The sequence below is a fragment of the Ochotona princeps genome, chromosome 8 (assembly GCF_030435755.1).
Source record: "Ochotona princeps isolate mOchPri1 chromosome 8, mOchPri1.hap1, whole genome shotgun sequence".
NCBI lineage: Eukaryota > Metazoa > Chordata > Mammalia > Lagomorpha > Ochotonidae > Ochotona > Ochotona princeps.
Window position 1 is genome coordinate 69,186,845 of NC_080839.1, and position 133,701 is coordinate 69,320,545.

The window sequence follows — 133,701 nt, forward strand, 5'->3', positions numbered from 1 at the left end:
AGCTTAGGGAGGAAAACATCCATTATTGATCCCAAAGTCTACCTTGTAAGGTCTGGGAAAATTCTTCTTCATCTGCAAGTATAAAAGACAACCGATGGTGGTTCCCTAGATCAACCAGGAGAGGAAGCTAAAAGCAAAACTCCAGATGAAGTCTCTGGTTGTATCAGTCAGCAGTTCATCCTATAATGTAATACCCGGGAGGAGACAAGAGGTTGGTTTTGGCTTGTTGTTCTGGAGCCACAAGATTGAAGAGCTCTAACGATGGCCTTCTTACTGGCAGAATCCCAGGACAGTAAGGGGTAAAGTCACATGGCAGGATACAGGGAGTGTGTATGTGTGTGTGTATATGTGTCCAGGCTCTCTCCTTTTCTTACAAAGACACTAGTATTCAATCATGGGCTCTACTCTGATGAACTGATTTAGCCTCCCCACTTCCCAAAGGCCCTGCTTCCAAACACCACAGTCTGAATAAATTTCCACTCACCTAACATTGCCTGTGCACGAAGCCTTGGGGGCTGCTCAAATGATAGCACTTTCCCTGGTTGGATAAAAAAGAAGGTTTGTGTTTCCTAAAATGGGGAGTCTCCTGGGGTCTCAGAAGCCTGCTCTCCACAGGGCCACCAAGCTCCTAGCAGAGCCCCCAGGCTGCAGTCAATCTGTCAATTCCCTTAGGGTTGGCAACATGATGTGTGGACCAGAGAATGCGGGACAAGCCTCGTTCTGTCCTCTGCCAGTCCCAATGTCTACAACTGAGTGGCCGAGGGAGGTCTCCCAAAAACTCCATTGAAACTTGGAGGAATGGTCGGGACCAGGCCTTGCCTTGAGGTGTCCAAGACTAGAAGCTGATGGGTCCTAACTAGGGAAGATCACCTTAAAACTCTCCTTCAGTCACACTCCCCAAGCTCAGCCCTAAAGCTCCCCAACACTCACAATGGATGTGGCTTTGTTCTTACCATGTAATGATGTCATTCTTTCTCGTGGGAAAAGGGATACAAAGAAAAAGCCTCATCTGTTCCTTGTTGTTTTAAGAAAGTCACATCCAGCACCGAATGTACTGTTCCAGAGTAATTAGACTGACAGAGAAAAGAGTCTGTGATGTCCATGGAGCTTGCATAATGACCCAGTGCTCCCTCCGCACCCAGACATTCGGCCTCCCTGCTGGCTTAATGACCTGCCTCTTCACTCTGCTGCAAAGCAAGCTGTAGCATTACAAGTGAGTATCACAAGAGATTAGCAATTCTCTCCTGGGAAAAAATATTTTACAAAGTGGGGAAATGTATAACATCTTTGATGCAATCATTGATTGTCCCTCCTCAGGTTGGTAGGATCGGCCCCAAGTTCCACAGATATTACGCTGGGTCAGAGTGCATAATGCAGGTTAGACTACAAGGGAAAATCGTATCATAGCCAAGGGCACAAGTAACATGAATAATGCCTGGATACTCATTATCTTAGCGTCTTGAGGAAGGAACTAATAGTTTTTAAAAATGACAAAGACAACACAAGTCTTCCATTTGTCCATCTTTCAGTAAAAAATCTGTCTTAAATGAATTTTTGAAAACACAGCATGCTTAATTGTGGAAATATGACTAGGAGAGAATGGCTGTGTGTGTGTGTGTGTGTGTGTGTGTGTGTGTGTATGCGCACGCACGTGCTAGGGTTCCAAGCCTGGGTTTCTGGAAGTATGCATATATAGATGCATTTGTAAACATGTAAGTGGGTATGCATAAGAAACTCCAGGAGAGTTCATACCTGTGCTTATCTATCATGTATGGGGGTGTGTGTGTACACACATGAAGGCTCCAGAAACGTGCACTGTCCATTATTTTGAAGGCTAAGAAGTATGCAAGAGTATGCATGGATTTTAGTTTCTTTTGCACCAACATAAACTTGATCTCATTCCATTTCCACGAATTTTTAAAGTGTCCCTGTATATGTGCACATTAGTGAACAAACATGTGTGTCAGGGGCTCCAACCATGTGCATGCACATGCCTGATGTGTGTGCACCATATGTGGGCATGGACACGAGCAGGAGCTCCAGAAAAGCAGGCGTGTTTGCGTACACGTGTGCCATCGGGCTGCAGGTGCGCAGCTGGAGAGGACAGGCTCGCTTGCCTGAGGAAGTTCACGGCCATGGCCGTGGTGAACATCAGGGCTGGAGCTGGTGGGAGATGGCACATGTGAACCATGGACAGCACTGGGGGCTGGGAGCAGGGCTGGGTGTCAGGCAAGCCACCGCAAGCACTGTCCCTCTGTAGGCATGTCCTGACACCTGTGCGCATAGCCTAGCAGGCAACTGAGCCACAATTTCCAGGTGTAGGTGCACTCAGGGTCACTAAACCCAGGGAGCAGAGGACGGGGCAGATGCAGAGGGACCGTGGAGAGGAATTGAAATTACTATGGAAAACTATATTGGGGTTCCTCACTCAGTCCCCCTCTCCCAGCTCTGCCGAGGATGTACAGACCCTCATGCACTGATTGGCTTGACCACATCACTGCTTTGGCCAATAAAGCGTGAGCAGGACTAACCTGACAGAAGTGCTGAATACGCTTGCATGCTTTGGTTTGGTCTCTTGCGCCCCTGTCATTTGCTATAGGCAAAAGCACGTCCTGGAGCCACTACCACACAGTGTGGCTGCGTGCCAGGATCCCCCTGGAACCTGAGAGTAGAGGAATTGGCGTTAAAGCTGAGAAGTGTGCAAAGCATGAACTCCGGTCTCAGGAGGAAAGAGGGCTACATGTCATGGGAGAAGCCCTGTCCTGGGCCACATGCTAAGCTGTGAGCAAGAGAAAGCTAAGCCAGAAGCCTGCTATGCCCCTCCCATAGCCCCACCCCTTGCATGGCCCCAGACCACACCTTTCACCTTGTGGCTCTCTCTTGCTATCACACAGCACACATGACTTCTGCTGAAGAATGTCCTGTTGACAGCTGAATGCAGAGATGGCCACAGCCAAGGGCAGTAGCCAGGCCCAGGCCCCCAGCACCTGGTTCCTAGGATAACAAAGAGGTCAGTGGAAGGGACTTCAGGAGTGATGTGGGAAGCCTATCCCAGGGAGGGGAAGCAGCTCATTTGAGTGCTCTGCCCCATCCATAGTGTTGGCCTAGTGTCAGCAGGACTCGCAGGTGACTTACCCCCAGTGCACAGCCATAGCTTCCGTCGAGATGACGGCACCAGCAGGTAATTGATGTCGACCAGGGTGTGCAGGCCAGTGACCGTGGGAATGGCGATGACCAACTCCCACTCTAGGTTCTTCTGCAGGGCAGGGGAAGAGGACACAGAGAACACTCAAGAGGTCTTCCTAGGCCCCCAGAACAAGCACCACAGCACCGTGCTGAGCTCGGAATGGCCACAGCCCTTGTGCCAGGGCTGGAAGAGGGGGGCTGTGCGCCTCTGCTCCCTGAATTCATGGTCCCCACGGAATGTGATGCCATACGTGCACCCATGCCAAGCACTGCTGCCACCTGTGTTGCAGAAGTTACATCAGAGAGGCAGGTGTCATAGCACAGGGGGTTGGCGTGCTTGTACCTCATAGTGGCATGCCTTCTGATCCACTTCAGCTCCCCACTAATGGGCCTGAAAGGCAGCAAGTAATGGTCCAAGGACTTGGCTTCCTGCCACCCACATGAGAGATCTGCTCCTGGTTTAAGTGTGATCCAGCCCTGGCTGCTGCATTCAAGGAGTGAATTAGAATCTCTTTCTATTTCTCCATCTCTCTCTTTAAATAATTGCTTAAAATTTTTTTAAGTAAAGAAAATGTAACATTCAGGGCAAGCGCTTGGCATATGAATAGGTACCCCTTAGGACACTCATGTACCACATCAAATAGTGTCTGGTCTAGTCCTGGCTCCTCCACTTCCCAACTCACTTCCTGCTAATGCATACCCTGGGAGGCAGCAGGCAATAGCTCAGCTGCTTGGATCACTGCTACCCATCTGGAACACCCATACTGAGTTCTGATTCTTGGTTTTCAGGCTGACGCAGTATTTGCTGTTGTGGCATTTGCGGAATGAACCTCAAATGGGACATTTCTGTCTCCGCCTTTCCAGTCAACTGGAGATAAATGCATTTAAAAATCAGAGGGAAAAACAAACATTAAACAGAACAGAAGAGAAGCTGTTCTGTGTTGCAGGGTTTACCTTGAGCTCTTGTGGGTGGGGTGGAGGGAGGCTGAGCCGTGGCCTCAGATGGGTCCCATCCTGCGCATTTAGTAGGACCTTCCTCTTGGAACCATGTGCTCTGTGCTCTTCAGTGTCACGTAAAACCCAATTTCCAGATCATCTAGCCTGGGCTGAGACCTTGCCTTGATAACTCTGGAGATGCAGGTAGCTGTGGGGCACTAAGGACAAAGCAGGAATCTCATGGCCCTGGCCAGGTCCCTGTGCTCAGCATCGGGGTGGGCTGCCCTTCTTGCCCTCATGTTTCCAGTCTTTTGTGGCTTCTACATCCATGTCCAGGCTGCTCCTCCAGGAACTCATTAGCCCTGGATGCTGAGGTCCCAGGCTCCTCTGCTGTAATAGATGCCTCGCTTGTTGGGCACGCTTCCTCCCAGGCCAGGTGGCAAACTGGTAAAAGTGAAGCAGACAGGAACACAATGGGTTCTGGCAAAGTGAGTCCCTTAAGAAACTCCTAGCTCTAAAAGTCATGAATCCTCAGGCCAAGCAGCAATGCAATGTGGGCTAAATCCTTGTCCCGCCCTCAACCCTGGAAAGCTGGCTCTGGCTGAGCCCGGAGGAAGGTTGTGCATCACAAAGGTACAACTGGCTTCTCCCTCCTGGGGTCTCACCTCAGCAAGGTGAACATCTAGTTACATGTGATCCAACCTGCCCAATCCAATCCTGCCTGCTGCCTAGTCTTGTAAATAAAGCTTTATTGGAACACAACCACATTCACTTACTCATCTCTGGCTATTTAGGGGCTGTAACAATGGAGCTAAGTGGTTGTAACAGAAACCTAAAATATTAATTCTCTATTCTTTTGCAAAAAATTGTTTTCCTTGGGGCCAGCCCTGTAGCAGAGCAGGTCAGTTCGCTGCCACCAGCATTCCATATGGGCACTGGCTCAAATCGTGGCATGCTCCATTTCTGAGTCAGCTCCCTGCTGCTGCACCTGGGGAAACAGCAGAAGGGGATCTAAGTCCTTGGGCCCTTGCACCTACATGGAGATCCAGAAGAAGCTCCTGGCTTCATTCAGACTGGTCCAGCTCCCACCACTGTAGCTATTTAAGGAGTGAGCCAGTACATGCAGATCTCTCTCTCTCTCTCTCTCTCTTTTCTTTGTTCTGTACCTCCCTCTCTCTCTCTCTCTCTCTTTGTAGCTCTACCTTCCAAATAAATAAGTGTTAAAAACAAATTTTAAAAAAAGGAAATAAAATGTTTGCTTAAGCACAGGGTTTACTTCCCAAAGCTTTAGGTTCTTTGCTTTTGGTCTGGCTCAAATGTAGAAAGTGAGGCCACCCCACCAATCTGGGGGCCCAGCCCACCCAGAGCCACCCTGAACACAAATCAACCACTCACCAGAGAGTGACATGCACCTGCATAGCATCCTATGATACTCAGAGCACTAGCCATATCCACGAGTGACTCCAAGGCTCTGGGAGGCAGACAGGGAAACTACTATCCTAGGCAAGGAACCAGGGCTCAGAAATAAAACCTGGGTCCCAGAATTTCTGGGTCTCTCTACCTCTCTCTCTGTTCTTGCACCTAAGAAAACAAAACTAAAACCAATAACATTGCAGGTTAAATACACAGTAAAGCCAAAGATCCAAATGTCCCATCTGAGTCCCAAGCTACCCTGTAGACCTGCACCCAGCCAGCACGATGATGAATGAGCAAGTTCACCGACACAGTTGGCTCTTTGCCTTGCCCCCAAAGACTGCCATGTCCCCCAGTGGCTCCCAAGCCTAGGCGACTGTAAATTAAGTGCCTCCTGCAGTGCCCTGGGGAAAGCAGCCAGAGGATTCCAGGCTGAGTCATCAGGTGTGGTTCCTCCCTGATGCTCTAAGCTCACCATCATTGCCCCTTGCTAGACTCAGCTTGAGATGATCATTTTGTGAAAATTCCTGCTTTGCAGGTTGGAAAAGGGAGACCATGGGTGTGATACTCTACAGTTCTCCACGTACTTGAGAAGCAATCATTCTGTAATCACCTAAGCTAATCCAAGATAGATAGTGGGCTGGCATTCCAGTCGCATGAGAGCAGAAGGGAGCTCACGTCTCCAGCTGAGCTGCTTCTGGTCTGAGTCACCTCCAATTTGGATAATTGGAGCCCCAAGGATCTGAGCTGCTGATGTCCAAAGATTCCAGTCCCAGCAGACATGTCATGCACTCACATGGGGATTCTTGAGTTCCTCTGTCATGCGGTTGATGTTGCTCCAGCCATCAAAGGCCCACAGGCCCTGAGAGAAAGCCATACCAACAAGCCCCACCTGCTGGGTTGTGTTTTAAAAGGCAACTAGAAGGAGTCCCATGCGTCCTTGGCCCTGGCCCAGCACCACGGCAACCACCCCCCCAACAATGACCAGCAATGAGACCACTTTGGCAGCCGTGCACATGTTTGTCAGCCTAGTGGCCAGCTGTGAGCTCCAGCAGTGACAGCAGGATGCAAGTGGCTGCCACAGTCTTGAGCACCGCCTGGGGAACGGAGGAGCAGCCAGGGTAAATGGGTGCCAGTGCATACTCAGCAAAGCTCAGGGAGATGGCGCTGATGGCGGTCGGCCTCCCAATCAGCACAAATGTGTAAACATCCAGGAAGGCTGGTAAGGAGCCGAGGGTGTGCAGGGTATACACGTGCTCGCCCCAGATCTGGGGATCAGGGCACCCAGCTCAGCGTAACAGACAGCCCAACATGGACAGGAGGCCCCACACTGCCCAGACCACAAGACTGGCTCCGGGGCTGCCAGGGACACCAAGATGCCCTGGGGAGACATGACGATGCCTCAGCCAATCATGCAGCCACCAGTCAAGGACACAGCGCCCCACAGGCTGATGTCCCTCCTCAGCGACAGCCCTTGGGCCCCAGAACCTGACTCTTGCCTGGCCACTCCTGTGCTGCCATCTCACTCCTTGCTTCTCTCCATCTCAGGACCTCGGCAGATACTCTCCCGATCAGAGAGAGGCAGAAACTCTGATAGCTGCCTGTCTCGTGGGCTTCCTGCAGGAGTTAATGATTACAGCACTGAGGGAGTCTGAACCAGTGGCCAAGGAGCCTGGGCATGGTGTTCAGCAGAAATAGAGCCTTTCCCAACCTCGCCAGCCCCCATCCACTCAGACCGTGACAAAGGCAGTCTGCAGGAGCTGTATACGTAGCTCAAGGAGAGGCAAGCCAAGAGAGGTTTTCCAAGAAAGCCTTCCTGCCTGATTCTAAAGTGACAGGTAGGACTCGTGGTGGGATGAGGGCCAATCCAGACAGTGTGAATGATAAGGAGTGGCCTACACATGGGAAGCAGAACACTCTTTACAGCCAATCCGATGAGGATCCCTGTGAGAGCCTGAAACTGAAACTGCACGAGCCTTACCCTTAAGAAGAACTAGGATGGCCCCAAAGAGGCCATCTAGGACAGATCTGGCTCTCCCTGGCAAGGAGGGAGGAAATGACCAAGAATGCTCTAGAGTTAGGCTGTTTGACTTTCAATCCTAGCTGTAGGAGTGTCTGGCTGTGTGTCCCAGGACAAGGTCTCACCTGTCAGTTGATAAGAGCGCTGCTTGAAGGATTAAATCAGATAGCCTATTCGAGAGAATCAAGATGGCAGAATAGGGTAAGGACACGTTTAACCAGATGGAGAAACATTTAATCAGGAAGAAGCAGAGAGGACACATTCCAGGAAATAGGAGAGGACAGAACAACAGCAGAGGGGTACTTGGAGACTGACAGACACAGGAAAGCAGCAGACACAACAGTGTGGTGTTGAAGTGACTAATACTCCAGCAGAATTAAGCTAACAGCCATCTGAACTCCACCAGCAGCCGGAACTCCACCAGCAACCAGGTGGGAAGGGACTTTCACTGGGAGCTTGGGAGGTAAACCTAGACAAAGAACTATCCGTACGGCTGGTCCATTTGATTTGACCAGGAGCAGAGACAGAGCAGCAGATCCCAGATGGGCAGTGCAAGAACAGTGTGGATTTTACAGCCCAGTCAGCACCCTAGAGCTGAACTGGGCGCCATTTTGCAGAAGGAGGAAAAGGCAAGGGAAAGGACTGAGCATACGCTGAGCTGGGAGTGAACTCATTTCTGACTCAGTGAACTGCATCAACGTGGCATTCTACAGGTTCCACCTAAGACCGGTCTGGGTAGCCCTCAGACCTGACGGCCAGCAGATCAAGAACTGTAGTAGTGGTACGTGAGGCGCCATTTTGTTCACTGTGGTTATAGCTTTAGGACTGCAGGGGACAACAGAGAACTGTGCATGTGCAAGAACTCACTGAGTTCCATGGATTGCACTGGTGCCGCAGGAAAATAATACCAACTGTGGCATCATATGGGTCAAAATAGGTTTGTGGCACCCAGACCTAACGTCCAACAGGTTCCGGCAAGATCAGTGTCACAAACAACCTAGCTATATAGGACACCTGGTGTCTCCCTAATCCTGGGACCTGCTCAAACTGGAAGTGGGAGAAAGGTTGTAGAGACAATGGTGCAGCCTCAGCACGGCATCACAGGAGGTGGAGATTGGTGAGCCAGAAGTTGGGGTTACAGAGTTTTTGTTGGAAATCTAACATAAAAACCCAGACCTGGAACTTGCTGGAGGTTGTGGCACAATTGGCTGCAAGCAAAGAGTTGTGTACCAACTGCAATAAGTAAAATCAAACTGTAGACCTGTGGGTGACAGAGCTTAGAAACCTGCCCGAAGGAAAAGACTCTGCTAACCAGAAGTACAATGACCTAGAGCAAAAGAAGAGACAAAGGCACAATGACTATTACTGAAAACTCCCCTGCAAAAGAGCAAAACCCTTTACCAACCTCAGAGTTCACTAAGGAAGACATTGAGAAAATGGGGGACACAGAATTCAGCAAACTCATTTTAAAGCTTCTTTTAAAGCTTCTGATCAACAGTGAGAAGCACATGCAAGAGTTCAAAGAATTTAAGGAATATCTTACACAAGCAATAGCAGCAATAAAGCAAATCAAGGCTGATATATCAGAAATTAAGAACGCAGTAGAGCAAATTAAAAGTACAATGGAGAGTCTCCAAAACAGAATGAAGCAAGCAGAAGAAAGAATCTCAGAATTGGCAGATATTTCCTGTCATTGGGGGGAAGCAAACCAAAAGCTGGAAGCAGAGCTGGATCGGGCCAAAAAAAGTATTCAAGAATTGAAAGACACTATTAAGAGGCCTAACATAAGAGTTATGGGAGTCCCAGAGGTGCAGAAAGAGAAGTTGAGTTTGCATATGTATTTAATGAAATAATAAAGGAAAATTTCCCTAATCTAGAGAAAGAATTGGGAAACAACATTCAGGAGGGGCACAGAACTCCCAACAGGCCTGATCAAAAGCGATCTTCACCAACACACATGATCATCAAGCTCTCTTCAGTGGAACATAAAGAAAAGATCCTTAAATGTGCACGTGAAAAAAAATCAATTGACATATAAAGGAATGCCAATTAAACTCACAGGAGCTCTATCACAGGAAACTCTACAGGCAAGAAGAGAATGGAGCGACATATTCCAGATTCTAAAATAAAATTGTCGGCCTAGGATAACATATCCAGCAAAGCTTTCTTTTGTCTTTGAAAATGAAATAAAATTCTTCCACAGTAAAGAAAAGCTAAAAGAATTTGCCTCTTCCAAACCTGCCCTACAAATGATACTTCAAGATGTTCTCTTGACAGAGAAGAAGAGGAATAGCACTAAACAAAACCAAAGACAAATGTGAAGAACATTCCAGTCGAATGGCAACAGAAGACTAAACCAATGAACAACCCATTCCTAAAATGACAGGACCAAAGTACCATCCATACATATTAACCCTGAATGTAAATAGATCAAGTTCAATCAAACGTCATAGATTAGTAGACTGGATTAAAATACAAAACCCATCTATTTATAGTATAGAAGAGACACATTTCACCAACAAAAATCAGCGGAAACTATATTGCATGGGTTTTGATGTTTTCTGTTAGTTTCATCTCTTCAAAAACACTTTCTTCTGATTAAATTCTTCAGCGACTCCTAGATCATACAGTGGCATCATTTTCTGCAAGAAGGTTCTTGATTTTCATTGCTTCAGCTACACGTTAGTCATTTAGTAGCATGTTATTTAACTTCATGGTGTTGTTAATTTGTTTTTTCTTCCTGATACTGATTTTGTTTTGTGGCTTTTCATTTAAGGGGATGTATAGTAGCTGTGTGATGGAGACTGTCATATTTAGTAACATGTTATTTAACTTCATGGCATTGTAAATTTTTATTTTTCTTTCTATTGTTGACTTTGTATTATGACTTTTCATTTGAGGGGATGTACAGTAGCTGTGAAACGGAGACTAACATATCCAGATGCGAGAATACAATGTAGTATGCATTTCTCCTTCCAGACAAAGATGGACTTACAATGGAGCTGTTTACTATATCTTGACAATAGGATGCTGGACTCTCTGCCGTTGTCCGTGCCCGCAATGATGGACATATGACTGTGTATGAAGAACTATACCTTAGTAATGAGAACTATACCTTAGTAACTAGGTGTGGGGGCAAATTGGGGCTGGGATAAGGGAAATACTAAGAGCCTATGGAACAGTATCATAAAATGATAATAATAATAATAATAATAATAATGTAAAATGTGAAAAAAATGAGGGAGAGACAAAAAAATGTCTTCCATAAAAAGAAATAAATAATAATGCACAGAGCATGATGGCTCAGTGGCTAAATTCATCTTGCATGTGCTGGGATGCCATTTGGACTCTGGTTCCACTTTCCATCCAGCTTTCTGCTCATGACCTGGAAAAGAGGTAGAGGACAGCCCAAGGCCTTGAGATCCTATACCCACATGGGAGACCCAGAAGAATCTCATGGTTGTTGGCTCTCCGTTGGCTCAATTCGGGCCATTGTAATCACTTGGGGAGTGAGACAGTGGATGGAAGATATTTCTCTTGTATCTCCTCTCTGTAAATCTGCCTTTTAATAAAAGTAAATAAATATTTTAAAAAGTAAAAAAAAAAAAAAAAAGATAGCCTATTTGACGTTGCTAGTTGGTGTACTGTCGCTGTCCCGAAGCGATGGACTTGGTGCATGGAGCCAATAATAACACACACGGACTTTGACTGATGGTCAAAAACCGAAGTTCATTAGTGGCATCGGACTTCATACACTGAGGGTCCTTTAGGATAAGGGATGAGGTATTGAGCTTATCAACAAAACCCATCAACTGTTCCTATACTTTGGAACTCTTTTGTTTTGTATATTCCACCAAGCGCTCTCATTCACATGCTGTCAGCTGTTCTCATACACATAATATCCATTTAGCTATACGAATGGTACCACTCAGTTGTTTTCATACAAATATTATCCTATCAGTTGTAATCCTGTGCTTGCTGACCTTCTAGGTTCACAATGTCCCTTTGCAGTGTACAACAGGGAGTAAGCATTCCTTCAGCTGGCAGCCATTATTCTCTGCCTAGGATTTTCATTAGTTCAGTTAGGGAAGAATGGTTGAAATTAACACCATGTTTAATTAAACACTGGATTTCACTGATCTGTCAAAAATGCTCATTTCTGGGGCATAGAACACACCTTTTTCACTTAAAACATTGTCCTACAGAGTCTTTAGTGTTGCTACACAAGGTCAGTGGAACTCCCTGGCATTTGTGGTAAACGTGTTGCATTAGTCAGTTCTGTTGTTAGAATAAAATCCCTGGGGCTGGGCACATTGCAAAGGAAAAAAGGTTACTTAGCTCACAGCTTGGGAGGTTCAAGGGCATGATGGTAGCTTCTGGTTTGTGTTGACAAAGGCCTTGCAACAGGTTCACAGTGGCCAGGTGCCCTGGAGAAGGGAGTGAGACATTAGAACGGAGGTCAGAAAGAGAGGAGGGCGTCTTCTAGAACAACGTGGCTCCTGAGAGAATTCACTCAGGGCTCCAGAAGAATCTCCCTGATCTCTTATGAGGACAACTCTCCCAAAGACATCTCCATATGGGCCCTCACTTAAATTTCACACCCCTTAGTATCTGTACTCTGAGGATTAAACCCCTTGAGGGACACTCCACATCCACAATGTAGCATACATTAACACCCAAAGTGGGCACAACGGTATTGCAAACCACCCAAGCAGGTGGACCTAGCTCGAGCCAGTCATATGGGCTGCTTAGATTCCGTGTGTGTGCAAGCAGTCAAGTTCTTAAAAGAGGCAAATGGCTTCACACTTGTGGTTCTCGGGTATCTGTCACTGTCTCCCATTTCCTGTTGCATTGAGGCCCACTGGGCCCTTCAGAAATGAGGAGCTATCTTCTTCAGAAAATCCCTGGAGAGGGGCATTTTCCATGATTTGAAAAAAAAAAAAAACAGAAGGAAGAGATGTAGACAGATAACAGCAGATAGAAGAATTGAGAAAGAGGGTGAGAAAGCTGGGGAAGAAGCTTGCTGCCAGTAGCCTCTGGTCATACTCAGCCAACAGCTGCATGACTGAGACACTGGCATTTCAGCCTGCAGCTCCCCTGAGAACCGCTGCACTGGCTGTTGTGCAAGTCAGCTAAACACAGAGTCGAAAAATAATACACAAAGTTAGCCTCATATCTGGCACCAACCGCAAGCTTGTGGGTCCCCAAGATCACACTTATGTCCAGAATTCTCTAGAAAGATTCATAGAACCAATTGCAAGCTCATGTGCTTGGTTATAGTTTATTGCTCCTAAATGATGCAGGGTGGTCAGCCCAGGGACGCACATAGAGGGAATTGCAGAAGGGTTCCACACACAGAGCTTCTGATCATCATGCCCCCAGGACTCATGACCGGAGTACTTTCCCAGTACTGATGTGTGATAACATGCAGGGTCTTCAAAAAGCTTATGGGAAGGTGAGCATTTGGCACAGTGGTTAAATCATCATTTGGGACACCCACATCCCATATCAGAGGACATTGTTCAAGTCCTGCTTCGTCTGCTTCTAAACCAGGGGTCTGCTCATGCAAGCAGTAAACAATGGGACCTGTCTAGCAAGATCCCAATACCTGACTGAATGTTGGAACCAGGGACAGGTCAAATTAGGCATGGTCATGACACTAACCAGCATGCGAGAGAACCAGATCAGAGAGTACATTCTGTGGGGGATATGTAGGCACAATCCTGTGGAAATACAAGTCCCACTGGTTAGCTCAAGTTAGCTGAGCTAGGTGTGACCATGGAACCTGCCATCACTCATGGGTACAAGGACCAAGAATAGTCTGGACAGATCCAGGCTGCAGCACCCGTATGTGCATCCTAAAACAGGGTGGGTGGGAGTGTCATAACATTCACCAGCTCATACAAGGCCAAGACGGAGGGGCAGGCTATGGCAGGCAAGGGCCTAACACCTACCGGCATGTGTCAGATCTGTGTTTGGGAGTGGGCCGAGTGGGAGAACGTGGGAAATTCCCCCAGTGGTTCATAGCTCCCACTAGTGAACACTTGGTCCAGGCCTGGGAGTAAGATAAGCTGGGCAAGGTAGCTCCAACTGTTGGCTAATGTGTGGGTTGGTTTTGGAGACAGGCAGACAGGGAAGGGACAAGCAAACCTTAGCTCACTGACAAGTGCAGAAACCAGGCTGGAGCGTGGGTCATGCTAGGTTAGGCTACCACACCTACCAGTTTGTATGAGCCAGGGATGAGGGCAGACTGAGCAGGGCCAGGTTCCAGCACCCATCAGCACGAGTTGGGACTTGGGGCAGGCCTGGTCAGGCCAGGCTACAGAATCTTTTTTTTTTTTAATTATTTATTTTTATTGGAAAGTCAGATTTACAGAGAGGAGGAGAGACAGAGAGGAAGATATTCCGTCCAACGATTCACTTCCCAAGTGAGCTGCAACAGCCGGAACTACAGGCTACAGAATCTTAAGGCAATGGCTATTACAGATGAGGGACTAAGCCAGGCTGGGTCACAGCAATCACTAGCATGCGCATGATCTATGGCTGGGAACAGGCCTGGTTGGGGAGCTAAGGGGACACCCTAGCTGGATTGGTGTTCCCACTGGTGAGCACAGCAGCCAGAGTAGGGGCTATGTTCTGGTCTGCATATGGCTGCATTGTCCCTCGGCACAAGTGTGGACTGGGGCTAGGGTGTGCCAGACTGGGCTAGACTCTAGCACCAACTGGTGCTCATGAGAACCAGGGTAGGTATAGGACAGGCTAGACTGGGTCTTTGCGCCTGCTGAGCCAAGTATGAGCTGTGTCTGGGTGTGGATTAGGCTTGGTTGGGCTGTAACACCCAACAATAAAAACTGGAATAGGTTATAGGCTGGTCAGGAAAGGTCACTGCTCCTGCTAGGACAGGAGGTGGACTAAGGAGGGCTGGCCCATAGACCCACCTGTGTCTGCAAGATCTGGTATTGGAAGAAGGTCTGATGGAGGAGCTTGGGGAACTCCTATGTCAGGAAACAGTCCCTACAGGTGAACACAAGAACCACGATAGGGAGCAATCCAGACCAGGCCAAGGAACGGTACCCACCAGCATATATTTGGTGCAGGTCGCGGGCAAACTAGTCAGAGCCAGTTCACATTATCTGCTGGCAAATCCGAGCACCAGTGGAGTATAGGTCATGCTGAGTTTGGTTGCAGCACATGCCAATTCACATGAGGGCCAGGTCTGGGGGGCAGCTGGCCTGGGCTAGGCTGTAACCCCACCAGTGTGAGCTGGAATTGGGTGGGCCAGGCTATAGCACCCAATAACAAATGCTGAGATAAGACTGGCCATGCCAGTCTGGGCTACAACACCCAACCAGCACTCGTCAGATCCAATTGGGGTGGGTGCGAATCAGGTGGGGGAGCTGCATGGGGCTGGACCACCACTCCCTCTGGACAACACAAGAGCTGGGATGGGAACAGATCAGGCCAGACCGGGCTACAACATCTGTGGGCCTCATGTGAGCTGGATCAGGGCAAATCCAGGCTAGGCTAACTGTTTCTACTGGTACAAGCATAAATCAGAGTGGGTATGAATTGTCTGCGCTTTGCCGCAACATCAGCTGGCAGATCCTGGCACTGGGGGCTAATTCTGTCAAGCTAAACTGCAGAACCACCTGGAGAGTACAGGATCCGGGAGTGGGAGTGGGCCCATTAGAGAAATAGTGGGCACCTCCCTCTTGGATTAACACTGTCACTGGAGAGCATGAAAACCAGGGGCAGGCATGGCTGGACAGAGTGGCACATGCCAGCACACGTGTGGGCTGGATAGTCAGGCTGGTCAGATTGAACTAGGCTTCAATGCCCATTGACAAGTTTGAGAGCTGAATGGGATGTGGGACAGACTGGACCAGTCTGTTGTGCATACTGGCAAACACAGAAACCAGGACAGGAGGCAGGCCTGGTGGGAGTTATTGTGGGTTGTTCTGACTAGGCTACAGCTCTGACTAGGCTGCAACTCCCACTGGTTTGCATGAGAGTCGAGTGTGTGGTGGGCAGGATCAGGCTGGATTCCAACACCCATTGGTCTGTGTAGCAGACAGGGCTGGAGGCAGAACTGATATAGCAATGGCAACCACCAGTATGTACATAAGCTCATTTGGGTGATGGACTGTGCTGGACCCTGCATTGGCAAGCACACACAAGAACCAGGTTTGGGATTACCTCAGATGAAGTTTATTTGAGGATTCCCCCAACTGAATCGTTGGACTCAGAACCCGTGGGGAGAAATGCAGGTTCCATGGTCTGACCATGGAATGCATGTGTCAGAGCTGGGCCTCCTCAGTGGCTTAGATAGAGCAGTGGACAGCATATCCAGGTGCACATGGAGGATATGGCAGTACACAGGAGCCTGCAGAGGACACAACAGAGGACGAAGGACAGAACAAATCAATCAACTACCCCAGCCAACTGTTGGTAGTGAATGCCTAGGCAAATGGAGACTCTAAGTTGGACTATGTCAACCAGTGGATTCTGGAGAGATTTTGTCTTGCTTGGAGTGGCGTGACTGGCAATAACTCAAAATTGAACTATCAAAACCTCTTGAGCAGCACCCTCAGAGCATGCCCCACATCGGGGACCCTGGGATGGTGTCGGGTGGCAGTCCCCCATCCCAGGGTGCAGAGGTGTTTGGGAGGCTGGGTGTGGCTTCTCCCCTAATCTCCCCCTTTTCCCAGATACAGGAAGAAAAAAAAAAAGAGAGAATGTGGAAATAGTGATCTCACCAACGTACCTGTAGCCCTTGACCCTCATCACCCTAATCAACTATCATCAAAAATAAATATAATCAATAATAAAATATATATAAAATTGTGAGCCTGGCACAGTAGTCTAGCGGTTAAAGTCCTCACCTTGCATGCACTGGTATCCCATATGGATGCTAGTTCTAATCCCAGCCATCCCGCTTTCCATTCAGCTCCCTGCTTGTGGCCTGGGAAAGTAGTCAAGGACGACCCAAAGCCTTGGGACCCTGCACTTGTGGGGGAGACCTGGACGAGGCTTCTGGCTCCTGGCTTCAGCCTGGCTCAGCTCTAGCTATTGTGGCCACTTGGTGAGTGAATTAACAGATGAAAGATCTTCCTGTCTGTCTCTCCTTCTTTCTGTATATCTGACTTTCCAATAAAAATAAGACAAATCTTTAAAAAAAAAAAAAAAGCTAAAAGAAAAAGTAGAGCAGCCGAGTCTTGAACCAGGGCCCATATGGAAACTCAGCATTGCAGGCAGAAGCTTAACCTGCAGCCCCCAGTCCCTATGTCTTAAGGTCTTTGAAAGCAGGGGCGAGTGCGTTGATTGGAAAGACGTTAAATCGGTCCTGGGCCATCCCCAGCCTCAGCTGCCCCATGTCCAAGGCTGCAGCAGAGCTAGGCTCTGTTAGTGCTAGAAACCTAGTGCTTTCTCTACTAAGCACAGCACTTGCCACCACCTGAGACCACTGAAAGGGTGGCAGGCGGGCTGACTTGGGGAAAAGGAGCTGCCCAGTGGCTGGAGGATGATCTTGCCACTGAGCCTGATCAAGGAGCAGGCACAGCAAGGCTGAGAGGGTGGATGCTGGGACCTGGGCTGTGGGCTACGCCCTCTAATGGGCCTGGGAGGACACAGACCCAAAGAAGAACTGAGCAGAGGCCAGCCTAGCAGAGGGCAGAGGGAGAGGAACAGGGAAGGCACAGGGCAGACAGGCAGCACAGCGTCCCCACTCCCTGAACTGTTCTTCTCACCATGTCCCCGTCCTTCCCCCTCAGTCCCTTTCGGACTGAGTGTGACTGCGCCTCTCACTCAATCCCAAGAGCTCTGGCCAAGTGTGAACTCCACGTTCATCTTGTCCAGGACCTCCTCTGGGGGTCAGTTCAGGGAGTTTGCTCTGGACCCAACTGCCCCATTGAGTCCTACAACTTCCATTCCCCTCTTAATGCTTTTGCTAAATCCATGTTTAGCTGCGCACCCAGCTCCTCACTAGTTATCACACTTGTTTGTCCCCAGATGCATCACCCAGCATGTTCAAAACAATGCTTGTCACCTCCCGAGTCTTCCCCTCCTTCTGGCACTCCTCACCTCCACTACCCCTGGATGTCTGCTGCATGTGGCAGTAATATGATTGGAAGGTAGCTTGTCCCCAACAAAACTCACGGTGATGCTTCATTCCTGAACGCAGCAGTATGGGGGCGGAGCTTGGGGGCGGAGCTTAGGGGCGGGCATTCTGTCCCCCCAGAGGCTAAGCCTTGGCAACTGCTGAGTCCCCCTTCCTCTCCCATGTGTGCTGCCTGCGCTTGCACCCCCCCCCCCCCCCACACACACACACAGGAACAGCATGCAGCCCAGGTCTTGGGCTTTCTGGCCTTCAGAAGCAGGAGCTAAACAGACACATCTTTTGCTCAGTTATCCAGTTATGCAGTTCTGAAAGTTACCCAGTCTTGGGTGTTCCAGCAACAGGAAATAGACCAAGACATGTAGCCGCTGTACAGACCGCCAAGGCCCTTTGCGGGAATGAGGGCTTCGCTCTGCCAGCTGCTGGGCCCAAGGCAGCAAGGAGCCCTCAGCTGTATGCCTTGGCCAGGGCTGTGCTTGCTGCAGAGCATCACCTTCCCGGGGCGGCACACATCCAGCCACCACCCAGAGCTGCAACACCAAGACCCAAACCATTGCCAAGCTGGCTCAACCCTGCCAGGGCATCCCAGTCCAGAACTCTCTGGAGGCTCAGCTGGGTTCTCCGCTGAGGCTACAGTGCCTCCCGGCAGCTCCACCTCCCCACCCACTTCCTGCCCTTCCACAGGTGTTGATCTGGAGGGAATGACCAAGTCCACCTGTGAAACACTGCCTAGAGACTTCCTTCCAGAGATGCAGAGTTCCAGTCCTCAACTGTCACTGATGTCCCCTCCTCTGCATCCTCGGCCAAGAGCATTGAGCCAGGCTCCGTTTGTCTTACTCAGGTCCCTCCTATCCCTCATAGCCATGCCCCTGCCCCAGGCCCCCCCAAGCACCTGGAGCCCCATCTTTCCTCCAAAGCACCGTACTCCTCTCCAAAGCTGCCATGTTATACCCTGGCCTGGAGTATAAACCCAAAGGCCCAGCTCAGGGTCCTCCACTCTCTGAGCTCAGCCCCTGAGGCTGCCTGCTTCTGACTGTATCCCCTACACCCTCCTGGGGTTGCCCAGTCCACCTCCCCTGGGGTTCCCAGAGCAGGAGCCCTGGGGTGTGTCCTGCACTGGAGTTCGAGGCCTTAGAGGTGACTGTTTCGTGGGGACAGTGGCATCTCCCCCTGCCCCGTCTGTCTCCATCTCTGGGACTCGCATGGCAGAGGCCACTCCATGTGAGTGACCACTCACTGCCCAAGCAGCCCCAGGATCCTGTGTTGCAGATGGAAGTGGGGCTGCCTGGACAGGCTCCCCAGGACCATGGCAGTGACTCAGGGGCATCTGTGGTGGTGTGTGGTCTTTCCTGGCCTCATGCAATCCCCAGAGCCAGGGGAAAGCCCTGGAGGCCAAGTCAAGGCCCACTGAAAAGGGATGATGAGGCCTCCGACCTTCACCGGCCTCCTGGTTCTTACCTCACGAGCCAGAGTCTAATTCCATGGCTTTGACGAGGTGGCAAACCGATCGGATTATCCCCTGTGCAAGACGGGGCCTGTGTCTGCCTTAACAATTCACAACAATTCAGAAATTGTTCTTTCGTTTATATTTCTGAGGGTTTTTTTAATTTTAGTTTAGCTCTTTACACCATAGTTTATAAACAATAATCCATTTGCTCAGTCCTGCAAGATATTTTTCAAAGATTCATTTATTTATTTGAAGAGCAGAGTTATAGAGGGAAGGGAAAGATTGAGAGAGATCTTCCATTTGCCGGTTCACTTCCCCACGTGGCTACGATGACTGGAACTGAGCCTGGCCGAAGTCAAGAGCCAGGAGCTTCTTCTAGATCTCCCACGTGGGTGGAGGGGCTCAAGGACTTGGGCCATTCTCCACTGCTGTGCCAGGCACAGTAGCAGGGAGCTGGAGTGGAAGTGGAGTATCTGGGACTCAACTGGTACCCATGTGGGATGCCAGCGCAGCAGGTGGCAGCTTAAATCCCCTATGCCATAGTGTCAGCCCCATAAGAAATATTTAAAACAAAACCATAAAATTTTTTATTCAAAAATTAGTGTGTTTTCACCTTTATAAAGTACAAATCAAAACTTCACTTTCCAAGACCACTGTACAATGAAGGGATTTCCAGAGAACCATGTACCTCTTCTACTACTTGTTTAAATCTTATTGTCATTATTAAGTATTTTATCTTTATTGCCAAAAATCCTACAAATATGTTAAAAAAAAAAAGACCCAGTTATGACCCTCAGGCATGTGTGTGTGTGTCTCTGTGTGCTTGAGAAATTTCTGGAAGGATACTAAAGATGCTATCTGCTGTTACTCAGGAGTCAGATCAGCAAATACATGTATCTTTCCGCAAGTGCTCATGTTTTTGCTAGCAGACATGATAAGGGAGCATTTGTCCTTTCTGTGATTGAAGAGACAGAAATCTAAATGGCTGATTCTAGCTTTGTGGAGGCAAAATGATGATGGGCATGATACATGTAATTTTCAAATATGAATTGTGGTTAAGGTGGCACAGCCTGGATAATAATTTTTCTTTTTTTATTTCAAGATTTATTTATTTTTATTGGAAAGCCAGATATATAGAAACAAGATCTTCCATCCGATGACTCACTCCCCAAGTGGCCACAATGGCCGGAACTGAGACAATACGAAGCCAGGAGCCAGGAGCCTCTCCTGGGTCTCCCATGTGGGTACAGGGTCCCAAGGCTTTGGGCCATCCTCGACTGCTTTCCCAGGCCACAAATAGGGAGCTGGATGGGAGGCAGGTCCACTGGGATTAGAACCAGCACCCATCTGGGCTCCTCGTGCGTGCAAGGTGAGGACTTTAGCCACTAGGCTACCGCACTGGGCCCTGGGGTAATGATTTCTTTGGCAAGTTGGTTCTGTGATGGCATGATTCAGAAGCTGTTGTTGGAAACTGAGTCTTCAATCTGCTCCCCTAACCCTGCATTAAGTCTCTAATAGTTACCTGGGGGGAGCCCCAGCCAGGACCAGGAAACTGTGTCCTGGGTCCGGCCCAAGTTACTGGCCCTCTAAGTCAGTCACTATTTACCATTCCTGAGTGAAGTCACCGCTGGGAGTGTCCATAACCCCTATCAGAGAGCCCAGCTTTGAGCCCCAGCTCCGCTTTCCTGCCAGCTTCCTGTTAATGCCCATTCTGGGAGGCAGCAAGCAAAGGCTCAAGTATTTAGGTCCCTGCCACTAACCTGGGAGGTCCAGGTAGAGTTCCAGGCTCTTGGAGTTGGCCTAGCCCAACCAGGGCTATTGTGGCTATTTTGGTAGTGAATCAGGAAATGGAAAATCTCTTTCTCCCACTCCCATTGATCTGCCTTTCAAATAAATAAATAAAACTTCGAAATAAAAACAACCACTTGTTACGGTGTAGCAAAAGCAAACTGTAAGACGTGCCCTAGTCCCTACAGGAAGCAACTGGGAGTCTAGCCAGTCGCACCAGTCAGCTGAGCCCAACATTTCCAGTCTCTGCTGTTTTCTCCTCGCCATTCAGTAACCCGCATGTGAAGTGATAAATCCAGAAAGCCCATCATCTTCAAAATACCCGATGAAAGACGCGGAAGAAACCCAGAATGGCGAGGGTCCCTTTCCAAAAAGACAGAGAAGCAAAAGGACAAGGTACAAGGACATTTGTCATTGTTTTGGCCACCAAAGTTTTGAATTCTGCTTTTGAAAAAAATTCATTTATTTATTTGAAAGACAAAACTAAAAAAAGGAGGGAGGGAAAGAGAGAAAGCATGCTTCCATCTGCTGGTTCTCGTCCCCAAAGCCTACAATAGCCAGAGCTGGGCTAGACCGTACCAAGAACCTGGAACTCCATCCAGGTCTTCCACATGGCAGCAGCTCAGGCACCTAAGCCATCTTTGACAGCTTCCCCGGGCACATCAGCAGGTTGCTGGATGAGAAGTGGAGTGACTGGGCTCAAATCACACTCCCAGGAGATGCCGACCCAGGAGGCAGCAGTGCCAGAAACAACCTCACCCTGAATCTGGCCCCTGAATTGCACTTTTTCTTGGACAAGTCCTTCAGTCCACTGCACAGTCAGCCTCCCTCCACGGAAGCTCAAAGCTTTTCCAGGCCCCCTGAGCCTGGCAGCACGGCATCAACATTGTGGCATGAAGAGGGCGAGGCCAGATCCCTTGGATTAGGGAGTGCTGACAAGCCCAGGCATTCGGTGCCAGCACCAGTGTCTTTGCTGCCTAAGCTGCATGTTGTGATTGAGAACACTGCTCCTGCTTGGGGTTTCAATCCCTCTTCCCTGAGATGTATCACTCCCACCTCTAGGTCTACAGTTACACACAAGAGATGCACTGGAATGTGACTGTCCTGGGTTAAACTCCGGCTCTACTGTGTGCTTGGGTCAGCTCCCCAGCTTCCTGGTTGCCATTTCTCTACCCAAAATGTGGCATTTAAAAACAGTATCAGTCTTTAGGGCAGGGGGAGGGGTGTTATTATTATTATGAAAGTTGTTGTAAGAATGACATGAATTTCACATATGTAAGAACTTAAAACCATGCTTGGTGCAGTGTACATAATACATACCACATAACTTTGACTTGGCATTGAGCCCTGACCATCTTCACTCACCTTTTGTCCCCCGGCCCTGCTCCTGCCCCGGCCCTGTTTGCTGATGTGCCACTCAGGACCCCGCAGCGAGGGTCTCTCACCTCTGCTCAAGGACAGTTGCCCTCAGGAAAATGTACAAAAAACGCTGTCTCCCATGTTGCCAGAACTGCTGATTGAAGGCACTTGGCTCCCCGCAGAAATTTCTCTGATTCACAAAAGCTGAGGTCTTCATCAACCACTCACTTCTTTGTTGCAAAAAATGTTTGTTTATGTGTTTATTTATTTATTTATGCACAGAGACTGAGAGAGAGTGACAGAGAGAAACCTTCCATCCACTAGTTCGTTCTCCTAAATGTCCACAACAGCTGAGGCTAAGACAGGCGGAAATCACAAGCCTGGAACTCCATCCGGGTCTTCCTTGTGTTGGCAGGAACTCAAGTACTTGGACCACTGATGCCGCTCCACAGGGTGCACAAGCCAGAAGACTCATGTCTGGGCATTCCGACAGGGATCGCAACAGCATGTGCCATATGCATCCTCCTTACCCCGTTTCCCTGTTTCTGGGGTGAAAGTCCCACTCCCTCACATATGCTTGAGTAACCTCACAATTTACTATTCCTGCCACTCATCAGCTTCTGCCTAGAGAACTGGGGTTCAGTCACATCCCTGGGAGCCAGACTCTGCCAATCTCACATCTGTCCTGGGTTCTCGCTAAAGTACCATGTGCAAATGTTAGCAGAGGTGGGTGGGGTGGGGTCTGGTCTTCCCACAAGAAAGAATACAGGTGTGAGAGAGGAAGGAAGAAAGGAAGCAAGGGTCAATGGGCATCCATCTGGGCAGAGGGGCATCTCTTAGGCAGGACCTGAGAGAGCACCCACTCAGCCTGGAAAAAGAAGCAGATATGTGGCAGGCCAGGCGAGAGGCTCTAGGGAAGCTGAGAACTGAGCCCCAGCCCAGGGCTTATAAGGGCACAGCATCCAGTTCCTCCCACTTCCTCTAGTTCTCCTCCTCCCTCCTCTCCAGGACAAAGGGTTCCTGAGTGTGAATGAGGTAACATTCCTCCAAGCTTTCCCTACACAGTGCAGGCAGAGTGGGGAGCCCACCTGCTGCTGGGCAGAGGTGCTTCCCGCCACCCCGGGAACCTTCCTTGGGGTAGGCTGTGCAGGTTTCCTTGCCCAGTGGGATCAGGCTGAGTAACCTGTTTGATGCTGGGCAGAGAGGAGTCTGCCGGGCAGCATCCTGGGGGAGGCCGGACCACCTGTAAAGCTATGGGATGTAGGCAGGACTCCGTGTGAAATACTGGGCTGCTTCTCAGGTATGTTTCCAAGTCTGCTGATGCTTTATTTCTTTAGTCCCCTGTCAAACACAAGCTAATTTCTAACTTCCCACCTAACACAAACATATCCTGAAAAACACTAGGCATGGTACTGAGTGCTTTACTCTAGAATGTGTTTCCCTAAATCCCCTAAAATGTATCTGTCCTCATTCAGAGAGTTGTAGTACCAGAAGTACTTCTCAAGGTGGCCAGATGTCATACTGGCACTTCTGTCCACTCGTGAGGAAAAGCCCAGCCCCACCAGATGGGCCCTACCAGAATTCAAGATGGCTTGAATGGCCCAGGCAAGGAGTAAGCAAAATTCTGGGAATGAGATGATGTTAGCGCTTGGGTGTTCTTGGTCTCCCCCAGCTGTTCCAGGTACATGTACACACACACACACACACACACACACACACACACGGGTGTTTACAGGTGGCTTGGCTGCCTCTTCTCCTTCCCCCAAGTGCCAGGAAGAACACAGCCACTCCAAGAGTTCTACAGAAGTCAGAGCTCTCCCCTTGGCCCATCTGGGTAAGTAGGAGGGTTGGACTGGCTCATGAGCCCTCAGGGTTACAATGTCCCTCTGAAGGTTCCGTAGAGAGCCTTTTGCCTCCAGGTCCTGGTCCCCAGGTCCACCTGTGACACTGTTGGGGCTGGCTGTGGGATCAGTGCCTGGGCTCCAGTGCTGAGATGCGTTCCAACTCCCATGAGCAGCCTATAAGCTGACCCTTATCTGTCTCGACAGGGGACTCCTCAACCACAACGCTGGCCAACAGGCCAGAAATAAATAAAATAGATAGCAAACCTTTCCTCCAGTTTCTTTACCCCCTCTGGCATGGTCCTCATGCTGCCAGGGCAGGCTCCAGGATGTTGAGAGCAGGGAGTCAGCAGGTGGAGCTCTGCTGCCAGAACAAGGACAGCAAGTGGTGAGGACCTGCCTCCAGTCAGTTTCTCAGGGAGTTAGAAGCAGGAGAGGGAGCAATTACCCTTCAGCTGGAATCCTGCCCTCACTCCTGTCAAACTGGTTTAGATGATTTCATCCCACAGCATCTGACACCTCACAGCATCCTCCTCAACACCTCTACATATGTTCTCTTACAGAAGCTCCTCTCTCCCAGCAGCTGCCGGCTGTGTGATGACAGAAGCAGCGACAAATGGCACCAAGTTGGGGTGGAGGCCTCCTGCAGGGAGGAAGCCCAGGAAAGCTGGTTCCCCCAAGCTATGTAGGCAATGCAGGTAGGCGTCTGCCCAAGGGGGCTTCATTCCTTCATCCCATACTCCCCCAATGCCAGCACGGGCTCAGGGGCAGCACCTATTCTCACGGAGCTTACATTCTCATGGGGCCGGACAGATCACAAACACATAGTATTTCAGAAGGCAGGAAATGCCAAGAAGAGAAATAGATGCTGGACACTGTAGCACAGCCTGAGCTGCCCACATCCTGTATGATTCAGATCCGGCTCCCGGCTAATGTGTGAGAAAGCAGTAGAAGATGTCTCAAGTATTTGGGCTCCTGCACTCACGTGGGAGACCTGAGTGGAGTTCCAGGCTCCTGGCTTCAATTTGGCCCAGTGCTAGTTGTTGCAGCTCTGTGGGGAGTGAACCAGTAGATGCAAGATCTCTCCTTCTTTGTGTCGCTATCATTCTGCTTTTCAATAAAATCTTTAAAAATGGGAGGAAGGGGGCCCGGCGGCGTGGCCTAGTGGCTAAAGTCCTCACCTCGAACGCACCAGGATCCCATATGGGCGCAGGTTCTAATCCCAAAAGCTATGCTTCCCATCCAATTCCCTGCCTGTGGCCTGGGAAAGTAGTCGAGGACGGCCCATAGCCTTGGGATCCTGCATCTGCGTGGGCGACCTGGAGGAGGTTCCTGGCTCCTGGCTTCAGACTGGCATAGCACCAGCCGTTGCGATCACTTGGGGAGTGAATCATCGGACAGAAGATCTTCCTCTCTGTATATCTGACTTTCCAATAAAAATAAAATAAATCTTAAAAAAAAAAAAAAAAGAAACGAAACGGCTAGAGAAACAAGCCCTGTTTCGGGGAACTGTACCTTGCTCTTGAGATGTAAATGGCTCAAGCCTCTCCTCCCTGGATGCCTACCTGACAACCCTCCTTTAAAAGTCTGATACTGCTGGTAAACTTCAGCTACTGAGCACCAGTCAGTAGTCCACGTGTTATTATCATCTTTGTACACCAAGTCCATTGCTGCAGGACAGCGACAGGGATGCGTCTCTAGTTTACTGACATAACAAGAAATACTTCCAAAATGTTCTTTCCTGATCATTTTAAAATTGATTTTCCTTGACACCATGGACTCATGGTGACTTCCCTCCTTATTTACAAGCATGGCCTGCCTTCCTGACTCACCCCCTTAAAGGCTCAGAATCACGCCAATGGTATCCAGCCCACGCTCTGGACGTGATGGAACGGCAGCCTGCCTGAGTTAGCATGGAGCTTCCTGTTTCCTTCTCACTCATGCTTTAGCTAGAGACACTGGACCAAGTCATAGATGTTCCTGTCTCTAAGACCTACCCTTCTTGCTTTCAAGCCAAGGATGACCATAGCAATGTGGGAGAGCCCCACCACTATCCAGGCAATTTCATATTTGTAGAACAACTTTGAGTTTCCTTCTGATACTCAAATGGCCTTTATTCAGGAACCTACAGGATTGTAACAGCACTGACCTCATGCAAAATCACTTAGCAATATCAGGCAAATAAACCTGCAGCCACCGCAGTTTTATCCAAACTGGGGCAACTGTTTTCAGCACCTTTGGTCAGCAGCTTTGGCAACGTAAGAGAGCACGTTTAAGCTAGGGTCTATAGAATAACACTTTTAAACCTAGAGGGTCCGTGTTCTCTTAGAACTGCATCAGCATGACCAAAGGAAATTGTGGAAGCTACCTCAAGATTACAAATAAAACCTTTGAAGGAATTCTACTTGAAGACCCAGGTATTATCGATGTAATAGAAGCTTATTAGACTACAAACACTAAGAAATTTCCTGCTGATTCTGGGAATAAGAGATTGACATAAACCAACCTCCTCAAACATACAATCCACAAAGAAACTGGGCCCAGTCTGGAAGGGGAAGGAGGCTGTAAAGTTGGAGTTCCTGTTCAGAACCATGCAAAACAGAGTTCAGCTTAAAACAAACTTTCTTGGGAGTGCTTCAGGGCAAGGTTCACTGCTCCATAGACCGGGGCTGTAGCGGTCAGATTTGAGGGACAAAGCAATGTGCCTTCTAGAGTGTCATAGGCTCCCTTCGACCTTGGTGGATCCCTGCCTCACTGCTGGCCAAGAAGGAAGCTGCCTTCTCCTGGTGCGGCCTTACCAGCCACTCTTTCTCAGCCTCCTCCTAGGCCATCTCTCACCCACCCCAGCTGGGCCTTACAAAAGCTTACATAGCTCCTCGCACTAAGTTGGCTGAACATTACTGCTTTGTTTGGTACTGGGATAGAACACCAACAGACCAGGCTGCTACAATGGGATAAGCCGGGAAGCAAAGCAGATATCCACATAGCTTGACATCTTCGAAGGAACCCCGAGTTGGCAGGACACAGTTAAGTCTGGGGAAGTGAAATAGACCCATGACTATATGACACAGGCCTTAGCAAAGAACGTGTTAGAGGATCATGATTGAGTAAACAGAATCTAGGTCTACCCACAGAATTCTTCCTAATGCCAATTAAACTCTTTTCTCCATTACAGTTTCCTAGGATCTATAGCTCCCCAAGATTCAATTTTTTAATTTTAATTTTAATTTTTTGTTTTTTCTTTTCTTTAATTTTTAATTTATTTTTATGTTAATTTACCTCAAACAATAAGTCTGAAGGGAAGATATATTGGTCCCAGTTGAGCGAAAAGAAAGCAAAGATTTCTTAAAAAATTTAAAAAAGATTTATTTTTATTGAAAAGGCAGATATCCAGAGAAAGAGAGACAAAGAGAAAGATCTGGGCCTGGCAGCATGGCCTAGTGGCTAAAGTCCTCACTTTAAATGCACCGGATCCCATATGGGCGCCGGTTCTAATCCTGGCAGCCCCACTTCCCATCCAGCTCCCTGCTTGTGGTCTGAGAAAGCAGTCAAGGACAGCCCAAACCCTTGGGACCCTGCACCCGCGTGGGAGACCTGGAAGAAGTTCCTGGTTCCTGGCTTCGGATTGGCATAGCACTAGCCGTTGCGGTCACTTGGGGAGTGAATCATCGGATGGAAGATCTTCCTCTCTGTCGCTCCTCCTCTCTGTATATCTGACTTTATAATAAAAAGAAAATAAATCTTAAAAATAAAAGAGAGAAAGATCTTCCATCTGCTGATTTACTCCCGAGTGTCTACAACAGCCAGAGCCAAGCTGATCCAAAGACAGGAGCCAGGAGCTTCTGGGTCTCTCAAGTGGGTGCAGGACCCCAAGGCTTTGGGTAATTCTCTACTGTTTTCCAAGGCTGTAGGAGGACAATTGATATTTGTATGAGAACAATTGATAGGATATCATTTGTATGAGAACAACTGATTGGATATCATTTGAATGAGGACACTTGATTGGATATACAAAACAAAAGAGATCTTTCTTTTTATTTTTTTTAATTTTTAAAATTTTATTTTTTATCATTTTCATTTTATGCTACAGTTCCATTGGCCATGGGATTTCCCTTATCTCCTCCCCTCCCCCCTCCCCCTGACTGAGTTCCCCTATGTCATTACTATAGTATAGTTCTTCATACACTGTCACATGTCCATCATGCGGGCATGGACAATGGCAGAGTCTAGCATTCTATTGTCAAGATACAGTAAACAGTTTCAGTGGGAGTCCACCTTTGTGTGGAAGTAGAGATACATACTGCATTGTGTCTTCACATCTGGATATGACAGTCTCCATTACACAGTTACTATACATCCCCTTAAATGAAAAGCCACAATACAAAATCAACTGCCTTACATATGAGTGCTAGTTTGAGCCTTGGCTGATCCACTTCCCACCCAGCTTCTTGCAGATGAGCTTGGGAAAGCAGTGGAAGATGGTGACGTACTTGGGTCCCTGACGTCCACATGGGAGACCGAGGTGAACCTCCTGACTCTGCTCAGTCTGACACAGCCCCAGTCATTGTGGCCATCTGCAGAGTTGAAACAGCAGATACAAGATCTCTTTCTCTTCCTCTCTATATACAACATAATCATGCTTTCTTTTTTTTTTTAAGATTTATTTCTTTTTATTGGAAAGGCAGATATACAGAGAGGAGGAGAGACAGAGAGGAAGATCTTCCATCCAATGGTTCACTCCCCAAGCGGCCGCAACGGCTAGAACTGAGCCAGTCCGAAGCCAGGAGCCAAGAGCTCTCCCAGGTCTCCCATGTGGGTGCAAGGTCCCAAGGCTTTGGACCGTCCTCGATTGCTTTCCCAGGCCACAAGCAGGGAGCTGGATGGGAAGCAGGACCGCTGGGATTAGAACCGGCGTCTATTTGGGATACCGGCATGCAAGGCAAGGAGTTTAACCACTACGCTATTGCGTTGGGCCCATAATCATACTTTCAAATAAATAAATGAATAAATAAACCTTTTAAATTATTTTAATTTATTTGAAAGGCAGAAACAGCAAGAGAAGAAAAAGAGAGATGAAGAGACATATCTTTCATCTCTGGTTCACTATTCAAACGCCTACACCGGCTGAGGCTGGAACAGGCTAAGATCATGGGACCGGCACTCCACTGGAGTCTCCTCGATGGAGCATGATCCAAGTGTTCGCACTGCCTGCCCAGTTCCACATACACAGGAAACAGAAGAGCTGAAATTCAACCCAGGTACTCCAAGATGGGGATGGGACGCAGGCATCCCAGGGAGCGGCTTAGCTGCCGTGCCAAATTCCTACCCCCCTTTTCCTGTTTAAAAACAAGAGCTAGCCATGATGGTCTAAAAGAGACACATTTAAACCAAAGAGAGGTGAATTAGACATCTTGATAGTAAACTCATATGGACAGATTTTTCTTACAAAAAAAAGCACTGTCCCCTTTTCTGCAAATGCTTTTTGCTGCACAGGAATTTAGCAACACAGGCCTGGCAGCGTGGCCTAGCAGCTAAAGTCCTCGTCTTGAACACGCCAGAATCCCATATGGGTGCCGGTTCTAATCCCAGCAGCTCCACTTCCTATCCACCTCCCTGCCTGTGGCCTGGGAAAGCAGTCAAGGACAGCCCAAAGCCTTGGGACCCTGCACCCATGTGGGAGACCCGGAAGAGGTTCCTGGTTCCTGGCTTCGGATCTGCACAGCACCGGCTGTTGCGGCTCACTTGGGGAGTGAATAATCGGACGGAAGATCTTCCTCTCCGTCTCTCCTCCTCTCTGTATATCTGACTTTGTAATAAAAAATAAATAAATCCTAAAAAAAAAAAAAAGAGTTTAGCAACATGATGTCCATGAAGTAAGCTCTAGAAGATACCCATCAATTAAGGTCCAGGCAGTAAAGTAAAAACCATGCCGATTATTTTACAGAGATTTTTTTCCCAAAAATTTATTTCTTTATTTTAAAATCCTAGTAACAAAAAGCAAGGTAGAAACGGAGAGAGAAAGAGATCTTCCATCCTCTGGATTCCTCCCTAGATAGCTGCAACAGCCAGGAAAGAACTAGACTAAAGCCAGGAGCTTTTTCCAAGTTTCCCACATGGGCGGCCAGGAGCTTCTTTCCGTTTTCCCACATGGGTGGCAGGGGCCCAAGCTTTTGGGCCACTGTTCGCTGTCCTGCAGTGATGGACCTGATGCACAGAGCCAATAACAACACAAGGTAGAGTACTGACTGATGGTCAACAGCCAAAATTTATTAGTGACCTCAGGCCTTTATAGACCGAGGGCCACCTAAGTTAAGGGAGGAGGCTTTGAGTTTACACAGTTCCTATAGGCCTGTCTAAGGAACCCATCAATTGTTTCCACATCCTTGTCCGAAAACCTGTTTTGTATATCCAATCAATTGTTCCCTTTCAAATGATATCCACTCAGTTGTCGTACAGGCCATCTTTGCTTCCACAGGCCATTAGCAGGGAGCTGAATCAGAAACAGAGCTGCTGGGACAGGAACTATGATGCCAACACCACAGGTAGCAACTTTACCAGTTTGCCACAACACTGAACCCAACAAAAAGAACTGGTTAAACAGGCATGAAAGAACTAAGAAAACGAAAAGGGTTATTCAGACAACACAGAGATAACAGCTTCAGTAGTCAACTATCAGCCCTGGGGAAATAGAGGATTAAGGGGGGAAATGAAGAAAAGAGGTGGTTGTTACCTGAACCTCAAAGCTTAGAGGGGGATCTCCATGGGTTGGGACATGAAGAGGTCTCCTGTTGCCCTTGCTAAGTTCAGGAGGTCCCATGAAATTGTGTCTTCAGGCTAGAGCTGGAAGTGTACCAAGAACCTGAAGACTAGACCTGGCTGCTGTAATTAGGCCATTGTGCTGCTTTGAGGCCATCCTGACGGGAACTGCACGCATGCTGGAAGGAGCAAGAGTCTCATCTCTGTCCAGTTGCTCATGACTGGCTTAGCCCAACATGGAACCATAGAGAAGAACAGCTTGGGATGGGCAGATAGCCTAGTGGCTAAAACACAGCATCCTTCACCTGAGTGCCTTGGTGCGATGATGTCTACTTTGGGCTCTGGACTGCCGCTTCCTGATGACATAGACCCTGGGAGGCAACAGGTGATAGCTCAAGGGACTGGGTTCCTGCCATCCATGTGCAGGACCTGGTCTGAGGTCTCTGCTCTCAGCCTTATCCAACACTAGCTATGGCAGGCATCTGAGAAGTGAGCCAGCAGGTAGGAGGCCTTATGTGGGTTTGTCTGTCTCTAAAATAAGAAAACACACACACACACACACACACGCACACACATATACACACAGAACACCAATTTCAGCATAGTTTGGTGCTGAGACAATGGATTAACATGAGATGAATTGATTAAACATCAAAACAAGTTGAAAAGGATGATTTCAGAGCTGAGGAATCATCGAAACCAAAACATTACCATCATATTGCACTATTGCACCACGAGTCAATTCTGAACAATTCACAAATTAAGTGAATGGCACAGAGAAAAGGCTTCATTTAATCGTAGTGAATTCAGAAGAAACGAATTTATTAAAGCAATTAGCAAGGAGATGATATGTACGGAGGCAAAAAATGCTTCAAGTAAGAATAATCATAATCCTTGATACAGAGAAGCCATCAAATTCTCTACTAGTAGAGAAAATTAACTTAGAAACATAAGGTAGAAAAAAAAAAGAAACATAAGGTAGGGCAATTTCCCTGCAATGACCAAAGAATTTAATTTTCAAGTATCAGGGTTTCGCGGAAATAAAAGAAAAATCTGCTAGTGTGATTGGCACCGAGCCATGTAGTTATGACAGACAGCCTCAAAAGTACAGGGAGAAAGTAATCTCCCACGGGTTAAACTCAAACCTGTCCTGGACTTTTCCATTAGAGCAATGTCAAAGAAGTTCTGAAGGAAAAGAAATTTGTTTTTAAAAATGAGACTTGAGAATAGTTGTTCAAATAAAACAAGAAGCCATTTTTTAAAATATATTTATTTATGTTTATTGGAAGGCAAATATACAGAGAGGAGGAGAGATAGAGAGGAAGATCTTCCGTCCGATTATTCACTCCCCAAGTGAGCACAACGGCTGGTGCGCGCTGATCCGAAGCCAGGAACCAGGAACCTCTTCCGGGTCTCCCACATGGGTGCAGGGTCCCAAGGCTTTGGGCTGTCCTTGACTGCTTTCCCAGGCCACAGGCAGGGAGGTGGATAGGAAGTGGAGCTGCTGGGATTAGAACCGGCACCCATATGGGATTCTGGCGCGTTCAAGACGAGGACTAACTGCTAGGCTATCACGCTGGGCCCAGGAAGCCAGTTTTAAAACATGAAATAACTCAGGGAATATGAAGCAATGGTGAAAGATTGCAAACAGACACGATTTTTGGTAACTCCTCTTATGAAAAGATAAAGGCTGTCACTTCATGTTTTCGTATCTGCGCTGGTCTTACGATTTGTTTCAACCAATAAGTTGTGGCAGAAGGGGTCCTACGTGAGTTGCAAGCCCTAGCCTAAAAGAACTTGGGGCTTTCATTCTCCCTGTCTGCTGTGACTTGAACAAACCTGAATTCAGCTACAGAATTGACTCTGTGGTGGCGGGCTGACTGCCACACTTCATCCACCCAGCCCCAGCCAAACAACCCATTCTGTGGCCTGTGGTTGTCCAAGTAAGCCAGGGGAAATCTGCAGATCCTCCCAGAAGAATCCTGCCTAAATCACCAGCCCACAGAACAGTGCTGTGGTACATGACTGCTGTGGGGTGTTGTGACACAAGTAAAACCTGACCGAAACATGACAAAGTTGAAAATGAGGAAGCCAGGGTTGGCAACACGACACAGCAGAGTAAAGCACCACTGGCCATCCTACATGGAAGTGCCAGCTGGAGCCCTGGGTGCTCTGCTTCTCATCCAGCTTGCAGTTACTGCACCTGAGAAGGCACAGGAAGATGGTCCTAGACTTGGGTTTCTGCCAGGAGCTCCTGGCTCCTGGCCTTGGCTCAGTCCTGGCCGTTGCAGCCATGTGGGGAGTAAACCAGTGCATGGCAGATCTCTCTCTTTCTGACACTCAAATAAATAAATAATTCCTTTTTAAAAAAAGAAAATAAAGTCAACAGAAATAAGCAGTAAACAAGCAATTATTACATTTAAATATTGTAATGAAACTGAAACAAGTTCACAGGGAAATGATGGGCAAAACTGAATTTAAATGTCATAAACTGACAAAATAAAAAATCACCAAAGCAAATATCAGGAAGTATAGGGACAAGGAGGCAGAAAAGGAATTCTAGTTCATCTTCAGGAATGATCAATAATGAAACATTTGGGGGTCAATGCAGCGGAATAGTACGTTAAGCCTCCATCCACAGCAACAGCACCCCACATGGGTACCAGTTTGTGTCTTACCTGTTCTACTTTCAATCCAACTCTCTGCTTATGGTCTGGGGAAGCAGCAGAAGATGGCTCAAGTCTTTGGACCCCTGCACCCACATGGAAGAGTGACTCAGAGGAAGCTCCTGGTTTTGGATGAGTTCAGCTTCAGCTCCTGTGGACCCTTCGAGAATGAGCCAATGAATGGAAGATCTCCACATCTTTCCTTCTCTGCAACTCTGCCTTTCAAATAAGAATAAAACCAATGTTTAAATAACAAAATACTGAAACAGGGTCTGCCACAGTAGCCTAGCAGTTAAAGTCCTCGCCTTGAACGCACTGGCATCCTATATGGGCGCCGGTTCTAATCCTGGCAGCTCCACTTTCCCATCCAGCTCCCTGCTTGTGGCCTGGGAAAGCAATCAAGGATGGCCCAAAGCCTTGGGACCCTGTACCCGCGTGGGAGACCTGGAAGAAGTTCCTGGTTCCTGGCTTCAGATTGGCATAGCACCAGCCGTTGTGCTCACTTGGGGAGTGAATCATTGGATGGAAGATCTTCCTCTCTGTCTCTCCTCCTCTCTGTATATCTGACTTTCCAATAAAAATAAAATAAATCTTAAAAAGAAAAAAGTCCTTTCCTTGAATGTACCAAGATCCCATATGGGTGGCAGTTCTAACCCTGATGGCCCCGCTTCCTATCCAGCTCTCTGCTTGTGGCCTGGGAAAGCAGCTGGGGAAAGCCCAAAGCCTTGGGACCCAAAACCCATGTGGGAGACCCAGAAAGAAGCTCCTGGCTCCTGCCTTCGTATCAGCACAGCTCTGGCTGTTGCAGCTACTTAAGGAGTGAACCAGCAAATGGAAGATCTTTCTCTCTGTCTCTCCTTCTCTCTGTAAATCTGACCTTCCAATACAAATAAATAAATCTTTAAAAAGTACCGAAACATTTCTAAATGTTACAATGATCTGTTAGTGATTTTTATAGTTTTGTTTAACATTTGAGAGTTTTTTTTTTAAAGATTTTTTCATTTTATTACAGCCAGATATACACAGAGGAGGAGAGACAGAGAGGAAGATCTTCCGTCCGATGCCGGGAACCTGGAACCTCCTCCGGGTCTCCCACGTGGGTACAGTGTCCCAATGCATTGGGCCGTCCTCGAATGCTTTCCCAGGCCACAAGCAGGGAACTGGACAGGAAGTGGAGCTGCCGGGATTAGAACTTGCGCCCATATGGGATCCTGGGGCTTTCAAGGCAAGGACTTTAGCCGCTAGGCCACACCGCCAGGCCCAACATTTGAGAGTTTTTGAGAACTGGTCTGTCTTGCAATGAAGGAGCAAGCGTCTGAACAGGTTTTGCTTTTGTTCAATTAAAATAAGAATAAATTCAATATTGTACTTTAGGAATTACCTGTTTTAAAAACAGAATTGGGGCCTGGCGGCGTGGCCTAGCGGCTAAAGTCCTCGTCTTGAACACATCGGGGTCCCATATGGGCACCGGTTCTAATCCCGAAAGCTACGCTTCCCATCCAGCTCCCTGCTTGTGGCCTGGGAAAGCAGTCGAGGACAGCCCAAAGCTTTGGGACCCTGCACCCATGTGGGAGACCCGGAAGAGGTTCCTGGTTCATGGTTCCTGGCTTCGGATCGGCATAGCACCGGCCATTGCGGCTCACTTGGGGAGTGAATCATCGGACGGAAGATCTTCCTCTCTGTCTTTCCTCTTCTCTGTCTTTCCTCCTCTCTGTTTATCTGACTTTGTAATAAACTGAATAAATCTTTAAAATAAAATAAAATAAAAATAGAATTGGTAGAAGGAGCCTATTCCTGTTATTGTCACTCTGTGTCTCTCCCGTCATTTCAATATCTGTACTTGTGCATACAATAATGGTATTCACAAATACAGATATTGAAATTTCTGTGATGTTTAAAGTTAGGGTAATTTGAACTTCTCTGTACTCCTGGAAGATTTCATAAAGGGCTCCTATTATTTTTTTATAAAGTCGTTTAAGGAATTCAAAGGATGTTTTACCAGCAGTGTTAGTGGAAAGGGGGTATTTGAGTGAGATGCTTGAAGATGTGATCATTTCTATGGGTTATCTTAGACCATGGCTACCCTGGGCAATCACTGAAGAACTTCTAAAGGCTGCAGCCCAGGCCCATGAAATAAACACCTCTGGGTAGGGGCCTGGGCATGGGTGCACCTTACACGCTCTCCAGGTGATGCTGGCATGCAGTGCTGGCTGCAGGCCACAGGACCCCACAGGCCATAGAGACACATTCCCAAGATGCACTGCTGTTGCTAGAATGCCAGGACACTCCATCTGTCCCTCTCTGGTGCCCAGGCACCAGGACTGGTTACTAAGGAAGAAAGGGAGCACAAACAGGATAGGCTCCCAGCAGTCTCAACCACAATCTGGTTTCCCTTGTGGTCGGTTGTAAGACGCCTGTCAGCAAGAACTGTGACAACATGTGTTCTTGTTTACATCCAGGAGAGAGAGACTGGCTTTTTTTTTTTTTTCTCTCTCCCCAGATGCACTGAGCTGGTGCTTCTTTGTGCTTCACTGACTCAAAATGGGCAGGGCACACCCACTAGAGAACCAATTTCCAGTCAGCGTGATGGCGTTATTGTGGCAGGCTTGCTAATGCTTCTCAAACTATAGTGTACACTATAGGAATTGCCTAGGAATCTTGTTAAAATGTAGATTCTGATTCAGCAGGCCTGGCCTGGGGCCAAGATTCTGCATTTCTAACCAGCTCCCAGGTGATTAGAACGACTGTCGAGGTGTCAATTATAATGTTCATCTCAGCTTCCAAGCACACCAGCTATTTACATTGGCTGGGGACTACATGCTATACTTGTAGCTAGAGCTAAAGAGAAGCCAATTATAATCAGAAGTGCTTAATGAGCATGGCAGATTGTTAAGCAAATGTGAAGGCACAAAAGCAAGAAGCTGCTTGTCCTGCATAGGGAATCATGAGCTAGGCAGGAGCTAGGCACATAGGCAGGGTCAGGTCACTGAAGGGCTAGGTTTTAATCTGTGTCCTGCAGAACACAAGACCGTAAGAGATGCTCCATGAAAAACAAACACAAAAACCTCTTGCGGGGTCACGTTTGCACACTGTGTCCCCCACTTTAATGTTTAGATGTTTTGATTCTGAGGGCACTCAGCAGCATGATAGTAAAGAAACCTCTTGTCAAATAGACACAATACCCCCTATCCTAGGCAGGTCAGGCTCTAACTTCTGAAACTTAGTTAAAAATGACAACAACAGATCCCTTTTCCAACTGTGATGAAAATTTTGTGGAAGGTGACAACAGAACACTTAAAGCAGGTACAGAACCCTTCCAAGTGTGAGACCTTGTGTCCTGGCCCATGAAACCAGCACTGCTCAGGGAAACATTGGGAGCCCCATCTGAGACAATGTATCGAAAACGTTTCAGGCATTGCATACTGTTGGCACCCAAGAAACAGAACCAGGTATAGGCTCACCTTGTAGTCAGGACTCCTTTCACACACACTCATTTCCTCTAGCTTCAGCAAAAAGGCAGACTTTGTCATGAAGATCCAGGCCTGGGTCTCAGAGGCAGTGAGAATCAACTGAAGACAAATATCCGCAGCAACACCTCCCCCACGTTTCCCCCCTGAAGCCCACTCTGCTTTATAGGTGACCCGGGTGGTATATGGCGACCCAGGTCAGCCCAAGAGGCCCCACCCAGAAGACTTCCCAGGAGGAGTCTGGGTTCTCCTAGTTCCAGTTCCATATTCTGAGGAGAACCTTTAGTGAGTTGGGTCCATCTGTTTTCCCCCAGACTAAGCAACTGTATATAAAATCTCTTCTGCTACCAGCCCCCAGTGGAGACGGACAGAGCCGTGAAAATGTGCCTTTCCCACACTCCTATACTTACTTGGTTATGGGACATTTCTTAAAGGAGTATCTATTCACCCTGAACAGAACACATCTGTAGGTGATGGGGAAGAGATAGGACCCTTGAATCGAAAGCTGAATATCAATAATCAGGTTTGCATTTTGGATGGCAGAAAGCAAAACTGATTGGCGGGAGATGGAATCAGAACTTCATCAGGAAGGCTGATCAAGAGCCAGTTAGATCCCAGACATGGGAAGCCAGGCTTGCGGGTGAGGCTGGGACACAGAAACAGGTAGGAAGTAAAAATATCAATATGGGAAATGGGGTTAAGAAAAGAGACAAAGTTCCAAGGAGTTTTTCCAGAAATGTTACATGGTGGATACACTGTCTACCAGTTGGGTTCAAGGAGAGAGGGTGGATGGGACTTGAGCGTTTAATGCTTGGTGCCAGGAAGAACATTCAAGTGGGAACACACAGGTTAAGGCTTGAGACGGCGCTCACAACCCATGTACCGGACGCTTAACCCAGGCCACAGTGTTGGGAGACTGGGCCTAGCAAGAAATGATTTGCTCAAGGGACTCTGCCCTCTTAGACAAGCAGAATACATTTCTTTTCTTGTTTTGTGTTACATATTCTCTTGAAGGATTCAGCAGATTCAATTTTTTTTCTATTTATAGTCTTTAAAAGTAGACTAAGGAGTAACTGGTTTTAAGAGCACACAGAAGTTGAGCCAAAGGATGAGATTAAACCCAGCAAACCGGAGTGACAAAGACACTGAGCAGGTGCCTTCAGTGGGAAAATGGTCAACCAAAATGAATCTGAGTGGGGGTTAAAGTCCTCACGCTGCAAACGAGAACGGATTGGGCAGTGCGGTGTGAAGCTGTAGCTTCGTTTCTATTTACCACTTAAGAACAATCAGTATGCTTATATGTACTCTTAGGCAGACAATCTGCAGCCATTTCAACTAACTATGTATTTTCATTTGTAACTTTAGTGGATGGCCACAATGTTTCTTTCAGCTAAATCTCCAACTGTGGTGATTTTAATGTCAACCTTGTTCAGTTTTATACAATGTTTCACTGAGTAAGGCTACAGTTAACTCGCTTTAACAGATTACTGTTGCAAGTGCAGAAGAGAGCTGTTCCTGGGAGGGGATTGGGACCACACAGCCCAAAGACCTTGTCCAGATGCTAGCACCTAGATGCGGGATGTTGGGAGACTTGCCCTCCAGCATAATAACACAATTTTCTCACAACAAACATGGTCCCTGACCTACCTAAGTGCTTAAGGTCGCCCAGGGAAGGCCCTACATTAAGTGACTGCAAGGCCCTGACCGCTCACCTAGGGCAGAACCGAATGGTCAGTAGGGTGCGCGAAGCCACCCAAACCAAGTCAGTTTTGGTGAGGGGGTTTTGCCGCCGTGCCGGGTCGGAAGCCTGAGCTTACAGCTCCACACAGGCGCCCTTGTGGGGGACAGCCGGCCAGGCCTGGGCTTCTCTAGTCTCCGGACTAGGCGGGAAACTGCGGGGGTGAGGGGCGGCCGGCAGGGGAGACCCGCCTGAGTCCCCTTTTGTTCTCCAGGTCCACCTGTCCAGGCAGCAGCCCCCAGAAGTGACGGCTCACTGACAGGGTGCAAGCTTTCAACACCCCACCCCCAAGCCCGGGTCCGACTTCACCTCCAATGTCGAAGGCTGGTGGTCGAGGGTGAACCCTAAAGGCCTGGATCAATGAAAAACTCGCGCGGGGTGCGTGTGTGTGTTGGGGTGGGGGTTGCCGTCGCCCCGAAAGGGAGGACTAGGGAGAGGCCGCGCCTGGGAGACGCGGGCGCCAAGAGCGCACGGGCAGGTGGGGGAGGACAATGAGCTGGCGGGGAGGAGGCGGAGGGTGCGCGAATTCGGAAGTCGAGGCCCCACGCGGCAAGACAGAGAACGCCGCGTTCTGAAACACCAGCACGCCTGCGCCGTCCACGGCCGGCGCGCTCGCCCCCCGCGGGAGCGCTCGCCCCGCAGGCCCCGAGCCAGCGGCGAGCCCGCACGCCCGAGGGACGGCCGCCCACGCCCGCGCGCCGCCGGCGTGCGCACGCGCAGAGCCCCCGGCCGGCGCGCGGGAGCCGCGACGCCAGCCATTGAGAGCGGCCGCGCCTCGGTGAGTGCGCGCCCCCCGCCTCCCAGAGTGCCCCGCGCGCGCCCGGTGGGCGGGGGGGCGGGGAGGGGAGGCGGCGGTGGCAGCCATGTTGTTGTGAGTCTTGTGTCTCACCCTCGGTACTTCGGTGGCTCGGAGGAGGAGGGGGAGGAGAAGGAGGCGGTGGGGTGGGGGGGGGAGGGAGGTAGGAGGAGAAAGAAGACCTTGCCGCCACCGGAGGCGGGGGAGGACGGCCCAGAGCGACGCCGCCGTGTGCCCAACGGTCGGTGTCCCCGGCTCAAGGCAGCGCGGCCGCAGCAGCCTCGTAAGTCCGTCCACGCTCGCTCGGGTCCCCGCTCCCCGTCTCCCGGCCGCCCCCGGCGCCCGGCTTTGTGCCTCGGCCCGGGCGACGGGCAGGCTTGACCCGGGCCTACGGGCTGCGCGGCCCCGAGCCCCGCTCGCACAATGCAGGGGGAGGGGAGCCGGAAGGGGGTGTGCGCCGGGCGGAGGAGGGGGCGCCGCGCTCGCCGCCTGCCCTCCGCGGCGCGCCGGCCTCGCGAGGGACCCCCGGGCCGTCCCGTGCTCGGGGGCTGCGATTGGCCCCGGTGCTGCGGGCGGGTGGGCAGCGTGGGGGTCCGGGCTGGCCACGAGAGGCGTGGAGCGCACGCAGGTGGGCATCCCGAGCGGCGCTGGCGGAGGTACGCTCGGCACGGATTTCGGGAACTCAGACACAGGAGTCCCTGCGCGGATGTGTGTAGCAGTAGTTTCTGTAGCTGACTAAAGGTCGCCTTTGGGAACAGAGGTTGTTTATAGTTTTGTGCCCGGACACGTGTGGAAGGTACGACCGAGCTGGAGCAAACCTGCTGTTCCCAGAGGTTTTCATTGTAACACGTATTTTAAACTTCGGGAATGTCTTGTCGACACAGTAGACACAGTGAAACAAATCCAATTAGGACGTGGTGCTCTGAGATATTTTATGTGGGTAAAGGGGTGGCAGACTCACACTCCATCCCCTCCCCCCGAAAGCTTTCTGAGAAAAAAAAAAAGGCTTTTTAACTTTGAGGAGAGGGCTAAGCCGTGCACAGCTATGGCGTGTCCAGAGAACAGTGTTAATGAAGGGAGTTGTCTGAGGATTTTTCAGAGCTTGTTTACTGCCTCGATTACCGTGTTTAGTGAGTGGGTGACTGAGTTCACCGTGTGACCTGGAGTTTGGCGGGATGGTTTAAGGAACTGTTACTGGGAAGCCTGTCCTCAGTTTGTGCATACAGTTCTGTTCTAGTCTTTCACTATGAAATCTTTAAAAGGTTTATTTCATTTATAGACGCACCTGTTGGTATTTCGTTTGTTGCACAAATGTCTTTAAAACTGCAGTTTGGGGTGAGATTGGATTGTTTGCACTAGTGTGTTAGTCTTTGTTGGCAGTTGTAATACACAAAAAGTTACAGTATTTTTTGAAAATTGTCTTTATTTCAGAAACCTTAGGCCAAGCTTTTTTTTTTTGCAATTTATGTTTTCAGAGTTCTCTTAAATGTTTGATAATTTTGATAATTTAGTGAGATTTAAACTAGCTTTAAAAAGCTTATTTTTTTTTTTTTACTGACATTTAAGTTGATCTTAACAAGGCTGTCACTTTTAGTAGGCCAAATTTTCAGGTGTAGTTGCAACTGTGTAAAATGCCAAATCTTAACACACATGTTCGTATTTAGAGGTTTTATTTCTCTTAACCTTTCTGTGCTTGTTTATACACATTATTTGGTGTTGAAAATAATTGGCCTTTTTGACTAGACGTGTAGCCCCATTGGGAAGTGTTTGAGGTCCAAACCTGGAGGCAGATGGGACACACCTTGACACGCTGCCTCCTGCCTGTCTCCTCGCGGACAGGCCTTGCCAGGATCTTCTCATTTTAAGTACAGGTTGGTTACTATCTCTGGGACTCCACTTCTGTATACTTTCTAATTTAAAGACCTCATTGGGCTTCTTTTGATAAGCAGATTTCTTTTTTTATATTCTTAAGATTTGTGAATATTCAAATGAAATATTAAAAATTTTGAGTGTCAGCTTTATTTGGCTTGTTAAGTAAGATTTTCCGATTGTGTTTAGAAAGGCATGAAACTAGTTTGACTTGCTTCTGTTGTCCTACCCCTCTTTCATTTGTTAAGTGAGGTCGTGTAAATGGAGTATTAGCTGAGCTCCTTCCTGTCCTGTTGAGCAGTCTGTGCCTGCAGAAGCTTGTCATTTGCTCTGCTTCTTCACGTGGCTGTCGGAGGACAGTGCTGTCTGTGGCACAGTTGGGGTAGACCTGGGGATGGATGAAGCCCTTTGAGTCTCCGGTTTATCGGGAGTAAAGGTTGGGCAGGCTTGCCATCAGCCGGCCCCCTACTGTCTATCAGTCCTGAATCCTGGAGTGGTTTGAAAATTTTTCCCCAGATTGTTCATTTGGAAGCTAGTATTATGTTTGCTTTTTTTTTTTTTTTTTTTTTTTAAGATTTACTTATTTGGGCCTGGCGTGGTAGCCTAGTGGCTAAGATCTTGCCCTTGCCTGCACCGGGATCATATATGGGTGCCTGTTCATGTCCCGGCTGCTCTACTTCCTGTCCAGCTCCCTGCTAGCAGCCTTGGAAAGCAGAAGAGGAAGGCCCAAAGCCTAGCCACTCTAACCACGTGGGAGAGGCCAGTGTGGGGTGGGGCATGGAGCCAGTGCTTCTGGCTTCTGGCTTTGGATCAGCTCAGCTCTGGTTCTTGTGACTGCTTGGGGAGTGAACCAGTGGATGGAAGGAAGATCTTTCTCTGTAGGTTTAACTTTCCAATAAAAAAGAAAAAAAAAGTTTAAAGGATTTACTTATTTTACTTTAAAAGTCTGAGTTAGGGAGGGAGAGAATCTCGCTTGCACTGAATCGCTCCCCAGATGGCCCCAGCTGCCGAAGTTGGGCAAGTCTGAAGCTGGGAACCCAGCGCTTCTTCCAGTTCTCCAACTTGAGCCATCTTTCCCTGTTTTCTCAGGCCATAAGCAGGGGGCTGGATGGGAAGTGGAGCAGCCGGGACATGAACTAGTGCCCATAAGGGATGCCAGCACTACAAGCCCTGTTGCTCCACCACGCTGGCTGCTAGAAGCTGGTATTTTAGTAGTAATTTTCGTTTTTGGCCATATAGACAGAAGACAGTTTGTTTAAAGGTACTGCTTTTGTATTCAAACAGTGTGAGATATATTTCCAATATTTTCTTCTTTTTTTTAAGATTTGTTTTATTTTTGTTGGAAAGGCAGATTTGCAAAGAGAAAGACTAAGATCTTCCATCCCCAAATGGCCAGCTGAGCCTAAGCCAGGAGTCAGGAGCCAGGAGCTTCTCTCAGGTCTCCCGCACAGGTGCAGGGTCCCAAGACTTTGGGCTGTCCTCTACTGCTTTCCCAGGACACAGGCAGGGAGCTGGATGGAGAGTGGATCAGCTGGGACATAAACCAGCACCCCATGGAATCCTGGCGCATGCTAGGGAAGGATTAGCCAATTGAGCCTCACACCAGACCCTGTTTTCTGTTTTCCAGTGTTGGACTGTATTGAATTGTATAGGTAAGTGCGTGATAAATGCTTTCTCAGAGTTTCAGGTAGCAGTGTTTTTGAGACAAAGTTACTATTTTCACCTCAGTGACCTTTTTCTTCCTTTGACTCGGAAGACTTAATCTCTATAAATGAAAAGTTAACTTGCTTCCTTTTTTTTTTTTTTTTACTTAAAGATTTATTTATTTATTTATTTATTTATTTATTTATTTATTGGAAAGGCAGATATACAGAGAGGAGGATCTTCTGTCCGATGATTCACTCCCCAAGTGGTCACATGGGCCAGAGCTGAGCCAATTCGAAGCCAGGAGCCTGGAGCTTCTTTCCAGGTTTCCTGTTCAGATGCAGGGTCCCAAGGCTTTGGGCTGTCCACTGCTTTCCCAGGCCACAAGCAGGGAGGTGGATGGGAAGCGGGGCCCCTGAGGTAAGAGCTGGAGCCCATATAGGATCCTGGCACATGCAAGGCGAGGCCTTTCGCCATTAGGCTACCACACTGGGCCAGCTTTGATTTTTTTTTTTTAAGTAAGACGTTTGTTTGATTTTTGCCTGGGTTGTTTTTTTATTCTAAAGTATTTCCAAGAACTACAGAGTTAGACATTCAAGCTTGTTGGTATGTTTCACTTTGTAAATTTAGTTACTGTAACTCTAGCTATTTTAGGTTACATGTTGCAGATGCTCACTTCCTCTCACTGTAGTTCTCTTGTGGGATAAAAGATTTTATAGCCCTGGGAAACATCTCATGGCACACTTTATGTGCCTATGGCTGTTTACTGCCAAGTATAGACAGGTAATTTAAAAAGGTGAAAGGAGAAGGGGTGGAGATGGTAGTTGAAGTCAGAATGTTTGATTGCAAATAGAAAAGGGAAGAACAAGATCTACTTAAAGTATGTATTTGGACCACAGTAGTAACTATTAAAGATCTGTCCCCTAGAAGGGATTTTGAGTGTAATTGGCTATACTATGATAATACAAAATTGTCTAACCAACATTGCTGATGGAATATAACCTGCACTGCCTGCTTGCAGTGCACCTCACTGGTGATGATGGGGATGGGGGAGAGATGGGGGGGTGGTTTGCATTCTTTAATCCTGAGAAAAGTGCCTCTAGGTAACCTGATTGGAGGACAGATCTGGATGGTTTCTGTTGGAGTAGGCCTCTTGTATTGAGAGTAGCAAGTTCTGTATCTCAAAGTGGTGATCCTTAGTTTTATGTGTTGTTTTTGAAAGAGTTATTTGAAGTTACTGGGAGACCATCTTAACAAATGTAATTGGGTTTTATTCAGACATAAAAGAAGGTAAATGAATGTTAGAAACAGGGTGACCCTAAACATTATAGATAGAGAAAATATGGGTTGTATTGTCTGATGTTAATAAATACAAAAGTTATACATGTACTTCCGTACATGCTGAATAACAGTTACTTTAAACTTTTGATGAACAGGTCATTTTTAACTGGTTTATTAAAAGCATGTCCATAATAATTTATCCACTTCTAATGTAATTATATAGAAAAATTTATTTTTTTCTGGAGTAAGTTCTGAATCTTCCAAACCAATTCATCATAAATAGAACTAGGCTTAAATATTTGGGAGAGGGATTGTGGCTCAAGGTTTGTCTGCATGTCACTGTTAATGGTGTAAGTGGGGGCCTGAGTGAAGGCTCAGAACACTAATCCTCCACCTGCAGCACAGGCATTTCATATGAGTGCTGGTTCATGTCCCACCTGCTCCGCTTCAGCTCCGGCTCCCTGCTTATGTCCTAGAAAAGCAACAGAGGATGACCCAAGTCTTTGGAAGCTCCTGGCATTGGATCAGCTCAGCTCTGGCTGTTGATGACATTTGGGAAATGAACCAGGAAAAGAAGGGCCTCTCTCCCTGTAAATCTACCTTTCAAATCAAAATAAATATTTTAAGTAATATGTAATTGTCTACCTTCCATCCAGAGGGGACTCTCACATACCTTCATTTAATTTCTAGATTATGTGAGTCCTTCGCTAGCAAAAATAAGTGTTCTAGGCTTTTGGTAAACACAGAGTATTTGCCAATTATTATCAAAATTTTCGTTGAGAAAATATTCATGGGGTGGTGTTGGAAGAACAGTCAGTACATTTTTTCACCTGAATATCAAGGCAGAATGTGAGGTGGCAGCCTCCTGCGCGGGGTTCCTGGGTGTGAGTCCCAGCTCTGCTGCAGGTCACCGGTTCTTACTAGTGGTTTTTTTTTTTTTTTTACCTTATTCCTCTGCTGCCCTGAGGAGCAGCGGGCAACAGCTCAGGTAGTTGAGTCCTGCCATTCTTGTGGCAGATCCCAGCTGAGTGCCTCCGGGCTCTGCGGGACTGCTTCCCAGCTATTGTAGGTGCAGAAGAGCGAGCCAGCGTTGTGGGAGATTTCTTTCTCAGCATCTCTCAGATGCCACCGTCTTCAAGGCACAGCTGAGTCCTCCGTACCACAACATCAGCCCTTCAAGATGATTTTTTTCTAAGGAAACAAATGTTTGTTAATTATAGTAAGTTGTTAATACACTTGAAGGCAGTTATAGTCCAACTTTCACCTACTGATTTGCTCTTGGGAACTCTGAAGGAGGCATTGCTATCTCTACATTCAAGTAGGGAAATGAGGTCCAAGTTTAAGTGGTGTGAGACAAAATGGTAACTGTATTCTGGGTCTTTTGATTCTGGTTTGTGTTATACTAAGAGGTCAGTGTCTTTAATTATTATTTTAAAAAGATTTACCTTATTTACTTGAAAGGATTATGGATAGAAATAGAAAGACAAAGAGGTCTTCCATCTGCTACTTCATTTTCCCAGTGATTGCAGTGAACAGGACTGGGCCAGATGAACTCCGGAAGCTTCATCCAGGTCCCCGTATTGGTGCAGAGGCCTGAGCGCTTGATTATCCTCTGCTGCCCTATCATATTAGCAGGGAGGTGAGCCAGCAGGTAGAAGATCTCTCTCTCTCTCTCTGTCTCTCCTTTTCTCTGTAAATCTGCTTTTCAGGAAAAATAAATAACAAGTGTGGGCCCTAAGTCACAACTTTTGCCACCTTTATGCAGTTCATTTTAGGTGCTTAAAAAATGTTCAAATTGAGTGTTTTTAAAGGTTTAGCTACCTGTTTTATATGTCTGTCATATTGTTACATAAGTTTTATTAATTTTTTTAATTGAAAAGTCAGATATACAGAGAGGAGGAGAGACGGAAAGGAAAATCTTCGGTCCAATGATTCACTCTCCAAGTGGCCACAACAGCTGGAGCTGAGCCGATCCGAAGGCAGGAGCCAAGAGCTTCTTCCAGGTCTCCCACATGGGTGCAGGGTCTCAAAGCTTTGGGCCGTCCTTAACTGCTTTTCCAGGCCACAAGCAGGGAGGTGGATGGGAAGCGGGGCTGCTGGGATTAGAACCGGCGCCCATATAGGATCCTGGAGCATGCAAGGCGAGGACTTTAGGCATTAGTCTGCCATGCCAGGCCCCATTTTATTGAATTTTATTGTGGGCATTTTCACACTGAAGTAGGAATGTACAGTGAACTCCCAGATACCTGTCACACACATTCAGAATTGTATGATGTCTTATTTATGCGTATATTTTTCCTTTTAAAGACACTTTTAAAAGCAAATTTCAGACTACTTGTTATTTATTTATTTATTTATTTATTTATTTATTTATTTGACAGCGGAGTTAGAATGACCAGTTGGCTTTCCAATCCCCTGGATCAGACCAAAGCCAGGAGTTTCCTCTGGGTGCCCCACTTGGGTGCAGGAACCCCAGTAGTTTAGACTGCTTTCTCAAACACATTAGCAGCAAGCTGGGTCAGAAATAATGCAGCCAGGACTAAAACTGGCACGCTGTCAGTATTATCCTCTACACTGTAGTGCCAACCCCTACTTTTTATTTCTAGCATAAACTTTTTTCTCTCTGTCTCTTGCCCCTTCCCCCCCCAAGATTCATTTGTTTTACTTGAAGGTCAGAGTTACAGAGAAAAGGGAGAGACAGGGAAATCTTCCCTCCTGGGTTACTCCCCAACTGGCCACAGTGGCCAGAGCTGAGCTGATCCAGAGCTGAAGCCAGCAGCTTTTTCTTGGTGTCCATGTGTGCACAGGTGTCCAAGGCCTTGGGCCAACCTCTACTTCCTTCCCAGGCCATAAGCAGGGAGCAAGCAGGATTGGAAGTGGAGTAGGTGGTACTATAGCTGTTATCTGTACCACGGGTGAAAATGAGTTGGTTACACCACAGTGCCAGGCTCATGTTTAAATTCTCTTATTTTGAAGTCTTGGAAAACAATATCATTCTCTTGCTAGTATCACCAGAAACAAGATGTCATATAGGGCCGGCACCGCAGCTCAACAGGCTAATCTTACACCTTGGGGCGCCAGCATTGTACATGTGTCCTGGTTCGTGTCCCAGCTGCCCCACTTGTGATTCAGCTCCCTGCTTGTGGCCTGGAAATGCAGTAGGGGATGGGATCCCTGCACCTGTGTGTGAGATGCGGAAAAGGCTCCTGGTTCCTGCTCTTGGCTTTGATTGACATTAGTGAAACAGATTTTTTTCTTTTATTTTCCACATTTTATCTTTGGATGATTACATTCTTGTCAGGGTACTGAATGTTCTGTGTCTCAGATTTTTGGTAAAACAGTATTTAGATGTAGATCTAGGATAGGACTAAGTTTATACTGTTTTGAGGTTCTTTTAGAGAAAGGGATAGGATGATATTTTTTCTTTTGATCTTTTTAAAAAAGAGTTATGTGTTTTTATTTGAAAGGCAGAGATGCAGAGAATAGGAGAAAGAGAGCTCTGCTCTCTGCTCATGCGCTCCCCAGGTGGCCACAGTGACTGGAGTTGGGCTGGTTAGGAGCCAGGAGCTTCCTCTGGGCCTCCCACATGGGTGTCAGGGTCCAAGAACTTGGACCCTCCTCCATTGTCTTCCCGTGCCGTTAGCCAGGGAGATGGATTGGAGGGGAGCCACCTGGATCTGAAGGTGCCCGCGCGGATGCCAACCCTGCCAGCTGAGGCTTAGTTTGCTCACTGTGCTTGTGGCCACATTTCTTGATTGGTGATGGTACTGTTATATTACATCATGAAACATGTAATATCTTGTTTTATTATAGCATAATTAAAATGACAGTTTTGAAGTACTGTTTTTGAATACTGATTGTTTTTCACAAGTATCTAATCATTAGAAACTTTGTTATACCGAACAGTTTTATAAAGCTGCGTCTTCATTTTCATCTAAATTATTTAGATGTGACTTGAAATCATTCAGTGTAAGAAAGAAGTGTAGATGGGGATCATGTAAGTGAAAAGCAGTGCTTTGCTGCTTTGGGTTTGCCATGATCTCGTTGGATTCTGTGAGCAGTGAGAGGAGGAAATGCGTGGTGGCGTGTAGGTTGGTTAGCTGTTTTGCATGCCTCGTTCACTAGATAAGGTTTTTGTTTTTTAGTAACTATGGAACAATATTTTGTGATGTGAAAATACATAAAGTTCAAATTCTACTGTTCATAAATACTTTTGTTGAGATATCATGCTAATCCACTTTTTATTGTTTATAGCTGCTCTCTTAAGGCAGAGGAATAATTGGTTAGCATGCTTTTTCCCTAATTTCATTTTCTTATGCATCTGATGAACCAACTCCATAGAAGTTTGATCCACTTTAAATTGTTTGTTTATTGTCTTTAGTGTTTAACGCTGAACAGCTTCTATGCACTACCATGGATGGCAAGGTGGCCATTCAGAAATAGTAAGTTCTTCATTCCATACCCTTTCATTTTTTCCCAAACCGTGTGCTCTGCTAGCAAATCCCACTTACACAAAATGGAAGGCTATCGAAAGAATAAACAAAACAAACTCCATTTCTCTTGGACTTGCATGATGCAGAACTCTGTGACCACACATGTTACTGATATTTCCCTACACCGTCCAAACCAAAATTCTACAGAAGGTGGTCCAGCTGATGCCAGCTTTCTGTTCTCTTCAGTTCCATCTACAGAGAGACAGTCCCACAGAGCGAGGCTCAGGTCCTTGGGCCTGCCGCATACGTTACATGCTAGTTGCAAGTAGCAGATGATCACCTGTGCTTCTGATCAAGTATAAATTGAATTTCCGTGACCGCCTCTTTCAGTTTTCTTAATTCACTAGAACGGATCGCAGAATTGAGGGAAATAGGAATATGTTGGCTTATCTGTTTATTGTAAAGGATGTAATGGAGGAGCCACCAAATGGGAAGAGATGCATGGGAAAAAGTATGGGAAAGGGGATGAGGAGTTTCCATGCAGGCTAGCTGTCTGCTCAGTCTTTGGGGCTTGTTGTGGAAGCCGATGGCCTTTGGGAGTCGGCTCAGCCTTCAGCTCCTCTCCTTAGAAGTAGGGGTGGCCAGGACAAAACCTCAGCCTGACAGTCACACTTGGCTCCCCTGGTAACTGGTTCCCATCTTTTTTTTTTTTAATCATTACTAAGATTTAATTTATTTGAAAGGCATAGTCAAATAAAGAGAGGTCTTCATCTATATTCATTTCTCAAAAGGCTTCTCTGGGCCAGGTGGACCAGAAGGCAGGAACTTCTTCCAGGTCTCACAGGTGGATGCAGAGACCCAAACACTTGGGCCTTCATTGCTACTTTGCTGGTTGAGTTGGCTGGGAGCTTAGTTTACTGCAAAACAGCCTCAGGCAGGTCCTTGGGGACCTGTTGTTCACCACCTGAGGAAAGCAGTGTGGTCCTTCCCTGAAGGCCTAGTGAGACGTCTGCAAATGCAAGGCTGTGATCCTGACCCCTGTAGGTCTAGACTAATGTGTGTGTAGCTGTGTAGCTTTTAGCAAACAAGTAAGTTTAAGAGTAAAATTTTAAAAATAGAAAAAAGTGGGCCCAGCGTGGTAGCCTAGTGGCTAAAGTCCTCGCCTTGAACACACCAAGATCCCATATGAGCGCCGGTTCTAGTCCCAGCAGCCCTGCTTCCCTTCCAGCTCCCTGCTTGTGGCCTGGGAAAGCAGTTGAGGACGGCCCAAAGCTTTGGGACCCTGCACCTGCGTGGGAGACCCGGAAGAGGTTTCTGGTTCCCGGCTTCAGATTGGCACAGCACCAGCCGTTGCGCTCACTTGGGGAGTGAATCATTGGATAGGATCTTCCTCTCTGTCTCCTCCTCCTCTCTGTATATATGACTTTGCAATAAAATAAAAATAAATCTTTTTTAAAAATAGAAAAGAGATTATAAATTAAGAATGTAAAGAAATTTTGTACAGATGTACAGTGTGTTTTGAATTGCTACTACAAAACAGGCAAAATGTTACAGAAAATTATAGGTTATAAAGCAAAACAATTATACCTAGCTAAGGTTAATCAATTGAAAAAATGACATGAATGATGCTGCCTTCACACCAGAAGCAGTAGGATTTTATTTATTTATTTATTTATTTATTTTTTTATATATATTTATTATTTAACTTCAGTAATTACATTGTATTATGTGACACAATTACATAGATACTTGGGTTCTCCCCACCCCTCCCCAAACCCTCCCACCATGGTGGATTCCTCCACCTTGCTGCATAACCACAGCTCAAGTTCAGTTGAGATTCCCCCATTGCAAGCGTATACCAAACATAGAGTCCAGCATCTTATTGTCCAGATTTTATTTATTTATTAATATCTATGTAGCAGAGAGAGAAAGAAAGCAGAAAAGTTCTTCCATGTGGTGGTTCACTTCCCAAGAGGCCACAATGGCAGAAGCCAAGCTGATCAGGAGCAAGAAGCAGGGGCCCAAGGCTTTGGGCCATCCTCTGATGCTTTCCTAGGGCTGTGGATTAGCCTGTTGAGCCACCATGCCAGCCCTTGTATATATACATATAAGTTTAGTATAAGATAAGACTCAGTATTGTAGTCATGGCCTAGGTCTTCACATTTACTCGTCATTCATGCACTCAGTGTGGTTTCCGTTCCTGTGAGCTCTAGTTATGAAAGTTGGCTATGCAGGTGTACCTTTAAATAATAAATGTACTGTATCTTCAGCTTTCTGTATTGTAGAGACATATACTTAACTGTGTGTTACTGCCTGCCATAGTCAGTGTATTGTATTGCAGCCTGCAATATTCAAGGTACTGTATTGTAGCAGTAGCTATAACTTAAAACCTAGCTGCAGTTGCCTGTTCTGTCTAGGTGTTTCAGCATTTTCAAGTATAGTCCTGAATAATGGGAGGTAGCCATCATCCATGTCATTGCTGCTGCTTAACCTGCTGTGCCACATGCTGGCCTTTCTCTTTCCTATACAATATGCAATTGTTCTCTGCTTTCAGGATTTTGTCATTTTTCAGTGTTTTTAGTATAATATGTATAGACTTGAGATTTTTCCCCCCCTTATTAATCTTACCTTAGGTCCAGTGAATTTCTTAAAATTTAAGCTTGGTGCTCACTAATTTGGGGCAAGATTTCCAGCCCTTGTTTAAATATTTTTCCCACTGCAGCCACCTCTTCTGGAAGTCTGGCTGCATGTCTTTGGTTGCTGGCTTATAGACACTAACGCCCAGTTTTGCTTCACTGACCCTTTGTTTGCCACAGTCTATTACATACATCTAACAAAAATTTTTTGGGAGGAGATTTTCCAGTTTTGGAATTTTCAGTTGTTTTTGTTTATCAGGTGAATTTTTCGTTTTGTTCACTCATTGGAAGCAGACTTTGCTTATTTTTGAGCACAGTTATGGTATTAGCTCTAAGAGTCTTGTCAATGGAGCAGCCACCATGGTGTAGTAGGCTAAGCTTCCCTCTGTGGTGCTAACATCCTGTATGGGTGCTGGTTCCTTTCCTGGCTGCTCCACGTTGATCTAGATCCCTGCTGATGGCCTGGGAAAGCAGCTGAGGATGGACCCCTGCACCCACCCAGGAGACCCAGAAGAAGCTCCTGGCTCCCGGTTTCGGATCGGATCAGCTCAGCTCTGGCTGTTGTGACTATTTCAGGAGTAAACCAGTGGATGGAAGAGCTCTGGCTCTGTGACTCTGCCTTTCAAATAAAATCAAATCTTTAAAATGATTTTTAAAAATATAAAAAGGTTCTTGTCCTTGCATTCTAATCTTGCTCATTTGGGGCTGATCAATAAATGTTTATTTTAGTTCATGTTGCATCTTCCTGTAAAAAAAAAAGTATTTCAACTTTATGACTGTAACTTTAAAATACTGCAGGTTTTACATATTCCTATAAAATGTTAATTTTATTTTGCTTTGGAGAGACTTGGAGTCTTAATTTGTGACTTCTGTGATGGTCATCAATTGGAATTTGTGTTGAATTCTTTCTGCTTACTTGGGGTACTTAGAGTCAGTCTCAAACATGTATGTTTCAGAGGTCATCTGAAAGCAGAAGTGTAATTTATACACAGCATTCAGTTGTGTCCTTTCACCTCGAAGTTTCTGCTGGCAGTTCAGATGGCCCCAAACACTACCCTTTGGCTCTTCACTTTGGCACTCTGGGTTTTTGAGGAGTTGGGCAGACCCACCTGTTCCCTCAGGTTTGGCGTCAGGCATAGCACCCGTTAAAAAGGTTAACAGCTCACCCTAGGCCAGTTTCTGGTGTTTAGTTTTGTACCATTTCTGTTTACTGTATTTGGATGCCTGTCCTACAGAGAAATCAGTTCTTGCCCATATGAGATCATGCTAAGTAGTAGTGATCTGATGTCAGGATGGTTGATGGAGTTTGTTTTTGTTATTCCACAGGTTTGATTTGTGGATGAAATGAATCATGATTTTCAAGCTCTTGCATTAGAATCTCGGGGAATGGGAGAGGTAAGTATTAACCAAGTGCTAAGCACTTACATCTCACTTGAGTTATCTGAGAGATTGAAGTTTTTGATCTTAAATAATCTTAAAAACAGTGGCTGTCCCTTCCAAACTGTGTTTATCTTATTCTGTGATTATGCAGCTTTGTAGATGTGATTTTCAGTTCTTTTTTTGAAAAAGAAAAAAACAATGTTATCAGTAAGCTGTTTTAAGTGTTATTTGTGTCTTGGTTGATTTATATTAGATATTTGGGTACTTCAAAAAGTTCGTGGAAAACCAAATTAAAAGATAAGCTTATTTTGGTGCAAAAAAATTTTGAAATCCATGCGTAGTTTCATACATTTTCCATGAACTTTTTGAAGACCCTTTGTATGCATGGATTTCAAAATTTTTTTGCACCAAAAATAAACTTAATTCCATTTTCCATAAACTTTTTGAAGTACTGTTGTAATATATTATTTTCTGATGTTCTGTAATTAGCTTTGCTCAGAAGAAAACACTTATTTAACATTTGTTCTGCTTTTCATGGGCGTATGCTGTGTTTGCTTCAGCCACACTTGATTGTTCGCTGGATTGTCCCTCCCCCAAATTTCTCTTGTTCTCAGTTTGTTTAATAAGCTAATAATGCTCTGCAAGACTGAACTGAAAATGCTGATTTATTGTCCCATTGATATCTGCAGTAGACTGAAATGCTTCTCTGATTTCTAGATCTGTATCCATCCTTTTATTGTGACTGGTTACAGTTACTCCCCAAAACTGTGAGCCTCCAATGCCTAGCATAGTAGAGAATCCACGTTCTTATTAAATTTTTCATTCTGTTAATCTATGATTATCTATGGGGCACTCAGTTTAACCTCACCATTAATTATTTTGAGACATCAAAAATTAATTTTCTGTTTACCTATTGGATATTTAGGAAACTTTAAGAATACTCTTGTGGTCAAATCTTTATTTTATCATATTTTGTGCCCTAACATAGTATGGACTTTAATGATGGAAGGTAACAATAAGAAGATCTAAGCGATGGCATTTTAAGGCTTGCTCCTGGAGATTGTGTTCTTTGGTGGCTGAGAGACCTTGCCGAGACTCACTCCGTCCAGTGCTGTGCTTCTCAGATGCAGAGGCCAGTCTGTCCTTCGGGCCACAGAGGGCACTTGCAGCTAGCTAACACTCCCTTTCTTCAGAACAGCGATTTCCAAAGAGGTTGTCATTTTCAGAGGACTGATTTAAGGATGAGTGGTGAGTTAAGGTGCTTAAGCTCAAGTATTGCCAAAATAAACTTGTTAGTCCAGTGAATAAGGTAAAATTTGGGGCCCTAAGAATAGTTTCTTACTAAAAAGAAAGAAAAAAAAGCTAGTGTCTGCTTAGGCATTGTTTTATGGGGAAATGAACAAGTGTGAAAAGGGCTGATGTTCTTTTCCTGCCACTTGTTTTCTGTGTTTAGAAAACAGAGTAGAATTTCTTAAAGGCAGATTTTGAACAGTGTTTCAGCCTTTTAGCTATGACAAACTTGGACTTACTGATTCTTTGAAGAGCAGGTGGAGGCACAACCCTAAAATAATTAGAGTCCCTGTACTTTACTTCCCAACTTTTATTATGTGTTGTTTACAAATAGGCTCTTTTTTCACTCCTTTTCTAAATAATATTTGTTAGATCTAAAGGTCGCTTTGGAGTTATAAGAATGTTGAAACGTCTGAAATGGTAAAGAAAGAGTTTAGTTTTGTGGGTGAGAGAAGGGTATGTATGGTTTTTGGAGAAGAATTGATTTGCGTATTAAGAATGTATCAGTATTCAAGGGAAATGGAATTTTAAGATGTTCGTTTATTTTCGTGCAAAAAATTGTTAAACCCATGCCTGCTTCATTTCACAGACATGTTTCCATGAACTGTTTGAAGACCACATGTATGCATGGATTTAAGAATTTTTTTATGCCAAAAGAAACTTTCCTTTTGGTTCCATTTCCCACAGACATTTTGAAATACTCTTGTATGTTCAGTAGAGTAAGCTTAAATCTGGACTTTATTAGTGAGCATGTCAGATACTCCGTAACGTTCACTAAGGTTTAGATTGCCTACTACTGAAGGTCAGTGCATCTGATTATCATCTGGTTGAAGTATATTTTTAAAGCAAGCTGTCTCTATTAAGATTTTTTTTCTTAACACTTACCAAGTGATACTATTACATCTAGGAGATAGCTAAGAAGCCTCCGATTTCTGTCTCTGGGTTCTCTCCCACAAGCCTTTCTATCTTTCCTCATCTCGCAGGCAACAGGGAACCTTCTGCGATTTCCTTCTTTGCCTGTCTCTCTCTCACCAGTCTCCTCCTCCTTTCCTGACAGGTGAGGGTTTTTTGTTTCATCCCGGAATTCATTCATTGGAATAAATTAAAAGCAGCCTTGATTTCTGGCTCTTCAGTTTTCTGAAATTGTTTGTGGGTTTTTTTGTTTTGTTTTGTTTTTCATTTTTACTTTTTGGTAACGCAGAATCTCAATCTTAGTTTTAAGATAAATTTTTGCTTATTGTATCTTAAGTGTTGTTAATTTCTAATGTACAAAAGCATCATGTTTATATATAGGACTGGTTTCGAATGCTCTAGGGTTTTATATTGCTGACTGTGATGGCTTTAACTGAGCCATCATGAGTAGGCCAGCCTCTTCTGTTTGTTCATCTAGAAATAAAAGCAGGTTTGTGTTCATCTATCCATAAACTTGCCCTGTTTTTTTCCCTAGTAGTACATTTTTGTCAAAAGACTACTGATTTACAGTATGTCATGTGGCTTAAAAGGAGCAAAACTAATGCATGGGAGATGGCTTTTCCTCTGCAGTGTCCCAGTCACACCCCGTAGAGGCATGTGTGTGTCGTCTTCTCCAGGCTGTTGGTGCATATACGCGGGGTCTTCAAAAAGTTCATGGAAAATGTGTATTAGGAAAACACTATGCATGGATTTCAAAAAATTTTTTACACCCAGTTAAACTCGTACTAACTTGTTATAACATGTCTGAACAGGATCTAGTTTGAGACTAAGAAGGATAAGACATCAGTTTGAAAAGACCCCTATCAGAGCAACATGATTTCTACTAAAATTGAAGCAAGAACGAACATCAAGTTTATGGTGAAGCTTGGTTGGAAGAATGGTGAAATTATTGATGCTTTACGAAAAGTTTATGGGGACAGTGCCCCAAAGAAATCAGCAGTTTACAAATGGATAACTCGGTTTAAGAAAGGACGAGACAATGTTGAAGATGAAGCCCGCAGTGGCAGGCCTTCCACATCAATTTGTGAGGAAAAAATTAATCTTGTTCGTGCGCTAATTGAGGAAGACCGAAGATTAACGGCAGAAGCAATAGCTAATACCATTGACATATCAACTGGTTCGGCTTACACAATTTTGACCGAAAAATTAAAGTTGAGCAAACTTTCTGCCCCATGGGTGCCAAAAATGTTGTGCCCAAATCAGCTGCAGGCAGGAGCAGAGCTTTCAAAGAAAGTTTTAAGTAAGTGGAATCAAGATCCTGATGGACTTCTCCGAAGAATTGAAACAGGAAGTCAAACATGGCTTTATCAGCACAATCCTGTATATAAAGGACAATCAAAGCAGTGGCTACCAAGAGACGGAATTGGTCCAGTCAAAGCAAAAGTGGACCGATCAAGAACAAAGGTCGTGGCAACAGCTTTTTGCAATGCTTAATGACATTTTCTTTGTTGACTTTCTGGAGGGCCAAAGAATTATAACATCTGCTTATTAGGAGAGTGTTTGGAAATATTTGCCAAATGTTTAGCAGAAGAATGTCTACCACAACAGTGTTCCTGCTCATTTCTTTTATCAAACAAGGCAGAATTTCCCAGGGAAATCATTAGATATTCATCTAATTTGGCTCTTTCTGACTTTGGTTTTGTAATCTGAAAAAAAAAAATCTTTAAAGGGGCATCCTTTTTTGTTTGTTTGTTTGTTTTTTCCCCTAGTTATTGTAAAAAGATTGCATTGGCATGGTTACATTTTCAGTGTCCTCTGTTCTTTGGGGATTGACTGAATGGATTCCATTTTTTTACAGAAATGTCTTATTCTTATTGGAGCTTATGTTGAAAAAATTGTTTTTTATTTTTATCATTCTATTTTTCATGAATATTTTTAAGTTCCTTCATATAACTGGGTTCCTATTTATTTTTTAAATAACAGAAAAAAAGGACCCTGCATGAAATTCTTTTGGGAGCCTGGAATTTAAATTACAGAATTATGTGTTTTGTTCAGAGAGAATTTTCAGGGTTTCAGTGCTCCCTCCTTCCTTTTTTGTTAAAATGATATTTAAGGAAAACATTATAAAGCTAATTTAATACCTACGATCTTAGGTAGCATGGTAAAGTAGAAATGTATTACTTAGGATAAGTAGTCTTGCCTTGACTCAAATCTCTCACCAGTGGAAAGAGTTTGAGTAAGTCTGATTAATTTGAAATGTAACCTTTTCTGTGGATCACATATATTTTAAATTCTAGCTTTGGATAACCAAGCTGAAAACAATCTGTTTAAAGTTATGTTTAAATAGCTGGTCATGGGTTGGTTCACCTAATCCCTATCTTGTAATTTTATGTAAAACTTTATCCACTGGAGAAAATATTCTGATACCATATTCATGTAGTTTTCATTATTTGAGTGGTGTCATAATATTGGAAATTTTCAAAAATATTAGGCAGACTAGACTGATTGAGAAGCGTGAAGAGAGTGAGCTGCAGCTGTGGTGCTGCCACTTAGCAGCGGGGTTGCTGTCTTTGGACAGCTCAGCTCCCATTCACTCTCCCTGTGCAGAATGACTCTTGGACACCTGCTCTGGATAAATAGTGGGTCTTATTTTCAAACTAGACTCAGGTTCACTGGGGAAAAGAAAGATAGGGAGCTATAAGCAAAATCTTTGTAATAAGTTAACTTGGCGTTAGTGAGGGCACCTAGTATTTGTGTGACTGCTGTTGTTTGCTAAGCAGTTTGCTTGTTTTTTTCTTGCTTCATTATGACTTACAGTAGAACTTTATTATCTTTTCTTTATAAATGAGGAAATTGAAGTTCAGAAGGTTAATTAATGGTCTAAGGCCACATAAGAAAGCTTGAACAATAGTCTAAACGGCTTGTAAATATCTTAATTGTTTATAGTATTAATTATCATTAGAACTGATAACATTTAACATGTGTGCTGTTGATGTTAAGGAATAGTAAAGAAATAGTATGAATTGAAAAATTTTAAACTATTAATATAGAAAAATTTTTTACCATATTAATAAAAACTATTAATAAAAATGGATTCTAGGAAATTACGTTGTTTTGGTTCCTACACAGTTTTTTTTTTTAAAGATTTATTTTTATTGGAGGTAGAGCTGCCGGAATTAGAACCGGCGCCCATATAGAATCGCTGTGCATTCAAGGTGAGGACTTTAGCCTCTAGGCCATGCTGCCGGGCCCCACAGTTTTGATATTAGCATTTTTCTATTGTCTTTCATGAATTTCTGTGGTAGGTGAAGTGACTTTATCCTCCTGATTGGCCTAGGAATGTCCAAATATTCCTTTTGTGATATAATTATTAGCATTCCTGTTTTCAGAAGTGTATTAATATGGATAAGTTATATTTATAGGAACATAATGAGAGCATCAACAGTTTAATTCCCTCAAGATTTTGAGTCTTGTTTCTATGGTTTGGGATTTTACAAAGCGGTTTGTTATTAGGAAAATCTGTATAAAAGGTGTTGTTTGTATAACTCTTCGAATAGAGCTTTGTATTCATTTATTTTATTTTATTCATTTATTTTTTAAGATTTATTTATTCCTATTACAAAGTCAGACATACAGAGAGGAGGAGAGAGAGAGGAAGATATTCTATCTAATGATTCACTCACCAAGTGACCGCAATGGCTGGTGCTGCACCGATCCAAAGCCGGGAGCCAGGAACACTTCTTCCAGGTCTCCCCCATGGGTGCAGGGTCCCAAAGCCTTGGGCCATCCTCGACTGCTTTCCCAGGCCACAAGCAGGGAGCTGGATGGGAAGTGGAGCTTCCAGGATTAGAACCGGCGCTCATATGGGATCTTGGTGTGTTCAAGGCGAGGACTTTAGCTGCTAGGCCGCGTTGTCGGGCCCTGTTTCTTTTATTTTTGAGGCAGTATGTTGGAGTCTAACTAGGAGATGAGGTAGTCCACCTGTAAACATTTCTTAAGGGAAAAATCATTGCCTACCTACTTGATCAGAAAGAGTTAGAAGGCTAGAGGAGCAGATGACAATACATATTGAATTACCTGACTCTGATTTACAGCGTTTGTGAATGAGGGAACTACTATTAAATGGTATTGCATAATACAGTTTATAATTATGTCAGGATTCTTCACCTTGCTTTCAGTAAGTGCTTTCTTATTTCTGTTTCAGTAAGAGTCTCCAGGGGTAAACCTCCACTTTTATTGCTGTTCTGCTCCATGCATCTGCTAGCTTTTTAAAAACTGTTTCTTGGATGTAGTAGCCCATATTTAGCTGCTTTCTTGGCCACAAGCTAATAATTTTTCTAAATGTATTTGTGTCTGTGTCTTAAGTATTTGAAACTGACACACCAGAATTACTAGAATAAAAGTTTTGATTTTAGCTGTTACATTACTTTGCTGTGCATGGTGACCTTACAAGTATTTGTAAAATGAAGAGATACTCAAAATGCCATGCTTGGCATAATAGACATACTTGGTAAGTGCCTGACAAACATTTTCTTTTCCTATAGAACTATGGAAATTGTATTTTATGCATATATTTATTAATTATTTATCTGATTGAAAGGCAGTTAGAGATCTTCCATCTTCTGGCTCACTCCCCAAATAGCCGGAGCCAGGAGCTTCATCTGATTTTGGCTACACGGGTAAAAGGCCAAGTGCTTATGTTGCTCTGCTGCTTTCTCAGACGTGTTAATCAGGGAGCCTAGTTGGAAGTGAGCAGCTGGGACTGGAACCAGCGCCCATATGGAATGCTGACGCTGCAGGCAGCAGCTTTACTTGAGGTTTTGCAGAGCCAACCCTTGTTCTACAGTTTTACTTACTTGCAAGATACTGATTCATCACAAATGGCTACAACTGCCAGGTGTGGGCCAGGCTGCACTCCAGGTCTCCCATGCACTCCCAAACACTATCATCACTGCACCAGGCACTGATAGGAATGTATGTCCAGCCACATCTTAACCACTGCAGTTTACATTTTAGAGCAGTGAATACTTACAGTCTCCTAAAGGGTGTCTATTGTTGTACATAACATGAGTCTATTTCAGCTATTTCTGTGTCAAAGTTAAATATTTCTTTCCTTATTGCTCTTAACTTTGAAGTAAACATTTTGCTTTGTGAAGTAGGAGATAAAGAAATTCGTCTCAAGTTTTAGTATAAATAACTCCCCGGAGTGCTTTGCTGTTACTGTTAACAGAGTTTTTAAAAAATTGAAAGTTGGTGCAAGAGGTAGTTTATTACTTCGATTTTTAAGTTATTTTTATTTGAAAGATTTACAGGAAGGAGAGGGAGCAATCTTCCATCCACTGGTTCACTTCCCAGATGCTCTCAATGGCTGGATATGAGGCCAGGAACTTCTTCCCGGTTTTCCATGTGGGTACAGGGACCCATGGACGTGAGCCATTTTCTGCTTCCTTCCCAGGCCACAAGCAGGGAGCTGAATCAGTAAGTGGAGCAATTGGAACATGAACCAGCCAGCCTATAGGATCCTGGCACTTGTAGGTAGAGGATTAGCCTCTTGAGTCACTGAGCCAGCCCCACTGCATCTCAGCCAAAAAAAATTTTTTTTTAAGATTTATAACTTTTATTGGAAAGTCAGATTTACGGAGAGGAGGAAAGACAGAGTAAGATCTTCTGTCTGATGATTCACTCCTCATGAGGCCCCAACTGCTGGAGCTGAGCAAATCCGAAGCCAGGAGCCTGGAGTCTCTTCTGGGTCTCCCATGCGAGTGCAAGGTCCTAAGACTTTAGGCCATCCTCTGCTGCATTCCCAGGCCATAAGTAGGGAGTCTGATAAAAAGTGGAGAGGCCTGGACACAAACCAGCAACTATATGGGATACTGGTCATTTCAGCCAGTTGTGGAGTGAACCAATGGATAGAAGATTGAACTATTGCGCCGGTCGCTTAAGTTTTATCTTTGTTTATGCTCTGTTATGACTTCCTCATCATCTCTACTACCAGTTTGATCTTCCAGTACCCATGCAAACACCCTCCCCCATACACACACATGATTTATTATCTCTTAGAGCTCAGTTTATGAAGTTATATTTTAGTACAGGTTGTATGCTTGTGAACTCTTTGAAGATAAGATCACTACCTTCACAGAGGCAAAGTCAGTGAATGATATGATCCCAGTCTGTGTGCTGAGTCTGACTAGGATGGAGCAGAGCCTTCAGCTCATCGTCTCAGGGTGTTGTTAGGTCTGTATTTTCCATCATGCATAACTTTCCTGATTGATACATTTAGGAGCTAGTCAGAGTTGTTATATTGACGTCCGTTGAATGACTAAGGTAGGAATGAAGAATTATTTTCTCTCTTGACAGATGTATGGCAGTACTTGGAAGCAAAAGGAAAAACATTTCATCATTCCTATGACATTATGTTACTTTTTTTTTTTGAGCCAGAAATTTAGTAAGTCCTTTGAAGAATTTTAATATCAAGAACAGGAACAAAAGTCCTTGAAAAAGAATGTAGAAAAGTCAGAAGTGGGCTTTGCTTAATGTTTAGACCTGGAATTTCTAGAACCAGTACTCAAAAACCAGCAGAAGGTTTTTTTGTTGTGAATATGACAACTTAGAAAATGGGGTCCCTCTGAAACTTTGTTAGCATTTAAAGATTGATACCTGTTATTGATGTATTTGCTAACCCTACTGTATTTTGCAATTAGAATAAAATTTAAATGTAATTTTTTTCTCTCTAAATAGCTTCTACCTACCAAAAAGTTTTGGGAACCTGATGATTCAACAAAAGATGGACAAAAAGGCATATTTCTTGGGGATGATGAATGGAGAGAGACTGCATGGGGAACTCCTCGTAAGTTACTGGTGTATTGTGAAAATCCTGAGTGTATTTGGATGTGTCCTTGAACCCTGTATATCTCCTGACAATGTTGGGAGGAAATGTGATGTTGGAGGATTTTCGTAAGTCATTATAATGCACTCCTGTAAGGCAGCAGTTAGAAATGTTTATCAGCATCAGTGCTGTGGCTCAACAGGTTAATCCTCTGTGGCAGCTGGCATCCCGTATGGGTGCTGGTTCACACCTCTTCCTGCTCCACTTCTGATCCACTCCCTGTTTGTGCTCTGGGAAAGCACCAGAGGATGGTTCAAGTTCTTGGATCCCTGCACTTCCTGGGAGACCCAGGAAAAGCTTCTGGCTTCAGATCAGTTGGGGAGTGAACTGACAATTGGAAGATTTTCTCTCTCTCTCTCTCTTTCATTCCCCCTCCCTCCCTTTCCTTCTCTCTCTAAATCTGCTTTAAAAATAAAATAAATCTTAAAAGTTTATTCCAAGATTTACATATATACATATGTATTTCTAAAATTAACTCTGGCTAAAAATTCTGAATTTCCATTAAAATAGGTAATGCATGACATTAGCCCTAGGAATTTCAATCCTAAGTTGTGTTAAATGGCTGTAACTAATGAATTTCTACTCTCCAGTTGTAGACACTAGCCATACCCAGAGGGACGTGAACTGCTGTGGCAGCCCCGAGCTCACCTGTCCAAGGGGAGCCGATCTGTGACTGTGTGTGATTCCTGTGCTTTACGAAGAAAAGTTGAGGATAATGAGCATAGTAATAGAAAACACATTTCTAGATGATAATTACCAAGGAAGGTTTTTTTTTTTAAGATTTTGTTTTTTTACTACAAAGTCACGTTTACAGAGAGGAGGAGAGACAGAGAAGATCTTCTGTCCAATGATTCACTCCCCAAGTGAGCTGCAACGGCCGGTGCTGCGCCAATCCAAAGCCGGGAACCAGGAACCTCTTCTGGGTCTCCCACGTGGGTGCAGGGTCCCAAAGCTTTGGGCCGTCCTCGACTGCTTTCCCAGGCCACAAGCAGGGAGCTGGATGGGAAGTGGAGCTGCCGGGATTAGAACCGGCGCCCATATGGGATCCCGGGGTGTTCAAGGCAAGGACTTTAGCTGCTAGGCCACGCTGCCGGGCCCACCAATGAAGTTTTTACTGTTGGCTATTAATTGCTAAGTGTTTCTTTAAAATATTGAAAGCTTTCAGAATTTTATACTTTTAAAATTCATTATTAGCCAAAATAGTTCCCAAAAAGCAAAAATTAAAAAGCATAAGGAAATTCTAGGAAATATGACTGATTTCTGCAGTTAGAACAGATTGGAAACTTTGATAGGTAATTAAACTTAAATTTTTTTAGTGTGCTGGGAATTTTCGTTGAGTTCCACTAGTAAGTAGCGTGCCATATTGGAGAACAGAAATGTAAATAATGTGTAATGTTTACTCTCCAGGAATTTTTTCTATATTACAGTAAACCCATATCAGATTAGACTCATAATTTTAAAATAACTGTCAGTAATTTGAACAATGATTTGTTTTCCCCACAAATGGCACATTGTTTATTAAGGGTACATGTGCTTGCCTAATGATGGATGTGTTTTAAAAATTCAATGGATAATAACTTGATTTAACAGAATCAGTTTTTAGAATGTTTGCAAGCAAAGTGTCTTTGAGCACAGTGTAGTAATTGTTTTCAAGGCTGAAGGAAGTGAGCATGTCAGGTTAACATATTGTTGAAGTCAGCTCCTTGTACAGTTCCTCCCAGTTAGAAGGTGAATATTAGTCTTTTACTGGGAAGCATGAGAAAATTAGAAATGAATGGAGTTAGTTATTTACCTAACATTTAATGAATGCCAGGCATATACAAATATTTGTTGTTCTGTAGGACTTGTCATTCTGTGAAAGGTTCTTTTTCCATTACTGCAGGAGACTTGGTCATATACCATACTCCTCCTCAGCTAAGCATATGTTCTTTAGGTTGATAGTGTTGCATTCCCATGGGACACATGGCCTTTGAACATGCTGGTTTCTGTAACATACTGTTTATTCATTATAACTCTTTACTCTTCATATTCAGCTTAAATACCATTTCCTTTGGGATTCTAAGACTGTGAAGACCCGGTGTTCTCCACACATCTTAACAGTTTTTAAAGTGTCCTGGATTATTTTTGCTGAAGTACTTTTTTTCTTTCTAGATTTATTTGTTGACTTGAAAGGCAGAGCCAGAGAGAGGGAGAGACCTTCCATTTGCTGTTTCTGCTCCCAAATGGCAGCAGTTTTGTTACAAACCAGGCCCAAGCCAGGAACCTGGAATCCCATTCATGTCTTTCACATAAGTGACGACAGTCCAAACACTTGGGCCTTCTACTAACCCTGCTCCCTGACACCGGCTCCCCCTCCAGGGAACTGGATTAGACAGCTCCCATTCTCACTGGGGCACTACACTGGCTTCTGTTAAAGTACTTTTCTGTATTTATTTTATGTTTGTTTATTTGTTTTTAAAGAGCTTTTTTTTTTTTTTTTTTTTTTTAAATTGGAAAGTCAGAGAGGAGGAGAGACAGAAAGATATTCCGTCTGCTGGTTCATTCCCCAAGTGGCCGCAACGGATGGAGCTGAGCCAATAATGAAGCCAGGAACCAGGAGCTTCTTCCAGGTTTCCTATGCAGGTGCAGGGTCCCAAAGCCTTGGGCCGTCCCCAGCTGCCTTCACGGGCCAAAAGCAGGTTGCTAGAAGGGAACTGGCGCCCATGTGGGATCCTGGCATGTGCAAGGCAAGGACTTCAGCCACTAGGCTACTGTGCTGAGCCTTATGTTTGTTTATTTGATAGGCAGCGGAGGGGTAGGGGATCCATCTACCATTGGTTGGTTCACACTCCAAATGCCAGCAATAGCTGGGGTGAACCAGGTTAAAGCTTGGAGCCAGAAATTTCATCCTAGGTCATTTTCCACATGAATAGTAGGAATCTAGGTGTGTGTTCCATCATCTGCTGCTTCCCTGGAAGCACTGGTGGCATGTGGGCGTCCCAAGCAGCCACTTCACCACAACACCTACCCTGAAACACTCAGATCTCATTAGGATTGTCTCTCATCAAGCTCTGCTGTTCGTGAGGGCAGAGACTTGTTGGTTCTTAGATTGCCCCTACATGGTACAATGCCTAGCATTTCTAGGGAGTAAATTGATTTTGAAAGTCTGTGCATGACTGGATGAAATGAAATGAAATGATGGCTGGTCTGTCAGGGAGATAGGCACTGAAATGGAAATGTTTGAAAGAAAGAGTTAGAGGGATAGACAGAAATATTTTCTTTCTTCTGGTCTACATCCCAATGGCTTAGTAGCTGAGGCTGGGCTAGGCGAAGCCAGGAGCCCAGCGTTGCGTCTGGGCCTCATGTGAGTGGCAGGGGCCCATAATACTTGGATCCTCTTCCTTCCACTGCTTTCCAAGATGCATAAGCAAGGAGCTAGATTGGAAGTCGAACAGCCAAAACTGGAACCAGCACTTACGTGATATTTACATCACAGGCAGTGGCCCAGCCCACTACGCCATAGCGCCAGTCCCTAGATTGGATTTTTTTTCTAATATTTATTTTATTTTTATTGGAAAGGCAGATATACAGAGAGGAGGAGAGACAGAGAGGAAGATCTTCCATCTGATGGTTCACTCCCCAAGCAGCAACAACGGCTGGAGCTGAGCCAATCCAAAGCCAGGAATCAGGAGGTCTTCCACGTCTCCCACACGAGCATAAGGTCCCAAGGCTTTGGGCCATCTTCGACTGCTTTCCCAGGCCACAGGCAGGGAGCTGGATGGGAAGCGGGACTGCTGGGATTAGAACCGGCGTCCATATGGGATCCCGGGGCATGCAAGGTGAGGACTTTAACCACTATGCTATCACGCTGGGCCCTAGATTGGATTTTTGAATCATGTTAGGAGATACTTCACTTTTTCCACTGAAAATAGAAAATACTGTGGTATTTCTGTTTTTTCTAAATTCATTCATGTTTAGCCTTATGGCCTTGTTCAGAATTTGTCCTTTGGGCTCAAGAAATGCTGTGAGTCTAGAAGGAGTTTTGGGCCCAGTGTGGTAGCCTAGCAGCTGAAGTCCTCGTCTTGAATGCATCAAGATCCCATATTTGTGCCGGTTCTAATCCCGGCAGCTTCACTTTGCATTCAGCTCCCTACCTGTGGCCTGGGAAAGCCTTGGGACCCTGCACCTGCGTGGGAGACCCAGAAGAAGTTCCTGGCCCCTGACTTCAGATAGGCGTAGCACCGGCCGTTGTGGTCACTTGGGGAGTGAATCATCGGACGGGAGATCTTCCTCTCTGTCTCTCCTCCTCCCAGTATATCTGACTTTGCAATAAAAATAAATATTCAAAGAAAAAGTTCTTTTTTACTCTTATCTCTGAAGTTTATTATAAATCATTAGAAGCAAAATATACAAATAAATGGGAAAAAAAGAACACCAGAAGCGTGTTAACTTTCTAGCGTGATGCTTGCAGACGGCTGAATCTCGGATGAATGTTTACACCTGTTCACCCTTGTAATTTGACTGTTAACAAGGCTTTGTTTCCCGTTTATTTCTGTGTTTTTATGATTTATGTCCCAGCCAGTGTCAACAATTAATAGGTTTTATGAAGATTAGCAATATTCAAAACAAAATTAAATGATTTTTCCTGCATGAGTATTAGTATAGTCACATTGTTTAGTTTAAAAATGTAAGTATGTAATTGTTTCATTTCTTCAAACAGACCATTCAATGTCCCAGCCTATTATGGTGCAGAGAAGATCTGGACAGGGTTTTCATGGAAACAGTGAAGTAAATGCGATACTGTCTCCGCGATCTGAAAGTGGAGGCCTTGGTGTGAGCATGGTAGAATATGTGTTAAGTTCTTCTCCTGCTGATAAATTGGATTCTCGATTTAGGAAGGGAACTTTCGTAAGTATTTTTTTTTTTATATATATATTAAATATTTGTTGGTTATTTCATTACATTTTATTTTTAAGTTGATTAAGTCCTCCCATGTTTTCCTACAGCTAAAAGAAATTTTGCAGTTATTATATACTCTTGTTTTCTTCACTTGGCCAATTGAAATACATGAAATCATAGAGCCATTGGAAATATGTTACAAAAAAAACCAGACCATACTAAGTTTACAGTGTAAATTGCAAAATTAATATTGGTTATTCCTGCTAGTCCTTGGTCTGCAAGTAACTAAACAAAATTGTTGATATATTACATATGTTCATTTAGTTTGTGCTATTTCTGCTTTTTGCACCATTATAGTTAAGGTTGCCTTAGCTCTTCTGTAATAAACTCATTCATTTCTACTCAATTATTTAGGCCTTGGATAAATCAGCTGGCTAGAAAATTAAACTTATTGAATGCTTTGTTGTTTACATGTACTATAGTGTAGTTTTAGATCACCTTTTGGTGTCTTTTTTTGTGTGTTTTGTTAAGTTTCCAGAATCAATCAGATTCTTTTTCTTTAGGGCACTAGAGACGCTGAAGCAGATGGAGCTGAGAAAGGAGCTGAGAAGGGCAAGGCTTCTCCATTCGAGGAGGACCAAAACAGAGATCTTAAACAAGGAGATGAGGAGGATTCGAAAATAAATGGCAGAGGTTTGCCAAATGGAATGGATGCTGATTGCAAAGACTTTAAGTAAGATTTCAAGTTTCTCAAGAAGAAAGCATGTAGCTGTAGGGATTATGAATAGATAACATGACTGGTTTTAGCCTTTTTACAACCTAGACTTATTTCCTTGGTACTTTGTGCTAATCTAATCTTTATATAGCAAGGTTAGTTAATGATTATGAGCTTTAAAAAAGTACATTATTTTAGAAGCTGTTCTCAGTTTTCAATGAACTATTTGCTTCTAAAATATAATGAATTGTGTGTGTGTGTTTTTTACCTGTCTCCCTTCGGTCTACAGTGACTTTTCCTCTTCTGTCTTTTATTTGTTTTCTATTTCTCCTTTTTTCTTGAAAATGAGACAAATTTAGCTAAGAACACTGACCTTTCTTGGCATATTTGAATTTGTGCTTATGCTGGATCATGAAAATAGAGCGTAATGAGCGTATTAGAGACAGCAGAGAATTAGCAGTTAAGCATCTTCCTTTACTTGTTGGTTTTATTCATTTGCATGTTAAGGACTGGCTTCTTCACTCTGATACCCTGTACTTTGTACTTCATTAAGCAGATACTGGGCCTTTTGCCTGGAAATGGACTGTTTCTCTGACATGGTGAATGATGAACTCTTAGTTCACACTAGAGTATGGGCACCTGATTGCTTGTGTATTTTACATTTGTTTAATTTCAGAAAATACTAACCATACTTTAAAAAAAAAATACCTTTTCTGTATAAGTGCAGAAAAGCATCCCAAAGCACTGAACTTCTCAATAGGAAATTAATGCTATTGAGTTTTAGAACCTTTTCCTGGTTTTACTTTAGCTGTTTACCTAGCTTGTTTTTCAATCAGTTGATTATAAAAAATTATTCATTTATATTTGAAGTGCTAACACAGGTTAACTATAGCCAGAAAATAGCACTACTGATTGCATGTGAGTTTTTTTTTTTTTTTAAGCTAGTGTGGCCTCCTCTTTTTGCTACATATAAATTGTGAAAGGTTATACAAATTGATTATTTTAGATGAAGTATCAGTTAACACTTGACAGTGTGAATAAGATATTTCAAAAGAATGACTGTGACTGTATGGTTACTATCTCAGCACATCTTTGATAAATGTTGTCACCAGTTTATTAGAATAGAACTGAAACAAATTATATATTTGTGGGAGGCTTTTTTTTTTCTTATTTGAAAGCAAAATCTTTTTTACTTTGTTTTCTTCCTGCATTTTCTAAATTAAAAAAAATTTTAGGAATGGTCATATATAAACAGTTAGTTGTGTCTAAAAAGGAAATGAATTTGACATCTAACCTTAAAAGTAGGTTCATGAAACTAGCTGGAGAATAATCTCTTTAATTAAGGAATTGTGTACATGTTAGAGTTTATGCTAATTGGAACACCTGAAGAAGCAGGTGTTTTTAGATATAACAACTGAAATTAAAAGCTGCCTTAAGTGGTTATTACTATTTACTTAATGCATTTACGTTAGTATATTGTGAAAGCATGATTCCTCAAAACAATAAACCCCACCTCTTGTAAGGGAAAGAATCCTAGAGTTTAGATTATAATGGATTATAAAAGGAGAGAAGCTTATGCTTTAAATTCAGTCCTGTGTTTACAAATTTCTTGGGAATGTTACATATGGTAGTGTTTGTTTTATATAAAAGATTATTTATTTGAAAGCAGTTACAGAGAGAGTGAGTCGGAGTCAGATAGTCCATCTACTTTTCTCTCTTCAAAAGCTGCCATGTTTGGCGGGGCTGGGCTGGCTCCAGGAGGCTGGTACTGCATCTGGGTACACCAGGCTGGCAAGGGTCCAAGAACAACTTGGGTCATCTTAAGCTTTACCGAGTGCATTAGTAAGCTCAGTTAGAAGTGGACCAGCCAGTAGACTAGCACTTGTGGCTGCTTAGTACTGTATGCCACAGCACCAGACCATCGGGGGAAAAAAAAAAATTATGCTTTTGCTGTGTATTCTTAGTGTTTAACAAGCAGTGTTGAACATTTCCTTCCAACTGTTTAAACTGATAGAGTTTGGTAGGATAAAGATGTTTTTGGAGAACCATCATAGAAAGCTTTCACAGGTAGTGTCTTTTGTGAATGTTAGTTGGAACCCCAAATCATTTCAGTCTTAACAAGGAACTGGACCTTTAGAGATGGGATGATTTGCTGAATGTCACACTTGAAAGATCAGTCAGGATCAGCCTGTTGTCTTGGCTCAGTGCTTTCCTGCTGCATTCCAGGTTGTATTCCCTTAAGTCACTCACTGCAGTGAGTCCTTATGTCCATTTTTTTTCCCCTTAAATATATATTATTGAACAAGCTATTATAGCAGAATGCTAGCCAATGGGCTGTAGTGTGATGATTGAGTTTGGTTTAGGTTTCAAGTTTTCCCATATCTGCTTGGAGTTGGTGTACTTTTCAGTGCTTTCCATTAGTTTTGTCTATGACGTGTAAGCTCAAGTTAGTACTATTGACAGCTTTCACTTACCTGTCGAATGGTTTGTGAATATTCACATTGAGCCTCATAATCATCAGTGTACTGAAACCACATCAACTTTTAAGAGGAAGTCATATTAGATAGAAAAAGTGATAAAGTGAATGATTAATGAGCAGGAATTTTGTATTTCCACAAAATGAATGTTTGTTTGTTTGTATTACATGATTTACCTTACTTGCCATTTCAACTTTTGACATGTTACTTTTACTGATGGAGTTTTTTTTTTTTTAAAATTGAAAAGTCAGATTTGCAGAGAGGAGTAGAGACAGAAAGATCTTCCATCTGCTGGCTCACTCCCTAAATGGCCACAACAGCTGGAGCTGAGCTTAGCCACAGCCAGAAACCAGGAGCCTTCTCTGTCTCCCACGTGCGTGCAGCATCCAAGGCGTTGGGCCATTCTCTACTGCTTTCTCATGCCATAGCAGGGAGCTAGATCCGAAGTGGAACAGCCAGGACACAAATTGTTGTCTATATGGGATACCAGCACTTGAAGGTGGGGGATTAGCCAGTTGAGCCAAATACTGGCACCTGATTGTACTGTTTTCTTTCCGTAGTCGTACTCCTGGAAGTCGTCAAGCCTCTCCAACTGAAGTAGTTGAGCGCCTGGGCCCCAATACTAATCCCCCAGAAGGATTGGGGCCTGTCCCTAATCCTACAGCTAATAAACCACTGGTTGAAGACTTTACAAATCCTGAAGCTCAAAATCTGGATGCCATGGAACCAGTTGGTCTGGATTCTTTACAGTTTGACTATCCTGGTAATCAGGTACCAATGGACTCTTCAGGAGCAACTGTGGGCCTGTTTGACTACAATTCCCAGCAGCAGGTGAGGAATGCTCCTTCTGCAAGAAGCTGTCTTTGCTCTTAACTGGGGCAGCCTGTACTGTCAGGAGGCATTGACATGAATGCGGATGCTCTTGAATACTTATTTTTATTGAATACAATGTCTGTATTTGAAAGTGCTTCAAATAAGTGTTTAAATATTTTGCTCACTACTTTCTAACTAGACCTGAATGTTTTGACAATAATCTGTAATGTTGTTTTACCTAATAGCTCTTTCAGAGGACTAGCGCACTCACCGTCCAGCAGTTAACTGCAGCCCAGCAGCAGCAGTATGCGTTAGCAGCAGCTCAGCAGCCACATATAGGTGAGAATTTGTAAATTACTATTTTTTTTTAAAGATTTATTTATTTTTATTACAAAGTCAGATGTACAGAAAGGAGGAGAGGCAGAGAGAAAGATCCTCCGTCCGATGATTCACTCCCCAAGTGAGCCGCAACGGCTGGTGCTGTGCCGATCCAAAGCCAGGAACCAGGAACCTCTTCCGGGTCTCCCATGCGGGTGCAGGGTCCCAAAGCTTTGGGCTGTCCTCGACTGCTTTCCCAGGCCACAAGCAGGGAGCTGGATGGGAAGTGGAGCTGCCGGGATTAGAACCGGCGCCCGTATGGGATCCTGGGGCATTCAAGGAGAGGACTTAAGCCACTAGGCCACTGCACCGGGCCCTGCAAACATGTATTTTAAAATCTTTCAGTCTTTACTTAATGTATGTGGGTGTACTAGAGTTAAGCAGTGGGCCAATTTAAAACTTGAACTCGTTTTTGTGTTGCCTTCAAGGTAAGGTTCAGCCTATCAGTTCTTGGACCAGGAAGCTCATCATCAGTCATTCTGTATAGCTCCTGTTTTATTAAGTGCCTGTCACATGCTAATGTAATCCAGTCATTTGATATTCAGTAACACATAATATGATTTCTTAAGTGAAAAACTTTAGTCCAGTGTTGTTATTTATTCAAGATCAATTAGTGAAAATTAGAAGCACCAGTCTCCTCCTCCACCTCATCCCCAGATCCCGTGTTTATTTAGAGTGAAAATGTTAAATAAATGTTAATAAGTAAAATCATTTATTCTTTGATATCTCTCCCCTTTTTAAATGTAGCTGGAGTTTTCTCAGCAGGCCTTGCTCCAGCTGCATTTGTGCCAAATCCATATATTATCAGTGCTGCTCCTCCAGGAACTGATCCATATACTGCAGCAGGATTGGCTGCCGCAGCCACATTAGCAGGTAACTGGTTGTTCATCCTTGTTTATTATGGATTTAGCTTTAATTTTGGTATAAGCTTTGTATCTATTTGGGCAATTTGAAGTTTCTGGAATAATCTAAACGACTATCCAGATTGAGCAATTTTTCAACTGTGATGCTACAGGAAAGAGCCTAAGCAGAAACTTTTCCACCAGTGCATACATGGTTTCCATTTCAGTTCCGCAGTGTTAGGAGTCTTACACTATTCATTATGTATCTCCATTTCAGTGATCAATCCCAAACACACCAAGAAGATGTAAGGTTTTTTGTTTTGTTTTGTTTTCAGAAAATAAACCAGGTGATGTGAATGTATGGATGCTGTGAAGAGCACCTGCAGTGGTGAGGGAGTATGTGCAGAAAAAAATTTGTTGGGCGCTGTTAGAATGTACTAGGTGGCAAAAAAGGAGAGTAAAGTTGGAAAGAACCAATAGCAACTGTCAACTCATTGAGACTACCACAAAATCTAAAATAAAAGTCAAAATTATATTTATTTTTAAAAAGTGACTTATTTAAGAAAGGAGATTCTCGGATTGGTCAAGCATTGTCTTACTGAGCAAAGCGATTTGTTGATCCAGGATGGGTTGTTAGGAAGAGCTTGTTTCAGATGGAGTTTGCTGCAGAAACAAAAGTAAGGCTTAATAGCGTGATGAGAATGGGTTGGAGTCTGCTCATGGGCTAACTTGAGGCTGTCAATGATTTTTTATTTTTTTTTTCAGGGGTACAATCACTGAAATGATTGTCACTAATCAGTTACAGGGTTTTAAATTCACTTCTGGCATTTACTGTTATTGATAAGCAGTCTTTCTAGAAGTTCAGAATTTGTTGATTTTTTAAATGTCAGGAAAGGCAGTTTTCAGATTCTTTTATTTGTTGGCTAGCAGAATGAAACTGACTTGTTACATTCAGATGTGGACTTGTTTGTAATCAGTTAACCACATAGTGTTGTTTCTGATGTTGCGTAACTGGATATTAGTATACAAATAAGGTGCTGGTATATTATACATTTTAGACAACTCTTTAAGCCATGGAACTGAAATAAGCAATTTTAAGAGGCCATTTAATTTGTGATAAGCATTCTAGACTAGCTTTGCTAGGACCCCCTACCATTCTAATAAAAATACAATGTAAGCTGAAAGATGTGATTTAAAGCTTTTTGTGTTGCTATTTTTCAAGATTTGTTTGAGAGATGTAGTGACTCTCCAAATGACAAGGATTACTGGGGCTAAGGACAAAGCCAGGGTTTCACAATTCCATCCTGGTCTCCCCACATGGGTTTTAGGGGCCGGTATTGCTGCTTTCTCAGGCCCATTAGCAAGAATGGATCTGATGTGGAACAGTTGAAACCCCATCCAGCCCTCTCTCCAGCGTGGGATGTTGGTGATAAAATGAGCAGTGTGATCTGCTTATTTGCCACAGTGTAAAAGCAAAAAACACATGCTGTTAATTCCAGTTTTTTTTTAACTGAGCCCAGTATGCATGCTACTATCTTTTCAACATGTAATCAGTATTTTTATTGATGATTCATTTATTTGAGAGGAAAAGGAGGTCTTTATTTTGTTGATGCATTCCCCATATGGCCACAGGCTGAAGCCTGGAGCTGGGAATTCCATCCGCATCTCTGGTGTGGCTGTCAGGGATTCTGGCACCCAGGTCATTCTCCACCAGTCTCCCAGGCGCATTAGCAAGGGGTTAGATTGAAAGCAGGGACTCAAGCCAGCATTGTTACAGGATCTGCCGTATCAGTAATCTTTTGGACTGTCCAGCTCTTAATTGTTTAGTAGCCACAAGCGGCCCTAGCTCTTTTGGATAGTAAAGTTCTAAGTAGATGCCTGACTCTTGTTTTGTGTCTGCAGTTTATTCTTCTTAAGCTTTTCCCAATGTTAACAGCCCTCACTGCAGATTATGGCTACCTGGCTGTCTTTAGGAAAATATTTTGCCTTTAAATAATTTGGTGTTCTGTTAATTATGCTGGGCTTTATTGTCTTCAAAAGCAAAATGAAGCCAGTTCCGCTGGTAATTTTAGAACATAGTTGTATCAGTAAGAATTTGTGACATTTTTGTTCATTACTGTAGTAACAGGACTTATCACACATAACTATTCTCCAGACTGAATGTTAAATAAAATAGCACAGAGCAAGAACAACTCATTCTGTTTTTTCCTAGTCTGTTTCCTTTCTTCTGTTTTCATCTCTTATATTATCCGCTTTTTTCCTACTCTGACTGCTCTCATTTTCCTAACCACAAAAACACTGATGTCTGATTTATTTTCATATAATTTCAGTTGTTATATGAAAATTTAAACTCAAGATTTTCTACTCAAATACTACTGTAGCAAGCTTGGTATAGGATGCAAAGTAAAAGACACAAAAAATTTCTGTGACTCACCTCAGTAGTTAGAAAATATTCTTCTTAAAGAGAAGTGATTGACTGATAAGAAACCTTGGTTTCATTGTGTCTAATGTTCCCTGAAAACATGACCGGTGTTTGTCTTACCTGACCCATGAATTGACGGTCCATATATGTTTAATAGTGGTTATGTGTCCTTTCAATCCAGTGGTAGCTTTCTAAGTTCTGATTCACATCTCTCCATTAAACCCACAACTGTCAAATACTCCATGCCTCAATGGTATTTGCTCTCTAATAACATCAGAAGTGGAAAGACCACAGAAATTGGGAGAGATAACACAAAGATTAAAGAAATTAAAGCTAACCTTTAGTGAAAACAAGGGTAGTTCAGAATGTTTGTGGGAAAATGGAATTATAGGGAAATGTTCTACTTTAATTCTACCCCCATTTAAACTCATGGTGGCTGATCTCAGATTGTATCTATAAAATCCAGTGACCCTTCTTTCTTATTTTTCTCTTTTGGGGGGACATGCGATATGGATTTAGGTCCAGCAGTGGTTCCACCTCAATATTACGGTGTTCCATGGGGGGTGTATCCAGCCAGTTTGTTTCAGCAGCAAGCTGCAGCTGCAGCAAACAACACAGCCAGTCAGCAAGCAGCATCACAAGCTCAGCCTGGACAGCAACAGGTAGGCCCTTGTTCACAAAATACTTCCTGAATATTCCCTGGGAGCTTCTGGTGACAACGATCAGAGTCTTGTTTTCACTTTTATTTTCTGAATATATGGCAGAATACCTACATGTGTAATTAGTTCACAAACATTTCTTATATGGTGGTTTTTGAATGAGTATTTTGTTTCAGGAATGTAAAGATTTGATATTTCATATCTGTTTCTGTTACTTTTAAATTCCTCATTTCTTAAACATGCTTATAATATTGTTTCCAAAATAATAGTCCTTTTCGATTTCTTCAGATATTTTAGTGTGAATTTTTTAACGTTCAATTAACGTTTTGTCATTCTCTCTAACCATAAAAAAAACCCTTTAAAAATATAATTGTGTTGGTAGATTTATTAACATTAATGTAATTTTTGCTCAGAGACTTTCTGGGGCTTCCATGTTGCTTTATGGATTTAATTGTTAAGGATCAGTGATTATGTTGTAAATGTTAGCATATTTTGTGACTTTCCATCCACCCCCCATGCTGGATCTACCTTGTATCACATGTAAATAAGTTTGAATAAGTTGAATAAGTTTGAAAATTCCTGACAAACTACTTGTACTATATCTGCAGTTGTCCTAAACAAAGTTTGTTTGTTTATCGCTTTGAAGAAGCTCATTTGTCCTTTCAGGTTCTCCGTGCTGGAGCAGGTCAGCGTCCTCTTACTCCCAGTCAGGGTCAGCAAGGGCAGCAAGCAGAATCGCTTGCTGCAGCAGCAGCAAATCCAACTCTGGCCTTTGGTCAGGGTCTTGCTACAGGCATGCCAGGTATGTGTTTAGACTCCCACGTGGAAGGATGTAACAATTGAGCAGTGGCTGTAAGATTTTGCTTGTGTAGTAGTAAATTATTTGGAACTCAGGTGCTAATGGTTGATAATGAAACTGCTTGTGAAACTCAGTGATAGTAGTGACACATATGTGTCAGAATTTTCTGTAGAGCCATTTTTTTCATACTGTTATGGCATAAACTATAACATATATCCCAGCTGAATCCAGCCCAGATTTTTCAATGTTTTTCAAGAAGTAAACATTGGCTACAGTTCATAGACAAAACTTATTTGCTGCTTTTCTCTCTCTTTTTTTTTAAAGATTTATTTATTTATTTTTTATTGGAAAGGCAGATATACACTCCCCAAGTGATCGCAACGGCTGGAGCTAAGCCGATCTGAAGCCAGGAGCTCTTCTAGGTCTCCCACATGGGTGCGAGGTCCCAAGGCTTTCGGCTGCCCTCGACTGCTTTCCCAGGCCACAGGCAGGATGGGAAGTGGGGCCGCCGGGATTGTTCAAGGCGAGGACTTTAACCACTACGCTGTCACACCGAGCCCCGCTGCTTTTGTCTTACAGTCATTAGGGACAGACCTTATGGCACAACATGTTAAGCCACTACTTGGTATACCCTATCCCATCTATTTTTTTAATCCTCCCCTGGTAAGTGCTGAGATCCCATATGGGCACTGGTTCATGTCTTGGCTGCTCCACTTCCCATCTACCTCCCTGTTTGTGGCCTGGGAAGTCAGTGAAGGATGGCCCAAGCAAGGCCCCATGTGGGAGACCTAGAAGAGGCTCCTGGCTGTGGATCAGCTCAACTCTGGCCTTTGCAGCGACTTGGGGAGTGAGCCAACTGACAGTAGATCTCTGACTCCTCTCTCTGAATTTTTCAATAAAAAAGTAAATCTAAAAAAAAAAAAACTGCCTCAGGGATGACACCATGGCATAGTAGGTTGACCCTTTGCCTGTAGCACGGGCTTCTCATGGGTACGGTTCAAGTATTGGCTGCTGCACTTTTAATCTAGCTTTCTGTTCATGATCCTGGGAAAGCAGCAAAAGATGGCCCAAAGTAGTTGGACCCCTGCACCATATGGGAGACTCATAAAAGCTTTGAACCAGCCCAGCCTGAACTGTTATAGTGTTCCGTCCAGCTGAAATAGTGGATGGAAGCTTGGTTTCTTTGTCTTTCCTTCTCCCTCCTTAAATCTGCATTTCAAATTAAAAATTTTTTTAAAGAAAAAATGCTTTGTCTATGTTGTGTTCATGGGCTAGCAGTTATTATGTATGCTGTACTTCACATTTGGTTTTTACCAGATGTTTTTTGGTTTTTATTTTAAAGTTTGAATTTTATGGTACAATTCTGTATAGTCTGGAATTCTCCTCCCCAAAATTCCTACCCCTCCCAGCTGATTTTTCCCACATTGTCATAACAGTGCATTGCTTCATAAGGAGTTACAATTCCATCATTCTGCTATTTAAGTGTGCCCTGATGTTGCTGGTCAGACAGTAAGGAAAAAAAAAGGCCCTGTGAAAAAAATGGGCAAAGAAAATGAACAGACATTTTTCACATATCTGTAACATTAATCTCTTCTCCATCCTTGTTTTTCTCATTTCTTTGTAATCTTTTACCTTATTGACTATTTTCCAAGTCGTGTCTTCTTTCTATCAAGTCTGTGATTGTATGCTTTCTTGGATTTCTTAGCTTTCTCCTGGTTTGTTTGTTTTTTAGTTATCTATTTTATGGCAGAAATATTTCTTATCCATCACTCCCCCAAATGTGACAAACCACATTTAAGTGTGTTATCCATTATCATCTGGAAGTTATCCTTACCCTGCGGTTTTGTTTAGTACTTATCTGTACTTGGCTTTCTCTGATTTACCTTTGCATTTCTCCAACATTTCCATTACAATGCTTAAAGATCAGAAAGGAGTTTTATTTTTGTAAAAGAAAATTATTAGATTAATGTCATGTCTCAGAAACATGTCTTAAATCTTAAAATTAGGAAAAGGTGTTTTTCTTCCTCTGCTGTATTATACAGTTCTTTTTTTTTTTTTTTGAAGATTTATTCATTTTATTACAGCCAGATATACAGAGAGGAGGAGAGACAGAGAGGAAGATCTTCCTTCCGATGATTCACTCCCCAAGTGAGCCGCAACGGGCCGATGCGGGCCGATCCGAAGCCGGGAACCAGGAACCTCCTCCGGGTCTCCCACGCGGGTGCAGGGTCCCAATGCATTGGGCCGTCCTCAACTGCTTTCCCAGGCCACAAGCAGGGAGCTGGATGGGAAGTGGAGCTGCCGGGATTAGAACCGGCGCCCATATGGGATCCCAGGGCGTTCAAGGCGAGGACTTTAGCCGCTAGGCCACGCCGCCAGGCCCTGTATTATACAGTTCTAAATGTACAGACAGTGCCTTTAATAACATTTGTATATCTATACTATTCCTCTCTACCTGCATCTTCTATTTTCCCTTTCCTGGCCCTTCATTCAGTGACGTAGAAATAAGCTTTCTTAGTGTCAAGAAGGCGAAAACATAGAAATTAGAAACTTCTGATCTGGGTTGCATTGTATATTTTACATATTAAAACTTGTAGGCTGCAGTTAAAACAAAATACAGAAAGGGTGTATAAAATATAGTCCAGAATATATTCATTAGAAAATAGACCATGGAAATTAGTGAAACTGTATCAAGAAGAGTACGTAGAAGGAAACATAGCAATGTGAATGAAACACAGCATGAACAAAATTTTAATGGATCAATTGTAAAAATTTCTCTTTGAAAAAGATTGATAAAATTCATAACTTCTCTGAGGTTCAGATGTTATGTTCATGCTATTTTAACATTTGAGTATGAGTATTTCCTGTTATATCTTGTATTTTGGATCAGGCTATATAAGCCATCACTTAAAACCACTGATTGTCATCTCTCATTTGAGATTTACAAGTAATAGGGATGCTATATTAGTAATACGTTAAGCTTATTTTTGACCAGAACTATTGTATTTATTTAAAATAAAACCTTTGCGTCTAAAATTGTCAGTCTTGCTGATAAAGTGGGTATTTATATTAAAATAAAACTTAAAAGTTGATGCTGGAATATACAAATATTGAATATTTCTGTATCTTTAAAACTTTTTAAAAAACATTTGAAGTTGCCAATGCATTTTTAAGGTAATTGTCAAGCTATTAAGCCTTAATCCTTGCTGTGGTGAAAGAAAGCTTTTGTCAACCTGAGTTACTTTCATTAGAGAATGTTCACAAATGGACTATTACCTTATGATTTCAAAATGTATATTCACTAAGTCTTTAAAAAAAATGAGTATTACAAGTAAAATCTAAGGGTATGCCACTAGGTGTGGAGCTTTATTGAAATTTCGTACTACACTTTTTTTGTAGTCTTCACTTGTTTGCAGTCCGTCCTCTCAATAACGAAGTGTTACATTTTTCTAGTATCAGCCCTTGTTTCAATATCAGGAAAGTGTTGTGATCCATATGTGAAAGCATCTCAAAATATATGGAAAAATGCTTTGTTTTTTTCTTATGTATATAAAAATACACATGCATGGGTAATGTGAATAGCTTGTTTCTTCTTCAGTAATAATTTCTTCTAATGTGATTTAGGCTATCAAGTACTAGCTCCAACTGCCTATTATGATCAGACTGGTGCCTTAGTGGTTGGCCCTGGAGCAAGAACTGGCCTTGGAACTCCAGTTCGATTAATGGCTCCAACACCTGTTTTAATTAGTTCAGCGGCAGCACAAGCTGGTAAGTGTAACTGTTGTTGAGATACCGCTTTGAAATAAAAGTTTTAGAATAGTTTCCTGGGTAGTTTTAAGAAGTATCCTTAATTTGTTTTTCAGCAGCAGCAGCAGCAGCAGCAGCTGGAGGAACTGCCAGTAGTCTTACAGGCAGTACAAATGGTCTGTTTCGGCCAATTGGCACTCAGCCGCCGCCGCAGCAGCAACAACAGCAGCAGCCCAGCACCAATCTGCAGTCTAATTCATTTTATGGGAGCACTTCTTTGACTAATAGCTCCCAGAGCAGTTCTTTATTTTCTCATGGACCTGGCCAACCTGGAAGTACATCACTTGGCTTTGGAAGTGGTAACTCTCTGGGTGCTGCTATAGGTTCAGCCCTCAGTGGATTTGGTTCTTCAGGTAAGTTTATTTTCAAGTGGACATGTAACATGTATGTTTTTAATATTAAAGTGGGCAATAATAATGTGTAGTATAGAAAGAATAGAATAAAATATTAACTGGTTTTATTTTGTAGGAGAGAAAATCTCTTTCAATCTTAGACATTGACAGATGAGTAGCTGATTGCAAGCTACCCATTCATTCAGAAACAGCACATGTCCTCTTTTCTCCTGGCCTCATAAAGTTGTTATTGTGACTTGCATTTTAGTAAAGTTTGGTTTGGTATATATTCTGCTAGTTACTTCCTCTTCTTTATTCCCTACATAATGTTTGAGGAGGTAAATGCCTTACCATGTTGGATTTTGAGTGCTTTCAAAGAATTTTTGTGTTTATCAGATAGTTTACTTGTATCAAATGCTGGTGGCTTGTTTGGTTTTGTGTACCCAGATATATATACATATTCACACACACATACACAAACACATTCTGTGCAAAACCCCTTAGAAATTGCTAGTCTATTTTTCATTATACTTTGTCATTAAATAGTCATTTAAAAAATGTTTGTTTTTTGCAACACAGAACTTTGACACTTGATAAATCAAAACTTATAACAGCTTCACAAAACGAAGTAATTTATATGTTACTATATCGGTGAATGAGGAAGAACTAAATAACTTACCTTGACTTCATGGTGTCACAGCCTCTGTGCCTAATCTTCAGAAAGTTCATGGGAAATGTGTGCTATGAAAAAGACAGCATAGGTTATTATCTGGTAACTCTGTATTTCTGCAAACTTTTTGAAATTTCCCTGAATATTATTTTGAGTTTCCTAGGTTATTCAGCAAAACATTAGGGTGAAACAGATTAATTCTGTTTGTACAGTTGGCATCCTTCTTGAGGGCTAAGCTATTTATTTGAATCTCAAAAATTTTCTATTTCTATAATGTAATATCCTAGGATTGTTCTTTCCTCATCTTTTCTCCCATCACATCAAATTACATGTTTTTTTTTTTTTTATATATGGAAAATGGCAAAACTAACATAATGCCAGTTATTATTAATGATGTTTGCCAGCTTTCTCTAGAAGTTTCTTGTGAACTTAGAGCATTCATTTAGAAAGGATGGTGTAAAATAGCTATGAAGTTGTGGATATAGAACTTTCTTGTCGATGACAGAGTTTTGTGAAAAATGGGCAGAAGGACCTCAGAGGGAAAACCCAGTGAACATGGAGACTATTCACTCTGTCCTTCAATATTCCTGCTTGATTTATTATTATTATTATTATCATTGTTATTATTATTTCAGAGTTGAGTGTTTTTTGTAGAATTCATTATTTGTAATTCCATGGGATATTTTTTCCCAAAGAATTTAAATATTCTCAGGAACATTGAAAGAACAATATAATGTTAAAAACAAACTTCATGTGAATATGAATATTAGATAAACTATAGGCTGAGGATCTAAGCAGTCCAAGGATAATAGAATTTTGATAAACCTCATGTTCCCTTTCCTGTCATGTTAGTGATGCAGGTCTGGTATACGCCAGTTCCTTACTGAGTTCATGGTCTAAATTCCCCCTTGTCTTTTGGTTACAACTGCCTTCTCCCAGCCTTCATACTCTGGTTAGCGTAAATATTTTTATCTTCTGCAAATGTCCCCTATAGATGCCTTTGCCCCCGAGAACTGACCTAGGTGCCTCTTACAAACAGTACTCACTTAGCCCTGATTTCCACAGTCCAAATTGGCTTGCTTCAGAGGGTGTCAGTGATGGCCATCCCTGAATGCTCAGTCTTATTATCTTCTGTTTCGTCTTGGGCCTTTTGTAACACTTAAGTGTGTTACACAATATATATTCTTCCAACTAGTCTATCATATTAATTATATACTTATTTAAAATAAAAAACATAATATTGTGTGCACACATACTTAACTTGCATAGTCGGCCTATGAGTACTTAGCAGTGTTAAATACACCAGTTTATAGTGTACTTGGCCATGAACCTTAATCATTATAATCTAATATTCTTTTTGTGATTAATTTAAACATTCTATTATAGTTGAAAGTTGGTAATTTCACATCTTAGTACACAATTGATGAGTGAGCAGTTTACTCCATTGTCTGGTCTTAACTATTTTAGGTACAGTTTGTCTCATATTTTATAGTCCTCATTATAGAAATTTTAGACATATAATAAAACTTTAAAAGCATATTTCTTTATGTTTACAGTTACTTCTTAATCATCTTTAAATGTTTGACTTCCATTTTAAAGGAAAATAATATTACATGTGTTGAAATATGTTTGTTCAGTTATTTGCCAAAGAAATAATACAGTTGTACTCACTAGAGAGCTGTTGTGTTTTTTCTTGTCAGTTAGTTTTTGAAATAGACATTTAAAATGCACTATGTAATATGAATATGTTGTTAGAAACATCACTTTGACAGTGTCCTTTTAAATTAGCATAGTTAATGTAGTATTTGTTGATAGTTTTGCCAAAACCAACTCAAAAACTAATTTAGGTTTCTGGTGTGTATGTTAAGTTTAATGTGGTCAACCCATCATATGCTCTGCTTAGGTTTTTTTTTTATGCCCTGTATGACTTGCAATTAGAAAAGCAGCGTTTAGTAGAAAGTTCCAAAGTCCTTAAGAAAGTCTATATTGGTCCGAATATAAAGCTTGTTCGTAAAAAAATTAAATTCTTGACACATTAAGAAGTATGCTATGAAATTCTGAAGAGGGTGGAATATTGGAAAATATGGACTCTGAGAGAAACGTATTGTTGGGAGTTTGGGTAGCCTGTAGGTGCACACAGTAAAGAGTTTGGTTATCCAGGTAATGTTCATCAGTAGATTTCTTTGGCTCTTTTGAGTGTGCATCTCACCAAGTAGTATATATATAGTAGTATGTTTCCGGTATTCCTGCATGATTTTTTTGCACAAAAAGGACTAAAGGATTAGAATGTTAGTAGTTGAATCTCGGATTGATAATTTGAGATGTAGTATTAATAGACGGGGATGTATTGCAAGTCAGGGGCTCAAGAGGCCGATATTGGAATCTTAGGGCTACTACAGCCCTGGGAGGTAGTAAGTAAAATCCTCTTTGGTGTAATACCAAAAATGAGAGCTGTTCATTTTCTTAGAAAAGTATATTATCGTCTGTATTTGTGTGCTTTAGCGGTTAGAGGGGCATATATAGTGTGAAAAATGCTGGGAGTTAGCTGCCATGTGTGTTTCATAACTGATATTCGGACCAATAAGGATTTAAAGGACTATATTTTTTAACACAGGTAGCAGCCAAATCAAATATGAATGGTGAAGGAAATGTGTTAATATTCTGTTTATTAGTATAATCTTTTCTTGGCATTCAGTTGAAGTCTGAGAACCAGATTCTGGGGATTAGGATACTGCCGAAATTTAACTTTTTTTGGAATTTAATCTTTAGAATGGCCTAAAGCAGACAACTGGAATTCCAGGGTTTATAAATCATACCAGGCTATTAAAGCACAGTAATCATATGTGTCAGTGGTAAATATGTGTGAAATAGTGAAACATACAACTGCTCTGTTAATTATCTTGCCTATTTTATTGGGGGTGCATTTATGCCCTTTCATGATTAATAAGTTAGTATATAAATATAGTTATCACAGTAATTATCTTCTCTACAGTGTTTCTAAAAATAATTATTGTGATCACTTCTGTTATTTCCCAGCAAGAGTTGGGGATAGGTTTTATTCAGTAACACTGTATGTAATTAGGGTTTTTTTTATTTCTTCTTCAGTTGGCAGTTCTGCAAGTAGTAGTGCCACAAGGAGAGAGTCTCTATCTACTAGCTCTGACTTGTACAAAAGATCTAGTAGCAGCCTAGCACCCATAGGGCAACCATTTTACAATAGTCTGGGATTTTCCTCCTCTCCAAGTCCAATAGGCATGCCTCTGCCAAGCCAAACTCCAGGACACTCACTTACGCCACCGCCATCACTTTCATCACATGGATCCTCATCCAGTTTGCATTTAGGTAAAAAACCAACCAAACCCCTTTTTATTTGTATGTATACATGTATGTGTGTTTGTGTGTGTGTTTATAATATATGTGAAATATTTAATGTTGGATAAAACATGCCAAATTGCTTTTGCTTTTAGATATTAGCCTTTTGAGAAAGTTCTACTTTCCTGAAAATTCCAAGTGAGGGTCTAATGTACAGTAAGGTAAAGACCCCCTATTGTATCTTGTGTTCCTCTTATGAAATACAATGGTGTGTTTTTCTTGTTTGTGCTTTTGAGTTGTGTGTTTTAGAACATCTGAAAATTCAAGCATTTATACATGATAGTGAAAGAGGAATTTCACTATCCAAAGTTCTGCACACCATAAGAAAATCTTAGTGATACAGCTTGCCAAACTTAATAATTTAGTTTAATACAGTGGGGTTTTTTTGTTTTGTTTTGTTTTGTTTTGTTTTGTTTTGTTTGTGATCTTTGAATAGCTGACCAGTTTACAGAAGTAATATCTGGGGATGTTAATTTTTGTTTATGAGTTAGAGAAACTTATGGATTTGATTCATATACTTCTCTTTCTTTTTGAGTATGTCAGAAAAGAAAAAAACTAAATTTTTGTTGAATCCCTGAAGTTGAACATGCAGAACTTTGTGTAGGCTATATATTAAAATTATCCCTGTAGCCAGGATTGTTAAATGAGTGGTTAATTTTCTCTCTCAATAAGAAGTATTTACCTATGCAGTTAACTATGTGTTTTGCAGCATTGGACATTAGAGAATGTATCTGAATCTCCATCTCATCAAAGAAACTATTTCATTAAAATTGGATTTTTAAGTTTTGTAATTCTAAGTGCTTCGTTTGAAACCAAAATTTTCAGTTACTAAAACATGTGTTTGGAAAGATAGAAATTGGTTTTTGATTTAAACAATAATTCCTATTGGAGTGTAGAAATTATGCTTGGCCCTCTCCCTCCCTCCCCCTGCAAGAGGGTGGAGCTGTTTGATCCTAACGCTCATTCATGGAGTCATGTCCGTGCACAGGGAGCTGTGGTGGTGGTCTATGTTACTACACAGTAAACAAGATTTCTTTAAAAAAAAAATTCTGATCCTTTACATCAGATGCTGGACCATTTCTCTTTGAAGAGTGTGTGCTCTTAGAGGACTTTTGATATATACAGCCAGTTCATTTATTTTGATGAGATCTTTAGATCTGCTTTTTGACACTTTAATATAGATTGCTTTATTTGTCATCTGTTCTAGTTAGTCACAAGAGCTAGCTAGCTACTCAGTTCCTGAATCTTGTTGCTGCTGAAATATTACTCTCCCCACCCCTAGAAGGCATGCTTTTGAAATGATTATAAATTTGGAAATATATGAAACCCAAGAATAGGCCTATCCATAATAGTTTCATGTTTTATTGTTAAGCTTGTTGTCATGTCCTGTCATCTTTTCATAGGTAAGTTTCAAGTCAGATAACTGTTACACTGTTAATCACTTGTGTTGTGTGATGTAGAGTCTATAGAATTAGCATTAATTACTGCTCTATTTAGAGTGCTTAGAAAATAGATGTAAATGACTTCAGATGTCTGGAGTTACAGCAGTCTGTATAATGCATCTTTCTACTTTCCTTTAGATAGTTTGAGGGTACTTCACAGCATTTTTGGAAAACAGAATTAAAAGGTATTAATGTTGAAGCCAAAAATTCTGCATACATTTCCAGGATCTATAAAACATTCTTGGAAAATCATGTATGAATTTCAAATTATTTTTACACCAAAAAAATTATCTTTTATTTCTGATTTTCCACAAATCTTTTGAAGTGCCCTTGTATATGCCTAGGGAAGAATTCTGATCAGGGGAAGTAGTCACTATTTAGTGTAACAGTTCTGGACTACAGCCTAATATTTTTGAGCCCATAAACTCATTTGCCTTCATCTTGGAAATCTAATACTTTCATACATCTCTGATTGGAATTAATAGTTACTTACATTGTTTCTGCATTGATTTCTCTTCCCTTAAGTTAACACTATGACTGGCAACATTAATAGTATTCGGCCAGATAAAGAATACACAGTGAGAGTAGGTATTTGATTCAGTGGTAGAAATGCCTATTGACTCACCATTCCATATTGGAGCTGGGTTCAAGCCTAAGCTTTACTTGTAGTTCATTTTCTGCTGATGTGTATCCTGGCAGGCAGCAGATGATGGCTCAAGTGGGTAGAGGCTTCCGCCCCTGTGGTAGATCCATAGTTAGTTCTGTGTTTGGCCTAGCCAACCGTTGCTGGTATGAGCATTTATAGAGTGAACCAACAGTTGGAGGAACTATTTCTACCTTTCAAATAAATAAAAATAAACTTGAAACATTCAGTAGATTTCAAATTTTGCTCTTGGCAAGCTGTTCATGACAATAATCTTTCCTGTGTTTGAAGCATGATACAGGCTTCCCACACTTTAATCTAAAAAAATTATGACAAATAAGTTACCTGTGAAAATGAATTTGATGTTCAAATCCAAAAGCAATTTTATTCACCCTATATGCCAAGAATCTAAAAGCATTAGATAAAAGTAAATTTTTACAATTAGGTGCAATTAATTCCTGTCCTTTTTTTCTTGTGAGATTCTAAGAAATGAACTTTTCAGCTGTTAATTACCAACAGGCCTTAAGATATGCATTTTCAAACAGCAGTGAAATAGAAACCTTTCCAGAACCAGTTCTTTCTTTGCTTGTGCTAGGTTTGGTTTTTTGTTTTTGTTTTTTACTAAAAGCTAGAACTAAATAGAAAGGCTTGATGGTGGGTAGGAAGGTTGATTTATTTTGGCAAGTGTGGTCCTGTCTGCTTTCTGTTGAACTGGATCAAGAGACATGTTTAGGTGTCTCCTATGTGAGAGTATCAGGTTATCCAGTTACTGGTGTACTGCTGTGTGCCGTCTTTTTTATTTTTTGAGATTGATTTCTTTTTATTTGAAAGGCACATTTACAAAAAGGTGAGATGGGGCATTAGGTTTTCGATACACTGGTTCACTCCCCAGACGGCCTCAGTGGCCATTTGGTGCACTGATCCAAAGCCAGGAGCCTCTTCCAAGTCTTCCACATAGATGTAGAATACTAAGGCTCTGGGCCATCCTCCACTGCTTTCCCAAGCCATCAACAGGAAGCTGGATGGGAACTGGTGCAGCTGGGACACAAACTGGTGCCCACATGGGATGCTGGCACCAAAGACAGGAAAATTAGCCTTTTGAAGGCTAACCCTGTATAAGCCATCTTTCATCATGCCTAACTATTTTTTTAGAGGTTACAGAATGGTGATTCTATAATGTTATTCTGGGCATTTTTTGATAAAGAAAAATTTCTCTGTCATAATTTGGAAAATTTCCCCATAAAACCTTTCATGGAGGATTCTAGATAATGATTGATTCCTTTCCTTTATTTTCTAGTGTTCTCAATCAGGAATTAAGATGTCCCCCAACAGTCTCTTGAAATGACTGATGGGTTTGCACCTTCATCGATCTCTATATACTAATAGATTTGCAGAGTATTTGGTATATTTTAGTTCCTTGCAATCTGAAATAATCAATTTCATGCCTATTTTTGGTTATACAATTGTTCCACATTTGACCTGTTAGCATTTTTGCAGATTGGCTCCCATTTAAGCTACACCCTTTTAAAAGTAGCGCTCAAGGGCCAGCACAGTAGCCTAATGTCCCGGGATCCCATATGAGTGCCAGTTCATATCCCAACTGCTCCACTTCCTTTTAAGCTCCCTGCTTGTTTGTGACCTGGGAAAGCACTAGAGGACAGCCTAAGGTCTTGGAACCCTGCAACTGTGTTGGAAACCTGGAAGCAACCCCTGGCTCATGGTTCCGCCTGTTACAGTATTTGGGGAGTGAACCAGCGGATGGAAGATCTTTCTCCTGGCTCTCCTTCTCTTTGTAAATCTGACTTTCCAATAAAAATAAATAAATCTAAAAAAAAAGAGAAGAGAGAGAAAGAAAGCAGTAAAGTTACTGGAGGTAGGGGCTGGCACCATGTCATAGCAAGATAAGCCTCTGTCCATCATAATGGCATCCCATATGTATACTTGTTCAAATCCAGGCCATTCCTCGTCAGTCAAACTCACTGCAAATGTGTCTGGGAAAACAGCAAAAGATAGCTCAAGTCTTTGGATCCCTGCATGCTTGTGGGAGACCCTAACCATTATAGCCATTTGGTCTGTTTCTCTGTAAGTAAATCTGTCTTTCAAATAAAGTAAATCTTTTATTTTGTTGGAAAGGCAGATCAGATTTACAGAGAGGAGAGAGAGAAAGATCTTCTGTCCACTGGTTCATTCTCACAATGGCCACAATAGCCAGAGCTGACTCGATAAGGAGCCAGGAGTTTCTTCTGGGTTTCCCATGCTGGGACAGGGTCCCAAGACCTTGGGCCATCTTCCACTGCTTTCCCAGACCACAAGCAGGGAGCTGGAAGTGCAGCAGCCAAGATAGGAACTGGCACCCATTTGGGATCCTGGCACTTGGAACGTGAGGGTTTAGCCATTGAGCCATCACGTTGGGTCCAGAAATAAATCATTAAAATAGAATTACTGTAGCTTAGAAAAGGTAAAAGTAAGAGAAATAATGTAGTACCAGGGTGGTATGTCAGTCTGCTCATCTGCAACTAGATGCCAGTTCTGTGTGCAGCTGGTGAACTCTTGATCTGGTTTCCCACTGAAGTATTGGGGGAAAACGGGAGAATGGCCATAACCCATTTAGAGAGTGAACGAGGAGATAGAAGTCTCCCTGTGTCTCGTCTCTTCTAACTTTCAAGTTAAATAAATGAAACTTTTAAAAAGGAAATAACTGATAGTTTTCATCCTGAAATGCAAAGAACAGTGTAGAATTCTGGGCTTCAGGTTCAGCCTGAAGATGGATTTTTTTTTGATGGAATCATTTTCTGATGAAATTCCATATTTTATTTTGAGATACAGGTAATTCCTTAAATAGGATCAGCTTGTGAATTTTTTTTTAATTTACTTATTTTATTGGAAAGTCATATTTAAGGAGAGGAGGAGAAAGGCAAAGATCTTCCATCCACCTGTTCACTTCTCAAGTGGCCGCAATGGCCAGAGCTGAGCTCTGATCCAAAGTGAGGAGCCCCAGGTGATCCAAGTGCAGGATCCTAAGGCTTTGGGCTCTCCTCTCCTGCTTTCCCAAGACATAGACAGGGGGCTGGATGGGAGGTGGAGCAGTCGGGATATGAACCGATGCTCCTATGGGATCCTGGTGCATGCAAGGCGAGGACTTTAGGCACTGGGTTGAGTAGTTTTTAATAAATTACATGAAGCTTTCATTACTGAGTTATAAAATGGGTTTTGGGTTATGGGATTCTGCCCCCAACCATTTGCTCTTGTAAATATTCTGAGCGCCTTTCAGGTGGATTAGGTTAGACTAGGTTTTGCTGGTTGGTAGGTTAGTTTTATTAAATGAGTTTTCTGCTTAATATTTTCAAAATCTCTTCAGCTTATTGTTTGTAACCCTGTTGTAGGCTGCATCTGTGCCTTGTCTTTCAAGAAGCACCTTGAGCATTCCCAGTGTTATTCATCCACTAGGAGCTCAGCTTGGTTTCTCCTTGTTTTCCTTTTTTTTTTCCTGTTTCTTTTAATAAACTTGTAAAATGTAATGGGTGATTTCCAGCTTACATAAATCTTTAAGATAAAAGAACTTCTTTGGTGAAAAGCAGTGTTAACTAGAGTGCTAGAACTTTGAACTGAGAGAAATTAGTTTACTAAAAAGTAACTGTAAATTCTGCAGATTGGTTATTTTCATGTGTTCTCTTAGTAACAGTGGTACTTTGCTGTACAGGATTTCATAACCCTTCTTAGAAAAGTTCATATTGAATATAGAATAATGTTAATTTTTAGGATCAATTTTTCTGCTTAAGCAATTGCTACCTGTTAAATTTGCAGGTCTTTGGAAGATTTTGTCAGCACCTTCTCTTAGAATAAAATGTTAAGAATTAAAACGATGACGGCCTCAGTTGTCTAAATTGTTGGTGTGCAACAATTGTAAGGCTGTGGACCATTTTTCTGGATTATGTGTGAGGTGCCTTCCAATGCTAATGGGAAATATGTGTTATAAAAAATAATGCATGGATTTCAAAAGTTTTTACCAAGATAAACTTAATTTTCCCACGAGTTTAAGTCCCCTCATGTATGCTCATTAATGAAAGCAGAAAACGATGTAAATTTTTGAAGTTCTTTTTACCTTAAGGTAGTTATTAAGATTCTCTAACTAGCTTTAGAAAGTGTTTTAAAGCGCCTGTTTCCTCATCTCTGTATATCTGCCTTTCTAGTCAAAATAAGTAAATCTTTAAAAAAAAAAAAAAAAAGTTGGGCCCGGCGGCGTGGCCTAGTGGCTAAAGTCCTCTCCTTGAATGCCCCGGGATCCCATGTGGGTGCCAGTTCTAATCCCGGCAGCTCCACTTCCCATCCAGCTCCCTGCTTGTGGCCTGGGAAAGCAGTCGAGGACGGCCCAATGCATTGGGATACTGCACCCACGTGGGAGCCCTGGAAGAGGTTTCAGGTTCCCGGCTTCGGATTGGCGCACACAGGCCGTTGCGGCTCACTTGGGGAGTGAATCATCGGACGGAGGATCTTCCTTTCTGTCTCTCCCCCTCTCTGTATATCTGACTGTAATAAACTGAATAAATCTTAAAAAAAAAAAGTCTTCTAAAAGCGCTTTCAGATTTATTTCATTTCACCTTAATTATTGATAGATCAGCTAAGTGATATGTCCATTAAAGATGAGGAAATTAAAGATCAGGTGACTGCTTTAAGAGACTTCATTCATTCATTCATTCTTTCATTCTGTGTTGAGAAACGGAACAGTTTCATAAAGTGTATGATACTGTAATTAGCCTATCAGAAAATACTTACTACACTAAGTTACACTTTTTGGTGATCTTTAACTAAAATTGCCAGACTTCTAGACTGTTTTCTTGATTTTTTTATTCTTGAGATTTGTATAAAAACTCTACTCAAAACACTTTTGAATTCCAAAATGTGTTGTGTATTCCATGAACTAAAAAGAAAAGTCCTTGCTGTAATCTAGGCAGCTAAGGAACTCCTAGAACAAAGCATTTACTCTCAACGCTGTTAGTTACAGGTTCTCATGGTTAAGCAAACAAAAAAAGCAAAGCATTTTTACAACTTTTTGATGTGTCTAAAAGTAATTTTAAGTAGCAGTTTTATTGTAACAAATTTTAAGATCATGACTTATGGAAGAATGTATATATCTTCTTTGATCTTAGTTGTGCTGGTTTTGTCACAATGCTTATTTTTTTTCTCATTTGTTTTTATTTGTTACCCTTTTGTAGCAGTATCTGTGATTGTAATGTCTAAGAATGTTTGTATCAATTAATATAGCTGGGATGATCCCAGACTTAAGAGTAGGAAATATATGATCTGATCATTGGTTTGACTTCAGACTCCAATGGAGCACTTGTTTCAGATATCTAGGTCTGTGTGTCACAAGCAGATGAATAGCTTCAAGTCTGTAGCAACAGGTTGTACTTGTTAGAATGATTGTGGAGATTCTGTTGGCCTTAACTGTTCAGCAGTAAAAGACTACACTTTTTTTTTAGCACCGAAAAGGATTGTTCCAGTGAAGAAACACCAAATAGAAAGAGGTGATGCCATTTGCATAGCACTTTCTTCCAGTGTCCCGCCTGCTTTTGTAGTCATACATAATATTAGGGCCGTTTGGTGTTCTGTGAACCTTTCATTTTGTTTTCCCATCATCTCCTTAGTGCGTATTTGTTTTATCCTTTCTTCTCTATATGCCATTATAATTTTAAATTTTTTGAAGAGCTTGTAGGATGAGAGGTAAAAAAAAAAAAAAATAGAGAAGGCTAGCTTGTTTTTCTGTTTGCCTTTTTTTTTTCTTAATGTATATTTTCTAAATTGGAACTTTTTCTTCTAATTTTTCTTCATAGCACCAACCTTTGCTTCATATTCGGTTTCAATTTCTCACTTAGTTTTTCCCTATCTTTTGGTTTTCCAAATCTCCAGATGCCTTGAGTATATTGTCCTCAAACTCATAAGCCATCAAGCCTATTTCTAACAACATGGAAAATTTTTAACTTTTTAAAATTAAGAAAGGCAGAATTACAGAGAGGAGAGAGAGACAGGTCTTTCATTTGCAGGTTCACTCCCCAAATATCCACAGTGACTGAACCTGAAGCAGTCTGAAGTCTGGAGCCAGGAGCTCCCTCCCGGTGTCTGTCATGAGTGCAGGGGCCCAAGGACTTGAGCATTCTTTACCACTTTTTGTAGGGCATAGACAGGGAGCTGGGTTGAAAGTGGAGCAGCCAGAACATGAACCGGCACTCATATGAAATGCCATGGTGCCAGCCCCTTAATTTAACATTTTTGTGTTCAAGATACATGATTATGTGACGTTTGGTTTCATTATGTGAAACCAAATTTTTTTTTTAAATGTGATACTTGGGTATATATAGGTTTATGTTGATGTTTTTTCTTAGGTGTCACAAAAATAATTTGTAGTTCTGAGCTGGTAGACTATTTAAAATGTTTTATCAATATACCAATAATTAACTCAAAATTTATGTCATTGCACTGAATCAAAACATTATCTCCTGAAATACAGGCAAGTTGCCCCCACCTCATAGAGAATAGGGAAGAAAAGGTTAATTGCAACCATTCCCCCCACCCGTCTTGTCCCATGCTGAAACCCTCACCACTCTATTCGATGGTTCTCGTGGACTGCATTCTTATCAACTTTGTAGACAACATTAAAATAGAATAAAACTTGTCTCAGGATAATTGGAGCTTCAGCCAATTATTTTGAACATTAAAGCAGCATCATGAGATGACTCTGAAAAATTCTGTCTTCTGTATAGACAATGTTTTCACATGGAACAATTTGCTTTTGGCATACATAGGAATTATCCATTCAAAGAGGAGCAAGTTTTACACCTTAAACCATGAAACAGTGACAGAAATTAAAATGACTAGAGTGGAAGAAAGGGCACACAGTGTACACTGGTTGCCTTCAATATTGTAGATACCAGGTTTCTTTGCTTAACATTGTCTCATAAGAGAAATTGACAGACTAATTTTTAAAATGTAATTGAACAAGCCAGAACCAAGAATAATCAAGACAGTCTTGGAAAACAAAATTGGAGGTTTTGTTATTGCCAGATACTAATTTAAGCTTTAGCAGCTGAAATTTTTTTTTAAGATTTATTTTATTGGAAAGGCCGATATACAGAGAGAAGGAGAGACAGAGAGGAAGATCTTCCATCTGATGATTCACTCCCCAAGTGGCTACAACGGCTGGAGCTGAGGGGATCCGAAGCCAGGAACCAGGAGCTTTTTCCAGGTCTCCCATGTGGGTGCAAGATCCCAAAGCTTTGGGCCTTCCTGGACTGCTTTCCCAGACCACAGGCAGGAAGCTGGATGGGAAGCCAGGCCACCGGGATTAGAACTGGCACCCATGTGGGATCCCAGCAGGTTCAAGGCAAGGACTTTAACCACTACACTATCGCGCCAGGCCCAGCAGCTGAAATTGTAATAGTGACACATAGGTAAACAAATAGACTAGTAGAACAGAATGAGGACCAAAAATTGAGCCAGTATATTCACATAAGCAGGAATAAAACTAGAGGTGAATCTGGCGCCACATGCACACACAGATTTCATTCTCAAGTTGACTGATTTACTGCCGTAGAATTAGTAAAAGGCAAAACAAAATTTTGAATCAAACTCTACTTCAACTATTCTAGATGCCATTCTATTTGAAAGAATGCTTTTATTCTCTTTATAAAATTGTAGTAAAGCATAATTTACCCTGTTGAGGCTTATAAAAATGAGTTTGAGCATCAATATCTTGATTCACATTGTGCTTTTTTTTTTTTTTAAGATTTATTCATTTTATTACAGCCAGATATACAGAGAGGAGGAGAGACAGAGAGGAAGATCTTCCGTCCGATGATTCACTCCCCAAGTGAGCCTCAACGGGCCAGTGTGCGCCGATCCGATGCTGGGAACCAGGAACCCCTTCCAGGTCTCCCAGGCGGATCAGGGTCCCAAAGCTTTGGGCCATCCTCAACTGCTTTCCCAGGCCACAAGCAGGGAGCTGGATGGGAAGTGGAGCTACCAGGATTAGAACTGGTGCCCACATGGGATCCCGGGGCGTTCAAGGCGAGGACTTTAGCTGCTAGGCCACGCCACCAGGCCCTATATGACATCTTAAAAACAGGTATAAATACCAAATTCTGTTTATAATTTCTGTTTTATGTTTATCTCTTCTAGTTTTATTTGCTTCCTGTTTAGACTATACATATGGATGATCTAAATTTACTTCTCCATTCATTCACCCAATATTGAATACTCTTTTTAATATATTTTTATTTTGATTTTTGAATTATGTGGTACAATTTTGTATAGGCTAGGATTCCCCCCAAACTCCCACCCCCTGACAAACTTTCCCCATTTTACTACAGTAGTGTAATCCTTCATGAGGAATCATAATTCTCAGTCTCTTATTGAAAGTGTGCACTGACATTGTTAGTAAAGACAGTGTCAGATAGTCCTGCATCCCATTGTCTACACATGTCCAACAGTTTCGTTGGAAATCCATCCTTTGTGCGAAAGCAGGGATGCATGTTCCATTATTCCCCCACATCTGTAGATGATAGACCCCAGTACTCCATCACTATACATTTCCATAATTGAGAAGCCATGAAACCAGGTCAACAACTGGTAGGAGTTACAACAGCCACAACGACAACATCAACAACAAATTACAGCACCATGAAAAAAACACGCCACTGAGTAACCAACACATGAGTAACAAAAAAGAAACACGTAAGTCTCTTGGGGAAAATGATGCCACCGTGTAATCCATGAGCCAATGTGATGAATTCAGTAAGAGAAAAGGAGTTATTTGGAATAAACAAAACTAAAATTTAAAAAAGCAAAGCACATGGGATACAGCCATAAAAGCAAACAAACAAGCAACAGTATGGATCAGATTATTGAAGTTATGGAAGACTATATGGAGATTATGGAAGTAGAGCTGGGTCAAGATAAATAAGTATCCAAGAATTAAAAAATATGATTAAAAGGCCCAACATTAGAGTAATGGGAGTTCCAGAAGGTGCAGAAAGAGAAATTGGGATTAAAGGTGCATTCAATGAAATAATAAATGAAAAATTTCCCTAATCTGGGGAAAGAATAGGAAAACAATATACAGAAGGGCCACAGAACTCCCAACAGAGTTGATCAAAAACAAATTTCACCACAACACATGATAATCAGGCTCTCTTCAGTTGAACAACAAAAAAATCCTTAAATGTGCACATGAAAAAAATCGACATATAGAGGAACCCCAATCAAACTTAGAGCTGACCTCTCAGAGGAAACTCTACAGACAGAAGAGAATGGAGTAACATTCTAAAAGAATGTCAGATTCTAAAAGAAAAAATTTCAGCCCAGAATAATGTATCCTGCTAAGCTCTTGTTTGTCTTTGAAAGTGAAATAAAATTCTTCCACAATAAAGAAAAACTTTAAGAATTTGTCTCATCTAAACCTGCCCTATAAATGATTTTCAAGAATGTCCCCATGAAAGAAAAAAGTAAATAGCAGCTACCAAAAACAAAGGCAAATGTGGAGAACATCCCACTAAAAGGCTAACAGAAGACTCAATCATAGAACAACACATCGCTAAAGTTACAGGACCAAACTGCCCCTTATCTATAATAACTCTAAACTCATAGGTCAAACTCCATAGATGAGAGGACTGGATTAAAAAACAAAACCCAACTATCTGCTGTTTACAGGAGACACATCTCACCAACAAAGATCAGAGGAAACTGATAATGAAAGGACGGAAAAAGATATTCCTAGCAAATGGTAAGGAAAAATGTGCAGGTGTAGCCATTCTTATATCAGATGATAAAGACTTTGATGTGAAGAGCATCAAAAGAGAAGAAGGATACCACATAATGATCAAAGTACCAGTCAGTAAGAAGAAATCAGCATAGTAAATGTATATGCGCCAAATGCCAAAGCATCTAGCTACATGAAACAAATATTAACGAGTTTAAAAGAGGAGAAATAGACTCCAATTCGATCAGAGTGGGAGACCTTAATACCCCATTAACATCACTGTTAAAAAACCAGAAACTAAGTGAAGAAAAAACAAATCTCATCCAAACTATAGAGCAAATGGAGTTAGTTGACATCTATCGAACCTTTCATCCTACAGAGAATACACTTTCTTTTTCATCAGTTCAAAGTCGAAATCATAGCATGCATCTTCTAAGACCATCTAAGAATGAAGCTAGAGACCAAGAAGTCAAAACACCCAGGAAGACTTGTAAACACATGGAGTAAAATTCATGTTAGTCAGTACTGGGTTAGAGAGGAAATCAAAGGGGAAGTTAAAAAATTGCTTAAAACAAATGAAGGCATCAACACAACATATCAAAACTTATGGGAAATAATTAAGGCGGTGCTAAGAGGAAAGTTCATTTCAATCAGTGCTTATATCAAGAAACTAGAAAAGCATCAAGTAAATCAGCTAGCCTTACAGCTGAAGGAACTAGAAAAGCAATCGCAAGATTAGTAGGAAAAAAGAAATCAAAATAAGGGAGGAAATAAACCAAATAGAGACCAAGAGAACTATACGTGAGATCAATGACTCAAAGAGCTGTTCTTTGAGAAAATCAACAAAATTAACTCCCCACTAGCCCAACTAATCAAAAAAAGGAGGGAGAAAATATGCATCAATCGCATCAAACAAGAAAGGAGATACAATAGCAGATACCTCGGAAATACAAATAATCATCAGGAACTATTACAAGCAATTATATGCGAACAAATCATAAGACTTAAAGGAGATGGATAGATTTTTGGACACATACAAAACACCAAAATTGAATCAAGAAGCAATTGACACTCTAAATAGACCAATAACATGCACTGAGATTGAATCAGTAGTTAAAGCCCTCCCTACCAAGAAAAGCTCTGGACCAGATAGCTTCACTGCTGAATTCTACCAAGCGTTTCAAGAAGAACTTACCCTAGTAACACAAGGTTTTTCAAACAATAGAAAGAGAGGCAATCCTTCCAAACTCTTTCTATGAAGCTAATATCACCTTAATACCAAAGCCAGGTAGAGAAACACCAATATTGAATACTCTTACACCAGACTCAGCTTGACTGGAAAGAAAGTATTGTCAATATCAGCAAGCTTGCAGATAAAATCAGCAATGCATGGCCTTGTAGCACTTTTTAGAAAATAATTCCATCCTGTAAAAAGCAGTGTTTCTCTTGATTAGAATTACTACCTTCCTCATTTTTTGGTGCCAAGTACTACACACTGACTTTTATTAGAAGTGAAAAAACCCAGATATTTATCGACAGGTTTAATTCATATTCATGTCTTTGTAAACGTATGGATGAATTCAAGTGCTTTTGCTTCATCAAATTTCATTCTTGAACCTATTAATCAGACACAGGTGATTTTTGTCTTTTCAAAGTGATGTAAATCCTATGCAGATTGCTATTTTAAAACGTTGTTTTACATGAGTATATTCTCTAGTATTCATTTTCTAAAATTCTTGGGTATCAGAGATGTCCCAGCTTTTGGGTTTTTTTCAGATATTGGAATATTTACAATTATGAGGTAACGTGGGGATGAGACTGAAAATTGTTTCAAATATATGTAACCTAATCCTCTGTCTTCAATGCCAGCATCCCATCTGAGTACTAGCTCAGTCGCAGCTGCTCAACTTCCATTCCAACCCATGCCTCAGGCCTGGGAAACCAGTGGAGGATGGCCCAAAGCCCTGGGCCCATGTGGGCTATCTGAAAGAATCTCCTGGCTCCTAGCTTCAGATGATCCCAGCTCTGGCCATTGCAGCCATTTAGAGAGTGAATCAGCAAGATGGAAAATGTCTGTTTCTCCTTTCTCTAACTCTTTCAAGTAAAATTCATATATAAATACATATGGAGTAACCTATACCTGTCACTTGAGTTCATATATAAAATTTAGAGGATTTGGGAATATTTCACAATGTTAGACTAGGAAAGTATAATATATTACACTGTTAAAAGGAAATATTAAGATCAGTTCTGAGAGTTTTACATATATATGTAATAGGTTTTTTTTTTTTTTAAGATTCTTTTTTATTGGAAAGTCAGATTTAAACAGAGAAGGAGAGACAGAGTGTTGAGTGAATCTGAAGCCAGGAGGTAGGAGCTTCTTCCAGGTCTCCCATGCAGGTGCGTGGTCCCAAGAGCTTGGGCCATCCTCCACTGTCTTCCCAGACCACAAGCAGGGAGCTGGATGAGAAGTAGAGCATCTGGGACACAAACCAGCACCCATATGGGATCCCAGTGCATGCAAAGTGAGGAATTTAGTCACTAGACTCCCACTCCGGGCCTAATACTTAAAAAGATTTTTCTGGATTAGGTACTAAAGTACTTCCCATTCAGTATTGTTCCTGGCGATTATGAAGTTACCCAACCACTATCCATCATTTTTTAGTGAATTTTTTAAGATTATATAAACCCTTTTTAGTTGTGCAGATTTTCTTCACCTGAATCTGGAAAGGCCAACTATCCTGAAATCTCAGCAGCAGTATTTCAGGAGAAACACAGCTATGGTTTTGTTTTTAAAGATTTAGTGATCTCTGAAATGTAGAGTTACAGAGAGGAGATCATCTGCCCCCAGCTGCCTGCAGCAGCTGGGGCAGGCCACTCTGAAGCCATGAGCTTGCTCCCACTCTCCCACGTAGGCACCGGGATCAGGACCGTGGGCTGTCTTTCTGCAGCCAGCACCCTTGTGGAGTGCTGACACAGAAGGCAGCGGTTTAACCCAGTATGCCACAGTGCTGGCTGACCTTGCAGATCAAATTTGAAAGAGGAATTGAGGTAGGAAAATAGTTTGGCCTACATGCTAAGCAGCTGGCAGAAGCGCTCCCTACTGCTTACTGTTAGTCTGAACGGTAAAGATTCATTAGCTGACTTTAAAATAGACCCAACAGATTTGTTTCATTTTATATTGTGGGACTTGGTTTATGATTTGTATCTAAGATTGTTTGAATATAATCATAAAATTTACATACTTGCCATGTTTATGCTTTGGATATTAGCCCATTAAAATGATAGTAGTATTAGCTTTAGCTATGCTCACTTTGCCTTTTTTTGTTTCTTTGTTTAAGATTTATTTTTATTGGATAAGCGGGTTTTATAGAGAGAAGGAGAGACAGAGAAAAAGATCTCCATCTGTTGGATCACTTCCCAGATGGCCATAACAGCCAGGGCCAGGAGCCTCCTTTAGGTCTCCCAACAGGTGCAGGGTCCCAAGGCTCTGGGCCTTCCTCTGCTGCTTTCCCTGGACACAAGCTTGTGCCCATATGGAATGCTGACAGTTGCGCGAAGAGTAGCTAATTGAGCCATTGCACAGGCCCACTCACTTTGCTTTTTAAACTCTTTTTGTAGCCTCGACCCTTTCACTTAATGTGTCTTTATATGACAAATATGTAGTCACTAATAATAATTAGAAAAATTTAATGGAATTTATACCCCAAATTTTAGTCTCGCAATAGCATTAAATAGTATCCATAAAATATACCAGAGATTACTGCAAGTTTTAAGAAAACTTTTCAGACATAATAGTGAAATGTTACCTAATATCAGTTAACCATCCTTGAATAAAGTTATTTAGCTTCTCTGGTCCTGTTGGATCACAAGTATAATGGCGACATTTGTCTGAAGAGTTAGCTAGGTGGTAGCACTCTTGTGGAGCAGCACTGTAGTACAGTAGTAGTGCACATACTGGCCAGTTTAGAAGAACAGAGTTCTATTTTCAATGCAGTGAAAATGTACAAAAACTAGCATTCTAATGAACAACAACAGTCCTACACCTTTGATTCATTTTTATATTATCTTCCTTACACTTTAATGAATTGTAATGTTTTTGTTTCACTGTCCTTCATTTACCATTTGTGTACATGTACTGTGTGTTTAAACATATCATGATAAATATTTCATGCTTTTAGGAAGTATGACAGTTGTATTAGTTTTCTGAGGCTACTGTGACAAATCAGTACATGGTGGCTTGAAACAATTAACTTCTTTCCCAGTTTGGAAGCTCTAACCTGAGATCGGCTGTATTGTAGGCAGTGCCATGTTAGGAAGGCTCTAGGGGACAGTTCCTGTGTGCCTCTTCCTAGCTGCTAGCGATTGCTGACAATTCTTACAGTTCCTTGGCTTCAAAACTCGTCCTTCTGAGTCTCAGTGTCCATTATCACATGGTGCTGCCTGTGTGTTTCAATGTCCACGTTCTCTCTTTTTAAAAGGACACTGGGGATTGAATTGGAGCCCGTTCTGGTTTTAACTCAATTGTGTTGCAAAGATAGTATTTTCAAGTAATGTACTCACAGGTATACCAAGGGATAATCTGATACTGTAACTCAGCCAACGGTAGCTCAGTTAGTTGGGTATGTATATTGAGGATAGAAAATCTCACAAGTGCATTAAACTATTTGTAAGTGACTTTGGAGGATGCAGCTGAAGGCAGTACCATATTATATGCAGAATTTGCCTATCAGAATGTGATATAGTGTTCAATAAATGACAGCTGCCTTATTTGTAAAGTTACTGTATAACACAAAGATAACAAAGTTATCTTAATGTGTATGTAGTAGATTGGGTTAGGTTAGGGCACAGAGTGTTACCAGTTTTGCCACACAGTAATTGCTGTGTACCATTGACTTCCCAGAGCTAGCGTTCAGCATCTGCCTGAAGTATAGCAAGTTCCCAAAATTGCTCGTGTGCATAATAAAGTACTGCTCAGGAAGTCTTCTCTTTGTCAACTTTCAAATCTTCCTACAAAGCACAGTAACATGCAGATAGCTTTAGAAACAAAGCCAGACTGTGAACAGTCTACTCTGAGTCCCAAATGATTTTCATGAAAACTGATCAGTGGCGGGGGATAAAAAACATATGAGGTACAAATACCACTTAGGCCTTTTTATGGGCTAGAAGTAACTAAAGATAATGGCATGAAGTACCCTGTCCTCATTTTAAACTTTTCCCAGCTGCTTGACCTATGTCATTGATTATGAGATGTGTTATAAAATGAAGACCTTTTTAATCCTGATTCTTATGTTAGTGTCTTAGTTCCTAGGCTTAGAATAGCATTCAGGTAAATATTTCAAAATAAAAACTGTTAAGAAAGTAATTCAGAAATCTGCATTTTAAAAAGACTATACATACCGGATAGATCAAGGGGCGGCTGTTCCAAATACCAGGATGTGGAAAATAATAACAATCACAACAGTCAGATTTGTTTTGTGCTGATCTCCATTGCCAAATACCTTTCTCCATTACGTTTGCTTAAATATTTTTAAAGAACACTTTAACTTAGGATAGTTAATAGAGAAGCATTCTGAAATAATCGTTTTCTCAAATTAGTGACAATTTGTAAAGAAAATATTATTTCTAGAAAAATATGTTTGCTTTTATTGTCATGTCTGAATTTTAAGAATAGCTTAGAAAAGCATTGAAAGGACAGCACAGTGTTTTGTGATAAAGTCTGGCCTAAGACTCTTGGCTTCTAGTTAGCTTCATGTGGCTTCCCCTTTGGACCTTGATCTCACGTGGTTCTGTAGTGCTTAAGAAATGGTGAATGGCTTTGGGGTCCAAATGCTGAACTAGAAGCAACTGTTAACTGTCTTTGAACGTGTTTGGTTATAGTACCAACAGTGGAAGTATCAATATAGATGAACTATTTGTGTGTGTTTTTAATTTTGGGATTTCTTCAGGCTTATGGAAAAAGTGCAGGATAGTTTTTTTTTTCTCAGATTGCCCTTCACCCAGATTGTCCAAATGTTTTAATTTTATCACATTTGTTTATCATTCTCCGTTACTATACACACTTTCTTTTCTGATACTCTTGGTGTTATTTATTCATATATACATGACTATGTGTTTCCAGAAAATGAAAGGATATTTCATGTAACCACAATTGTCAGTAAATCAATGCCAATATAATACTATTTTTAAATCAGTCCACTTTATTCAAGCATTGCTAGTTGTGTTGCGTCTTTTCTGCAGATAAGGGATGGTAGTGTAGGGAGAAACTGATTGATATGGAACCTGTTATCCAGTTAAGCATCCCGTATTAGATCCATCACAGATATTTGTGAAGAATGCAGACATGATGTATGTGGAGTTTGAATGCCCATTTAATTGATTTGTAAGGGAAAAAAGCTACCCTGTCTTAGCTAAAATTGCTTTTAGTTTTAGGAACAGAATACTTAACCCTTGTATGTATGAAGGTATATGAATTAAAAAGATATTTCAGCATTGTTTTCGATAGAAGATGATTTAGGAGTTTAGTAGAGGTTAAGTAGACTAGAATCGAGGGAGCACATAGTTGTGGGAGAAATTTTTGTTGAATATTTGGTAAGGTGCTTGGAAAGTAGCATATGGAGTTAGTTTGGTTACTTCATAGGAGACGTGTGTATTGAATTTGTTGAAGGTTTTGTAAGGTTCAAGTTAAGCCTAAGGTTTGAAGCATGGATAAGCAATGGTACAGAGATAATAAAAAGTAGGGAAAAACAGTTAACACTGTAAGGAATTTTCATGAGACGTGCGTCTGAAATGATGACTTAAAGACCTTGGACAGTGTTCTCTAGGAGGATACTACTCTAGAAGGTTTTTACCATAAAGTGATAGCCAAAGAACTTGTAAAAGCTATAGCTGATAACATGCATAAAAAGGAATGGGAAGAACAAACAAACACCCCACAGAAAGAGCAAATTACTAGAAAAAAAAATCCATTGGCAAAGTGAGATAGGCTGAGATGCCCAGTTCTTAGTAGTTGGAAAATGATAGTTGTAGAAGTCATCCATATTGTACCATTAGAGTCTAACGGGCAAGTAGTTGTTGTAAATCATCTGTGAAACAACTAAACAGTGCTGGGGATTGAAAGGATTGCTGTTGACAGTAGAATTAAAACAGGGTTGAAATGTTGAGCGCTTTGACATTTAAGTACTTTGCACCTGCTCAACATGAGCGTTCATCTAGGCCCCTGATAAGATAGCACATTTCTGTATGTGATTTGATGGCATGAAGATTTTAGAAAGGATTGAGGATTCAAATAAATGCATATTATATAGGATGAAAAATTCAATGAGGGGAAAAATAAAGCTAAATAATAGCATAAATGAAGAGGAGTGCACTAAGCTCATTCACCCTCTAGGGTTAAAACTCTTTCACTTCCTGTTCTTGTCATTCTTTTTGGCCTTTGGTGCCCCTGTGTTACTTTGCGCTGACAGTGTGTCCTTGGGATCATCTCCATCTTAGGGCCTTGATTGTTTTGATAGCACTGTGCTATATAGAGTTGGTATTTAATAATATGAAGTTAATGGTAGCTCCTGTTTTGCTGAGCTGTTCAATCTGTATTTTACAATTGTTTGTACATTTTTCTTTTTTAAAAGGACACTGTCAAGTAGTTAAATAATATTTGTAATAAAAATGATTTTTCCTGCATGCACTTTTTTTGTTTCTATTACTGCCTTTTAATTTTCTTGTTGGAGTGAGACATAAATTAAAAAGACTTTTTGTCTTAAATAATTAAGACTGTAAGAATGGTAACTGCTATTTATTTCTGTTTCTTATCTGCAACATAATAATACTTTATGGCAAGTTTTTTTGAAATAGTGTATTACCTAGATTTATTGTATCAAATTGTGAATTTTTTTTTAAATGTAGACACAAATCAATGCATTAACAAAGAAATGGTTAATTCTATGTAGAAGTATTATGACTTAATGTAATTTTAATTTATCTTCCAAAACTATTAATTTAATACTCAGTGATGTGCCATTAACAATGCAGATGATAGTCAGATCATCTCAGGGGATTAGTTTGCTAGCTATTTAATTACTTGCTTATAAATGGAACTAAGAGTTTGCTGGTGGTTTTAGTATTCTGGTATTACTATGAATGTATAATAATTGCATTTTAAACTGAGCTGAACAAATACATATTAATTTTTGTTAAGTTTTCCTAGTCTGATTTTTCATAAAGCCACATGTTATGTGTAGGTGCAAGATTTTCCTTTCCAGTTTTAATTTCCTGTCATAACAAACACGAAATCCTAGAGAGAGTATTTCTTTATGAAGTTTACAGTTTAAGGCACTTAAATTGAGGAATGACTCTGTGAGAAGCGCTGCTAACCAAGCTGCTTTATTATAGGAGGACTGACCAATGGTAGTGGTCGATATATCTCTGCAGCACCTGGGGCAGAAGCAAAATACCGAAGTGCTTCAAGCACTTCTAGTCTCTTCAGCTCCAGCAGCCAGCTGTTTCCTGCTTCTCGGCTCCGGTATAACAGGTCTGACATTATGCCTTCGGGTCGCAGCAGATTGCTGGAAGATTTCCGGAACAACCGCTTCCCTAACCTTCAACTTAGAGACTTGATTGGCCATATCGTTGAGTTTTCACAAGACCAGCATGGTTCTAGGTAATTATGGTTCATGCTACATTCTACTTCATTTTCCTTTAAAAAAAAAAAAAAAAAGCTGTCTTTTTCTTGATTGCATTTAGCTTAACTGCATTCATATTTTTCAACAGATGCAGGACTTGTGTGTAAAATACGGACAAGTACTCTGAAGCCTGGTCTTTGAAAGGCGATAGAATTTATTAAATTTGAGTGTTTTTCCCTTAAAGTTTTACATTAAGTAGTTGTATCCAAATTTTATTTTCTTTTTATTGAAAGTTCTTAAACCTTGCATCACTTAAAATGGCAAGGGTAGTGATTCATTTGTTTGAATTTTATTTCTAGAGATTTCTTAAGTTCCAAAAACATTCAGAAACACTGTATGTTATAAAAACAGATGATTAACCAGCAAAATCCTTGTAATTTTCTTTTTTTATTCATTATAATATAGCACAACTAGTCTGAGTAAACATTTGTATGTCCAGTTTTTTACTTTTTTGTCCATCTAGCTAGTAGTTGGTTTAAGTTGTTAGAAGCAAATGCTTCATATAACTTGTTCTTTAGGTTACAAATTAGATACCTAGTTCATATTTCTGGAATTATTTTGTGTATATACATGAGGATGATATTTCTTAAGCAAAAAATGCATTTTTTGCAGATCTTGTTTCCAGCTTAATGTTATGGCCTCTAATCTTTTTTCCCATCTAGGTTTATACAGCAAAAGCTAGAGAGAGCTACTCCAGCTGAGCGACAAATGGTGTTTAATGAAATTCTACAGGCAGCATATCAATTAATGACAGATGTTTTTGGCAACTACGTTATACAGAAATTTTTTGAGGCAAGTATGCATGGATTTTTGCATATGTGTCTAGTTACATATACATTGCTAAGAAATCCTGAAAATTGGTGAACATTTTCCCATAAAAATACAAATAAGCCTTGGTGGGAATATTTGCATGTCACATATCTGCTAAGTTTTTTATATCCAGAGTATATAAACAACTCACTAAGGAGTCAGCAATGTGAGGACAACCCGACTGAAAACGAATGAAGGATGAGGACGTGTTAGGTAGACGTTCATCAAACAGAATACAGTAATCCAGAAAAAGATGCCCAGCCTTCTTAGTCATTAAGGAAACACAAAGCCAGACCACAGATACCACTCTACACCTGCTAGACTGTAATTGGGAAGTTTGGGAAGTAACAGATGTGAGTATGTAGAAAAAGTTAGAAGCCACACACATTGCTATGGAAATGGTGCATCCACTGCAGAACCAATTTTGTAGCTCCTGAAAAAACGTAAAATTGCCACACACTTCAGACGTAGAACCGAAAGAACTTTAAACTTTAAAAGCTGAAACACCTCTGTTTGTTGCACCATTTCTCAAAATAGCCTAAAAAGTAGCAATCACCGAGTGTCCCTCAGTATGGGATGGATATATACACTTAATGGTAGAATTTTAATTACCGGTAGTAGAAATAACGTACTAATAACAAACCAATGTTCTGCCTAGAAATTGTTTTATTTAGAAGTTAGCTGTTGAGGTAATTTTTAGTCTGTAAATATGTTTATGTTTTAGCCTGACTAAACAGGCTCCTCAGTTGTATCTAAGTATAGTTTGAGAATTACCTGGGTCAAAGGAGTTTAGTAGTCTGAGTGTATATCTTAGAAGTTAATGTGTGAGGGCCCGGCGGGGTGGCCTAGCAGCTAAAGTCCTCGCCTTGAACACCCGGGGATCCCATATGGGCACCGGTATCCCGGCAGCTCCACTTCCCATCCAGCTCCCTGCTTGTGGCCTGGGAAAGCAGTCGAGGACAGCCCAGAGCTTTGGGACCCTGCACCCATGTGGGAGACCTGGAAGAGGTTCCTGGTTCCCAGCATCAGATCGGCACGCACCGGCCCATTGCGGCTCACTTGGGGAATGAAACATCGGATGGAAGATCTTCCTCTCCTCCTCTCTGTATATCCGGCTTTCCAATAATAATAATAAATCTTAAAAAAAAAAGAAGTTAATGTATGATAAAGATAAGTGGTTTTGTTAGAAATAACTAGCAAAGATGTTTACTTTAAGGGGAGATGGCGTTTGGTGTGGTGGTTAAGGTACCACTTGGGACTGCTTCATCCCAAATCCGAGTGCCTGTGTTGGGGTCTTGTGATGCTGGATTCCTGCTCAGACACACACTAGGGGGCAGCAGATAATGACTGTGGTGACCAGGTCCTTGCTGTGCTCATGGGAAACAGAGATTGCACTCCAGGCTCTTGGCCTCAGCCTGAGCCAGCCCCAGCTGTTAACAGACATTTGGGGAATAAACAAGCAACTGGAGGATTCCTTTGTCTCTTGCTTACTTGCTGTCTTTCAAATAAATAAAAATGATTAATAATGTCAAGATAATGAATCACAGGGAAAGTATTAATATTATCATAATCAACTCTGGATCTGTCTTAATGCTTACTCTCTGCATAATTGCCAGATGGGATATTGTACATGTAGATTCAGTAGGATGTCGTGTCTTACTCAAGTTCAACAAAGTAATTTTATGACCTTTCTCTTAGTTTGGGAGTTTGGATCAAAAATTAGCTTTGGCTACTCGTATTCGTGGTCATGTTCTGCCCCTGGCTCTGCAGATGTATGGCTGCCGTGTTATTCAGAAAGCCTTAGAATCTATTTCTTCTGACCAGCAGGTAATTGTAAGTTAAGGCAAAATTTTTGTATTATTTCATTTAATTTTTTAAGTTATGACTTCTGCTTTATCTTGTAATAATCTTGAGGTGAAATGATTTAACATTTCCAAAACTAGATTAAAATTTTTCTTAACTCTATCTAAATAGCACATTACTAATTGTAAGTTACAAAGCAAATCTTTTATCTTTCCTATCCATTTCTTTCCACATCTTTTTATTTTGAATGAAGGTATTTAAGTAGGCAGTATTGTGGCAAACCAAGTCACAAACATTTTTTATATCAAAGGCTTATTTTGGTTTTCTGTTATGTCAGAACACATTTTATTATTCAGTTTCCAGTGTTTATTTGAATTATATCTAATATTTCTATTATAACTCATATGCCAGTTCAATACTTATATATATGTGTATATATACAGTTTCAGTTTTCAATAAATAAGTTACTCAAAAAATAATCTTAGAGCCTATTAACAAGATTTACAATTCTTGTGGGGCTTCTCCCTCAATATCCCTCTTTACCTCAGATACATGAAGGAAACAATATGGAAATAATAGTCTTACCCCTTTCCTATAGCCCTTGAACCTTTTTTCCCCTAATTAACTATGTAAAGATTGTCAAAAGTATAATAAAAAATCAAATTAAAAAAAAGATTTACAATTCTTAAAGAAAATATATCACATGAAATAAAGCAAGAAATGTGTTACCTTGATGGAAAGTCTAAGTGTTTTACATTTGTAAAGAATTGATAAAATTTCAGTCCTGTACTCGTGTGACTTTTCTCCTAGTAAAAATTAATTTGTAAAATCATTTGAAATAAATGAGAGCATTTGAAAGTAAGAGGTGAGGATAAATGCTGATTCACTAGGTGTTTACATAAATATTGTAAAACAGTACTAACAAAAAGGAACTCTTATGAACTAAAAAGCACTACATATATATGTGATTCATATATTACAATGAAAACAAAGTAAGTAAAGGAAATAAATATATCTTAAAGGATAATGGTAATTTGGGGAAGATAAGATTTGATTTGTATAATAGTTTTAGAAACGAAAACAGTAATGCATGGATAGATGGCTATGCGTGCATATTCATTAATCAGCAGCATTATAAATTTGTGAGGAAGTGCTTTGAGAAGTTCCTGAGTGTGGGACTAATCTGAGGTTTTTCACAAGAAGAAAATCAACAATCCAAAATACTTGGAGCTCTGCCTCACATCTTAAAACTGATACAGATGGATGGATATTTCAAATGTCTGTTTGATATTTGAAAACTTAAAAGCATTGGGAGTAAACCATAGGTAAACAGTTATTGAATAATGGTATATTCTTTGGATTCTTTTGCATGTTTTGCTTTACAGTTTAATCCATCTTAGTTCTTGCCTGGTTATTCTGAATTCTGATTTAACCTTTTCTCCACAATTATGTCTAAATGCAGTTAAGAGTTGGATGAAAGATAATATAAAGCTATGTCAGTCCGTTTGGATTGTATATGCTTGCAGTATTTCTCCACAGTACAGTTGCTGTTACTTTCATAAGGCACACAGATTATTCTCTCACCGAGGAAAGCTTTTAGGGAGGAAGTTCTTTTTTATAAGAGCATTAATGTGATTTCCTGAGGAGAGGTGGTGCTGAGTGAGGCAGAAGTGCAGCGTTCTCAGTGCCACCTGAGAAAGGTTGGTGGAAGATGTAGTTAATGACACATCCACTAGGTTATTAGTATTTCAACACATCATTGGCATAACCCATGTGTTTTTGTAATTCTCGCCTTTGGTTCCTTTTGACAGTTATATTTCAGAGAGGAAAATTTTAAACTTTCAACTGGTTAAAACAAACAACTACAGAACAGAAAATAATATTTTGGAGTATACATGGTTCCTGTAGCAGTGTTTTCTTTTAGTTTGTTCTTTGAAGTGGTAATTGTTTGCACGGGATCTTCTCTTACAGAGTGAGATGGTGAAAGAGCTGGATGGTCATGTGCTCAAGTGTGTGAAGGATCAGAATGGAAACCATGTTGTACAAAAATGCATTGAGTGTGTTCAGCCGCAGTCTCTGCAGTTTATTATCGATGCTTTCAAAGGACAAGTAAGACATTTGGGGGGGTGCTTCTAATTTGTTAGCAAAGTGCATTTTAGAATTTTAAGTGTCAACACATTTTTCTTTGGTCACTGTACCCAGCATTTGCTTATGAAAATAGGAGGCAAAACAGATTGTTTGTCAATTTCTGCCTGTTCTATAGCGTTGGGAGATTGCTTCCTGGGGTGGGAGGGTGCCATAGAAAAGTAAGTTTTAATCATATATAAGAGGTAAGGTATCTGAGTTACTGAAATTACAAACCGAACAGTATTTTCCAGATTTCCTGGAAGAGGGAAAAAAAGCTATATGAAAACTTTGGTGTTTTTGTTTTTGTTTTAAACAGCAGTTAGTGCCTGATGTATCATATTTTATTGCTCTTTGTTTCAGTGCTAAACTACTTAGCCCAACCCACATCTATCCACCCCAGTTACTGCTCTAATCTTGAGGTTTGGTGCCTGTCGATCCCTGGTCCTGCGTCCTAGTCTGCTGACTCAGTGACAGCCAATAAATGTGAACTTTTCACCCTTCTGTTTTAAACTAATTCAGCTCCTTGTCCTGAGTCTGCCTGTTTCAAAGGACTGCGAGAAAATGTTGGAGAGTTTTACTTCTTTGTTTCAGGTATTTGTGCTGTCAACTCATCCTTACGGCTGCCGAGTAATTCAGCGCATCCTTGAGCATTGCACTGCAGAGCAGACCTTACCTATCTTAGAGGAACTCCATCAACATACAGAGCAGTTGGTACAGGTACAGATCTAATAGTATGAAATAGCTTTAAACAATGTAATTTATTGGTAGTAATAAGTCTTAAACTCATTGTAGAAACAAATGCTTGTCTTGCAATCACTTCACAAAACTACTGAATTTTTTAACTCTTTTAAAAAATCAATTACTCTTAAAAGAATGATTTACAGAAGTTGATTTCTAACTGTGTCCTTAGGACCAATATGGCAATTATGTTATTCAGCATGTACTGGAACATGGCCAACCTGAAGACAAGAGCAAAATTGTTTCTGAAATCAGGGGGAAGGTCTTAGCCTTGAGTCAACACAAATTTGCCAGGTACTGAAGTACATTCTAATAACAAGTGTCATTTCTCAGCTCTTTGTAAGTGCAGAAATCTCATGTAGGATAAAGCACTGAAGTGTAAGTCTTTTTGGTTGTATTAAAAATGAACGTAGAACATCACTTTTGTTTTTTAAAAGCTGCTAACATTGGTTTGTACTGCTTTTTAAGGATACTGTTTTAGTAGTTATTTTTTCAGTTAATTTCTTTCAAAGGCAAGGCAACAGCAAGAAAAAAAAGTCCTCTATCCACAGTGTTCTCCCAAAGTGCTCAGAACAAGCACAGCAGGCCAGGCTAAAGCCGGTATCCAGGAGCTCCTGCTAGGTTTTCCCAGTGAGTGGAAGGGATGGAGGTATTTGAGCCAGCGTCTGCATCGGTGCCCGTTAGCAAGAAGCTGGGTCAGAAGCAGAGGTGGGCATCAGTCCAGGTGTAGATGGGGGGCTCCCAAGTGATGGCTTCACTTGCTGCACCATGCCACTCCTGCCCATGTTTTTGAAATCTGTAGAAAACTGTCTCCAGGAGCAGTGATAAAACACACGTTATTTAGTACATGTTCTTAGAAGCCTCAGACCTTATTAATTACTCAGCTTACTTTTAAGAAGCCTGTAATGAAACTATAGGTATCAAAATGTAGAGTTTCTGTTATTCTGGTTTCTGTTTTAAAAAAAGTAGCTTAGTACAAGAAAATATCAAGATGGTCTTGACAGCTTTTACGTTTGCTAGTTTGTTTTTAAGATTTATTTATTTTAATTTGGAAGTCAGATTTACAGAAAGAGGGAGAGAGAGCTCTTCCATCCACTGGTTTACTCCCCAAACGGCTAGAACAGCCAGAACTGAGGTCCTCTGAAGCCAGGAGCTAGAAGCTTCCTCTGGGTCTCCCATATGGATAGCCCCCACGCATTTGAGCCATTCTCCACTGCTTTCTCATTCTATAAGCAAGGAGGAGCTGGATCAGAAAGGTGGTAGCTGGGACTAGAACTGACGCCCATATAGGATGTTGAGTCACCACTCTGCTTTTATGTTTGAAGCAGATTCTATAGAACATCCCTACAGTTCTCTGTGTGTAATTTATAACTTTTAACTTTTTAAATTTTAGCAATGTAGTTGAAAAGTGTGTCACTCATGCCTCTCGTGCTGAGAGGGCTTTGCTGATTGATGAGGTTTGCTGCCAGAATGATGGTCCTCACAGTGCCTTATACACCATGATGAAGGACCAGTATGCCAACTACGTGGTTCAGAAGATGATCGATATGGCGGAACCTGCTCAGAGAAAGATCATCATGCACAAGGTAATTGAATGTAAATAGAAAATTCAGTCTGTGGAGCTTTAGGCGCTAGTTAACTTCCCCAAGTGTTAATCTCTTCTTAAGTAGAGGAGAACTTAATCTTCAGATGTTGGCATGATTTTTATTACATTCATCTGTTGAAGTCATATTCGTTTCTCATGTCTTTTCCAGTTAGTTTAGCCATGTTTTTCCTTCTCTGATTGTAGACCTAGTAGTTGTGTAATTGCCACATACATGGATAGAACATCAGTGTTAAAATGTAGCCATTCTCCCACAAAACTAATGCATTTTCTAAAGAGACTTTTGTCTTGAAGTGATGTGTTTGTGTTTTCAGGTGATAGTCACTTTTAATACTTTCCCTTCAAGCTGTTTTCTGTGCCATCCCTTCTAGAGTCTGATACTTAAAGAAATCAGCAGTTAACAAAGAAAAACTTAAAGAGCACTGAAAGAGATAATGCTTCAATACTCCAGATCTTTCCTAATGTTTTCATGGAGCAAGCCACATTAACTCCTTTGGACTGCTCCTCATATAGAAAGATCTTAGGACTGCTGCTTGCTGTGGAAGTGTCTTCTAACACCAGAATTACTTTAGCCAGTGTTTCATTGGTGGCATTTGGACTATTTCAAAGGGTTTTTTTATTTTTTAAATTATTTATTTGGAAGACAAAGAGAACAGACATCTTCCATCTGATAGTTTACTCCCCATAAGGATCTGGTTGGGAAGTGAAACAGCTGAAACTCGAACGGACACTCTGATGTAGGATGCCAGTGTGAAGAACAGCAGCCTAACCCACAGCACCACAACGCCAGCTCCTCATTTCAGCATTCTTTACTCTTCGTATTGCCTTCTTTGTATGCTTGCTCCAGTTCAGTTAATTACTTGAAATCTTGGAAAAGTTTATAAGTCTATCCAGTGATATGAGAAGAGTGCCTCTTTTATCAGACCCTCTTCAGTGCCAGTGAATTATTATTTCTTAAAACTACCAATCTGGATGGAAAGACAATGATAAGGTTTTTATGAAGAAAGTAATAGATCGTTATTCATGCTTTCCTGCTCTGTTTGAGTTCCTCTGTTTGCGTGTGATAGGGTTTAGAAAGAGTAGTATGTGTGTTCATTGGACGGTTATCCAGCATATGTTTTGAAACTGAGTTGATCATAACTGCTGATACAAAAAAATAGATGTTGAAATTTTAAATTATTATTTCTCTAAATTATCTAGATTTGGGAACACTTTGTAAGAAATCAGTAACTACAATAACGTATTTACTAAACACATTATTTATGTTTCAGATTCGACCTCACATCACTACATTGCGCAAATACACGTATGGGAAACATATACTGGCCAAGTTGGAAAAATACTACTTGAAAAACAGCCCGGATCTAGGGCCCATTGGAGGGCCACCAAATGGAATGCTGTAAAGGAAAAGAGAAAGAAGATAATTTAACCATGTGAAACATTTCTTTTGTGAATTATCAAAACACAACTCAGCTATGAATCTTCAAATTTTTTTTAATGCAAAACTATTTATTGACTTCTTTCCATTTGTAAATTTTTTAAGGTTCTTGTGTATATTTGGGGGTGGGGTGATGAATTATGAATTACATTCAGCCCTAAGTGGAGACCTATCAGATTGAATCGCTGGCAAAGCACAGAATGCCTGTATATGATGTAACTGTATCAAAAAAAAAAAAGCTGTCAGATATTTTGTAAATTTTTACCTTGTAAAGTCACAAAAAATAGTTTTTAAAGGAAAAAGTACAGTATTCTTTTAATAAACTGGCTTGCAGTCTGGTAAGTCTATAACCCCATAGCACAACAGGTTTATAGAGATGTATATAGGATTATAGTTCTTATTTTCTTTTCTTTGCGTGATGCCTTTTATAACATAACAATCAACTGCATAAATATTATTAATGTTTTAAAAAGAGAAAGTTAAGTTGTATTTTGGTAATTCACAAACTATCATGCAAATTAAAACTCAAAAGTGAAATAAGAATAAAATGATTTGAGATGAACGAACTTATTATTTACAGTGGATGCGGTTTTAATACAAATACTGCCCTGAAGTGTGTCTGGCAATGTACAAAAGTATTGTATATACTTAAATATGTAATTGTTGTAAGACTTAGAAAGAAAAATCATGATGACACTTTCATCCATTTGAAATGTGCACTAAATGAAAAGTTAAGTCTCATTAACTTTTCAGTTTGGTTTGCAAATGAAAGAGTGGAAATTTGTGTTTTGTTTTGCTTATAGAATTACAGAGATGTGTTGAGCATTTTTTTGCTTTTTCATAGTAGATGCAGAAAGTAGGAATCAGAGGTGGAAAGGGGCCATTGAAAAGTAATTTTGATAGCTTGACATTTAAGCATGATTACATATTCAGATAGCTTTTTTTGCTTCCTATAAATATATGCATTGTGTGTGTAGCAATAGATGTGAGTTTACACTTTGAAAGCAAATCTTGTTTCAATGTTTATTATAAAAAGCCTTGCTAATTTAGTAGTGACACTTCCCTTGGTTGTACAGGTGTACATTTGTAAACCTTCATCCTGTAAATGGAATTTGTTTTATCTTTTTGGGAAACATTTGCATCTTAGTGTACATTTATGTCCCTGCCCTCTTTGACCTGGCAATATAGTGCTGTATAATGTAAATTTATTTCTCCAAATCAAGAGTGATTTTTTAAAAATTTTTTATCTTTATATGGTTTCAGAAGTATGAACCAGCTTTGTTTTTATTGTGAGAGACATTTTGTTTTATAACAGTTGTTGACTCTGTTAATATGGACCTGCTAGGATTTGGATCATTTTCAACTGACGTCAGGGTATTGTGCATAGTAGAAAGTATTGGACTGAGATGCTTGGTTACCATGAAGGCCAATGCTTTTTCCATCTTATTAAATGTGATGTGACTTTTTTCTTTGTACAGAAGAGTACTGTATTTTTGAATAGCCTACTCCCAAGTAAGAGCAAATCTGTATGATAACGTTTTTTTCTCTGGACATACGACATTATAACAGTAACATGATGTACATTTACAAGCGGCCTTATGTACATTTCCCAACAATCTTTTTAAGGCAAAATTGTGACCATATGTGTATAATTAAAATCGTTTTTAATCCTTTGCCTATGAAAATATTTTGGAAAAAAACTTGCTTTGTATATTCAGTTTCTGAAAGATAAAGAAAGTGCTTTGTATTTTGTTGAAGTCAGTATTTTGTATAAACATTTATGTTGACCTTATGTTTAGAGCTGGAAACTGAAATGAACATGCAACCTCTGTCAGTTGAACGTGGAAGGGAGTTTTTACTAGAAGTCTGCAGAAGACCATATGTCTTCTGAGCACAGTGTTGAAGATAAAGATTTTAACACTTAGCCGGTCTTACTATGAACCTAAAAATACCATAAAGTTTGGGGTGCCAGGCATACTTTTTCATGTTTATTGTTGAGTTATTTTACTTTCTAACCCAGCATTCCCTGGTGAGGCCATTAAATTCGACTGTTGTTAGATGTGTGACGTGATCACTCTGGTTATCAGCCTGCCCTGCTAAAGTAGCAAGGCTTCCCTCCCCCCCAAGCTGTTATTTCCCATCCTGCCTTGCTCTGCTAGCTTCACAGTGTCATGGCCCTGTGTTGAAGTTTCGTTCCCAGTATCAGCTCATGGTCTCAGGGTCAAAGCTGTCCTTGGCAATTGCTGATGACTTTCCTGCATCTGTACAGTTGCATTGCTGGTTGTCGTCCTAACCCTCTGCTGGCATAGTTGGTTATTATTGCACATTTAGGAAATGGCAAGTCCTGGGGAATGTCAACACCGGGAAACTGAGCCCTGCTCTTGGGGTCCTGATGTCCCCATGGATCCCGATGCTAACAGCTCAGTCTTCCCAAGATTTCTAGGCCTATTCCAGGAAGTATTTGTTCTTAGAGAAATTATATGGTCTGCTATTTTTAGTGCCTACCCCAACACCTTTTAGTAAATCGGCATGAAGTTTTGATCAAATCTGTTCCAGAATAAAAACACTGAATTGGGCAGAATCACCTAGGCTTTACTCTGAGTGTCTGCTTTTGATATGGATTCCTTCTGGACCAGTTTGTCTAAGTCCTGGCTCTTACTGGCTCATATGAAATGTTATCTTCACTTCTTTGTATATTATGTATAAATTAGAAAATGAAAAATGTGTGAATAACATTGTATGAAATAAACCTGGTCTTGTGTTTTTCTCTAGATAAAATAACCCCTCTTTACCTCTATTACAAATTAACAGTCCCATTCAAGTTTACTCTGACTAGAGAACATTTTTATCCCATGGATGCTGTTCTTGGCTCACTGATGTCTCTGGTTGTGTTAGCCCTATCTTGATTTGTGTCCAAAATTTACATGAGATTAAAGATAAAACTTTCAGTCTGTTCCCATACAGATAGCATGACACATCTTCAGGCTTATTTTGAGGCTTCCTTTTAACCATGCACCATTCACTACCCATAGGTGTTCCTTTCCTTGGGAACACAAGAGGGTTCTTGTATCATTCAGGTTCGGGCACGGATTTGAAGTTTTATACTGTTTAACAGACCTTACGAAGTGTGAGTGTTTTTTCTAAGCCTCTGTGCCTTCAAAGATAGGACTGAGAAATCTGAGATAAACAAGGGGTTTTAGAAAGTCATGAAAAATGCATGTTAGGACAACCTGAATTTCAAAGTTTACACCAAAACAGACATGAATCTTGAGCTTCTCTCAAGATTCCTAGATCCAAATTAAAGCAATGCTAATACTGATTCCATTTCCCATAGTGGAAATGTACAGATATCCAGTGGGACAAGGAAAACCTTGTCATGCATGTCAGTTATCCTCAGGTTTTGTTTTATCTTGGTCTCTGAGCTATTAAGGCAAACTGTGAAATTGTTGACTCCCCAAGAAATTTTTGAGGTGGTGATGCAGACAGGCTAATCTGCCTTGCCGCACTGGCATCCCCCAAGGATACGGGTTCATGTCCTTGCTGTTCCACTTTATATGCAGCTCTCTGCTTTTGGCCTGAGGAAGCATTGGAGAATGGCCCAAGTCCATGGGAACGTGTCCCCACATGGGAGACCTGAAAGAGGCTCCTGGCTCCCAGCTTCAGATCAGCTCTGGCCATTGGGACCATCTGGGAAATAAGCCACCAGATGGGAGACCTCTACCCTTCTCTGTAAACTATGCCTTTCAAATAAATCTTCAAAACATTTTTATTGGAAAGGCAGATTTACCAAGAGAAGGAGATAGATCCGTGCACTGATTGACCCCAAGTGACCACAACGGCTGGAGCTGAGCTGATCCAAAGCCACGATCTTCCACATTACCCACGTGGGTGCAAGGTCCCAAAGCTTTGAGCCTCCTCTATTGCTTCCGCAGGCCACCAGCAGGTAACTGGATGACAAGTGAAGCAGCTGGAACATGAACAGGCACCCATTTGGGATCCCAGAATGTGCAAGGTGAGGGTTAAGTCACTAGGCCATCGTGGTGGCCCCTAAAAGTAAATTTTTAATAGCACACACACACACACACAAAAACTTGAAATTCACATCTCCCATTTCAGTTGTACCACCTGAAGAAATTTCCTAATCTGACCCTGGGCAGTGTTCTGTTGGTGCTCAACAAAGATTAAGAAAAGGCAAACCCCTAGGGAGCTATATCCCCTCTCCACCTAGCTAGATTGAAGGGCTTCAGTTTACATCTGGTGGGAATTGGGTGCTCCAGGCCTTTGGAAGGGACACTGGGCTATGAGCAGGGCCAGAAGGGTTGGTGTGCTAAGGCAGTTGGTGCAATGAGTTCACAAGTGAGATGCCACATCGTGCCTGGGAGGTACATGCCGAGCGGGGTGGGCAGTGGCCTTGTCCAACTGGCCTGCAGAAACTGAGGCCAAGCAGTACTTCAAAGAACCTGCTGGATGCCCAGCTAGGGAATCTAGCTGAACTTGAACACCTCTGTGCTGTGTAGTCATCTTGGACAGCTTGTTTCACCTACAGGCTTAGAATACATTTATCAGGAGCTTAAACTAGATAAAATCGCCTTATATTCTATTTTGTAATTTAAAAAGTGAATTAGCTTCAGGATGACTGGAACTTTGAGGGCATCACTGGGACAGTTCCGGGTTTGGGCTTTGGCCAGATGCACATGTTAGGTAAATGGTTTGATCTTTTGACCGTTGTGTAGGTAAGGGAAGTGATACTGACTTGCTCACATTGTGAGGATCCACTAGAGAACACACACCCAGCATGTGGGCAAGTGAGCACTCCTATGCATTAAGTAAGACAGCTACCTCTGATGATTATCACAGCTAAAAGGGGTTTCCTCTTTAATTTTATTTACACACAACCTCAAAACAATTGATGTAAAGCTGAGTTAAAGTTTTGCAAATGAGCAAAAAAAGTTGCAGAAAAAAAATCACAAAATCATTAGGAAAACTGAAAGGATGGAGGCATTTTCCCACATTGTCTTGGTTCCCCTTGGGACTGCCCTCACGTGTGGATGTGTGCAAGCTGCCAGGGTGGAGAAGGAGGGTGGAGGTCATTGGCACGGTGATAGTATCTCTCTGTTTTGCTTTATCTTTTCTCTGTTCATTCAAGAAACGCTCCACTCACGAGTGTCCTTTGGAGAGCCGAGCCATCATTGCTGTCAAGTAAAAGATTAAGTTATCTGTGTGGACCTGTCCCACTGATGGATGGATCTAATTGAAGAATCATTTAAAGGAAGCCACAGTGAAGGTTTGCTCGTTTGGCAGAAAAGACCGCATGGAACCCGGGGAAAATAGTCTTTTGGCCTTGAAGCTATTCCTGTAGCAGCCATTAGGATACCAAGTTGGGATGAGAGGAACCTCCCCAAACGGGAGGCAGGCAGGCAGAAAGCAGAGCTGAGAGCATTCACCCAAATCTCCACCCAACATAGGCTTCCACCTGCACGATGGGAGACAACCAAACATCACCTGGTAATCGGTTGTGGATGGGCCCATCTGTGACTTGAAAAGTGCTGCTTGAGGAGGCGGTATATGATTGTGCTCAGAATGTTATTTGGAGGATGCGTGGTCCCTGTGCAGTGGAGCAAAGGCAGTTCCCACAAAGGACAGGACCTTGCCGTCACTGCACAGCAGCTGGCTTCCAGCCAGAGCTTAGAGCCAGAATGGTGACCAGAAGAGGGAAACCACCACTAACAATGCACAACCAAGCCGGGTCAGGCTCTGAACATCAGGGCCTGTTTATGGTTCCTCAAAACAAGCTGCCTGGGAACAGTCACTGCTATTTGCAAAGCGTTGACTAGAAAGGAATCAAGGCCTCAGAAACACTCCAGGGAAGCTGCAGGGTCTTGAGGCGGGAAAAGGAAGGATCAAAGAAGGGGACAGGAGGCAGGCCTGGGGGCGCTGGGAGCAAGGCAGCTGCAGCAGCTGCCATGCTGTCATCCCATCTCATTGAGTGTATGCTTGGTGTCAGGTGGTGCTCTGGATGCGGGAAGTCAGCTCTTGGAGCACTCATCCTGAGCATGGTGGACCGGAGAACTTGGGTCATTGCTGCTTTCCCAGATGCATTCCCAACAAACCAGATGGGGAAGTGGAGGAGGCAAGACTCGAACCAGCACTCCCATGTGGTTTGCTACCATTGAACCCCTGGCTGTGCCACACCCCCCCGCCACAGGATTTGGAATATTAGCAGTGAAGCTGTGGTCAGTCATCAGAGTCATCCAAAGCTCTGGAACTGGACAGTGTGGTGCTGCAGAGGAGGGCCCCTGCAGGTGGGCAGGGTAGTAGCAGTGGGAAACCCCCTAGGCTGGCCAGGTCAGCAACCCATTGCAGAGATATCCCTCAGAGCAGGGGCCTCTGGCCACTGTGAATTATGTACGCTGCGAACCAGGCATCTCTTAGGCTCCAGATGTTCTGTGATTATATGGTGTCCCTCTTTCCAGATGCAGGCACCCATCCTTGCCTTACCTTCCTGGACACAGAAGGCTTCCCAACCCAGCACCCCTGTGGCCTCAGCAGCCCTTCATGGGTCTTACATCCCCTGCGAACCAAACATTGCCCCCACACAAAATGAAAACCTACCGAGTCCCATTGCATGCTCCGTGGCCTTCTTGCCCCAAATGTCCTAAATAGGATTCATCCTCCTGGACCAAACCTTTCCTCTTCCACTTCCCCCGATTAAACAGGTCAACTTAAAGCCATGGGGGAAGGCTGGTGACCAGTTTTAATGTAAGTATGCCCCAGGGCCAGCACAGTGGCATAGTAGGTTAAGCCTGCACCTGCAGCACCAGCATGCATATGGGTGCCAGTTCAAGTTCCAGTGAGTCCAGTTAAGATCCACCTCCCTGCTAATGACCTGAGAAAGCAGAGGTGGATGGCCCACCTTGGGCCTGCACTCAAGTGGAAGAGCTGAAAGAAGCTCTTGGATCCTCGCATCGGATTGGTTCAGCTCCAGCTGTTGTGGCTGCTTGGGGAATGAACCAGTGGATGGAAGATCTCTCCTCTCTATGACTGCCTTTCAAATGAAAATAAAATAAATCTTTAATACACATATATGTGTTTGTATATAGGTATATATGCCCCAAATCATGCATATAGGATCTACTCACAAACATAATTTTCTTCAGACAAACTGAGGTGGATGCAGTTTTCTTTGGAAACTTTGTTGTTGTTGTTTTTTTTTTAAGATTTATTGATTTTATTACAAAGTAGATATACAGAGAGGAGGAGAGACAGAGAGGAAGATCTTCCATCCGATGATTCACTCCCCAAGTGAGCCGCAACGGGCCGGTGCGCGCCGATCTGATGCCGGGAACCAGGAATCTCTTCCGGGTCTCCCACGCGGGTGCAGGGTCCCAAGGCATTGGGCCGTCCTCGACTGCTTTCCCAGGCCACAAGCAGGGAGCTGGATGGGAAGAGGGGCTGCCGGGATTAGAACCAGCGCCCATATGGGATCCTGGGGCGTTCAAGGCGAGGACTTTAGCTGCTAGGCCACGCCACTGGGCCCTTCTTTGGAAAGTTTGACAAGCCCCTTGCCTAGCTCTCTCTGAGCAGCTGCTTCCTGGTAACTTCCTAGGAAATGCTGATAGGTCAGTGAGCATAGACAATGTAAGTTCTGAAGATCTGTCAAGAGGTGGTGCTTCATGTTGTTTTCCAAAGCATACAAACCAAAACCAGACGAGAAGCCTCCACCTTCCTTCCTCACCTTCAGGGTCACGCTGCTCTCAAGACTGCTAGCTTCAACTTCATGGTTTTTAGGCCAAGTGTAACGAAGTCCAAAAAGCTGAAATCTTGCAGGGCTCACATTCACCAAGTAGAATGCAATAAAATCAGAGAGAGGAAGGCCAAAAATATATCTTGGAAGCAGAACTCTATTAATAAACCGTATGTCTTAGAAATCGGGAATATATAACTAGAAGTAGAAATTGCTTAAAATTTTGTCTGAATAACCCCTTGGTTAAAGTGCTGATCTAATCTGGAATAATAAGCAATGATGGGATAGTTTTAAAAAAAAGAGTGTTCAGTAGGGGATTCAATTTAGAGGCAAATAAGAGAAAGATCTTTTGGCAAAAAAATCTGTAGATAAGTGAACAAGAAGCTAACAAAAGAGCAATCAAATAATAAAAAAATAAAGTTTAAGGAGTTAATAAATTTATCCAAAAAAGAATTCGTTATTCACTTAAGGGTAATTATGGATTAGATACAGATTTGGGAAATTCAGATTTTTTAAAAAATGAGAAACACAAACAATAAGGCATGTAAAATTCTGTGGCTTTTTTTGTAGGTATAAGAGAATATTAAATATCTATGATTTAAAAATCAAATGAATCGGGCCCGGCGACGTGGCCTAGCGGCTAAAGTCCTTGCTTTGAACGCCCCGGGTTCCCATATGGGCGCCGGTTCTAATCCCGGCAGCTCCACTTCCCATCCAGCTCCCTGCTTGTGGCCTGGGAAAGCAGTCGAGGACTGCCCAAAGCTTTGGGACCCTGCACCCGCATGGGAGACCCGGAAGAGGTTCCTGGTTCCCGGCATCGGATCCGCGCCTACCGGGCCAGTTGTGGCTCACTTGGGGAGTGAATCATCGGACGGAAGATCTTCCTCTCTGTCTCTCCTCCTCTCTGTATATCTGACTTTGTAATAAAATAAATAAATCTTTATAAAAAAATCAAATGAATCATTTTTTAGAGCTCCAAAAATTGATGCACTAAGTTAAAAAATTATACAGTTCCAGAATTGATTCTAGAATGGTGGAAAACTTTAAGAAACCAATAATCATTAAAGAAATTAAGAAGGTCGTGAAGAAGAACAAAACTGTAAATCTCATACTTTTGATCTCAAAACTTATCACAAAGTTACCCTAACCTAAACACTGTGGTTCTCAAATGAAAACAGACACATGGACCAATAGACAACAAGCAGCTCTTCTGGGATAAGTCAGGGCTCCAAAAAGGCCAACAGTGAACCCCAAAGTCTTAAATGAATCATTTCCTTTCCTGGAAACTCCTGCTAGGTGTTTTAGTTCAAGTAGTAAAAAGCTGATGGATACAACAGCCTAGAAGTAGAGTCCTTCCCCTATGTGGGCAAATGATCTTTGACAAGGTTCTAAGACAGGACAGTCTTTTCAACAAGCATTCGGAAAACTGAAAAGCTGTGTGCAGAAGTTGGACTCGTACCTTATCCTTTAAAAAATGAACTCAAAATGAGTTAAAGATCCTAATGCAAGATTAAGATTCTTAGAACATAGGAGCCACGTTTCATGACGTTGGTTTTGGCAGTGACTTCTTGGCTATGACATCAAAAGCGGATGCAGGAAAGCAAAAATAGGAAATCAGACTTTATCCAACAAAAAAATACCACATACCAAAAGAAACAATCACGAAGTAAAAAGGCAGCCTGTAGACTGGGAACAAGAATTTGCAAGTGTGTGTCTGATAAGGCATTGTTATCCGCAGTATATAAAGGACTCCCACAACTCAACAATGAAAAGTGACTCAATTCCGAAACAGACAAAATAAGTGGACAAGCATTTCTTTAAACATAACATGCTAAAGTTTAACTATCAAAAGCTGCTTAATGTCACTAATCAATAAAGAAATCCAGATCAGAAACAACAACAAGATTTTACCTCATAACCGTTAGGATAGATACTATTAACAACAGCAACAAAAAAATAGAGGGCCCCATGTGGTAGCCGAACAGTTAAATGTCCTTGCGTTGCACACACCTCGATCCCATATAGGTGCCATTTCATTTCCCCGGCTACTCCACTTCCCATCCAGCTCCCTGCTTGTGGCCTGGGAAAGCAGTCGAGGACGGCCCAATGCATTGGAACCCTGCACCCACATGGGAGACAGTTCTGGGAAGAGGCCCTGGGCTCCTGGCTTTGGATTAGTTCAGCACTGGCCATTGCGGCTGTTTGGGGAGTGAATCAAATGATGGAAGATCTTTCTCTCTGTCTCTCTCTTCTCTCTGTATATCTGACTTTGCAATAAAAAAAAAAATCTTAAAAAAAAAATCCAGGTTCTTTTTTCTGTACCTGGACAACTTGTAGAGATCATTCATGAGCCTGCTGACAGACACCATCCAAACATTGCCTGGTATCCTTGATTCATACTGTTGTTGCCAGCTGAATCAAAACAAGTCAACGTCATTTCCTCCAAGGATGAGCTCACCCCTGTGAGCTTGAGATACTCTGCTAGTTCTACCCGGTCTCAATGGAACTCCTCTGATTTCAACACAAGGCAGGTTTTCCTGAAAAACTACGTTGACGGCAGTGTGGCACACAGACCCAATGATGTTGGAACTGGGCCCAGGGAAAGCCCCTGGATCCTGTCGGCTCAGGAGTGCAGAGTGCACACGGTCGTCAGTTCCCTTCCCCGCCATCCATCAGCCTGGAGGTAGCTGTCTGCACTTTCTGGCATGGGGACGGCCTAAGGGCTGAGAATGTCTTCATTTTCACAGCAGAGAGAGGTCTTTCATCCTCACACTGTTGCCCTTCCGATCTGAGGAGCAGGTGAACTTTGACTTGACATCATGTAAGCACAAAAGGTCGGCTACAAAAGACAAATACTGTGTAACTCTGCTTACTTGGGGTGTTTAACGTAATTGACTTCATAGAGAAGGAAAACAGAATTGCAGCATGCAGGAGTTCTGGTTCCAGTGCTGGATTTGATTCCAATCCAGCTCTCCACTAATGTATCTCAGAAAGCAGCAGAAGGTGGCGCAAGCGCTCAGCTCCCTGGTGCTCATGTGCGAAACTGAATGTAGTTCTGGCTTCAGCGTGGCCCACTTCTGGCCATTATGGGTGTTTAGGTAAGGGAAGGACTCAGTGAATCACAGTCCTTTTTCTCTCTGTGAGGCGGTTCCCAGGAGCAGGGAGCAGGGGGAAAGGCAGTTTCTGTTGAATGGGTAATAGAGTTTAAGTTCTGCAAACTGAAAAATACTTGCGGTCTGTTATAGGAGTGTGAGTATCCTTAACCCTAAGGAGCCAAGAATCCTACAAGTGGCTAATGAGCAGGCATTCAGCAGTCAGGGCAAACCCTACTTGGGATGCCCACATGATATTGAAAGGCCTGGGTTTGAGTTCCAATTCCGGTACCGAGTCACACTTCCTGCTAACGCAGACCCTGGGAGAACGCAGGTGATGGCTCAAGTCCTTGCCCTGCCTGGGGAGACCTACTTGAAATCCTGGCTCCTGGTTTCTGCATGCTACAGCTCTGGCTGTTGCAAACATCTCTCTCTGCTGATATGCCTTTCAAATAAATACGTATTTTAAAAACAAAACTGTAACAAAGTAAAGACTAAATTCCAGAATGCTTTGGGGGTAGGCTGTACTCTGAATCTTTAGAATGCATTTAATCCTTAGCTTACATAGAATGTTAGACAGGGGCCTGGCGCAGTGGCCTAGCGTCTAGAGTCCTTGCCTTGAATGCACCAAGATCCCATATGGGTGCCGGTTCTTTTTTTTTTTTTTCACATTTTACATTTTATTATTATTATTATCATTTTATGATACAGCTCCATAGGTTCCTGGGATTTCCCTTATCCCAGCCCCAATTTGCCCCCACACCTAGTTCCTCTATATCATTACTAAGGTATAGTTCTTCATACACAGTCATATGTCCATCATTGCGGGCATGGACAATGGCAGAGTCCAGTATATTATTGTCAGGATACAGTGAACAGTTTCATTGTAAGTCCATCTTTGTCTGGAAGTAGAAATGCATACTACACTGCATCCTCACATCTGGATATGTTAGTCTCCATTTCACAGCTACTGTACATCCCCTCAAATGAAAAGTCATGATACAAAATCAACACTAGGAAGAAAAATAGAAATTTACAATGCCATGAAGTTAAATAACATGTTACTAGCCATGACAGTCTCCATTACATAGCTACTATACATCCCCTTAAATGAAAAGCCACAAAACAAAATCAGTATCAGGAAGAAAAAACAAATTAACAACACCATAAAGTTAAATAACATGCTACTAAATGACTAACATGTAGCTGAAGCAATGAAAATCAAGAACCTTCTTGCAGAAAATGATGCTACTGTATGATCTATGAGTCACTGAAGAATTTAATCAGAAGAAAGTGTTTTGAAGAGATTAAACAAACAGAAAACATCAAAACCCATGCGATATAGTTTCCGCTGATTTTTGTTGGTGAAATGTATCTCTTCTACACAACAAATAGGGTGGTTTTTTTTCAAAAGATTTATTTATTTTATTGCAAAGTCAGATATACAGAAAGGAAGAGAGACAGAGAGGAAGATCATCTGTCCAATGATTCACTCCCCAAGTGAGCGCAACGGCCAGTTCTGTGCCAATCCAAAGCCAGGAACCAGGAACCTCCTCTGGGTCTCCCACACAGGTGCAGGGTCCCAAAGCTTTGGGCTGTCCTCGACTGCTTTCCCAGGCCACAAGCAGGGAGCTGGATGGGAAGAGGAGCTGCCGGGATTAGAACTGGCACCCATATGGGATCCCGGGGTGTTCAAGGCAAGGACTTTGGCCGCTAGGCCACGCTGCTGGGCCCGGGTGTTGTTTTTTAATCCAGTCTACTAATCTATGACATTTGATTGAGCTTAAGCCATTTACATTCAGGGTTAATATGTATGGGTGGTACTTTGGTCCTGTCATTTTAGGAATGGGTTGTTCATTGGTTTAGTCCCCTGAACCCAGACTGGAGTTTAGTATCCAGAGTCTTTTGCTTATAATACTAAGGATGGAAACTCAGTTCTGGTGTTCAGAGATGGGGCTGTGGACAGTGACGGGATTGGCCTGGGGCACTAGGGCACTCAGTCCTGAGGGCCTTGTTAGAGCTAGAGAGACTACTCCTGGCAAATACACATTTCTGCCTGGTGTGGCACAGCCGTTGCCACAATCTCCAAAACCGTGATCCAAAACCAGCCTCCTCTTTGCTCTACAAAGCAGCCTGTCCTGGGTACGCTGTCACCATCCCAAAAAGCTGACTAGTAACACACAGATGAAACAGGAGAAATGAATCAAAATCAGGACCCCTTTCTGATTAGAAAGAAACCTCATCTCAAGGTAACCAAGGTGTGAAAGATCCCGAAGTTGAAAATATGTCTACCAAAAATTCCTGGCCAACAGGAAGCTTGGCGATGAAACATTAGGGGCAGTTTTCTAGAGGCAGCAGCAGGGCCACATTGCGAGGGGAGGTTCCTGACGGCACATCAGGAAAAGCAGCAGAGGCACAAATATCACACAGGGGCATGCTTCAAGGGTCCCCTGACAAGGCGGGGAAAGCAACTGAAACTCAGAGCATCAGAGCTCAGGACACTGGCCAGAAGCAAGAGTAATCTGCGAAGATCCATGCTACAGCTTCACTACACACCAGAGTCAGACTGCCTGTGAGCTTAACCGAAGCGAGACACTATGGAACACGCCAGCCAGGAAACTCGCATTCTGAAGACAGTTATTGCAAGAGAAGAAAGAACACCTGATTAAACAACGGATAGAAACGATCAATTCTGTCAATTTGTGTTTTGCTTCCAATCAATAAATTTAGTTCAAAGAAACCAGATTGTAATCTCCAAACATCGTTTCTTTTGGGCTAGTAATAGGATTAAGAGAAGAAATCCACAAGATGAACTGGAACATTTTATCATATTGTTGCTCATTTTGCTGATCTATTGCTATGAAACCATAGGCTCTTTATTTTTATTTATTTATTCTCTGGTGTCAGCTGGTACAGTTGAAGGCTGGGGTCCTGGAATTCTCCTAAGGCTAGTATCATCTGACGGCTCATTCACTCACATGTCTAGCAGTTGACCCGGCAGTCAGCCACATATAACTGATCCATGGGCCGTGGGTTCTGAACGAAGGAAAAGAGAGAAACTCAGAGGGAGAGAAACTGAGGCAAAAGCAGATGCCTTAGTCCTAGCCCCCATAGTCACGGCCACCTCAGTGGAGATGGTCCCCCAGCTCCACCCAGGCTCTGGGCGGCCAGAATCCAGCTTCCTTCCGAAGATTAAGGGTGTCAGCCGTAAGACAAGCTAGTGGAGTGGGACACATTGACACAAGCAGAACTGAAACCATCAGCAAGAACTGAGGTCATGTCAAAAGGGCTTAAGAGAACTTGAAGGCATCCATGGGGCCCAAGCCAGGAAAACATGGGCACCGTAATAACCACTTTCGGGGACTAAAACGCACAGGAAATATTTCAGTGACTTTATCAACATTGATGCTTTAATAGACCCATTTTGGAGGTCACTAAGGAATCAATGAATCATTCAGCAAATATTTTCTAATTTTTTTAATCTTTTGTTTAGTTGAAAGGCAGAGTTACAGAGATAGGGAGACACTGAAGTCTTCCAGCCACTGGTTCACTTTCGAAAGGACCCAACAGCAGGAGCCAGGAGCCAGGGGCCCAAGCACTTGAGCCAGCCTCTACTACTTTCCCGGGCACATGAGCTGGATTGGAAGTTCAGCCAGGATGTGAACTAGTATCCTTATATTAGATGCTGCTATCACAGGGGCTAGGTTTACCTGCTACACCACAACCCCAGAAAACAGGTTTAAATAGGAGAAGGTCTCAAGTATTTATCCAGTCTTTCTATACAGAATGGAAATTGGAATACACAAATAAAGGATGAATTTCTTTGCAGAGGTAATGCCAGTAATAAATAGAGGGAAGAATAATAGTAGAACACTACCATTCTCACCCCTCATGAAGTTATGGATGAACTTGGCGACCATCCAGCCTGTGCTTAGTTGAACTTCCACTTCCCCTTTTCCCTTTAACATTGTGTCCACCTGGAACTTGTGAATGGGACATTATTTGGAAATAGGGTCTTTAGGGGATGTAAATAAGATATGATGGGGTCAACCCTGTGTTATGGTAGTCCTTAAATCCAGTTTAATGGGGTCCATATCAACACAAGGAGTGTTCAGATACAGCCACACAGCGAGGACATGCCACTGAAGATCAAGCCGAATGCAGGTGTCACACTACCACAGGACACTGGGATTCCCCAGCACTTGGGAAAGACAAGGGAAGACCCTCTTGCAGCACCATGACCCCGGACTTCAGGCCTCCAGCACTGAGATGACTACATTCCTGTTTCAGAACACACAGATTGTGGTCACGGGTTGTGGGTGCTCTGCGAGCCAGCACCAGGGACAGCTGACGTCACAGGAAGAGCAAGGAGGACTTCACCCAGACACTCCCTTCCCCCAACCCAAGCCATGGAAACTGAGCCCAGAGAAGTAAGAGTTGGCCTGGCAGGTGGGTGAGTATGCCCCACAACCCCTGCAATACCTCAGGTGAAATGGAGTGAAAACAGCCATTACCTTACTATGTAATCATTTCCACCTGTCATCTGGCTGCCACTTAGTATTCTGTCACCTACACAGGGATGCTGGGCTTGGGGCACCCCTCCCCTCCCCCAGGCAGCCAGACTCTTAGTTGTTTTCAATGGAAAGCACCCTCAGCAGGTGCCCAGCCTGCAGCCTCAGACCTCATTAGCTGCATCACACAGGCTCCTGGAGAGTGGGGACTGCGATGCCCCGGGACCCTCCTGGCCCAGGCAGGGTATTTCTTCTTAAGATCAGTGCTTGAGCCTCTCGGTGCCTCAGTTACGCCAGCCTGTGAGCCGCAGGCCCTCAAGCTCAGCTGCCCTCCATTTGCTGTGCCTGCGATCTCTCTCCAAGGCTGGTACTCCCGAGGCCGTCGGGGGGGCACTCCCCACTCACACCTCCCCGTCAGGCCTCTCTCCTGAAGTCCAGACTCTGTCCACAACTGCCTTCTGGAGACCTCTTCTGGGTACCAGCGTTCCCCTCCGACTCCTTTTGCTCACCTCTCTGGATTCTGTACCCCTACCTGGGTTTTACCTGTTCCAGTGACTTGGCTGGGACTGCTGCTTTTGTGAGGGCCGCCTGGGTCCACACCTTGTCCACCAGATGTGTCTCCAGCGACGTGGCCACTTCCAAGCACAGGCCCACCCCTAAGCTTGGAGATTACCCTAGCCGACGTCCTTTTTCCAACCGGATTCCTCCCACCTGCAACCAGGTAGGCGCCCCTGACTCTCTCTTCTAAGGCAGCTTCCTGCTGCGGACCTCAAAGCAAGTTCCTTAAATTGCAGACCCACACCTTCCTCATTTGTAAAATTCAGTGAGCGCAGGACTGGGGGTGGGACCCAGCTGGGACCGAGGGGCTCTAGGCAGTCCTGACCTTCCATGTTCTGTGAAATTCCCATGTGGCCCAGCAGGAGTGCTCCTGGTGTTTGAGTCTAACATTTAGATCCACTCCCAAGAGATGGCATGTGATATTAACAGATGTATTCACAATTGTCCAACACTCAGACCAGCCAAGGTCTCCTTCCACGGGTGCAGCCACACGGCGGAACACCGTTCAGCAATGAAGGGAAATGAACTGTCAAGCCAGGAAAAGACACAAAGGCCCCTGAGACACCTGTGGCTGAGGCTGGGAAGCCCTTGTGCAAAGTCCTCTGCACTGTGTGGTCACATGATACAGAGAGCAGAAAGACCAGTGTAGCCGGGGCAGCAGGTGCAGTGCTTTGGTAATACTGCCATGGTGGATTCCCAGCACTGTGCAATTGTCAAGCCCCGGAGAGAGTTTGTGACAGCACACACCCTCACATGAGCTAGGGATGGTGGCTAGTGAGGCATCAGTACTGCCAACAGAGGCACCCCATCAGGCAAGGGCTGAACTGAGAGAGTGGGAGGGAGACTCTAAGTAGCAATTTTTTGCTCTAAGTAGCTGTTTTTTTCTCTCAGTTTTTCTGCAAACCAAAAACCGTTCTTTAAAAACTTTACAAGTGGACCTGGCATGGTAGCCTAGCAGCTAAAGTCCTCACATTGCATGCGCCGGGATCCCATATGGCCGCTGGTTCTAATCCCGGCAGCTCCACTTCCCATCCAGCTCCCTGCTTGTGGCCTGGGAAAGCAGTGGAGGACAGCCCAAAGCTTTGGGACCCTGCACCCGCATGGGAGACCCGGAAGAGGTTCCTGGTTCCCGGCATCGGATCAGCACAGAACCGGCCCGTTGTGGCTCACTTGGGGAGTGAAACATCGGATGGAGGATCTTCATCTTTGTCTCTCCTCCTCTCTGTATATCCGGCTTTTCAGTAATAATAAATCTTTAAAAAAAAATAAAAAAATAAAAAAATAAAAAATAAATTCTTACATTTACATGCAATTGCCTTTTGGAACAGTTCTATACACTATTTCTGTAGCCCAGTGTGGCCCTGGAAGCCGCCTTCTGCACAACCTCTGCCCTGAACAGTCTCTGCAATGGAGTACAAAGTCACCTGGGGTGAGTGAACTCTGCCGCTGGCCTGTTAACTGAATTTGCAAATGTACCTTGGGGCTGAAGGTGGAGCGCACCTGTGTGTGTCTGTGAAGGTGTGTACACATGTGTTGCACCATGACACAGCTGGGCAGGAAGCCCAGGGCTGCTCAGACACCACCCCTTAACAATGGCCTTGACAATGGCCCACTGCTGGTGGGATTGCCCCACCTCAGGAAGTGGCTCACAGGGTGTACCTAGGGTAGGCGTGGCTGGCACCGGTACACCTGCCTGCAGGAACACAGCTTCCTGTCCCAGCTTCCAACAAAAGTATGCCTCCCGGCAGCCCAGACTGAGTCACGGACCCTGGAGTGCGTAAACAGCCTGGCCTCGGCACCCAGCATGACCCTTGCCTAAGTGGTCACACCCTTGCTGAAAGGGCCGTCTGATGCTGGCTGCTGTCCTCGCACACTTCCAGGCCCTCGTGCCCCCTGCCAACGTCCTCCTCCTTCACCACTGCCGCACCTTCCCTGCCCCCTCACCACCCCTGCCACCTCGGCTTCTTGTTGCCCTGCTGACTTCCCATGTCTCAGCCTGCCTGCTTTCTCACAGCTGCTCCTATACCCAGTGACCAGAAAATCTTTCCAAAGTGTAAACCTAACCATGTCTCTTCATCACTTTTTTTTTTCCTTAAAGATTCATTTATTTGATTAAAAGGCAGAAAGAAAGACCTTTGGTCCACTGTTTCACTCCTCAAATACCGCAATGAGCTGGGCAGGACGGCAAAGCCAGTAGGCAAGAACTCCAATGATGCCCTGCTCCGTGTTTTGCTGCTTTCCCAGCATTAGCAGGGAGCTGGATCAGAAGTGAAGCAGGGTCAGTGGTCAGTGGTCAGTGCTCTGCCTTAGCATGCTAAACCTCTACCCGTGGAACTGGCATCCCAGGTGGGCATGGTTTGGGTCCCGGCTGTTCTACTTCCAACTCTGCTTATGGTTTGGGAAGAAAATGTAGGATGGTCCAAGTCCTTGGACTCCTGCCCTCATGTAGGAGATGCAGAAGAAGCTGCTGGCTCCCAGCTTTGGACTAGCCCAATTTTGCACACTGAGCCATTGGAGGAGTGGACCAGCAGATGGAAGATCTCTGTCTCTCTTCTCTTAAAAAGGGGGAGGGGATAAAAGGGGAGGGGGAATTAGGAAAAAAAAAAGAAAGCAACAAGTGAAGCAGCAGGATTCAAACCGGAGTTCAAATGTGGTGGGCACTGCAAGCAGCTTTCGTCCACTGGATCACTCCATTGCTCTGAAAAGCCAGTGTCCGCTCTGGCCTGGGCAGAGCCCGTCCATATCATTAACTCACACAGGCTGTCTGCAGAGGTCCCAGGCTCTAGCCAGTCTGGCCCATTGTGGATGTCTTCTAGTTTTTGTACATCCTGAAGCTCTTTCTCACTTCCTGCCCACTCCTTGCCAGCTTGCCTGTCCAGAGTGGTCAAGCGCAACTCTGTGTGCCTGCAAGTGTGTAGGCCAGGGCACTGACTCAGAATGTGTGCTTTCCAGGCACACATGTAAGGCAGTGGATATGTATTACTCTAAGCCATGTGTTACAGCAGTCCCAGAAAACTCACTCACTACCAGGATCTTCTTCCCTAGGCCAAGGTCAGGTTCTAATGGCTTCCACCCCACCGTCATCTAGGGAGCCTTTTGGAAACTTGTCCCTGCACTTGGAATCCATTGCTGCCTCCAGCTGCTGCTCAGCGGGCTCGTATTACACACACGTCTTTGTCTCACAGCGATTGTTTATATCTGTTTCTCCCCAAAGACTGTGAACTCTGAGAAAATGAAAACCGTATGTGTTCACTTTCGTGTCTCCAGCTTCCAGTATCCTTGCAGCGGGGGCACTGTAGCCTCGTCCAGCCCCCTGCTGGGTACCCCTCTCACCGGGTGCTGCGGGGTGACCAGTGCTACAGTGCAATCCCAGGGAGGCGGTTTACTTGGGAGACCCTGGGACTTGGGCTTCCCGGAGTCAGGCAGTGCCGCAGCTCCTGGTCACATGTGTCCAGTGAACCAAGTGCTTGCCTTGTTCCTATAGGAGAAAAACCCTATCCCTGTAGACACATGGTTCCTGGGCCTGTCTGTCTGTCTGTCTCTCTCCTGCTGCCATTCTTTGGAGCATTAAAAACAGCCTAGACAGTGAGGAAACCTACCCAGTAGAGATGGACAAGTAACCTGGGGGTGAGGCAGGTTGGCGGGGGGATGGGGTCACAGAAAAGCAAGATGATATGTCCAGTACCCTTGCTGGCTACTGAATAGCTCGGCATTTCCACTGCCTGAGCATGGAAGAAGAAACAGCACTGTGGGCAGTGTTCAGCCTGGTGGTTAAGCTCTGGCAATGGGGCCACGTCCTACATTAGAGTCCTTGGTTTCACGCTCTGCTCCGGCTCCTGATTCTGGCCTGTTGTTCATGCAGTCCCTGGGAGGCAGCAGAGATGGCACAAATCCATGGGATCCTCCTCTGGCACGGAAGACTCTAGGTTGAGGCCTTGGTTCCTGGTGTCAGCCCACCCCTGGCCGTGGCCATGACAGGCATGTGGGGAGTGAACCAATAGGTGAGATCTCTCTCCGTCCATTTCTCTGCTTCTCAGAAACAAAAACCAACACAACCAGACTTGCTTACTGAAACTCACCAGCTCTGAGAACAGATGGCTACTCCTCATTGCCTTTGAACCTTTGGGGTCTCGTGGTTATGCCAGGACAGCCCCGGGGGGCAGTCACAGGGAAGGGGCTTCCTCTGGACACCCTTGGGAACAAGCTTGCTGGGCCAGAGAGGAGCTATGTTGGGAGACACCTAGCATGTGATTTGAATCAAAGGCCAAGTGGACCGCCCAGCCCCAGGACATGGACAGTAGACTGGGCTGCCTTCTGGGGTGTAGAAGGCAGGGGGAAAGCTCCTTAACTATGTCCCCAGAGCTGGGGGTCCTTGTGTCAGATATTTTCCCCACACTCTCATGGGATTATCTGATCAGTTGGGGTATAGAAGACAGAACTCATCCAGGTATTGTCAGGGTTAGACTTGCTAGCAGGCAGCAGAAAATGCAGATGAACAGAGTCAGAAATAAAACAGAGGTCAATTTCTCCATCCCATGTTAGTCTTTGGGGACAGTCTGGGGTTGGTGCCATGCTCCATGGGCCAAGCACCGAAACGTCTGCTAACCTGGCCCCCAGTTACCCATTGCCACCGTTCCCAATCTGGCTGTTGCTGCTGTAGCATCTAGTCAGGAAGAAGGAGAGGAGGGAAAAGAAGAGGGCTGCTCTCTGTCAAAACATCCCTGAAGGTATGTGTCCCACC

General features: G+C 42.8%; 1 protein-coding gene, 1 long non-coding RNA gene and 1 pseudogene across 16 annotated transcripts; 1 reads left to right on the forward strand and 2 right to left on the reverse strand.

Moving 5' to 3' along the window:
- LOC101517809 (b(0,+)-type amino acid transporter 1-like) overlaps positions 1-7,078 on the reverse strand; it is a 7,786-nt pseudogene extending 708 nt beyond the window's left edge.
- Positions 7,079-30,057: 22,979 nt separating this feature from the next.
- Positions 30,058-37,095, reverse strand: LOC131480944 (uncharacterized). Its single transcript, XR_009245907.1, has 3 exons — positions 36,988-37,095; positions 31,166-31,231; positions 30,058-30,308 (listed from the first exon to the last, which is right to left on the reverse strand). It is a non-coding gene; the product is annotated as an uncharacterized LOC131480944 (long non-coding RNA).
- A 2,472-nt stretch (positions 37,096-39,567) lies between these two features.
- PUM2 (pumilio RNA binding family member 2) lies at positions 39,568-114,802 on the forward strand. Of its 15 annotated transcripts, none has more exons than XM_058668225.1 (22): positions 39,687-39,810; positions 52,717-52,785; positions 55,785-56,436; positions 61,711-61,819; positions 66,558-66,745; positions 67,300-67,469; positions 70,489-70,759; positions 70,987-71,080; positions 71,867-71,992; positions 74,903-75,045; positions 75,709-75,844; positions 79,466-79,609; positions 79,708-80,001; positions 83,756-83,992; positions 104,247-104,514; positions 105,199-105,328; positions 107,045-107,179; positions 109,121-109,258; positions 109,868-109,993; positions 110,187-110,308; positions 111,408-111,600; positions 112,889-114,802. In XM_058668225.1, exons 3-22 carry the CDS (start codon positions 55,846-55,848, stop codon positions 113,018-113,020), a joined length of 3,747 nt encoding a protein of 1,248 aa, XP_058524208.1. In that variant the 5' UTR covers positions 39,687-39,810; positions 52,717-52,785; positions 55,785-55,845; the 3' UTR covers positions 113,021-114,802. The 15 variants fall into 15 exon arrangements, with proteins under 15 accessions (XP_058524220.1, XP_058524223.1, XP_058524216.1 ...); XM_058668227.1 differs by having other exon boundaries at positions 107,045-107,173; XM_058668226.1 differs by having other exon boundaries at positions 79,711-80,001.
- Positions 114,803-133,701: the final 18,899 nt, after the last annotated feature.

Excerpts from the sequence above, each read along its gene's own strand:
- PUM2 (XM_058668225.1), top strand. The coding sequence starts at position 55,846 with ATGATTTCTACTAAAATTGAAGCAAGAACGAACATCAAGTTTATGGTG. Across the intron at positions 61,820-66,557 it reads GACTGCATGGGGAACTCCTC|ACCATTCAATGTCCCAGCCT; the intron begins GTAAGTTACTGG and ends TTCTTCAAACAG. Across the intron at positions 105,329-107,044 it reads TTATACAGAAATTTTTTGAG|TTTGGGAGTTTGGATCAAAA; the intron begins GCAAGTATGCAT and ends CCTTTCTCTTAG.